Source organism: Xiphophorus couchianus, chromosome 12 (genome assembly GCF_001444195.1).
Source record: "Xiphophorus couchianus chromosome 12, X_couchianus-1.0, whole genome shotgun sequence".
NCBI lineage: Eukaryota > Metazoa > Chordata > Actinopteri > Cyprinodontiformes > Poeciliidae > Xiphophorus > Xiphophorus couchianus.
In genome coordinates, this window is record NC_040239.1 from 8,753,126 (window position 1) to 8,869,733 (window position 116,608).

Genomic DNA, 116,608 nt, shown 5'->3' on the forward strand with positions numbered 1-116,608 from the left:
TAATTCAAGAACGTGCAGGTTTATTTTCTTGGAAGAATATGTATAAATTCAGTTTTTGTTTATATTAATTTTTAAGTAACGTGTTTAACAACAAAACAATGTTTTTGCTATTTTTAGATCTTTACTTTAACAACAGATTAACACAGTTTTAAACCACTTTTAATTTCATTTTGCTTTGAAAATTTCTAAATTGGTTTTAATCGTCCCGGCTACAAGGAAATCTAAAATAACGATTTAAATTGTGGAGTGTATTTATGCTTAACTACTTTGCCAATCCACTGTTTGCCATTTGAAGCCCTTTCCATTTCCTCATTTAGAGACTTAAATTTTTGTCCATCCTTTGGAAATTAGCTCAGCCTCAGTCAAATTGGAGGGAGTGTGTCTGTGAACATGTCATGATTTTCTTTTTCTCCTGTAATAGTTCATGCTGCTTTCCTGCCCCCTCTGTTTTAGTTGGCTGCTGGTTTGCTTTGACCTGTGCTGTTGCCTTTATATGCACCTGCTTTGCACTCACTCAGTCCCAGATTGTCTGTTGACAACCACTGTCACAGACCCCAAGCTGTTTCCTGTCTCCTCCCGACCATTGCCCTTGTCTGGTCTGTGAATTTCTCTGCCTCTGAACCAATCAAGCCCATGGACTCCATAAAACCTACATTTCCTGGTTTTGTAAGACGTCTTATTTACGTCATTACTCAACTGTAAATTTCCCCAACAAAGTCTGATCAGGAGCCAGAGAAGCTGCTCCTGACCAGTTTGCACATTTTGTTTGCTAATAAAAACCTATGCTGGTTGTTCTTTTGTGTTTGAATTGTACAATATATGTTAAAGAACATCAGTTTTCAATTTATGTCACAAAGTTTTTGTTGGACTTGGGTTTGGGCTTTGACTGAGCCCTAACACATTAGCTTTCTTGGACTTAATCCATTCTATTGTTGCTCCTGCAGTCGGTTTGGGCTTTTCCTTCTAGAAGGTGAATCTCCACCAGTGCATTGACTTCTCTGTTTCCAGAAAAGTTAATTTTTTACCTAACGTAAGTGATACACTGACCTTGATTGCATTGTTTTATAACTAATTGGAATGTGTGTAAGTGACTTTAAATCTGTGTGCATGAACTATGCACACAGATTGGTGGGATTTAAATACATTAAATTGCAAACTACCTAGAATTGCTACACACAACACTAGTTCATCCATTGAGCTCATAAGTCCTAAATAGTGCATCATAGATTTAAAGGCTGATCTACAGCTTAAAGTCTATCTGTTTTCACTTGACATTTTTATGTTATTAAGCTGAAAGGTAAATTATTTAATCTGGTTTTAATAACTGTTTTGTTCATTAATGTTGTTCATCCACCGTTTTCCTTTGGTTTAATTGGTACTCTAAAAAACTATATAAGCAAATGTGTATTACATGCTAAAGTGAAAGAGTGAATGTTTAACACTGTCAACTGCTGTTTAAATGTCGAGAGAAGTACATGCTTTCAAAATAACATTTTTGAAACAGATGTTTTATTTATAATTTATTACAAAACCTTAAATAAAAAAAGAAGGCAAATAATTTAATCAAAATAAAATTACAATAAATAGAATATTTTTCCTCATTTCTTTCAAGGCCAGAACTATCATGGAACTGTTCATAACAAAATTCAGCATTCACATTGTTATTTTAAAATATGTGTATCTCAAGTTTGAAAAACACTTAAAACCTCGCTTTAAGTAATAAAATAAAATCCAGTTCAAGTCGTGCAGAAACATCGTGAAGAGGAGTTCATGATGTCACACCGAAGTCTCTGATTCAGCGGCTTTTATCAGAGGTGCTGATTTTATGCATCTGCAAAGAATAAGACAAAATTCAATGTAATCATTACAAATTTGTTCTGAGAAAAAATAAACTTATGCTCTACAAATAAGAATGCAAAGTCATTAGTGACTATAAATCTTGATTGACACATGTAAAATAGCTATAAAAAGCTTTTTAATGTCTGCATCACAACACGCCTGAACACGAGCAATTTCTTTGGTTCTGCATTAAATGTGTGTCATCAGAGCCCGCAGTTACTTACCTCTTTTTGATAATGCAGCAGAATACAAGACCCAGAATGATGAAGATCATGACACACCCAAAGAAGATGGGAATAACCTTGTCCACTGTTAATGGTCGGTAAGTCAAATCGGTGAAGATCTCGCAGCGTGGGCCGCTGTGAGAAGGCATGCAGCTGTAGAGAAGAAAAAAATGAGTGCATTCCTAAAGCAAACATGAACCAACCTGTGTAAAACTGTTGTTAATACATTAGGACAGGCCAGTGTCATCAGTTGTGTGCTTACATGCAGGAAGGTCGGCGGCTGTCTTGGGGGTAGATGCACTTGCCATCGTTTAAACAGTATTTTTCATTTTCATCTCCACATGGCCTGACTGAAAGCTGGACCTTACTTTGGTCCGTGGTGCCTGAAGAAAAAGACACAGAGAAGAACACTCATGTTAAAATTAATAAACAGAGTCCTTCCAAGTGATGCTGCTATACGAATGTAGAATTAAAATAATTAAAAAGTCTAATACAGACAAAAAAACTAAATGGAAACTTTTTCAGTTGGTACCTGAACAAAAGGCCTGGTTTAATGCAATTCCCTCCTACTTTCATTAAGTGTCAGTTATTCATTACTCATTATTCATATGGAAAATTAAAATAGCTTCAATAAGAAATGATTCAGAAGCAAATTTTGGGGGCCTTTTTGTCTTACATTAATTCTTCCAACATATGAAAACTAGAGAAACGTACTGTTGACTGTCTGGACGGTCAGAGACGAATTTAAGAAAGAGGGCGACACAGTGGTCAGCGTGCCATCACTCAACACCTCAGACGTTCCTGTTGTGGCCAGCAGAAGCAGCACTGTCACTGTGAAGGTGAGAACTGGAAAAAATAAGATATTTTAATTAATATTAGAATAGTGCATGAGTAGCTTAGTTTGAAGTTGTGGTTAAAAAAAGACTTTTAAAAGTACTACTGTTCAACTTCCATGCCCTAAAATGCTGAATTTCAGTTTGCTTACTACCATTTTGCACAAAATTAAAAATCACCGTATGGTTATTATTTCAAAAGTACATATTACAAAAAAGCAAGAAGCTCACCCTTCCTTAGGAATGTCTGTCTTTGTGTGGACATGTTGTCTTCTGTCAGTGAGATGTTTTTTCTGCTTATCGTCTTCTGACTGCTTAGACTTCTGTTCTGTTCAGGCTATATAATGTGCTCCAGTCCTTTGAAGATGTTTCGCAGCCAATCAAACACCTGCCAAGTTTCAACAAAGAAAGAGGCATTTCCTTTGGAGAAAAAAAAAACATCCACATCCTTCTTTTCATTTCATTTCACCTCTGCATGCAGAGGCAGCACCTGTGGTGTTAATTGCTGGCAGGGGTGCAAGTGGTAGTGCAACGGTCACGTGTTCATCTCAAAGCTCCTTTTATTGAAGGTATTCTCTGGAAGCACAGATGCAAGCTAGTAAGAGGCTGAGTGTTTACCTGAAGTATGTCTTTTAGTTTGTTAGAAGTAGCTCCACTGACAATCACCTTTGTTGTAAACATCTCTGTTTCATCAGGGATGAGATTACAAGAGCAAGTTTCTGGCTAGATTCTTGTCTTTGGCTGCCTCAGTGTCTCTGTCCAACAGGTGCAGACAAGATCTTTGTACAACACAAACCGTAAAAGCATAACTGAAAAATGCAAGTGAAGTTGTTTGACGTTAGCAGTGGTTTCTTTCTCCTGATGGTTTAATTCTACAAATCATAACCTGTTTTAATGAGTTATAACTGCTCAATACAAAAAATACCCCCCAAATCCTTGCCAGATACTTTGAATTGATTTGAATGGGATGAAGTTGAATCCAACAGCCAGTGATCAGTCTCCATGGCAACCAAGTGTTTTACTGGTCAATCGGTGGTGGTAGGCTCCACTTCCACTACTATTGGCTAACTACCTAGCCAATCTTACGGCAATAACTTAATATACCTAGGCTTCTATACAGATTTGTGTTTTTGCAAAGCAAAAGTAAGATTTCAAATCTTACTATGTATTTTTGGTCTAGTTTTTAGTGCAAATACCTTAGTACACTTAATATAAGACAAAGCTAACTTACAAATAACTTTTCAGCAAGAAATAGGAACTTGTTTTAAGTCAATAATTTATTAATATTGATGAAAAAATTCTAGATATGAGCACAATCATCTGCCAGTGGAACAATTTTTTTTCTCATTTTATAAGTTAGAATGTATTGCTCCACTGACACATTATTTCACAACAACTTACTGGCTTAAAGAAGCTCCTATAGTGCACCAAGATATTTGAACTAGAAACTAGCCCAAAATTACTTGGTAAGAGTTCATCAGACAGGGTGTATCAGTGAGTATATGAACAGTGAGCTTGGTTGTTGGTGCCATTTTGGTTGGGCCAACTATTTAAAAAAAATCACTAGCCTACTGGGATTTTACCCACAACCATCTCTTGGATTCATGAAAAGTGATCCAAAAAAAGAGAATTTCTTTTCACCTTGTTGATTGCAGGGGTCATATGAGAACAGGCAGACTAGCTGATAAAAAGGTAACAGTACTTGATACAAGTACTCTGCACTACCAAACAATGTGGAATACTATCTCACACGGCACCTTGAAACAGATGGCTACATCAACAAAAGACAAAATTAGAGTACATTCCTGTCAGCTAGGATGAATGGCTAGCATTTGGCATAAACTACAAGACAGCATGACTCAACAGTTCAGGCTTGTGATGGTGTGGGAGTATTTGCTTGGCCAAACTGGGCCCCTTAGTAGCAATTATGACTAAACATCTCAGCCATCCTGGTCATATCCATCCCTTTGTGACCACAGTGTACCCACTTACTGTTCGTTACAATGCACCATGTCTCCACTGAAGTTTCATGGAAGTGATACTGAGAGTGATATTAAGGGGGAAACAATGAAACTGGGTGTAACCCGTTTCATTACCCTCCCCTTGATTGTCAAGACTGTTTGTTGCTACATAACAATCTGAAGTTATTTTTTTTTTAAACCCAAAAAACTAGCATTTTCTTGAGATGACAAGACAAATCTAGCTTGGCTGTTTCAAGTAAACAAAAGTTTGATTCACAAGTCTGAGAAATAAACACATCACAATTAGTTCTTGTAGGGAAAGTTTTTCAGGGCTTTTGTGGTTGAGAGAATTTTTTTTTTCTGGGACCCAGTTTTTACCAAATTGAGGAGACAAGCTAAACCATCCCCATTGCATTCCATTGAAGATTTTACAATGGGTTTTTTTGCCAGTATCCTCTTCAAGTCTAAAAATGTGTGTCAACTATTCTAGCTATATACTGTTTACATAATGAAATACAGTTACATCTAAAAGCAGTGTAGTTATCTGTTGCAATACTGCATGGTCCAGATAGATTTACAGTATTTATTACATCTCATTTGACTGCAGATATTTTGGAAATATTTCTTGATTAAGCCATCCATTTACAATAGCCCTAAATTATAAAACATGGGTCACTATCCTCAGAAAGTTGGGAGACAACAGATGAACAATTCCCAGACTGGTTTTTATTTTCCAGTATTGTGAAACCATATAATTATTGTCACCAGGGTGGGTCATCCTTTTTACGGTACCTGAATTTTATTTTCTTTAGAACTTCCTTAAAACATCTTTTTTTATGATGCAGGTAGCAACTTAAAATTACAGTTTTAACATACTTGTTGAATAGTGTTCCTGTTTTAACTTGTCTAGAATAAAGTCAAACAATAGTTATGATCTGCATGTTGCTGATTCTGTGTCAGTTAATCTCTATTTGAAAAGAAACAAAGGTGGCACTTATTTACACTGTGTGCACAAGTATATCTGGACCATTTCATCAGTTTTTTACACATATTTTCAGACTTATATCTGGAGAAACTTCAGTGCTGAATGGATTTAAGCATAGCGGGTGATGTGTATTTGTGTAATGAGGCAGGGGTTGGCCCATCAAGGACTGCAACCTGCCTGGAGAAACTAGAAGTACAAGATGTTCAGTTTTCAGAGACATGGCCAAGAAAAGACAGGCTGAAACCTGACCAATGCTGAATAAGACACATAAACACAAGTGTCTAGACTAGGCCAAGAAATACCTGAGGACAGATTTTTCAAAGGAACTTATATAATGAGAGCAACTCTTGATGGGCCTGTGGGTGGATCAGTAAGGGGAACAGAGCTCCACTTTGATTCAGACAGCAGTAAGGTGAAAGTGGGATATTGATATGAGCTATTAAAGATGCTTGGACCTCAACACTTAAGGTGAATGAAAACAGTCCACCTCTCTGAACAGTGTCTGCAAGGCTATGTTTGCTGTTGAACAAAAAGTTGCCAACATATCAAGAAACTGACAGACTGTATGAAGGGAAGAAATGGAAGAAAAGAAAAATTAAGGTGGAGATATTGGTCACAAATTTGTTGCTGTTTATTGTTTATTGGAAAGTTTTGAGTTGTTTATTTATAATTATGACTTAAACCGATGCATATTAAACAATGAGATGGAAAAATGTCTTCATTTGATTCCACTTGCATAATAGTTCTGCACAAGTACAGTCACCCAGTAATTGTGCAAATACAGATACATTCCTAAAAAAGTCAAAACTTCACATTTGTTTTCTTAAACATTCATATTGAACGTAGAGCACTGCAGTTGGTGATGAATAAAAATAATCCTTAAAAATATGGTTACCTAATAAATGTGTACAGAGTGTAAGGACAAAGGCAGAAAATGTTGCACACACCAGTTATGGTGTTTTCCTTTCTACAAGTAATAAAAAGATAGATTAGCCTAGAAATTGCTCAATATATATAATTCAGATTTTTGTCATAGGTCTGTTTGCTGTATTCTAATTCCATATTTGTTATCAATACTTTCTGCGCTGTTTTAGAATTGTAGTCTGCCTGTAGTTTTAGCAATGGTAGCGCAGGAAGTGAACAAAGCTGTTCAGTCTTTGTTGGTCACGTTTACAAATATTGAACTAACATTAACAGCTTGGCTCTTCTCTCTTTTAAGTGGAAGATGGTTGTTTACAGCACATACAAGTTCCGGTAAGCTTCTTGCTGTCAAACTGGTGCATTACATATGTCACAGGCAGACGTTAGCAATTGGGTAAAATTTAAAATCCCAACACAGTCCACGCCTCCAGAAAGCAATTGTTTCTCAAAAGCCAAGAGCCCAGACTCTCTGGACAAAGCAAATAGTGTAGGATAAGGGGCTGGATTTTACCAGGTTGGTCTTAACAATTGTCAAAAAGTAAAACAGAAAGAGCAAAAATAAATACCACTGTTCAGCATCTAAAACCAGAGGGAATGTTTCCCAAAAAAAGCAATGCCTCAACCAAAATAAATGATGAGCAAAAGTCTATAAAAAGAAAAACTCTGAACTAATATCATAGAGTTACTCAAACATGCTGCCACCATAAGTAGCACAATGTATTAGTTGTTACCTAGAATATAAAACCTAAGTCTATTTTTGAAAAAAACGTTTACATCCCATGAGTCCAATTACATGGAAATTAAATACTAATAATGAAAAAATAAACCCATTGACGTGGCACTGACTGAAACCCACTTTTATTATGACTTCTTTCTTGCTAATTTTAAGCATATTCAATAAATCAAAACATTGCAGTAGAAAAAATATTAATCTAACATGTACAAAAGCAAAATCTGAATTACAATAATAAAATAAATAATAAATATGGAAGTAAACATGGTACATATCAAGTAGGTTTCCAGGCAAGTATGAAATCTTGAGGTCAAAACTGTTGAAATAAAAGTGTGTAATTGTTCAGCAGAGAGGTTTGTTTTGCGTGTATACTGAAATGTATGCAGGTTATTGCATGTTCATATGCTGTTACCTCTCTGCAATGCAAACTAAAATGAAGGGTGTATACTGTTTTTAATGCATCAGTGCATTTCTGGCAGCAGTCACAGTGTTTTTCATGAGCATGGCAACAGTCATTGGACCCACACCTCCAGGAACAGGTGTTATGAAACCTGCTTTCTCCTTCACTCCTGAAACAAAATACCAGAAACATGATATGGTGTTAAGCAATGGTCTTTATTCTCCAGGAAATGCAAGTGATGTGCAGGTATTAAGATATTTCCTCTGCTGAGGCAATCCTGGCAAAATGTATTGCTTGTTTTACCCTCAAAATCCACATCCCCGATGAGACGGACTTTCCCTGTGTTCTGGTCCAGGATGCGATTTATGCCGACGTCAATAACTGCTGCACCCTTTTTCACCATGTCTGCCGTGATCAGAGCTGGAACACCTGACCAAAGGGGGAACAAAAAGGCATATTTGGAAGAGAAACAGGTTCATAGATTCTCCACCATGTTTAACAGAGAATACAGGTTGATTTTTCATACCTTTATCATTTTTAAATGAGACAATAACCACTTAACATGTAAATATGGTTTTAATGGTTTCTATTGACTGTAAAGGTGATCCTCAATGCTGTAATGAGCTTTGGAGATTTTTTTATGTCCCTTACCATCAGGAATTGGTTTCCTGGGTGAGTCCCTTCTTTTAAGCTCCAGGAACACTCTACAGTGGTACTAATAGCTATTTTTTCTTGAAAAAGCTTTGTAAATATCAAACTGCATTTTCAAAGAATCTATGTGGGGTGTGAAATAATCCAGTTAAATTTTGACCCATCTAAGCATTTTAGACTGTGAAGATGGTCAAATGCAGTCCAGATTTCTTAAAAACTGTAAAATATTTCTTTACTGAAGCCCCAAACCTAAAGCTGCAAATGTAATAGCAACCTTAGTCAGCCATCAAGTACAGGCACAATGTTGTACATTTCTTACTCTGTGCATAACGCTTAGTACCTGGTCTCCATTGAAGGGGCAAAAAAACTGAAAAAAGTTCATGATCAGGCCGCCCTCAAAATTAAGCCAAAATACTTGAGTCAAAAATCACCTTTACTTACCATTCTGCTCTGATCTTAGTCCTTTCATACAAGTCCCAGATACTTGACTGTGACAGCCACGAATTACTAACCACTGCTGTACCTGTTATTATGGATATGGAAAGCTATTTTCTTGTAGCCCTTTTCTGAACACACAGATCAGCACACATCTCCCTTACTATTGTTTTTCCCATTTTCAAGAGTGGCTAAGAGAACTTGGTCAATGTTGTATTATTATTATAAGGGCTGGTTTAACAATAAAAGTAATAGCAACTTAAAAATGTATTGAGAGTATATGTATTGAGTGAGATTAAAAAAAGACAAAAATACTTTATAATGAAACAGACACTGTATATCTCACAAACATAAAATAAACTGAAAGGTTCAGCTTTTCATCAAGAAGAAAAAAAATCCTTTAATGTCGTTGGTTACGGGACATTGGTTACACCCATCGTTGGGGTGTAACCTGGCACCCCCAACGACGTAGTTACTACAGTTTTACACATGATTTATAGTTTCACATTCCAACCCTATAAGACCACCTTGTTCTTCATAACGAGGAATAGAGCTGAGAGACAAAACAATTATCTGGAAATTTCCACATTTGCAATGCAGACTTCAACAAGAACTATTCAAGTAAGGGCTGGTAAGCCTTTTTCATAATCTTCTCCCATTCTTGCAATACCAGCCTGCATAATTCTTTTTATGCAAATTCAAAGAGTCTAAAGAATTAAGGAGTGTACAGCAGAATCTACACCTGCTTAGGTAGAGGAATCATAAAAGGAGAATGGATTCTGGGACAGTAAACAATTTACATTCATATGAAAATGAAATAAATAAAAATGTTTGGTTGCATATAATATAAAGTTTAAAAAATTTTAACAAATATTTAACAAACTGCTTCCCAAACTGCATTTATACTATATCTAATATATTTCTGTAAGCAAAGTGTATTTATATTGACACTTTTCATTGATAAAATCACAAAGAGCATCACAGTAAAATGAAGATCCATCCATCCATCCATTTTCCGTTCACCCTTGTCCCTAATGGGGTCGGGAGGGTTGCTGGTGCCTATCTCCAGCTACATTCCGGGCGAGAGGCGGGGTACACCCCGGACAGGTCGCCAGTCTGTCGCAGGGCAACACAGAGACATACAGGACAAACAACCATTCACACACACACTCACACCTAGGGAGAATTTAGAGAAACCAATTGACCTGACAGTCATGTTTTTGGACTGTGGGAGGAAGCCGGAGTACCCGGAGAGAACCCACGCATGCACAGGGAGAACATGCAAACTCCATGCAGAAAGACCCCGGCCGGAAATCGAACCCAGGACCTTCTTGCTGCAAGGCAACAGTGCTACCAACTGCGCCACTGTGCAGCCCGTAAAATGAAGAATGAAAATAAAATGACCAAAATCCACAAATAAAATAAATTAACAAACAGAAGTATGAAAACAGTAAATAAAAATCACAAACAACAAACTAAAAGATTCATTCAAGTCCAACTGATAGCTTGACTACGTGAAAGTGACTCAATCTGTTCTTTGAAAAGTAAATTAACTCAGTACTCAGATTACTTTTTACAGCTTTAATCAATTACAGCAACAAATGTTTATGACTTTTAATCAGATTTTGTAAAATCTGACCTATTCTATTATAACTTTACCTTTATTGTCAACTGAGGCTGGGCAATATGTGACTATAAAATAATACTACAATTACTTCTACTAATATATTTCATTTAAAATAACTTTTTAAAACTCTCCAGGACACTCCACAGAAAAAGTTATATTAAAATTAAATTAAGAGTATTTTTCTTGAGCATTGTCCTAGGCAATGAATTTAGATGAAAACAGGACTTGGTGTGGTACAAATCATAGACTAGAAAATATGTGAAATCCATGATTTCACCTAAAAACTAAATTATTCATGGATATATTCTGTTTGCGCTATATTTGATTTTGAGTTGTTACACCCAAAAGCATAGGTAAGGTAAGAATTATTGCATTTAGTAAAAATTGGAATAATAGTACTTCCATTTCCTCAGTTACCATTTAATTCAAACTTACTACCATCTTGTAGCCATGAACAAACACATAACTGAACTATGAAGATAAATACTGTAGTAAAAAATCTCTCTCTTTCTCTGGTAGACTTTAATTACCTGCCGCTGCAATGATGATGTCAGCCAGCATAGTAAGTTTTTTCAGCTGATCCCTTGGTGTACATCTGTGAGCGATCGTCACTGTGGCATCACCTGAGAGGCAAAGAGGAGCTTTTAGGTTGAATTAAGCAACAAAAATAAACTATTTTTTATCTAATGAGGGAAATGGTTCTATGTTTTATGTAAATTTAAGTTAGTGAATATGGGAATGGAAACGCAGATTTATCCTTCACAATGCTAAGATGTTAACATTGCAAGAACATTACACTGAGAATAGGGCAGAACTCTAAAACTTAGTAAAAACCACATTTACTGTCAATGCCATAATATACTTATGTTTTCACAAATTTTATAGATCTCAAAAACGGCATGTACGCCAATGAATCCAAGTTTCTTCACTACAGTGTGTGGCCCTTGTGACTAAGGAAGTCTTAGAAAAGAAAATAGAATGTATCACGCTGGAACATTTTTGGGTAAGATAAAGAAAATGATGTAAGGTACGACAAGTCCCAGCACATCGAACCTCCGAGTCGCATTACGGATGAACTGTTATCTGACCTTTAAAACATGCATTGTAGGGACACATCAGTTTATACAGTCATGCTGTAGGAATTTGGCTTATTTTAATGTCATTGCAAGAGCTTAGTATGCAAAACAAGTGCAAAGGTTGTGCTTCAGTTTCATCAGCAATGAAACTTATATTATGAATTGGTAAATATCTAATAAAAATAATTCAAATGGTAAAAATAATATTAAGACAAATGTGATTTTTTTTCCTGAGAGACTATGAGCACTGTGCAATTCAGTTCTATGCCCTTGCTTTTATGCATAAGATTTGTTTCCTTCTACTTAAGAAAATATCTATTATACTTAGATTATGCCGCAGGGATGAGATTATTGCTGGTTTCATAGATTACAAGAGTAATTGTACAGTATTACTGTACAGTTTTATTTCAACTACAGGTAGTTAAAATGAAATTACCACATTGCCCTTGAACATTTTTCTATTTTAACTCGCTTCAGTTGACAGGATTTTGTTTTGTTTTGTTTTGCTTTTCTTTGCTTTTTTATTCTTTAGCCAAATAAAGACCACAATGTTTGACTGCAGCTGGTGGTAGAGAGTCATTCGGGAAGCATGCATATCTTTCTTTTGGCATGTCATGTTGGAGTCAAACCACACACTGAGGAAAACTGAGCGCAAATAGATAGACGGGGCTTATAGTGCCAAGACTGATAGTGTCTTAGTAATAAAAAACTGCAATTAATGAGGTTAAACTCTCTTAAAAAAAACACTGATGTATTAAGTGTGAGTTGCTAATACAAAGTAGGCTATTTGAAGAGAGGTGTTTGGAGAGGGATAGGAGTGCTGAAATTCCCATGTGTCAGTATCAATAATTTGAAGTTTATTGTTTTGAATTTGCTTTCTCTTATGCTGTATCCCCATTTTATTTTGCTCTTCTTTCTTTGCATAATTATCAATTTCGGTCAGGGATATGAACATAACTATTGTAAAGCCTGTACGACTAAAAAAAGAAAAACTTTAATAAACAAACTTTATTCTTTTATAAATACTTTGTAAGTATTTAGTCTGCACAAGATGACACTCACTCAGACAGGAAGTAAAACCATTAACTAAAAACAGAGCTGTGCCACAATTTGATATACATTTTTGCAAGAGGAATATTTTACTATGACACAAATGGTAAATGCACCTTTGAATGTATCACAGGGATGGATGATATTGACTTTATCATAGTATTTGGTGAGTATTTATTGTACAATAACTTTGCCATATTTTGATTTATAATCACTTTGTATGTACATAATAGTTAGATGGAACAAAAATGGTTCAAACAGCAAACCTAACGCACATGCTCATGTTTCTCATAACTAGAACAAAGAAACGATTTTGATTCATTGATAACATTTCAGATCCTATGGTAGTATTTTTCTTTCCTCTGCTATATGACACAATAGTTGCCCATTCCTAATGGACCCTGCATCTTAGTCCGTACAAAAGTATCAATAGCGTTTACACACAATTAATTGAAACTTTTTGTGATGTATTTGCACCTATCATTTATATCCTGGAAGAATTTTCTAAAATTTGAACAAAGTTGTGGTAAAAAGGTGTTGAAACAGTTACAACTTGATCAATGATTTATTTAGGCACAGTCAGAATGTTATTTTTGTTTGTGTATTTTGCATCAACTTTATGGTCACCTGCTGTGAACAGTGTGCTTTACCTTTTATTGTTGGTAATTCTGAGATCCTTTTCCAAATTAAGATTTAAGTATCCATTGAAAAAGATCTGGAATAGTGCAGCTGAGGGCTAAAGTATGCCTTATATCAAATCTACATAGAATGGTTTTTTTTTACCATGAACACCTAAAATGATGAGAGAGTTGGAGGCCAATTGTTGCTCAGTGTCTTACCCAAGGTCGCATGTAGAGGCTAGAATTGATTCATTATTCTTCTGACTGGCAGAAAACTGTTCTGTTTAATCCACCCGAGGCTTCAATATCAAGGAAGAAAAACTTTATCTGTCTGCAGATGAATCCGGTCATGTTTCAATCTAGCACACACCTGCCAACTGAATAACGCATATAGTTTCTGATATATATTAAGAGGGTATATATTATGGAGGGTCAGTAAATGTTTCAAGTCTCTGGATCACTGGCTGTTCCGTCTAAACTGTTCCTATTCCTGCTGGTCTGTTTTTATAAAACGGAATTAACCACAAAGAAAAAATAAGTGAAACTGTTGAAGGAAGAGCTACTTATTAGGTAAAGATTTTTGCTCCTGTAACTGATAAAAACCACAGAAAATTAATTTGTGTGGACAACCTTTAAGCCGCCTACACTGATTGCAAGGGTTTCACCCAAGTATGAAGGCGTGGGGAAACCAGGAGCTCACTGCTGCACATGCTATAAGGTTCTACTGGAATTTTACATATCCTTTCATCTGAAAAGGGTTGAACCACATAAACAAGTTCTCACAGAGTCTTGTGTTAACAGATACCTGTTTTGCAGTGACACATAGATAAACTCATGCAACTGACAACCAGCTGTATTAATGACAACAAAACTGATTTTTAACATTGAAATAATCATATAAGCTATAATAATATGGTAAAATTGTCTAAGATATAATTCACATATCTTCAACAACATAGGTAAATGTAAGATTAATGAAAATATTTTCTCTTTCATTGAATCTCCATTCAGCTCTGAAATTTAGATGTTAGACTATCAATTTCAAATAAACAACATAAAGACATGGATCGCTCCTGGGCTGTCAACAGTTGCTGGTGGTGGTGCTTTTATGTTGTCAAGGGTATTTTTGGCACACTTTGGATGCCATAGAACCAACTAACAATCAGCTAAAACCAACAAGCTACAGACGTATTGTTGCCAATAACATCAATCACTTCACATCACAGATTATCTATGAGTATATATGTTTTGCTTGATCATTCTACCATAATAATGTACCATGTCACAAACTTGAATTCTTCTGAAAATGATTTTGACTTAACTGAACTCGAATAGCTTCCACAGTCACCATATCTGAATCTAACAAAACACCTCTGGGATGTAGTGGAACAAAACTATGATAGTAGTGTTGTTCTATCATAGAACAACACTATTTATGATGCAAATTCGAATTTGCATCATAAATGCAAGTACCAGCAAGTACCAGCATCAAAAATGCTGAATTTATGCGTAAATTCAGCCAACAACGTTGCATCAACATTGCGAAGCTGTCATGCTGATATGGATCCCAGATTTTTGAGGAATGTTTCAGAAACATTGTTGAATTTATAGCAAAAAGAATTAAATTAGTCTCGAAAACAGGGTCCAATCTGATTTTCCTAATGAAGTGGCCAGTAAAAGTGTATATATTTTAATAAAATGTGATGGCATGAATATAATCTTTGTATGTTTCAGTCAACTTATTCAGACCAGCACAGAAATTACCAAGTAACCCATTTACAGAATGTGTCTACATTTTTAAAAGGTCCTGAACCATGAAAGAAAAACAGCAGTTAGAAATAAATCTCAAAACAGTTCATTCAAAAACTGGTAAAACTGGTAAGAAATTTGTTTTCTTTACTGGTTTCTTCCGCTCTAAGGATTCTTGGAAACTGAAATCTGGAATCAGCTAAAGAATTTCTGATTGGTTGGGACTGCCACAGACTGGCTGTATATAATTTGCTTTAAACATGTAAAGAAATGTAACTCCCTAGAGCCCTTTACTTATTTTCTTTATTGTAATTTCTTAAATGAGATCAGAAACCACAGCTTATTGCATTCTTTTATTATACTGCTTAGCATATGTATTGCACCTTGGGTCTCTTTATCCTGTCATATTGCTGAACTTTGACAGTTAAAGTAAGTCTTGTTGCTTAATGCAGGCAACACCTTTTCAAATCCGTTTCTTCCTTCCTGCACCCATATAAGGACTGGATCCGTTTCCCAGTGGTGCAGAGTGCCAAATGTTTCGCCCTGATTAAGGTTTTCACACTCCCTTCTTTTTATCCAGCAGGACATGCATCAGCATTTTTTATTTATTTTTTGATAAAAAAAAAAGGCAAGGAGTCATTGAAGTGTACATTCATATCCTGACAAAAGCTTAAAGTATCAATTATTCTTTAGGGAAAACCAGGATGGTGCAATTTGAATTTTCTATGAAGATGTTGGTCATATTATTGGGCTGACTAACTTAGATTGGTGGAACAGATAAAAGAATAAATAGAAATCACTTAGCTTACCTCCAGGGCGTTCATGGTTGCGATCGGTATGCAGCAACATAGCAATGGGCATTCCAACATTTTTGGAGCGACCAGCAACCAAGACATTCTTTCCCACTGTCTCAATTCCTGTGTAAACACATTCCCAGGAAAGAAAATGACATTTTTTTTTCTTAAAAATCACCCTGATCTTAAAGATCTACCGATATTTTGTTGCAAATTTTTATGTCAGGTTGCCTTTTGAACTGGAGGGCTGCACAAACAAGTTTTGTGTAACTTTGTCCTTTTTGAAACATTGTATTTAGGTTGAATACTATAATACAAACAGTGTAGCTTTGTTTGATGTTAAAATGGTGTAGCATAAAACTCCACAAGAAAACCAAAAAAATCTTTGGGTTCAGAGGTTAGATGTAGATTTTGGAACTTCTGCTACAAGCAAACAGCTGCAGACTGAAGCCAATGGACTCAGTTATTTAAAGAACAAAAAGGTAAACCTTAAATCCATAAAATTTATGTCAATTAAAAATGTTGATCACACTAGAAATCAGCTTTTTTTTTGCTCTTAATCAACACATTATAAATTAGGTTGGCAGAGCTCTTGATAGAAGAACATTTAAAAAAATAAAATCACTGATTTATAAAATTAATGTCTAATTTCTTTATTATCATAAATTGTTACTCCAAAACGTACTATAAAAAACAATGCATCAAGAAATCCTTTAATACCTTTAAAGGTTTTTTCTTGTCCTTCATTTATATCTTTACCGCCAATTTCTTGCAGCAGATAGAAACCTGCATTTTGCGCAATGTTTTTCACCTCCCATCGGTGACATTCTCTGAAGCAACAGTTACCTGAACTGAACTTTACTGATCAACAGCCAAGTTTGACTGGAGGTTTTTGGGCACAACCACTAAACATTCTTTCTGAGTTTGTTGTTGGTGTAAGAAAATTTTCCACTATTTCATTTATTTATTTCAATTGAAGGGTTATAATTTTACATTTGTAAAATAAATTATATTTATAGGATTAAATCAAAGAGCTACATATCTATTTTCTGAGAAAATCCTGGAGCTTTAGACGTTGTCAGTGGTGCTCAACAAACTGTTACAAATATACATTTCTAAAAGATAAACTAGGTGACAGGATTGTCAACCATTGGCTAATGGTTGACTTTTTACTATAATTTCTGTGCCAATTCTAATATGGGGGCTGCACAGTGGCGCAGTTGGTAGCACTGTTGCCTTGCAGCAAGAAGGTCCTGGGTTCGATTCCCGGCCGGGGTCTTTCTGCATGGAGTTTGCATGTTCTCCCTGTGCATGCGTGGGTTCTCTCCGGGTACTCCGGCGTCCTCCCACAGTCCAAAAACATGACTGTTAGGTTAATTGGTCTATCTAAATTCTCCCTAGGTGTGTGTGTGTGTGTGAATGGTTGTTTGTCCTGTATGTCTTTGTGTTGCCCTGCGACAGACTGGCGACCTGTCCAGGGCGTACCCCGCCTCCCGCCTGGAACGTAGCTGGAGATGGGCACCAGCAACCCTCCCGACCCCATTAGGGACAAGGGTGAACAGACAATGGATGGATGGATGGATGGAATTCTAATATGGCACATCCATGCTATGTTGTGCATATTGGAGAGACTATAACACAGAATAAAACTGACACAGCACTTACTAAACTCAACACAAGAAGAAACTAATTTAAAAAAAAACACCATTTATGAAAAGATCAAACATGATCAGAATTATGAAGATTTTACAAATATGGTTACTAGCAGGACTAGCAGCAAGGAATGGTTATATTACCATGAGAGCTAGTAGATCTTTACTGCCCTCTAGAGGATCAATTGTTTCAGAACAAGTACAAGTAAACAAAATGAAAAAGACGTAGGTGAAATTTAGAACCCTTGCTTGTTTACCTGCTCTTTTGATCATCTCCCAGACAGCTGCAGGCGTTGCAGGTACCATCGATCTCTGGTCCAGGCACAACTTTCCAATATTCACAATATGGAAACCATCAACATCCTTCTCTGGAGCGATTGCATTACACACAGCTCGCTCGTTGATGTGCTCTGAAGAACAGTGTGAAAAAAATACATATGATTACATTAACCCTAAATATTATTAGTTTTCGCTACTTTTTAAAAATATATATTTGTCTATTTATTATTTAATTTATTTAACTATTACTAAACCGACCAATGTGTCTGATAAAGGTCAAATTAAATTACAAGTTAATTGCAACAGTATAAAAAGCAACAAAAGATGGGGTATTACTTAAATGTAAAAATGCTAGTTATCACTTTATTTGATCTTAAGTGATCAAATAAGTCCAAAAGGAGTGTTAAAGCAATTTTTCTTATTAGAACAGAATATACTTTATTGATCCCCAAGGGAAGCTACTCCATCCAAGGTGTTAAATGTTAGTTAGTACACTATGCACTACATAGTGCCCACCTCTTAACTTGGATAACTAAATCTCCAAAGTGTTCTGTTTGCTTACCTGGAAGTGGCAGCTGCACCAGGAGACCGCTGACCCTCCAGTCACGGTTCATCTTATCGATCAGCCCCAGTAACTCCTCCTGGGAAACTGAGCTGGGCCGAACCACTGTCTCACTGGAAATACCTGGAGATTGTCAAATATAACACGATGAGCAATAAACAATGTACTTTTAAATACAGTAGTCCTGCTCTCATGATCTGAAATCTATACATTATTATAAATTATGTTTGCAAAACAAAGAAAAACGAATTATCTGTCTTAATTTGTATGTTCACATAAGGCTGACATACACATGCATCTCAATAGAGCATTGAAACGTTAATTTGTTTCAGCAATTAGATTCTAAGAGGGAAACTCACATATTACACAGATTCAAGAACACAGCAATACACATCAAAAATATTAATTTCTGTTTGTTTAATGATAACAGATTGCAGTAAATCAAAGTCCAAACATTTCAAGAATTCCTTTTGTTTGGGTTTTTTTATATATATGAAAATTTGTCCATGTATTACAGTACAACCCACAATACCTGGTGATTTAGAGATTTATTTTAACCTTCAAATAGGTACTCTATTAGGAGCCCAGGTAAGACACTTCTGGTGTTGTCACTAGCAACACAAGGAATGTGACAGCCCATTTCAGCTCATGCCCTAGATTTGTGGTCTACCTTGAAGCACTGACTCCTGGCACATTCCACAAACTGTGAATCTCTGACAAACTCTTGAATGTTTTTTTTCTTTCAACTGAATTTTTCAAGACTGTGTTTGGATTCACCAGATTCTTTAACAATGATCTTCTGTGGAGGGTGTCACTGACTACCATCAGGTCAGCAGTCTTCAAAATGATGTGTAGCCAGTAACATAGTTATAATATGGCATTTGTGAGATAAATATCCGCTCTCTATTTTGTTTATTATTTTAACATTATAAAGACAAATTAAACATATTCTGTGTGTAAATATTCAAACAGAATTAAAGAAATTGTGTATTCAAACTTAATGAGATGCATGTGCATGACTGCACCATACACAGTGAGGAAAGTGTTGAGAAAGACACACACTGCTCATATCTGACCCAGGATGGTGGCTGCCCGGGTCTTGTTCTTAACATAGGTATGACTGGCTGGGTCATCTCCGACTAAGATTACGCCAAGGTGGGGCCTCATGTTGCCCTGAGCGACTAGCTCTTCCACATCTCGCTGGATTTCTCTGTGAATCTGACGGGCCAACTCTGTTCCTGAAATCACCACAGCACTGTGCCTAGAGAAGTTTAAAGAAAAGAAAAGAAAGAATTTATTTTTGAGAACAGCAACTGAAATAAAACTGTTATTTAAAATGTATACATATTTAGAGTACATATTTTATTTTTTGAGAGAAAAGATTTTGGCGATTGAAAAAATTCTTACTGACTATGAAAGTGTCAACTGTTCTTAGTAACCTTTTTCCATGGATATGGCTATACATGGGGGGGGGATTTAAACGTAAAATAACTAATAAATCTAGTATAAAGTATCACACGGAGAGCACCTGTGACTTAAACAAACGTTGTATCTGTCCTTCAGCAATGTCACTGAGTAACCGATACAAATGGTATAGTGAATGTGAACATGATTAGCAAACACTCGTTTCTAAGTAAGTTTGTTTTCCCCCCGTGCCGTTCAACGCCCATTTACCTTGCGCCCTCTACCGGTTACAGTGAATACTGCTGACAGTTACAATCCTTCCTCTGACATCTGACGTACGGTACTCGCACTGATTCCACCGGTGCCGAAACGCCGCTCTCCATCCCTTCCGTTTATTTCAACAAAACATGGCACTATTTTCAATGTGACAACGTTTACCTTCTCACAGAGTCGTACAGATGCCTCCTTTGACTCTCGTACTTTCTGTGCATCCGCAGTTTGGCACGGCAGCAGTGAAAGTGTGCAGTTAACGGTGAGCAAATCCTGAAGGAGGAGCGTAGAGGTGAAATAGAAGCCGCCATATTTGTGCGTGTGGACGTCGCGCGTGTGTACGTGCGTGCACAAAAGGGGATGGGTAATATAGGTTCTATTTGAAACATGTTCTACATATAGTATGTTTTGATTTTTAGTAAGAAGAGGCGTTTAGGTGTTCAACCGTCAAATAAATATTTACGTAGAAAGGTATATAAAAAATAACAGTTATCAAACATAATCTAACATAAAAAGCTGTTCAAGGCAGAGCATACAAAAAAGCATATTTCAGTGATGAGAAAAAATATTGCTACAACAATTTCTTCCTGCGAGATCATATTACTTGAAGCAACCATATGCATGTAACCCTAAATATGGTATGAATGGGAAATAATAATGAAGACAAAAAGTAGAAAAACAATAGAAACACTTAGACCAAGTGTGAACAATTATATACAGCTTTAGTATTTTTTTAAAGTCTCAACAACAATGGTATCTCTTCCTACAATTCTGATTGTAACGTTTTTATTTTGAACTATTGACATAAAAATAATTTCCAGAGAACATTCTAGAACGGCAGTTTGTTTTTTAATAGTCAAAAGTGTGTTTCCTAATCAAACCTTAATATTGGGAGCACAGCCTTAAAAAGTATTTTCTAAATGAAGCACTAATACATAATATGTATTATGTCAAACTGGTGTAATTGGAAGCATTTAGTCCTTGTTGCACCTTTAGATAGTTGTATTTTTAAATTAGACTGTAGTTTGTACATGATTCTCCAGAATAACTGGATACTCAAATAAGGGTGCTACACTAATTTTACACAAGATGGGAGCAAATGTTTGTTTTATTAAAGATAGAATAGCAATATTCTTTATTGTCTCAGAATCAGGAATTGTATGTGCAAAAGTGACATGAAATCGAAGCATTAGACTCACACAAAATAGAATATATTATATGTAAAAAACAGAATAAAGAATACAAATGAAATGGTGTAAATTAAAAAAATAAATAAATAAATTGTGTCACACCTGATAATTTAGGAGCAGAAAAGGCATCTCTGTCTGTTCTTTCTACGATTTAAGATATTTTTGATCCAAATAGTTACTTAAAACTGATTAAAGAAATCCACTGGGTTTTTTTTTTATGTATAAAAATAGCATTTACACTAACGTACAAAAGTTTTTGAAAATATCTATGAAAATGAATAATTTGTATGAGAATAAAAATTAAGATATGGTTAAAAAAGGAATTATCAGTTATCACTCATACTGTACCGCAAACTCACAGGGATTTACAATTATAGAAAATTTGCCCATTGGTGACTTTTGGGAGTAAGACGGACATTATTGGTGAAAACTCTGGTATGATTTTATATCTTGACTCTTGTTTATCTTTGGAAGTAATAAATCTTTGCACCATCATAGCACTTCCTTGTAGCTCAAAGCACAGATACTTTCATTAACTTTCAGATTCATACATTAAATATGTGCAAATATTGACATGAAAACATGATTCTATTGTTATTTTTCTGTATTAACATAAACCCTGCCTACCCCATTACATCCATCTAGAGGTCATGCAAACATTAGCCAATATTTTCCAGCACATATGCATACATATGTTTTATATATATGCATATAAAACTGTTACGTTTTAATGTTGTTGTGCTGCTCCCTATATGTTCAGGGCAAGCTTGTAAACTAACATGCACCAGTTACTCAGCTCTATATAAAGCAACACCATGGTAAATGTTTAAGTTTAACAACCAGTATCACAGATGTGTGCATAATGCAGCATACTATTGTTAAAAAGGAAAAAAAAAGAAAAAATTACAAGAACATAAATAATTTTGTAAAAACTGTCTCAATGTCAGACACTAGAGGTTTCTAATGTATTTAAGTACCAGGCTTGGCAAAAAAAGAAAAAAGAAATAGACAAGATTTTGAGTCTTGTTTGTTTTTAGCAGTTCATAACACTTAGTTCTGGTTGAAAACAAGTTATTGATTTTAAAGACTGTGGAACACATGACACATTTAGAGTAAAGGTTTGTTTGTGTGGTGGGAGTGGTGGTAGAAATCTTGGTAAACACCGCACCCAAACCAGGCCTGCCTGGACATGAATTTAAAGAGTACATAAAAACCAATCTGCAGTTTTTAATATATACATGTTTGATAGGCAGATTTATATTATGGTTACACAACTCAAAACACACACAAACACAGACCTCAAAATTACTTTTGATTTTCCAGTAGCAAACAAACTCCGTTGTAAATATTACAATAGCCATCTGGACCTCAGAAGGAATGAGAGAACTCAGAGAAAGTAAAAATAAAGTCGATCAGGTTGATGCAGCTGTGATGTAGCTGTGATATTTGTTGTGTAACTGTGAGACTGCTGACTGTACATCTCAAGCACAGGATGCTGACCCTTCGGTTCTGAGCTACGTCTGATGCAGCAGCATACACAGTCTAAACCCTGAGCTAAACCTGACAGCTTCGGGTAGGTTAGATGTTTTTGCAGTATGATCTTTACAATAAAGAGATGCCACAATTACTGCACATATGTACCAGAGCAAAGCAATTCACACACACGTAGAAGATAAAAACTTGGAAGTCATGCCATAAATGTATTACTTTATATGAAGTTTGGATATTTTATTTCCTTAATAACATAAATTATTTTGAACTACTCCTGTGTTTACTCTAGATATATTTGGCTGAAATACATATTTTTGTAACAATTTATGACCAAAAAAAGTCAAAACAGGAAATCTAAAATGGGGTGAATACCTTGTCACTGTACAATCCATGTGGAAGCAGCTTTACCTGCTGAAACATTTTCATAATTTGATCTGTGTAAGTATTTGCCCTTTAATTTTGTATGTTTTTCCTCATTTTGATCTGAGAAAAAGTTCCACAAAGCCAGAATATTCAGCATATTTTTTTATTTTTTTTGCAGCAAAGTAGAAGAGCTAACTAAACACCTGGTTTTGCTTGCAGATGTTTATTAAGAGAATGGACTCCTGTTGAATACTATTGTATATTCTACAGTTATAAGATTTCACAATATTATATTGTCAGAAATTAAACTTAATGTGTTATAGCTGTGACTTTAAAAAAAACATGGCTTCAATGTGTGTACCTGAACAAACTGTCAGAGTATTAAGTTGTTCTGGTCTAGAACAATAATTTACTGGTGCAGTCATGCCTCAACAATTTCCAATAAATGAAAGGAGAAAATCTGTTTCAGGTCAGACTTAATTGTGTTAACTTGATCTTATAAGGGTTTTACAACCTTTCTTGGAAGAGAAAATTCAAACAAGAATTGGCACAAATGGATTACTGTTTGTTTTCTGTTTCGGTTATTAGGCATTTTGATTAAACGGAGAAATCTTGTTGAAGTTTAAGCTCATTTAATTGCCCTAAAACGCACCCCTCCTTCTTCTCTCCCACCCACTCTCGCCAGTTGTTGACTGGCGCGGACGGTTACATAACATTTACGCCTTAATCACGAGGCTACCATTAAAGTATATGCTGGTGTTAAGCCGAGAAACGCATGCCTGCCGAGAATTACATGCCCAGTCGCGGGAACGCGCATAGCTCTAAAAACTCTCGCAGATTGATGAAAAAACGGACTGAAATATGACCAAAGAGACAACTCTTAAAGATATTCGTAACATTATGTTTCTTAACCATGAAAGCCCTAAAATTGTGGGTTTTATTTCGCAGATGAATTGAAATAAATAAAGTTTTGACACCTTTATTGAGGCATATGAGTCGAACGTTTTATAGTCAGTTTCTGAGGAATATGTTGTCCGCAAATGGTTTGCTATTGCTGGGCTTCAGATGACGTAGCATCAAAGTCACCCAATGCAGATGGAGGCAGGAAGTAAAAGCGGCCCGTTTACTTCTGTTGAGCAAAATGCCTAAAGTTTGTGTCATGTACAATTGTTCTAACCAATGGAGAGAAAGATAAACGTTATTTTTCGTGTTTCGAACGTAGTTGGTCACAAGGGAGTTAATTTAAAAAACTTACCGAAAAAAGACAAGAAAACTGCTTCAACAATCTACGGCTAAAAACACCTGCGGAAACTAACAATGTCAGAGTTTGCAGCGCCCACTTTCTAACAGAAACGCTCGCACTGTTTAAATTGTATTTTCAGATATTTTATTGGGCAGGTACTTAGAAGAATAACCATTCAAATGTAAGGTAAGATAAGTTATTTTTACGCCCTAGCTTGATAGTCCCCAGAGTGCTAACTTTGTTAGCAGCTAGCTCAGTGCTGAGTCCCGGACAGAAAGTATGTTTATTCAGCGGGACTTTCATGCGAAAAAAAAGCTGAATAAATTAGATTTAACCTACCATACAGCCATACAGTCAGTGAGCCGTGACTATTCCCCCGCACGGTTCGTGTCTGGACACGAACACGGGGTTTCGGTAGATCGCAGCGAATAGTTTACCTACATTGGACGTGAATCCACAACTCAACATACAACTCCAGCATGAATTTGGGTTTACAGAAGCTAAATAAATTTACCACTCTTATAGAAATAACATGGGTTAGTTCGTTGTTAGCATTAGCATTGTTGTGGTAGACTAATTACTTAAAATAGCACAACTCACTACTCATCTGGCAGAAACAAGTCGATAGTAATTTAATGCTTCTTTTGATCCTAACTGCTTGGCCCAACCTGAAACTAAATGATTGTATTCTCCAGGTTTTTGAAAACTTTCTTCTGGCTCGTAGTTATGAACTCTGGAGAACCAGATAGTTAGTTATGTGGATCACCTCGACATTGGGTAAATCCTTAAGATTATAAGACAATATGTGTATCCCATGTATACTGTCCTGCTGATTTGAAAATTATACCAGTAGCTCAGAGAACAACTAATTATGTAGAAAAGGTTAAATTCCTCTTAACTCTTTACTTCTCCATGTTAGCAGGGTGATGCATTTTTTTGGCAAAGCCTATTATTAGCCTGTCAATATCTGCATGCCCTATCTATTTTCCCCAAATATTATCCTATTGATATGAAACTCCTACCAGCAGTTAAGGGAAGAAGTGTGATTTTGTAGAAAAAATATTTCACTATTAGCTCTTTATTTCTTCAGGTTTGGAGGGGATGCATTTGTTGGCAATATGGATTTTGTGCCTGCCAATATCTGTATTCCCTGTCTATTTTCCATAAATATTGTCTTATTGATATGAAACTCATGCTAGCAGTGAAGAGAAAAAGTGTGGTTATGTACAAAAAGTTATTTCACTCTTTACTCTATTTCTCCATGTTGGCATGTTTTTTTTTTTTTTTGGCATAGCCAATTATTAGCTTGTCAATTTCTGCATGCCCTGTCCATTTTCTCCAAGTATTATCCTATTGATATGAAACTCTTACCAGCAGTTCGTAGGACAAATGTGATTATGTATAAAAAGTGAAATCCCTTTTCTCTCTTTATTAATCCATGTTAGCAGGGGGATGCATTTTTTTCGCCTAGCAAATCACTAGCTTGCCGATACCTGCATGGCCTCTCTACTGTATATTCACCAAATATTATGCAATTGATATGAAACTTACACCAGCAGTTAAGAGAGCAAACAAATGTGATTATATAGAAAATGTTATTTTACTTTTAGCTCTTTATTTCTCTAACAGGGGCATGCGTTTTTTGAAAATAAGGATGTGGGTCATCTGAAACTTCCATGTCCATTTTGTGTAACTTAATTATTTAATGTTATGCATTAATTGTTCTATTTTGTATTTAACTGTCGGTTATCATAATTTCACTATTGTCACTATTGCAAGGATACTAAAAGAAATAGATCTGACAATGCAACCGTGATAAATGTAAAACATGTACAAACAATTTATATTTTGGTTTTATGAAGAATTAAACATTTTTAATTTTTTTAAAGTCTTTCAATAGACATTAAGATGACTCAACCATGTAATAAATCAATAGAATTCATAAACTACATTCTATTTCAGGCAGAAATGCACAGTTTAAGTTAGCCAAAACTGTTCATCATCTTAAAAGTTCTACTCATACAAAATAGCATCAGATTAATGGCAATGTGTTTAGTAGGCCACCACTTTCATATTGACATTTATGTTTACATCAAAACCAGGACATGAAGTAACATCTATACAAACATCTTGGTAGATTGTGAGGATTTGGTTTTTTTGTGTGTCAATTTAGTTCCTGTGTTGTCTCTTTGCCCTTGATTGCTCCCAGCTGTGTCTCGTGTTCACTGATTACCCCTTGTGTATTTAATCCCACCTGTGTTCACTGCTCCTTGTTGGATCCTGGTCCTATCTGTTGTTGGCTAGTTCTGTTCCAGTTACTACTAGTGTTTGAGTTCCTTGCCTAAATGCTCACCTGTGCTGACTGGACTTTTTGTACTCTTTGTTATCACCATTAAAACCATCATTTACTCTGCAACCTGATTCCACCGCATCCACCCTCATCATCACCAAAACCACAAATCATGACAAAGATAAAGCTATCTATCTGTAGGTATACATGTATGTGGAAAGAGAGAGCATAGAAGACATTAAGGTTATATAAATTGACTTGTAAACAGACAATGTTCCACATTACATAGAAAATAAGTAATCCTAGTCAAGTACACATTTTTGTTGAAAACAGCACTTTGAGATCAAACACACCACATGAAACAACATCTTGCTGGATGGCATGTTGGACTGTTTCACATTTCCACCTTGATACTTTCATCCCTTCTCATAAATGCACTTGGCGAGAGGATAAAATGTTAAATTAACATTCTAGTGAACCAATTATTCCATTTTCGATAATAAAACATTTTTTCTTGTTTTACTCATCTTGTTGCCTCCAATGGTGACTTTATTAATAATTCTCACAATTACCTTGAATTTTTCTGGATCAATCTAAGAAAGAAAAGACATAGACAAGTAGAAAATGAATTACAACACTTTATTAACCACAAACATAAAATGTCCAAACATTACTGAAGTGGCCATTGTTTGCCAAACCAAACATAAAATGACAGTTCCATCAAGCCACTATAAGGCACTGGGGTCAAGTTTTCTGTACGCAGGCAAAAGAAGATTCATTGTCCAAACTTGTTGATTGTTCTGGATGATTTATTTTCCTATTTCAGCAAACAATTACAGAGTTCAAACTTTCCTTTGTTCTCATGCTACCTCTCTTGCTCTGTTAAAAAACCATAGGCCCCAAACCCAAATGCCTGCTGGTCCTTTACCAGGCCCCTACACTTATAGAAAGTGGACTGACCCACCTTACTTCCTGTCTGACTCAGAAAGAATAAATAAGAAAATTAATAAAACAAAAGATAAATAGAATCAACAATTATTAACCTGTAAATTTACTCTGTAAATAATACAAAAAATAGAAATTTAAGAATAAACTAACAAAATTCAAATGGATAAAGAAATAAAGAATAAATAGCTCCAACAATTACTGTGTCCAGAAACTCGTCCCAAGTTTCTGGTTTGGACCCCACAAGTTTGCACAGAGATCTGAAAAGAAATATTTTAATATTAACATTATAATATGATTAAAACTTGTGAAATTGGGACTCTAATTGTAGATGAGCAACAGTCACCATTGGATAGTGCCGTTCATTCTTTCTACCAAACCGTTTGTCTGTGGATGGTACGGTGTGCAGAGACTCGTTTCAATCCCAAGTTTTTCACAGACGTTCTTGTTTATCTGTCACAACCGTAAAAATTCATAAGTCAAAGAACTGCATGTCATATTTGAAAAACAGAAATGTTGATGAAATAAAACTTTACCGAATTCACAAACTCTGTGCCTTGATCAGAGTTTTTGGTACCTCAAATTGAAAGAAATTTAAGTATTAGTTTTGTGACCTCTTCTGCTGTTTATGAGGTAATCGGGTATGCCTGTGTCCATTTGGTGTAATAGTCAGTCATCACGCAGATGTAATGATTTCTACTTTCGGTGGTTTTCACTTTCCCTATTAGGTCCATTCCAAAAAGCTCAAACGGTTGTGAAACCTATATAAAAAGAGAGGAAAAAACATATACAATAACAGATTGGATTTAAACATTTCATTTAGTGTTATGCTATGGTTGTCAAAGTAGAGTAACAGAGAATATTCCTTTAATTGTTTTGTTAAGACCAATACCTTTATTGGGGTGTGCTCAACGGAGTCCTTTATTTATGTCCTGCAGACTGGCAAACAGCACACTCTGACACCTGCAAAGGTGATAGCATTTGCAAATATATATGTATATACACACACACATCGTATTTTTCAGACTATAAGCCGCTACTTTTTTCCCCACGCTTTGAATCATGCGGCTTATAGCCCGGTAGATTTTTCTTCAACCACCAGGGGGCTCTTTAGCAGGAAGTGAATCGTTGGAAGTCAAAATTGGAAATCAAAGAAGAAAGCGCTAATTTTTATTTAGAACAAGCACATGCTAGCAGCAGGCACGATGGAGAAATTTCTTCAAACTCAGTAGAAGAAATAGGTGTACGGAGCCTCGTGCCGGAAGAAAAACGGCGAGTGACTGAGGGTCATTGGGCGTAACCGAAACCCTGTAAATTCTAGACACTAACAGGTACCATAGAATTGCACAAAAATCGGTGAGGGACGACGGAGTCCCTGCTCGAAATTCCGTGAAAGAGGTGTACGGAGCCTCGTGCCGGAAGCTCGTTGAAAGGCTGTTTACATCGTTTTAAACTGTGTGATTGTGAGCGTGAGTGGGAATAAAAATACCAATAGGTATTTCGTTCTGTATAACACAGTACAAGTGTAACCGGTAAACCTTTTATGGATGCAAAAGCAAGAACCCCCCACTTGATGACTTTGTGTTTCTGCGTTTGATATGATGTAAAGCACTTAGAAATGCCTTGCTGCTGAAATGTGCTATACAAATAAAATTTGATTGATTGATTGATACCCCTCATCATAGAAAGAACACGAAGAAAAAGATGCCGCTTTTAAGGTGAAGGCTATGGATCGGGTAGTACAGGAGGGATATAGAGCCGCTGCACGTAAACTAGGGAGTCCATGGTTCGGTGTTGGAGATGCAGGGCTGCGTCCTTAATAGCAGAAAAACCTAAAGCGGAGGAGAAAACACTTACTTTTGAACAGAGTTAGACGTAAATAATAAGTCTGTTCAATATGTTGTTGAAAAATATTCCACCAAAAATCACACTTGTTAATTCCTATTCGTATATGATTCATATCAATAGGACAATAGACAGGGAATGCAGATATTGGCAGCTAATAAATAGGCTTTGCTGAAAAATGCATCCCCCTTCTAACATGGAGAAATAAAGAGTTAAGAGTGAAATAACAATTTTTACATAATCACATTTGTTCTTTGAACTGCTGGTACGAGTTTCATATCAACAGGATAATATTTGGGGAAAATAGATAGGGCATGCAGCTATCAGCAAACTAAGAATTTCCTATGCCAAAAATGCATCCCCTTCCTAACTTTGAGAAATAAAGAGTTAAGAGGAATTTCGCCATTTCCACAAAATCATACTTGTTCTCTGAGCTACTGGTATAACTTTCATATCAACAGGACAATTAACAGGGGATGCAGATATTGGCAGGCTCAGAAATTAAAATGCATCCCCTCCTAAATTAATAGACGAGACAGTTAAGGCTGATATAACATTTTCTACATAATCTACCTCTGTTTTGTCATGCGTTAAACTATTATGGTGTAGCTTAACGCAAGAAAGAAGAGACTCCCACTCGAACAATGGACCTTACCAGAGGGGCCGCTTTTCATTGGCTGATGCCCATTCATCGTGGTCACGTGCGTGGCCATCTCATAAACACACGCTTCCCATTAGCTAAGTACAGCATAATGGCAGAACTGATACAACTTCTACACCTTGAAGCCTGTCTGCTACACAGTCTTACGTTAGCTAAGCAGATCAATATCCAATGTGTCTGTATCTGACATACACTAAAGATTTTATTTGAGCAGAAGAGGCTTTGGACTAAACTGTTACTCATGTTAGCCACGTTAGCACCAAGTACAGCTAGTCAATCAACCATCGCTGTGTTCAGGGAAGCGCTGATTAATAATTGAGAAATAAATATCAAGCCTGGAAACTTGATATCGTAATGGATTGAATGTTATGTTTTTAACCTAATCTTTGCTCGTCTTTCGGGGCGCAGGCGGTTGCTACGGTAACAGGTGTGCTTAAACTACAAAGAGATAGAGAGAGTAACAAGGTGAGTGGTTTTGAGTTGATCACCTGTTCGGATTATTTTACCTTTGTTTCCCTTTGCTGTGGCGCATTACAGCCGCTGTAGTTTCTAAACGTTGGACTAATTACCTTGATCGTTTGTGAGTGAACGTCATTCACAACAAACATCAAATAGAACAAATATATTTCATACACAACAAATGGCTTCTACCGTGGTAATTATGTGAAATTAAATTAATTATATCCCAACTTCAGAAGATTTGCCTTTACCTTTACAGAGCTCTTTGGTTCCTCCTATCAGTCTGTAGCTTCTCATATTGAGGTCATCAAACCAAATGTCAGATCTACCATAACTGACTGACACCTGCTGGCCTCAGGTTTGCAACCAGCTTGTGACTGAGAAACCAGTAACCTCCTCCCAGATGATGACATGAACTTGTTAGTTCCTCTAGCCATTGTAGTAGCTGATATATTGTGAAAATCCGGTAGAAACTATGCCCTAATCTAGTCATGTTTACATAGAAACAACGCACCTGGATGCTTTGTTTGTGAGACTTGCGGTCACGTGGGTCGGTTGTGGGCGGAGCTTGGTGAGGTCCATAGTGATGTCGAGACATGGTTGTGGTTGTAAATTTTCTTTACCTTCCTTTTTTTCTGAAAATACAAACAACATTCATAAATCCGACGTGCGTCACACTATGGCTACTATGTTCTACTGAGGTTACAACACAGAAACTTAGGACCCAAGGCTGCCCTAAGTGCCTGTTAAAAACTGATCCCTTTCTAAATTCATTTCACTCTCAGCCGGAATAGTTACCATGTATGAATGTTCAGCTTAACATGGACAATGAAACACAGTGCTTTATAATAACAAAACAAAATATTCATAGGAAAGAGAATAGAATCATATTTTAATGCAAGGGTGGAGTTCCTTGATCTAAAGTCCCCAGCAACTGGTCCCCCACACTATGACCCAAACATTACTGTTGTCTTGGTGAAAGTGCACGAAAGGTCCGTCTGGGAAGGACGCATGGTCGGGACATCCATACAGAAACATCCATCTGTACAAAGGTAAGTTGATGGGTTAATTGCCTCCAAAGTCTCCAGAAGTGGATCTTTATTTCCCTCCATCTTTACATTTCTCAATGTTTCAAGAAAAGAATAAGCCAGACTACACGCGTGGGTGCAATGGAACAAAATGACTTCACAGTGCAAAAAAATAAATAAACACAGTGAATGGGTATTCACATGGATCTATCACTGATTTACAGCAGTGTTAGTAGAAATCTATTAAGAGATTAATATGTCTTCAGGTTATAATAAAATGTGCATTCCGGGAAAATGTAGATCTACTCAACATTTTTAAAAACCTATGTCTTGCAGATATTAAAATATTTCATCCCACTATATGCTGTCTCCGTGCAATGACCAGATTGACTTTCTCTCCCTTCCTGCCTCTCTATATGCTCCCCCTGCCCGCCCTCCTTCATCTCAAATCTGACATCCAGAGTAGCGCTGAAACGGACGGACGGCTCTTCCCCCTCCTCCCGCAAACGCCCGGATGAGAGCAGTAGCAGCAGGCGACATTCAGGGCACCATGGTCGCATGATTTGGCCGAGTCGAGAGGGTAATCAACCGGGGTCGGACTGGAGCGACAGAACCGTCAGCCACTGCTGGAATCTTGACATTTTCGACGCAGCCGACGTAGACGCTGTTCTGGGAAAACACACGCAGAAGACAGACAGGCGTGGAGAAGTAGGAGGCGGATAGGGAACGGTGGGACATTTCTCCGCTTGCGGTTTCCTATTTCGTTGGTAAGTACATTTTGTTTATCATTAGAGAACCCCGCTGACCATGTGGATTTGTCCTTTCGGTGGGATTTCTGTCGCGGTTAGCGGTTCTTCTTGTGTGCTTGGCATCTGTGTGGGCTACATTCTAGGAAGAAAACGGGCCTGCTGAGTGTGAATACAGCATTTAAATGCACAAATATTTAAATTAGCTGGCCACAATAACCACAGTGACATATTGCATTTCTCTGTTGCTTATTCTAACTCCTCGCCATTTTTGCACGTTTAAGATAAAATAAGTGTCAATCTTTCATCTCTATATGATTTTAGTGAAAAATGTTTCCAGATATGAGTGAATGGAGCTGCACGTGTGTTGACTCTACAGCTGACAATAGCACCAAGTCATTTTCCTTAATTTATAGCCTGACCGCTGTACTTTAACGATTAAGAGAAGCTGCAAATTCCAACTAAAGACGAAACTAGGCATCCAAGAGATGCATTCACCTCCTATCAAGTCAATTAGTTGTTTATCACTCGAGTTTATTTTCCTCTGTTGAGCTTTTCAGAGTAATCTTTGTTCTGAGCATGCGCACTAAGTGACGCCGATGTCTCCCCATTGCCCAATAATAGTAGTGACATAAGAAAAGATTGTTTAAGTGCCAGAAATGCTTGAGGAGACTTTCCCTTGATCTTTCTATCTCCCAAACCCGGTCTGTTTCTGCTTCAGTGTTTTAATAATGTCAGTTTGAATTGTTTTCAGGAGTTACAACTGCACAGACAAACGGGACATTGTATGCAGTATAACAAGTTTGTCATTACTGCATTGCGTCTCATTATTTCTATGGCTATTTTCTTCCAAGTATATCTACACCCACAGTAGAGGGTTGCGTGAAGAATAGGCACGGGCCAGTTACCTATATCAAGGTATATAGATTTTTTTATTTCATTTTTAATTTTATTGAAATTGTTGGTTCTAAAATAGCTAAAATTATCTATGATGCTATTGCTGTGGTTTAAACTCATTTTAGTGTGCCAGAGGAAGAACCACAATTTATTTTAGTTGAGTGTTTTTGTGAATTGTGGAGACAAACAAGTCAGAAAATGATTGCATATAATTTAATTTTGTTATGTATTATTGTGTGGAGAGTTTGTATTACAACCTGATTCCATTTGTATTGGTTGTAATTACTCTACTGGCCAGTTGACGCTAATAAAGTATGTTAGGGTCATACTTTGTTATGACCCTAACATAACTTTGTTATGTTTGGTTATTTTGGTTTCATCAAACCAAAATAACCGAGCAACCTTCTGGCAGTAAATGTTACATACTGAAGTTGCATAGCTGTATCGGCTTGCACTAGACTTTAATCACACTATTAAAAGTTACTTTAAATGATCACTTGTCTTGGCTTGTATGAACTTATAAACATAATTGCTACACCACAATTATGTTGTTGTGTAGAGAAAGGTGCATCAACTGAAAACATCAGGTACAAAATTGCAAAAACTAAATGACCAGTGCCTTTTGGCTGCATTGACTCAAAACACCAATTTGTGTTTGATGTTAAATACGCAGACACATATTGGATGCAGCGTTCTGTCCATTTTTGTGTGTTCAATTTGTGCAAGTTAGTCATTTGGAATCTTCCAGATGCATACCCAAACCCAACAAACGAAGCAATACCACCAATAATCATGGGGACAGTGTGGTGCAGGATAAAAATACTAAAAAAGGATAAAGATGTTGATGAAGACAGCGTTAGCAATGGTGGAACCTCTCCATTTGCAGGCTATAATGTAATAAATTGGAAAGACAGCCCTCCACCCCATGTTTGCTAATGTCTGAAACTTTTCTGTAAATTTGTAAGCTAACTGAAGGCTGCTCTCTAGTGAGTATATTATGAAACAGCAATACAAAGTTAAAAAACAAAGCGTGAGGCTAGTGACACTTGACAGCATTGGCAACAAGCGGCTCTATTTACGTGTGAGAAAGGAGGATAATGAGCTTTAAGGGGCTACACAGTTATTACTTGAGGTTTGAGTTGAAAGTTGATTTACAGATTTACATACACCCTTTACACAGTCTGGAAACCTTTTGATTCAAAAAGACGTGTCTGCATGAGTATGGAAAAATATGTTTTCCAGACGTTTTTATTATTGATTTCCTACAAGGTAAAATTCTGAAGCCAGAGAATGTGTTCCAACTATCAAGGGACCATGCTTTAAGTGATGGTGGACCAGCTCTATACCTTTGTGGAGTTGCTGAGAGACTCAGAGGAGTTGTCCAATTTACATGGGTTTTGTAGATTTGCAAATGGCTTGTGACCATGCCTGCTTAAGAGTTTTTTTTTGTCAGTGGTGTGACTGGAGGCTTGAGATGCAATAAGGCTGAGGTGTCAAACTCCAGTCTTCAATGACCACTGGCCTGCATGGTTTTTTAGATGTGCCACTAGTTCAACACACCACAATCAATTTTACTTATGTAGACAAGTTCTTCAGAGTCCTGATGGCCTAATTATTTGATTCAGGTGTGTTGCAGCAGAGGCACATCTAAATGTTGCAGACTCTGGCTCTCAAAACCTGGAGTTTAACACCTATGCACAGCAGGAGCTGTGTCTGCACTCAGTAAAAAGTTGTTCTTGTTGTGGGTGTGGGCTGGGTTCTACTTGGGCTGTTTGTGGTGATCTTGCATAAGATCATTAAGGTGTAGTCACGTAGGAAAGGGTCTCAGGTTTGGGAACATCAGGGTTTTGTTTTTGCTTTTTTCAAATAATGTAGGTTTTGTTGTAATCTTCCAGCTGTGACTTTCAATGCCTACTGGAGTGGTTCCAAGTCTGAGTTCATGGTTCTCAACAGAAAAACGTTGTTTGTACTTCTAGGTTGAGGGTCAATCCAGGCTTGAATGAGGTGCGATCTCCCAGAATAGGCTAGAGAAGGAATCCCAAGATTTCCCTCGTTGACCTGTAACCCTTATCTGCAGGTGCAAACCCACCACACTGATATTGGAACTGACATTGACAAACTGGACTATTATAAGTTCCTGGGTGTCACCTCAGAAATTAACTGGATTGGAGCCACAACACTGATGCTCTTTAAAGGATGGGTCAGAGCAGACCTTCACTGCTAAGAAGATTGAAATCTTTTGGAGAACTTTTTTGAATCGGGTACCATCAGCCATCAGTTTCAGCGTAGTTTGTTAGAGAAGCAGCTTATCTACGACTGGGAGGAAGCGGATAAATTAGCTCATCAGGAAGGCCAGCTCTGTCCCGGGAAGCCCTCTCAGTCCAGTTCAGGTCCCACCCCATGCATTAAGCTGTTGCAGAACAGGAGAGCTCCTTCAGTGACAGACTGCTGTATCTGTGGAGTACAAAAGACAAGTATTGCAGATGCTTGGCTTGTAAATTTGACTTTATTGTACAGTCAATTCATTAAAAATGGGCCAAAATGGACTTGAAATGCTTAAAATTGGAATGAAAGAAAAATAAGTAAATTAATCACCTTTCAAAATACTCTTTGAAATAGAGAGGAGTAAATCAAATGTATTCCTCAGTATAACAGTATTTTCATCTGCTGATCATTTTACATTATTTGTTGCACAGTAAACATTTATAAAACTACAAAAGAGCTTTAGAAATCATATGATGGTACTTGGTTTAGATGCTACTATCATGTGTTTTACAAGCTATTTCCATATTTCATAACACTGATAAGTATGATAAATATATCTTGAGTTATCTTCTACTTGCATACTGTGGATCGGATAGCAGCCAGAATGAGGTTTCATGGGTTAATTATTGATTAGACTACAGCGATAAGAAAGTATGTGAAAGAAGAAGGTTTGGTTCTGCTTTGGCTTTATGTTATTTTTTTTCAGTTATTTATTCCTCATGAAAAGCTTTTCTTATAAATATGAGCATCAGTTGTTTGACACAGCCAAACCTCCCCGCTGGGAGTGCCTAGCACTAATTGCTGTATCTTGGCTCGTTTTAAAAGCTGTAAGACAGATATGGACCTGCAATATGATAAGGTAGTTAAATTAATGACTTCCTTCTTTTTACATGCTAGGCATAAACATAGGAGTGGACTGTCTGGAGTTTTGTTGACACGTTTCTTAGGAACATGTTGCTGGCCCCTCCTTCTACCATCCCAACAGTGTTTGACAACATACCAACACATTTTTGGACCATGCTAATGTAATCTTACCATTTGTACCCTTTTTTAATCAAAGCAAGGACAAACAGGAAAGTGAAACTGGTTTCTGTCTCCATACATTCTTGTTTATGGCTTTAAATGTTTTACTTCCTCCAAGCATGCTTGCCTGGGTTTCACATGAATTGTGCATGGATTTAAAATCAAAATATAGCTCTCGCATGTGGACAGTTGGATGCTTTGGTTTTTAGGAATCAGGATTTCCTTCTGTTTCGGGCGACAGATTTAGCCATGTTCAAACATGAATACGACTGTTGGCGTACGGCCTTTCATTGAAAGTCTCTAGAACTTCGGCTATTATCTTGGGGAATTAAGGCGGGTTCAGAAGACGCATACTTTGACTGTACTTTGACCTGCCTTTTGTGAGTATAATCCTTTTGGAAAAGAAAAAGGAAGGAGTGATTCACTCTAAATAGCTGGTTCTGCGTAACAGTGTTCAGCCACAACATGGTCAAAGGGGGCAATGCTATCCATAAAACCAAAAACCTCATCACAAACGCAGAACTGCATGTTTTATGTGAAGAAAACATGGGTATCTGGCGCTTGTGTCATGCAGGGTTTTTTGAACTTGGGTGTCAAAAGAAGTTGGTGTTTACATGTACAGAAGTGGTATTGCTCTATTTTCATATTCAACAGAATGTTAAAGAGAAAGGAGACTGATTTTCATGGGGGTATTCTTTCTCAGTACACATGTTATTAGGAAGTCTTATTTTCTAAGAACTGTGAGCTATTAATGAGTCACCACTTTATTTCAGATCAGTGTCAAATTCACCTTAAGGCTTTTGCCCACAGCAGGTGTCCTTCATATGGGGAATAGGAGCAGGTCACACTACATTACTTTCTAGTCTTACTCTATGCACGATGTGTTTCTCTAAAAGGATATTTATTTGTTTCTTTCAAGATATGCCATGGCTAAGGTTAATAAAGTATGATACATATTTACTTTTCTGTCCTGCTTTAAACATCCAGGCCTTTCGCCAGTGGTCACTCTGGACCAGTCACCAATCCATCACAGGGAGACACACAAGAGAGACATCAATGAAGTTGAAGTCCAGATCTAAATCTAGTTTAGAACCTGTTTCCAGCCCTAAAAAAATGAACTATAACTGTTTTGTGAGGAATAATTGGCAAAAGCTTCAGTTCATAGATGTGCGAAACTTCACATATCCCAAGCTTTTTTTTTGGCATCATATACTAGTAGGAGCCGAGTGTATTTTTAAATGAGCAAATGAGCTCTATAAATGTCAGATTGTATAACTATAAAATATTTTGACCCTGAGAACTAAGGAGAGGAGTAAGGAGAAAAAAACAGAAGCATTGTAAATGCTCTTTGGTTCGGTTTCCATGATGGCGTGGCTCCATGCAGGCTGGCCCTTCTGCCAGTGGGTGTGTCAGAGTCTGTGGGTGGCAGGGCAGTTGGCACTGGGATCAGGAGAGTCGCAGTCGGAGAACAGTCTGCCTCTCTGATCAGCCCACCTCACCCTGAGAGCACAATGACTCGGTTATGTCGGAGCCCTGTTTTGCTATGGCAGTGTCACATGAGTGTGGATCTTCATGCTGCGTGTGTGTATTGTTGTGCTTGTATTAATTATGCTAATCCATGCAGTAAAAAAAGCCTGGTTAGAATAATTGATCATGTGGTGCAAATATTATGCCAATATTGCTGGTTAAAAATTAAGATATTAAGTATTTAAAATGCACCTTGTGTGTTTGAACAAACAGCTAGTTCTGTAATGAGGGAACAGAAAGGCTCTTATTTAATGTGAGTCACGTTTCAAGGGTCAGAGTAACAAAAAGTGAAGGGGGGGAAAAACAATAAAAAAATCATTTAAGATTTTAATTGGAGCAAATGTCACCATAAACTCTGATTCTTTTGCCAAATTCGTATTGTTTGGATGTAAAGGCTTCTAGTGAGCTCTTGTTCAGTACCAAGCATAATGAAAATGTTTGCTAGCTGAAGTAATTGTTATGGTTTTGTTTTTACATAGCCTTGCACTGTCTTAGAAACAAACCTCAATCACCCTGTGATTTGCTGCTACAAAGTCGGCCTTCTATCACCTGAAGAACATTTCCAGGATTAAAGGACTAATGTCTCAGCCAGATCTAGAGAAACTCATCCATGCATTCATCTTCGGCCATATTGATTATTGCAACAGCGTCTTCACAGGTCTGTCCAACAAATCAATCAAACAGCTGCAGCTGATCCAGAATGCTGCAGCTCGCGTTCTCACTAAAACCAGGAAGATAGAGCACATAACAGCAGTTTTAAAGTCCCTACACTGGCTCCCTGTAGCTCAAAGAATAGATTTTAAAATACTGTTGTTAGCTTAGCACCACGATACATTAAAGATCTGCTGTTGTTGCATCAACCTTCCAGACCTCTCAGGTCTTCCGGTTCTGGTCTGCTCTGCATCCCCAGAACCAGAACCAAACAAAGAGAAGCAGCTTTCAGCATCTATGCACCACAAATTTGGAACAAACTTCCAGAAAACTGTAAAACAGCTGAAACACTGACTTCTTTTAAATCTCGACTAAAACCCCACCTGTTTAGAATTGTATTTGAAATGTAATCAATTACAAATTTTTTGATGGAACTTGACTTAATGCTGTGTTTTGATTGTTGATTCTATCTTGCATTGTGTTTCTGTGTTTGTAATGATGCAAAGCACTTTGAAATGCCTTGCTGCTAAAAATGTGCTATATAAATAAAAATTGATTTGATTTGATTTTGATTTGACATTTCCTGAGTTATTGATTGTGGTATCTTTAACATTCTTCTAAAAATGTTGGCATTTACAGCGAGAACTCTTTTTGTAATTAAATTATGTTCTTGGCCATTTGCTGCCTGTTAGTTCTCCTGCTCTCAATGCAGCGAGGAGATTCTTGTCTAACCTTTTAATGAGGGATAACTGAAGGAATGTTTTTTGTAGCTGCTTCAAAGACACAAAATATGATATATTTCTCAAATTCTGATCTTTACTTAATTTTGGCAAGAGCAGAAATACACCATACTTTATATCAATAACGTAATTGATACTTTCATGGCATTTTATTGGTTGTTGCTTTGATAATGCACTGTTTTTTTTTCCCTTTGCCACTTCAAACCTTTGTAGTATTAGTCATTTCGTCTCTGACTTTTTTGAGGGGTAAAAATGACACCATCTGCAGCTGAAATATTGACATATGCCCAGGGATGTTTCATTCCGCCTTGACAGCTCTTGATTTAAAATAATTTTCAGTTAACAGACTAAAATGTGGATCAGAATCAAAAGAAATGGAAATAGGATCTAACTGAGCATTTTCTGAAAATGGTATACAATTAAATTAATTTATGCTATTAGTGTTTTCATTAGATTTGATTGATTCTCTCCATACTGCATGTAATTACTTGTTCACAAAGAATTAAACAGTATGTAGATCCAAAATGGTTTGCTTGCAGGCATAAATAAAAGTAGGAAGGAATGAAATGTCAATGGAACAGCCACTTTGGCAAATATATCATTAAAATGCCACACAGGTGATGCCTGAAATATATCCGTGGGTCCTTTGTGCTTGCAATACAATTTTATTGTGAAAACTGCAATTAAATATATTGTACAGCTCTACACAATTACTAACCTAGACCTCACACAATTACTCTAAAAATACTTAACTGCAAATTTTTTAAAAAGTATGAAATGTGTGAGTGGGAGAGAGGTGGAATTGGCTCGATCTGCTGTGTTTCTGACCCCTTTTCTGCACTCCACTTGGCCCCTGAGAGCTTTTTTTGTGGTCTTACTGGTAACCTTCTGTGTATCACTGCACTGTCACAGAGCATCTCTTGTTTGGGCGCAGGCCTCGTGTTAACTATGCTAATAACGAGGCTTACTGCTAAATTGTGAGGCATTGTGGTTTTGTTCCTAAAGGTAGAATAGATGCCATGGATGTCATTATCATTTTCCTTTTCTTCTTCCTCATGTTCAGTCATAGGTCTGCTTTTGGAGCCTCTCAACTTTAGTGAGTCAAAACCTTGCTTCTAATGCCTGAGGTCAGTGAGGTTTAGAAAAATGTTTGGTGGCAAAGTGTTTCAGAAGATGCAGACAATAGCATGGAAAATCTGCTCTTAAAATAGCAAACCATTCTGTGTTTGTGCTGTTAGTAATTTGTCCAATGCTTACAAATTACCACCATTTTGAAGAATGTTCTCAGCTACTCAAGAGACAAAGACTGTGGTGTTGATGATGTTGTGGCCTTTTTGTATTTTATGGTGAGAATGGGTGGACGGGGCAGTAGTCCATGTAAGGATGAGCAGCTGGCTGACTGGTCACTGCACTCGCTCATGTGACAATGCTATTTCTAGCCAATTCATTCCTTCTCCTGTCTGCCTTTAGCAACAAGAGTGAGTGGTGGAAATGTGACACCTCAGAGGAGTGAGCCTGGTTGGTGCGGGCATTTGTCAGTGACCAGCGGTCTCTGTCTTTTTTTTCATAACATTACCTTATGTGATTAGATCTAACTGGTTTCAGCAGACAATTGCATTTCAGTCATTCTGTTTTGAATAAAACAGAAATGAAATGACGCTATTCACTGACAGCGTTTGCTTTCCTCATTGTTGTCATAATGGGTCCATTATTTGTTAGACAGTATTTGCCCATTTTTTTGGTAGTCACATGGAAAAAAAGCAGGCGCACTGCTAAATTAAATGGATCATTAAACCTAGTTGTGAAGTCAAGATATCAATTAAGCACTCAGTGATGAAGCGTCAATTATTTTTTATATTTTTTTGTCTGTAGATTTGAAACACTGTATCTTTATAGACTACCATCCAGAGCAGTTCTTAATAAGTACTTTTTATGCTATCTTTATCCAGCTAGAGATGGTTACAAGTTGCATCTCTTCAGAAAAGCAGTCCAAGAATGTGCATTTATTTACTGATTAATTTGTTTGGTTTTGTGGAAGTTTTGAACAGCTGATTTCAATTACTGCCAATTCAGTTTAGTCTATTTGATGATATAAGAAAATATAGGAATTCTTTGGATTATTTGTTTTCCATCCTACTTCATTTGTTGGTAATTATTCATATTAGTAGATGAGTCCATACCACTTTGCGAGCCGTTTCTGCTGTACAGTAATTTATTTATTTATTTATTATTTTAAAAGAGACATTGATTATGGCAGTTGGCATTTATGACAACAGTCTTTATGCATATTTTCTTGAGATTCCAGGTCTGTACCATAACTCAGCTTTCCAAAAAGCTGACAACTATTCCAGAGCCAACATCGTTTTATCCACAAAGTCTTGCTCTTGCTCACTTTTTTGCAGCCTGACATACTTTGATGTGTCTTTTGAAAAAGGTTTCTTGTTAAACGGCTTCTGGCATCTTTGTGTTTCAACTTATTTTATTTTCAACAATTTGCTTATACCAAATTTGATTAACTTTGACACAGTTTTGCTAAGAAACAGCATTTGCAGCAAAGAGTGGCGTTAGTGTGACCTGGTAGCACTTGCCGTGAGGTGTTTATTTATTAGATTTTTCTTTTTTTATGTTTATTGTTTTGACTGTCTGTTCACCAAAGCAAGCTTAAATTGGCTGATTCCCATCACCAGCTGATTTCCTTGTTTAACTGTATTCAAAATGTATTTATAAAAGGTTTAGGCTAAGTTGTACTGCTAGTAAAAGTTCATGTAAATCATTTCCTCACAAAAAAACGCTTGGACAAATAAAACATAAACTAAGCGGTTAATTTTACCCAACTTGAGATGTCATTCTGTTGTGAAATATTATTGTGACCCAACAAAAATGTTGACCACCAATTCAAAATAAAGCTATTATGATAAGCAGATATGAAAATATTCAAGAACAACAAAACTTAGGCCTAATGGTGGTCTGCTTCACAGCTGTCCAAACACACATCACTGTCGGGGCAACTTTCATACAGTGACACAAATGATGTGTTAGGTGACTTTAATGGGGATAGATTTTCTTTGCATGTTTAATGGTTTGCAAAAAAAAAAAACATACAGATTTTGAAAAGCTTGTTTTTGCTGTCAATTCAAAATAATGTAGTTAATATTTGTCAGATTAGGGGATGTCCATCCATCCATCCATCCATCTTCTTCCGCTTATCCGAGGTCGGGTCGCGGGGGTAGCAGCTTCAGAAGGGAGGCCCAGACTTCCCTCTCCCCGGCCACTTCTTCCAGCTCTTCCGGGGGAATCCCGAGGCGTTCCCAGGCCAGCCGAGAGACATAGTCTCTCCAGCGTGTCCTGGGTCTTCCCCGGGGCCTCCTCCCGGTGGGACGTGCCCGGAACACCTCACCAGGGAGGCGTCCAGGAGGCATCCTGACCAGATGCCCAAGCCACCTCAACTGGCTCCTCTCGATGTGAAGGAGCAGCGGCTCTACTCTGAGTCCCTCCCGGATGACTGAGCTTCTCACCCTATCTCTAAGGGAGAGCCCAGCCACCCTACGGAGAAAACCCATTTCGGCCGCTTGTATCCGCGATCTCGTTCTTTCGGTCATGACCCAAAGCTCATGACCATAGATGAGGGTGGGAACGTAGATCGACCGGTAAATCGAGAGCTTCGTTTTTTGGCTCAGCTCTCTCTTCACCACGACGGACCGGTACAGCGCCCGCTTGACAGCAGACGCTGCGCCAATCCGCCTGTCGATCTCCCGCTCCCTTCTTCCCCCATTCGTGAACAAGATCCCGAGATACTTAAACTCCTCCACGTGGGGCAGGACACCCCCCCTGACCCGGAGAAGGCACTCTACCCTTTTCCAGCTCAAGACCATGGCCTCGGATTTGGAGGCACTGATCCCCATCCCGGCCGCTTCACACTCGGCTGCGAACCGCTCCAGCGAGAGCTGCAGATCACGATCTGATGAAGCCAAAAGGACCACATCGTCTGCGAAAAGCAGAGATGAGATCCTAAGGCCACCAAATCGGATCCCCTCAACACCTTGGCTGCGCCTAGAAATTCTGTCCATAAAAGTGATGAACACAATCGGTGAAAAAGGGCAGCCCTGGCGGAGTCCAACTCTCACCGGAAACGAGCCCGACTTACTGCCGGCAATGCGGACCAGACTCTGACACCGGTCATACAGGGACCTGACAGCCCGTATCAAAGGGCCCGGTACCCCATACTCCCGGAGAACCCCCCACAGGGCTCCCCGAGGGACACGGTCGAACGCCTTCTCCAAGTCCACAAAACACATGTAGACTGGTTGGGCGAACTCCCATGCACCCTCCAGGACCCTGCCGAGGGTGTAGAGCTGGTCCAGTGTTCCACGACCAGGACGGAAACCACACTGCTCTTCCTGAATCCGAGGTTCGACTATCCGACGGACCCTCCTCTCCAGGACCCCTGAATAGACCTTGCCAGGGAGGCTTAAGAGTGTGACCCCTCTATAATTGGAGCACACCCTCCGGTCCCCCTTTTTGAACAGGGGGACCACCACCCCAGTCTGCCAATCCAGGGGAACTGCCCCCGATGTCCATGCGATATTGCAGAGTCGCGTCAACCAACACAACCCTACAACATCCAGCGCCTTAAGGAACTCCGGGCGGATCTCATCCACCCCCGGGGCCTTGCCACCGAGGAGCTTTTTAACCACCTCGGCGACCTCGCCCCCAGAGATTGGAGAGCCCAACCCAGAGTCCCCAGGCTCCGCTTCCTCAGTGGAAGGCATGTTGGTGGGATTGAGGAGGTCTTCGAAGTACTCTGCCCACCGACCCACAACGTCCCGAGTAGAGGTCAGCAGCACACCATCCCCACTATAAACAGTGTTTGTGCTGCACCGCTTCCCCCCCCTGAGACGCCGGATGGTGGACCAGAATCGCCTCGAAGCCGTGCGGAAGTCTTTCTCCATGGCCTCTCCAAACTCCTCCCACGCCCGAGTTTTTGCCTCAGCAACCGCCCAAGCCGCATGCCGCTTCGCCCGCCGGTACCCATCAGCTGCTTCCGGAGTCCCACAGGCCAAAAAGGCCCGATAGGACTCCTTCTTCAGCCTGACGGCATCCCTCACCGAAGGTGTCCACCAACGGGTTCGAGGGTTGCCGCCGCGACAGGCACCGACAACCTTGCGGCCACAGCTCCGATCGGCCGCCTCGACAATGGAGGCACGGAACACGGTCCACTCAGACTCCATGTCCCCCACCTCCCCCGGGACGTGTTCGAAGTTTTGCCGGAGATGGGAGTTAAAGCTCCGTCTCACAGGGGATTCCGCCAGACGTTCCCAGCAGACCCTCTCAACACGTTTGGGCCTGCCAGGTCTGACCGGCTTTCGCCCCCACCACCGGAGCCAACTCACCACCAGGTAGTGGTCAGTGGACAGCTCCGCACCTCTCTTCACCCGAGTGTCCAAGACATACGGCCGCAGATCCGATGAAACGATGACAAAGTCGATCATCGAACTGCGGCCTAGGGTGTCCTGGTGCCAAGTGCACATATGGACACCCTTATGCTTGAACATGGTGTTCGTTATGGACAATCCATGGCGAGCACAGAAGTCCAGCAACAGAACACTGCTCGAGTTCAGGTCGGGCGGGCCGTTCCTCCCAACCACGCCCCTCCAGGTCTCACTGTCGTTGCCCACGTGAGCGTTGAAGTCCCCCAGCAGAACAAGGGAGTCCCCAGGAGGAGCACTCTCCAGAACCCCCTCTAAGGACTCCAAAAAGGGTGGGTAATCTGAACTGTCGTTCGGCCCGTAAGCACAAACGACAGTCAGAACCCGTCCCCCCACCCGTAGGCGGAGGGATGCTACCCTCTCGTTCACCGGGGTGAACCCCAACGTACAGGCGCCGAGATGGGGAGCAACAAGTATGCCCACTCCTGCCCGACGTCTCTCTCCCTGGGCAACTCCAGAGTGGAAGTATGTCCAGCCCCTCTCAAGGAGACTGGTTCCAGAACCAGAGCCATGCGTCGAGGTGAGACCGACTATTTCTAGCCGGAACCTCTCGACCTCACGCACTAGCTCCGGCTCCTTCCCCACCAGAGAGGTGACATTCCACGTCCCAAGAGCCAGTTTCTGCAACCGAGGATCGGACCGCCAGGGTCCCCTCCCTAGGCCGCCACCCATCACACAGTGCACCCGACCCCTTTGGCCCCTCCCACGGGTGGTGGGCCCATGGGAGGGGGGGCCCATGTTTCCTCTTCGGGCTGAGCCCGGCCGGGCTCCATGGGTAAAAGCCCGGCCACCAGACGCTCGCCATCGTGCCCCCCCTCCAGGCCTGGCTCCAGAGTGGGGCCCCGGTGACCCGCGTCCGGGCGAGGGAACACCAAGTCCAATGTTTTTACTCATCATTGGGGTCTTCGGGCTGCACTTTGTCTGGTCCCTCACCTAGGACCTGTCTGCCTTGGGTGACCCTACCAGGGGCATGAAGCCCCAGACAGCATAGCTCCTAGGATCATTGGGGCACTCAAACACCTCCACCACGATAAGGTGGCAGCCCATGTCCGTTCTTCCTAATTACTGTAATTCTCTCTGAAATGCTTTAACTTTCAGTGTTCATGGTGATCAGACCTTGGATTTGACACTTTGTGCATATTTCCCCACTTTTTCAGAATTGGCCACTTCTCAATGGGGCTAACACATAGGGAGTTTTTTGGCCACATGTCTAAAGTTTTCCAAATTTTACATGCTTTGCTTCATGAGATGGTGCTCCATCATACTGAAAAATACACAGATCATCACTGACTTGTATCTCCATTGGTCAGATGGTGTTGTGATCCCACTGTTTATTCATTCTCTTGTTCCTGGGCAGAATTGTGAGTAAGCTCATTCTTCATGGAGGAAGCGCAACTCCTCAATGACACATAGAATGTATCAGGATGTGTCATTGTGGGCACAGCTATACACAGCTGATAATTGAGTGAGTTTTTCTTCAGAAAAAAAGTCTTCTGCTGAGATTCAGTCTTTTTTTGTCTTTTCTTGGTGTAAAGAAATAGTTGACACAGTTATCCAGCAGTCGGATGCTCAGTGTGTCCAGATGCACTTGCATCCGACTTCTTCCAATATTATGGAAACTCGACACAGGTTGCAATCAGGATTCAGTATTTCCTCCACAGGGGGAGACAGTGTAGAAAGGCATCAACTCTGTTTTATGATGCAAAAGGAAGAATGCTATTGCTGATAGAAGTGGAAAAGGCTTTTAAAGGAGAATTGTTGCTTTTAAACAATCAGCAATTAGATTGAGGAAACAAAGTGATCACATTTGGTTTACTGCCACCTTTTTGGCTTTAACTGAAAAAACAACATTGTCAGCTATCCATACATCGCTTGTTGTCTGAGTAATTTTCTAACTTTATTGTTTTGTTTGAAACTTTTCCTCCACGATCGGGTGGAGTCATTCTTTTGTTTATACTGAGAATTGAACTGACAGGGGAATATGATGAATAGTCCAGTAAAGATCTCATTGACCTCATTGAGTTTAACAATAGTACATGGAATAATTGGTGGGTTTTAGATCTCTCCTGGGTGTAATGTTAACTTCTCTTTAGAAAACAGCTTGATATGTCCACTGGTATAAAAATGCTTCTCACCTGCTAAAATCCCCTGGGAAGCGGCTGAAAGTGCTTTGTTCACAGAATAAGCTGATGCTGTTCTTGAGCAGCAAATGTTTCCCCAGAGTAATGTCAGAATGAAAAACTATGGGAGATTAGGATGAAATGTTCTCCATGGTTTTCTCTGCTGCTTAGGTAAGGATGTTTTTATAATGTTTACATTCAGCTATGTTATGACATTAGCACAACAAGCACACAAATAATACAGAGAGAGATTACCCATGTTTTGTCTGAACCATTGTCAACAAACCAGCCATGTAGTCTAGAACCATAAACACTCCTCTGGCTTTAAAAAAAATCATCATAGGGTTAATTCTTTTTCTGCCAGTGTGCTTTAAGGATTGTAGCTTTCTGATTTTAAAACATGTCAGTCATTTCTGTTTTACAGGAGGTTGTTTTATGGAGAGTTGTAAAAGAGTAAAAGTGTTGTTGCAGCATTTCCCCCTAGGTAATAACCAAAATATTTCTATTTTTGGCCTATTCCTCAGTGTAACTGAGTAAGGTGTGTAGACCTCCTTGTTCATTCACAAACCTCTTCTGCTCTCCTCAAATACCCATGTCATTTAGATTAGGGCTCTGTGATGGCCACTCCAAGACAGTACATTTATTGTCCTGAAACCACTTAGTAAAGTATTTGTTGATATGCTTATTATCATTATCCATTTTGAAGATCGAGTTCTTTCCCAGTCTTAATTCAAGATTTTCTGCATGATGACGTCTACTTTGTGAAGTGCACCAGTTATTGTTGCAGAAAAACAGCTACACAACATGATGTTCCCACTATTTTACACCATACTCCATTGTTGGAAAATGGTTCTTTTATTTAGTGTTTGGACTGTGTTAAACTTTTTTAATTGAGTTAATTGCAGGGTCTGTAATTAATTAATCACAATTACATTTAGCTAAAAACCACATAAAGACAAAATAAGAAACTTTTTTTTTAGTTCACAACCCTTTTTATTGCTAAATTATTGAATAGATAAACATAATAGTAAGCTAATAAGACTTTTTAATCTGTTATGTAGGTTACTCACCCATCAGATTGGTATAAAGTTCTATTATATCATTCAGCTTTCATGTGTTTCAGGAACCCTTGATCATTCATGTAACTTCTTTGACCAGATATTGGGGACATTGACATTAGAAATATGGGCACTGACCTTAGATTTTAGGCTTGAAAAGCTTAATTAACAAGCTGATTCCTGTGAGCACAAGTTGAACACATCAATTGCCTCTTCGAACGTCCCTTCAGATTATTTTTTTAATGGAAAAATTAACCCCCAGGGGGCTTGCAGTTTTGTTCGTTGTTTGCAGATGTCTATTATCTCTCAGATTTATAAGCACACCAAAAACACACAAATACAAAGGATATGACTGAAACTTTAGCATGCAATAAAAAAACATGGATTTCATTATGTTAAAATTTATAATGCATTAAATCTATGAAATTATCAAAATTAGCGCATTAAAATTATGGTCCTACTTTTCATATATATGGAAATATCTAGATTTGACAGTATATGGCATTAATTATTGAACTGGCCATTCTTAATGTTAAGTGATTCAGAACATTATAGGCTCTAAAAACATTTACAATGACTCCCTATTTTTCCACCAAACAAGGCTCCTGTATTTGGAAAATTTAACTTTCAGGCTCTCAATGGACAAATCTAAGCAAAGGCTCAAAAATGTAGGATGGTCTATAGCTGCGGATGACCAATACTATGTTAAGGTAGCTATATTCCTCATTCCATTTTGAAGAAACTGGGATCAAATGACGGTAAAAGGCAGCAATGTGTCATCAGACATTTACTGCCTGCAACTTCCAGTAAGTCCTGTGACTTTGATAGATAGCAACATTGCACTGTAATAAATGCTGTGAGCTGTTTATACTTCAAATGACATTTATAGCAACTAAAATACTCTCTTCATGCACTGTAAATTATTGTGGCTTCCAAACAAGACCAGGTGGTTTAATATCTTAGAATAGTTGATTACAGCTGAATCAGAGGTGAACCAGGGGGAAAAGCTGTCCGTAATTATAACGGCAGCAAACCGCTTGTCACAATGAGTTCACCTCAGAAACCATCTTGCAGTAGCAGCATTTGGATACAAAAAAAGTGGCACCTCTTACATGCAGCTTTACAAAATGCTGACCCCTTTGGGCACAGTAATACATTTGTGTTACTCTGTTTTATTGGAAAATGGCAACATGTTCAAAACAAGAGCAGAGTTCAGACTGTAGTGGGGATTCATGTAGTGCTTGCTGAGTTTTGAATATTATTGTATTTACTGTTTGTTCTGAGGAGGCGGTGGTGGCAGCAGAGTTATTCTGGTGTTATTCTCTGGTGTTATGCTGATGTGCAAGCTTGGTTCACAAACGGAAAAATAAAAACAGTCCCTGAGGTTTGAGAGCTCGACCTGCAAACATGTTAACACCTCACTGTGAAAAATTAAAGCCTCATTTTCACAGTGAGACTTCCATTTCATAAACATTTATAACAAAATTTGATTTATTTCCTGCCATAAAATATTAGTATTCTAGTGAAAGCTCCCTATTTCAGGTTCTGGACACAGATTTTCACTTTTATCAGTTGTTTAGGATGACAACCAATGTGATCAGAATTGTTATGCATCAACTACAAAACGAAGCAGAGGTAATCCCAGATGCAATGTGAATACAACAGAAGCCCATTCCCACTTAGAACCAGTCCTTTTGTTTCACTCCCAAAGCACTGATATTGAAATAAAGATATAGTGCTTTGCACCAAACTTCTGCATGGCCATAATTATGGCTTTGTTGATCTAATTGTTGATTAAATTATTGCCTTGACATCAATATTTTAAGTCGTGTGTGTATATACTGATATTGTACATCCAAATAGGTGATATGTATGCTGTCTGCAGGAGTAAACTTGTCTTTCTGTGTATGCCACCCATTGACTCTGCCTGAGATACTATTTCAAAGACAACAAGCCGCATAAAACATCTGATTTCTCCTTAATGAACCGTGTTATAAAACTATTTTCAAAGATTTCAAAGAGTGATTGGGTCTAAAAGGAAGAAATGGTGGAAGTGAGGTGAGGATAAATGGAGGTTTGTAAAGATTTGTTATGAACCACAGCAGAACATACAGCTGTACCTGGGTGCTGCTGAGATAGAGAACTTCAAAATGTGTGATAATTTGTCGAAAACCTTTGCAGAAACAGTTACTAAAGAATGTAAGTTTGGAAAAGTATGGGATTTTGAAATGAAAAGAAATGTTGAAACAGGACTTTTGATCAGATTAGTTATAGTCAGATTTACATGAAATATTTCCAGAGGCCTTTCATGACTGAATTTAGCTGGGATTAACTTGTGCTGGACTTGATTCTGGATTGAAAAAAAAATAGATGCAACTTGGTTTCTTTTCTTGTTGTAGCAGCTTTTAGTAGCAGTCTGTTTTTTTCTCTTTTAGTTATACACTTTACACAGTTCCTTAAAATAGAGTCATGATGTGAATTTGTCACTCTGCATCTTGACCTGCAGCCACCGGTAATGTTTGCGGTCTGTTTCTGAGCTTTGCTCTTAGTTTCCTCCCAGAACACCGTGCTAGGGTAGTCCACTGACTCGCTGACTTGCGAGCCTAATCCGACCTGCTATGTTTGCTTCCTCTGTGTACGTTGAAGTCAAATACTGCAGGTTCACACACATGTGTCTTCAAACGCCTGGCATTCCTCCGTTGTGGTAGTACACAGGACCCCCATGTTCCACCCCGCTGCCTCTGTGTCTTTCAGAACATGCGCGCAGCGGCAGGTCTAATCAAAGTGCTCTGTAATGCTGTTAGCTGGGTCATGTGCTGGGAACCCGGATTAAGAGCAGGAGGGCACAGGCCACTAGATCAACTTACTCGGGTCCAATCACGCTCTCACTGTACCGCTTTCCCTCTCCACTTCTCTTCTCATCGCTTAAAGTCACATGTGATGGACACTGGGATCCAAGTACCAGTTCTACTGGTTACTGGAGAGAACAGTTAGCGTAACCAAACATTCTGCTGTATGCACAGTTTGTACAGTTTTAAAAAAAGGCCATGCACATAATGTTAACCGGCTTCAGATGTTTATGGGCATGCTTTTTGTCCTTGTGTAACCTTTCACCACACACTGATGTACTGGCAGGACGTGAGCACCCTGCAGGATTTTCCCAGACAGCTCGTACTACCAAAAGCAATATTCAAAACAAACATAGTATGTGAAACAGCGCCTTTGTTTTTAAAATGGGAATATTAGAAGGACTTTTCATTTAATGTGCTGTCCAGAAAAAAACTTCTTTATACATTTCTCTGAAAGAGCCAGACTGTTGTGCAGAGTTCTAAAGTTGAATTTCATTTTTTTCTGATTCTCTGAGTTGATCGTAGCTGTTTAGTCAGAATGAAAAACTGCAGCGCCATGAAAGAAGTATGCACATGATTGTTTTTTTGATTTTTTTTTTTTTGCCAGATTTAAATGTTTCATAGTTTGAAAAAAAGAATCAAAGATAATCCTAGTAAACAAAGAAAGGAATTTTTAGCTGATAATTTTCTGTTATTACAAGTACAATCAGCCTTGCCTTGTATAATGGGTAAGTAGGGGTGATAATTGCACAATAAACCAAAAATATTGTGCCATTATTTGGATTTTGATACTTGTAAATGGTTCCTGTACATTACTATGAGCAAATTTGTTTGACTTTTCTTTACACAGTTAAAATAACTACATTAGAGGGATTTTGAGTATAAATAGCTTATGAAAACTCTTGCCACAGCATGTCAACCAGATTTAAGTCCAGACTTTGAATAGGCCACCCCCAATCCTTTTATCCATTCCTTTTTAGACGTTTTAGCCTGATTCATGCTGTTACACAGGTTCTATTTAAGAGATCCATTGATCCTATAAGTCTGACAATAATCAGGCATGCAATGCTGTTTAATTACAATAAACAGCTAATCTTGATCTGATTTCTACTAAACTCAAAATAAACACTTACGAACATGTAGCTGACGCATGCTTCTTTATGGTATGAAGGCTTGTTCCCAAGTACAGGACTTGGTACAATCATATAGGTTTTGCCTGGATTTTTTCATATGTCATCATAAACAAAATTTTACTGCACTTTTTTATAAAATTGAATTGGAATATATAGCTGTCTGTATGATTTGAGCCTCGTCATGTAAACATTTAAGTGTTTGGTAAGACTAGTAAATCACTAAAGGTTTTATCTACCGTATTTTCCGGACTATAGAGTACAACCTCACTATAAGCCGCACCTACAAATAACATTTTAAAAACTGGAAACGTACGTACATATATAAGCCGCACCAGGCTATAAGCCGCTGATATCTCCACCGCTCTCTGTTTTCCAATAAGTCTGCTATTAAGGACGCAGCCCTGCCTCTCCAACCCCGAACCATGAACTTGTTCACACCTAGTTTACGTGCAGCGGCTCCATTTCCCTCCTGTCAACCGATCCATAGCCTCCAACTTAAAAGCGGCATCTTTTTCTTCGTGTTGTTTCTATGATGAGGGGGTAAGAGTTTGAAGAAATTTCTGATGCTAGCATGTGCTTGTCTGAATAAAAATTAGCGCTTTCTTCTTTGATTTCCAATTTTGACTTCAAATGATTCACTTCCTGCTAAAGAGCCCCTTGGTGGCTGAAGAAAAATTCACAGAAAAGCCGCACCGGGCTATAAGCCACATGGTTCAAAGCGTGGGGGAAAAAAGTAGCGGTTTATAGTCAGAAAAATACGCTACTTATCAGTTACAGTTTAAGATTTATTACAAGGTTTTGACTGAAAACTGGCTTTTATATGGCCTCTTGATGGCTTTCAAAATGTTATTTAGTCTCTAAATTGTCTGTCTTTAGTTAGGACATTTGTATAGGTTCTGACAAAATGTGCTGCAGTCATCATGGATTCTTTGATGCATGAAATAACATGGCAGGCTTGTTGAGACTTTTAGACTTTAACAATCACAGTAAGACTTCATGGGTCAGTAAGCAGAGAGATGTTGAAAGAAAACACAAAACCAAGGTGGTGATGTGTGATTTTTCTCTTTGATTTAGCTTTTTCACCTTTCTCTTACAGTCTCTCAGCCTGTTTGTGCTAGTTTTTTCTGTACTCGTTAATACCTGCACCCACTTTGCCCTAGTAATACAGTTGAAAACCTCAGAGCATGCCAACTCTAGATTACCAGTCCTAGCAGCTAAGACAGAGGTGGGAAGGTTGAAGACCCTTTCAGTGTTTTGTGAGAACTCTACATTGTACAAATCACCACATTGTACATTTCAGAGGAGATGATCTTGGAAGAGAAGGTGGAAAAGCAGAAAAAAAAAAGAGGGAGGACAGATGTGAAGATATTTTTGCTCAGCGGTCAGCTGGTTGCTGGTTTGTGGAAAAGAACTGGAACCGTCCGGCTACAGCAGATTGTAGGAGGAGGGGTGGGTGGGGGAGCTAGCAGTGGAAAACTGGGAGAGAGGGTCAAGGGTAAGATGACTCCTACCTTCAGCAACATGGACACAGATGGTGGAAAGAGAAGCCCAGCTTCAAAAAACCACAGTTATTGGTAGGTCCTGATCCTCATTGTGTCGGTCATATGATGTGAAAGCGAGCCAAAAATAGTGACTCTTGCAGTTGGATTGCTGGCTCTATTTTTGTTTTAATGACACATTCCGATTGTTCTATTGGGATCTTGTTGTGAGTACGAGTTTATTCTAAGAGGTGACTAATCGTGTCTGTGAGCCTAAAAGCATTATTATGAAAACTCTCTTCTTTGTGTGGCAGCTGTTTGTTGTTTGCTTGTTCTTTGTGTGTGTGCTCAGCTGACTATGAAATAATACAAAATCCAATACTCGGGACATAGAAAATATCTGTTTGTATTGTTTTGTTCCTAGTCACTGTTCTTTTTTTAGACTTCTTGGAAACAATCATGGGTACAAACATTGAGAACAGTGCAGTGTGTCCGTCTCAGTTACTTAAAACAGCCATATAGATCCTCGAACAGGGAGGAGCCGCTCATGTCACTGTATCATTTCAGGGTGAGGAGTCAAACCTGTGTCCACTGAAACCAGAGAGAGCTGACCTGCAGAGTATCTCAACTTGAAGATTACACAACTCGAAAAGCCAAACGGTGGCTTGATTGTGTCCTCTTCTGCCAAAGCTTGGTCAATTGTCTCTTAAGATTTGAATTTCTTGTGGTGTAAGGAAAAGGAATCTTGTTTGGAATTCAACTGGTGTGTGAAATAATCTCCTAGGTTGATCAATTTGAAAAGAAATGCGAAAACATATCTACAGAACGTATCTTAAATGTGGAAGATAGGCATTGACGCAAGGGAAGCTCAACAGTGGCTCAATTTGAAATGAATAACAGCAAAAATATTTTATAGCTTCATTTTTTGGACTAAGTAAGAGCTGTAGCTGAAATATTGGTCAATAGACTACTTTGACCTTTTAGGGTGTTGGCATTCTGAACCTTGCCCACCTGTAAGCCTGGACTGGTTACCAACATTGTCTACAGGTTTTCTAGGCAGTTGTTTTTCCTCCACAAGAAAAACCAAACTTATACTTTCCCATACCACAAATTAAAATGCAGACAAGTTTTGCACTTCAAAGTACAAATTGACGCCTTCGCCATGTATGGTATGAAGTAAAATCAAGGCATTTTATACAATTTTTAAGTACTCAGTATCAGATATGATCAAATTTAATTGGAAAGAACCAAAAGTGGATCCTAGTTCAATCAGAGTTTATTTCAAAAGGAAAACAATGGTTTTATGAAAGCATTTAGTAACAATGTAAAAATAGAGGCCATAATTTTAAACATGCTTTTATTTCACAAATATATAATTTAGTACTTTGCATTCTTCATTTAATATTGAGTTTAAATACACAATTGAAAAGGATCAAAATGCAAAGATAGTTTTGTGTGTCAGGATATTAACACAAAAGCAGGCAGCTAATCTGTCAAATACGGAAGAAAAATGGGGCAAAAGTAGCAGACAAGCAACATGTTTAACCCTTTATTTGTTAATGCATGGTGGTTGTGCTACTGTGCAATAGTTTGTAAATGAAAGTTTCGCAATGAAACTTATGATTCCAAACTATGTTTATCCTTACCTAACCTAAAGTACTTTAATACTTCAGACTACTTAAGTCTCTGAAAATTTGAGAAACTTTTCCAATGTGGCTCATTAAGGACTAATCAACTCTATCTGACTTGTTTGTTTTGAGATAGCAGAGACGGTCAGTGACTGAAGCAGAGATGGGCTGACTTAGTCACACAAACGCAAAACTGCTGCAGACAGCATGGAGGAAACCTACACACACAGCAGTTTGGAGGAAAGCTGTTGTAATTTTACAATTTGTTCTAGAAAAGATAAAGTAGAAATTATTTAACTTGCGACCTTAATGTTCACAGTTTTAGTCCAAGTCATGGATTACATTGAAGAGTCATTTCAACTCCACATAATTCAAAAAGCTTTTTCCATCTCTTCCTTTTGGCTTTAAGACCTTTTTATTGAAATGTCAGAAAATGTCCTGGAATTTGTAAAATATTTCGCCACCTAATGAAGTATTGAGAAATATATCACTGCCTCAGTCTTTGTCCATCTCCTTGGAATTTAACACCGGTGGAGCAACTGCACCTCATTTTATTTTCTGTTGCTGCTGCTTCTTTTTAGATCTATTTCAGCTTGTTCACATCCCACCTAAAAAATTAGAGAAAGTCCCTCCCGGAATCCATCTCTACAATCAGTCAATAAGCCTTCTGCAGACGTTGGTTGATAAGATTAAGTCTCACTGTTGGTTCATATTTCCTTTATCACACCTACATCACTTCTGCAGTGAAAGCCTTAGGAAAAATACATTAGGCTGGAAAGAAATGACTTATTCCCACATCAATTTGATCTGCAAAACTTAGCAGTCCAAGACGGAGCTGATTTTGTGTGGAACAATTCAAATGATATTCAGGCATGCTTTTGCTCCCTGAAACAACTCTGACCATCTTGTTTTCAAGCTTTTATATGCAAATGATTCCTATTGCCCCAATTGTAAGATAAGAAACAAATGATAACCTTAATTTAAGGGTGCATTGATTGTTTACAAAGTGAAACCCTGTAAGTAAGAGTTTTTGCAACTTTATAAAGGCTGAAAGCAAGACCACTTACAATGCAGTTTTATTTTGTAGGAAAATTGCTGTCCCTGTAGCATTATATCTTCGAATAGGAGAACTTTATTGAACAATAAATATTTCAGAATTTATTTTTTTTTTGTTTACCTTTGTCAGTGTTTCCCAACCCTGGTCCTCAAGGCACTCTGCCCTGCATGTTTTAAGTATTTTCTTGCTTCAGTCCAGCTGATTTCAATTGATGACTGATTAACAGGCATTTATTGAACTGCAGTCAGTTGAATCAGGCACATTAAAGCAGGGGAACCTCTAAAACATGTAGGACAGTGTGCCTTAAGGACCAGGGTTGGGAAACATTGCCTTTATGTCACAAAGAAGTCTGACGGATGGTCTGTTCACTATAGAGGCGTCTTTATTTATTGTTTTGCTTAATTCTGCATTGCAGAAAGAGAGAAATGAGAGGCTTTATGGAAATGTGAGCATAGGGCAAAGCTTTGAAGATGGTGTTGAGAAGCAACATGCTCAGTTGTTGTCATTCTTAAGAGACCCCCCACCTTCCTGATCCGAGCCTTCTGATCTTAGCATTGTACAGTGTGTGTTTGTGTTTGGGTTCCGAGAGACAGCGCCTCCCTGCTGTGAACCAAAGAGTCGGTGGGGGCAGGTGCAGCTGACGCAGATTGGCTTTTTTGTAGGCAGGACCAGATCGAGGGGGAGGCAGAAAGGGACATGATAAGTGAGAGACTTTGGAGGACAAAGCCGCAGGACCTCAAGAAGTGCAAGACCTCTGGAATAATTAACTGGTGCTTTTAGAGTTCACAGATGAGATGTGAGGACGAAGGTACCTACGGGTGAATTATATTGTTATGGAGTTTTATCTTATGTGGGGCGTTTTTAAATAAATGTTCATATTAGTATAAAGATTTAGATGTGTAGATGGCTTTTTACTATTCATCACTTTGTAAATTAGTGTAGTAGAGCCTGACCTCTGCAGAGGACCTCAGCTCATTTACAAATTCATCACCTTTATCAGTGTTGTCACTATTTTATGGAAATTTGTAAGAATTATGCAGAGAATGCTGTTTCAAGCTAATGATGTCCCTGACAAACTGGAGACATTATCTGATTTTCTCCAGCGTCAGTAATAGTTTTCATAATTTCACTGAATCACAAAATGGTTTCTCCTTAAAAAGCTGTGTTAGTAAAGTGAAAATCACCAACACACAAAGCAAGAAAAAACATGCTACCCAAAGACACAAGATTTAATGCCGAGCATAACTAAGAAAAATTTAACTAACACAAAATTTATAAATTTTTGGGTTAGTGTAGGTTATGCACCTGCCTAATTTATGTCTGCTTACTGCAAATCAGTAAGTTAGCAAATTTAACAATTGTCCTTTTTATTAAATGCTGAAACATACAATATACAGTTTGCTGCCTGAACAAACAGCAGACCCCGCCGTCACACTGTTGTTTATACTGGTGGTGTAAATACTGTTAGATGTTTTTCTTATTTGAACTTGAGAGACTTACAGTCTTCTTAAAACTTTTATTGTGATGATTTATAGGAAGTTTGATGTGAGCTCATTTGATGCTTGTGCAGCATAAATACTTGTTGAACCACGGTCTAATTTTATTATATTGGCCATCCTGCTGACTATAACCAGACATTTAAATAAAATAGAGATAGTCCGGAAAATCTGACATGTCAATAGCAAGTTTGATAAACAAACCTGACCATGCTGACTAATGTAAGCAACTGCCTAAAAGTTCTTAATGTTCTGTGCTACTGAAAACAAAATACTGCTAATGTTGTGTCCTTCTGGATGCAGTGAAGAACAAATTATCTTCCAACAGCCTTCCTTGCAGTTTTAAAGTCTTAATACAGCAGTATTTAAAACATGTTGCTTCTCAGTAGTTGAAATATCCCAGCTGTATTTTTATTTTTTTCTGATTTTGTCTGCAGCAAAACAATATGAGTCGCTGTGTCTCAAGCACTTTGAATTATCTCCGGCTGAAAGGTGCTATATAAATAAAGTTGCCTTGCCTTGGGGAAGTCAGTAGATGGTTTTTAATAACCCTGTAACCAACTATTTGTTTAATTCTGATTCTGTTTCACTGTCATAAAAAATTATAATTATTTCATCCCTATTGCGTCTGAGTTATTTTTCTCGTTCTCTATGTCTTTTAGCGTTCTCTATGTCTTGGAGAACTATGGCACTTGAGCAGTGAAGTCTGGTCCTGTGTCTCGTTGTCTACAGCGAGTCTGGTCTTCTCGCTTCATTGTGTCAGCGACTGAGTGCTCCTATTCCTGCCCACCAGAGCTCAGCGACATAAAGACACACTGTTCAGCGTGTTGATAAAAGGGACAATTGTGGCAACAAGAGAAAGGCAGAGAAAGTAAATGGAGGACTGTAACCAAATACTGTTGAGATGGAGTCGTGGTTCTGGTGTGACGACCTTTTGTGGCAAGAAGAAGAAAACGATTCTGAGTTCAGTAAAAAACACCTGAGATGAAGATTAAGCCCATTCTTTTCACTTGCTGTTAAACTGTTGCTCTCTAATGGCACTCTCTAGCTCTTGTGTGCCAAAGAGGCTTTTAGATTAATCTGCTTCCTCTGTTTTGTTGTGGCCAAGCTAAATGGAGGTGCTCCTTAATCAAACTGTATTCTTCTCTCTCCCAGAGGTGCGCCTTCTCCTCTTAATCTATCAATGATCAATTCCATACTCCGACCAGCAGAACACCTCGGCTTCTCAAACCTTTATTCCCCATAGCCCGGTGTGTTGAGTGCAGATACGCTCCTTTAAGAGGCAGTCTCGGCTCAGCTGGCTCCGCTGCACATTTCCCCCCACCCCCAAGCCTGTTAGCTGGTGCTCTCCTCCTCCTCCTCTGTCCGGCAACACCACCTCAACCTGCTGATTTCCTCATGCTCCTTCTCACTGCTCCTCTTTTCTTGTCATCAGCTGCTCTCTTTCTCACTCATGTCTTGAATTCAGACTCAACCTGTCCTTTCCGTTCCCTCTCTCTGTTTCTGTGTCATTTTGTCTTGAAGCATTCATTCATCTCTGCCACTTCTCCATCTTATGTTTAGGTAAGGAAACACAAAGGTGAGTGGACTATATTTACTGCCTCTGACGCTTTGTTCATGCTTGCCGGTTCGTCCTCATTGTCCTTAATTATGAGTCTTTCTTTTTAACTTGGTACGCCATCTGTTAGCTACAGCCACTCTGTGTCCTTGGAGGCATAAACTACAGTTTTTTAATGCTTCAGGTGCAACAATGCTGTTGTGAGTCATCATGTGACTCTGTATGTGTGTGTTCATTGTAGTTGTGCTGAAAGATGAGTCTGCTTGCTAAGAGGAGGGGGTTGAATCAGCATGTGGAAAGCGTAGCTGCGTGTCAATGCAGACTTCAGCTCGTGACACTGTTTTGCACCAGCTGTGGTGCAGTGGCATCCCAGGCAGATTAATGAGCATCACACAGCAGTGACAGCAAATGGTTCGTACAATAATCACACTAAGTAGTTTGCACACAAGTTGTTTTTTTTTTCCTTCTTTTTTTTAAATGGCTGCCACACCAGATGCTAGAGGTCGGTTTACTCTGGACTGTTAACTTGAAGCTAAACTTATGTATGTATGATGGCAATATTGGAATAAAAGCATAAGTATAAATGTTTAGAGTGTTGAACTAATGTGACAGAAACTGATTACAGCTGGAATGCAAATTGAGTTGTCTTGTTTTATGGTGTACATGTGGTAACTCAGTTGACAAGACCAAATGTCCTTCAGGTGACTCTCCAGGTAATTGTGAACCCTAATTGAATAGTTGGAGCCAGACTTCAAAACTTGAGCTGGGTGAGAGTTACATTGCGGTATTAAAAGCAATACAACAAAAAAAGATAAATTAAACAGCATAGTCTGCAGAGTTTTAAACTTCTCTCTGTTTTGCAGTTTTCTGTCCCTGTCTTGTTGCATTGCTCCCAATTTCAGATCTAAAGTTTCTACAGTTCTTGTAATTTTTTCTTGTTGATATTCTGAATTCTCTATAGAAATTGTATGTAAAACATGATGTAAAACAAAAAAAAATTAGTCTTGTTACAAAATTTGCTGTATTTGTTTGCAGCTTCTGGAAACGGTGGTCCTTTATACATATTTAGATTTTTAAAAGACTTCAACCTCTGTCCTTCATAGAACATGCTAGAATTTGAAATGTTGGCTAACATCTTTCTGAACTAACCATAGACATATCTCAGTGTGCCACAAATTAAACTGTCTTCTTTTACTTACTTACATCTCTTGAGACTTTTTTTGCTCAGTAACAACTTCAGCAAGGAAGAGTGTCATTAGCAGAAATCTGCAGTGAGTAGTGTGTTTGGAGTTTTGAGTTTCCAACTGGCCAGTCAGTGGTCTGAGCCAAATCAAACTAAAAATAGAGCAATTTCTTTCCTCAGACGATTTCTCGGTCGCCTACTAAATGTTGAGATACTAGATGTTCTTGTAGCATTTCAAGATACTCTTAAGTTTAAAAAAATTAATAAAAATAATGGTAAACATGAAGTCCACATATTAGATTTTTATTGCTTTGTGTTAGTTTGGTCTTGTTTTAATTTGCTCCCCAGCTTTTTTCAGTGCTGTCGTGAGATAAGTTGTCTTGTGCCAAATCTGAAACATTTGGGAAATGTTGGTCTACGTGAGCAAACAAAATTTCTTTCAACTTAGACAAGTTGAGTCTATTCCAGCTGGAAGTTGCAAAACAAATGGGATTTGCCAGTTGTTGCAGTTCTTATTGCAGTAGCATTAAGCCAATAACTGTGTTCCTGTCCATTCTATGCAGTTAAACATAGAGGGAACATACTAACAAATACCATTATACAAAATTCCATCACTCTAGGTGAGTTTCAACAACTGAGTGAGTAAAAATATATATAATACAGAGTGTGGTCATTAACGGCTGGTAAGAAAGTATCTTATCAACATGTTATGTTTTATATAGGTTCGGTCTTGCATACATTCCATTAAGTTCAGTTTGTTATTCAAATTAGTTTCAAAACTAAGGAAACCCAGCAGATTACATCAAGTTGTTGACTTTTACCATTCACTTTTAGACAAGCAAGTAGCGACAGACACCGAGACTGTCAGTGTAAAAGAACTGTAGGAAAAAGATGCAACAGCAAAAAGATCAGTAGATTTTTGTTACTGACAAAGACAATGTCTTGAATTAAAAATAACAACTTGACTTCACTGTTGTCTGAATATTCTGACACATTTGCCCTGTGAGGCATGTCTGCGACTCCCACCGGCTCTGAGGCATGTCTGATGCCAGCGATGCTCCTAAACATCCATCTTTGACCTCTGCTTCATTCTCAATTTTCACCAACAGACATACAGTCCCCAATTTAGTCCTGTTTGCCCGTGTTGTGGCTGTGCCTGCGTCACAGCTCTCATTATGTGAACTGCTTGCCACCTGACGCTCACAGAAAGAAACTGGGTCTGCCAGAAATAAGTTGACGAGCAGGGCACTTCATACAATGTGTCACTCAGGTTTTTTATTAGAGGAGCTTTCTCTGGAACCTTTTAAATCTAAATATTCCTATATCTCTGATGTGCTGATTGTGGCGAAACAATTTGAGGTGGGTGTTATTAGAGGACAGATTGACATTGCAGTAAAGTAAACCATAAGATTGGACCACAATGAGTTACTGGCAAGTTTCTAAAAACTGTGTTGTCTAGCATTGCCACAAAATTGGGTCAAAATAACTGAATACAGAAAAAATACAGTTAAAATGACCAATAATGTATCTGTTTATTTCAAAGTATCTAGATGAATAGTATTTCTTTGTCAACAGTCCAAGGACACTGAATTTGATTGCACCTGATTCCCTAATCCCTAAATTATATTTGGATTATTTGAGCCAGTTAAGTAATACTTGTTGGAAGGATGTTTTGTGTAAATTTGGTCAGAACTTTTTAGGTAATTGGCAAAGTTGCTAATTAAAAGAAATGTTTAATTAAATGCTTGGGCTGATAACTTGGTTCCACATTCAGCTAGATATTGCTAAAATGAGTAGCACTGCTAATATTATCCCATTATGCCTGTGAAAGAAGCCAGTGTTCAATGTGACCTCCAGAATGCTCATTTGATTGAAGAGGTGTAACATTTTTTCTTATGAGCCAAATAGCACACGCTTCCAATTCCAAATTGTATTCAAAATATCACCTTCCTATTTAGGTTAATTTTTCTCCACTAGAAAGGGAAAAAAAAAAAAAAAACAGACTCATTTATGGCACTCTTACTCGAACTGCAGAAAATTGTTGCCATCACTGATAATGAATCTACATTTTTTGATTTTCTTTTCTACAGATTGCATCTTGCCTTCAGAGCTGAAATGGGCTCAGCTCTTTTGCTGAGCCCATTTCATTAGCTCAGCTGTAGATGTTGGCTTGCGGTCTCCTCTTACCAAAAGATATTTTAAGACATCAATTTATTGGATTACTAAATGTCAGATCTCATTAGTGCTATTGCAGAATCTGAATAGCTATTATGTACTTCAAGATGTGCTTCACAATCAGACTATTTTGTTTAGGGATAGTTCACTTTAACACTCGGATTCAGAAAACTTTATCAGTCCCAGACGGCTATTCAACTGGAGTTGGACCTGTTCATTATGATAACTATGTTATGGTTAAAAAGAGAATCAGACAACAATCCAACAATTATTTCCATTTTGGCATAGTCACACTTTAATTTTTGATAGCATTTTCTTCATGTCTTTTATTTCTGAAAAGTATCTGCTCCCTTCTTTTTAGAAATTAGTTGGGTAAATACACTATTCATCTCATTTTATCTTCTAATTATTATTAGTGATAATTTAAAATTTGTTTCATGGAAAAGTTGCCTTTTCCCATTTTTTTTATTTTTAGTTTTTTATTTTTTATTTTTTTTATACAGCCTTGATAAAATATTCTAAAGAAAATGCAGCTTGGGGAACTAAAATACCGTAGCCATGGTGCTACTTGGCATGCTATTGGCTGACATCCTCAAAGTAGCCAATGCAGGAGTGCCATTAATTTTCCTTAGTGCTGATTGGCTGTGCCCCCAGGAGCAGAAATAAGAAAGACCATGGATGTTGTCTTCTGTGGTGCAGCTAAGACAGCTTCCACTGTGTGTATTAATATATATTTATATAAGGGACATTTGGTGTCTTAACTATGAAAATAGGTAGTTATAAGCATTTTTAGAATCGATCTCAAGTATTTTTGCTATTTCTAGGCAGTTGTGGTTCCCATTATAGCAATATTGACGGAAAAATAAAAATAAAACTCAATTGGATCGTGGCGATGATGGGGAGTTAAAAATTTCGCTGACAAGTAGTTTTTATGTTTACAACTGGGAGTGCTAGAGTACAGACTGGTCTTCATGGTGTCCAGAATGTTTCGAGTACAGCTGTCATGTTGAGTTATACTGTTAAAATAAATGGGGTTATAAATGGGCCACTTCCTCTTTTTCATTTCTTCCAGCGTATATTTGACACACAGTTGGTGGGAGCTCTGTCTGCTCCCTCTGTTTGAATCTGGAGTGTGTGGATGTCCTCTGTGGAGAGTCACACTCGCCTCTGACCTGTGTGATCTGGTTCTCCTGAGGCAGCTCCGCTCACTGGATTAAACATTTACACACCATATCATCAGTCCTTCAAAACCTTTAAAATTGACTCCAAAACAAATTGTTTATTAACCAACGAACAGACGTGTTAAAGAAGCCCATACATGTTTAAAAACTGAACAGTTTCAATAACTTAAGAGTTAAGTAAATTAACAGCTTTAGATGTTATGAAGTCCTAGCTGGGAGAATTTAGCTGAATCTGAAACCTACAGACTGGACCTTAAGTAACATAATTTCTGTTCCTCTCCACTCTTCTCCCAGGTTTTGAGAGCTTGATTTCTTAAATGAAATGGAAAATTTGAAAAGAAAACAGTCCTTTTTTTTTCTTAACCCAGATTCTGGGTACACCTATCTCTTGAAGCTCTGACTCCAGTTGCAGTCCATATAGTATAAAAATGCATCAAGCTCTTGAATAGACTGTTAAGGTGCCTGTCAGTCCTGTTGTTTCAATACCCTTTTTTTTTTTTGCTACATTTTGTCCTTCCACCCAACTTCTTTAGCGATATCCTTTGTGGCTTACCATCCTTTTCGAGGCCATCAATGACTATCTGCTGGACAGCTCTAAAGTCAGCAGTTGTTCTTATGATTGTGTAGAATATTATATTAAATTTATGCATTAAAAATCTTATGTAATATTAAGATCTTCTTAAAAACTGAATTTGGTGGTATTATTAACCTTTAAGCTATAATCAATCAAAATGAGCAGAAGTAAACACTCAAAATATATCCCTTTATAATAAAGCTATATAAGAAGGAGTTTAACTTTTTAAATGACTGAAATTAACTTTTGACAATAATACTGTGATATTGATGAATTTTAAATAGATTGTGAAGCTCTAACGCATCTTAAAAACTTTTCTTGAAAAGTCCTGTGTAGAGATTTTACTTGAGGCTTATGTCAGTTTTAAAAACAATAGGTTATCTTCATACTTCTTTTTACCTCTTTTATATCTAACCTGACTTGATTTTTATAATAAATGTGCAGACACTTGAGTCTCGCCTGTATCATGATCCTAATTTTGTGGGGAGCTCCACTACAGATGTGATCTAGAGACACATTCTGTGTCTGTTGTGGTTCAACAAAGGATAAAGGAGAGCTGTGAATGACCTCAACTGTTCCAGATGGAGTTCTGTTGGGAGGAGGGAGCCATGACTGACTGGGGGTTATTTTGAAATAAGGGGCCTGCCCCCCATGCGACAAGGAGCATGCAGTCACTCCATGCCGAGAGAATGTACTAATTCAGCCTTCAAGCTGGTTACATTTGATGCCTCGCATTAACAACAGATTTAAACCTTAGAGGGACATGTGATGTCATTAACTCCTTTGCAATGACTCTAACTAGGTTGCGGAGAAGTGATTTGTGACGGTGGGTTCTCAGGGACCAGAAGCTCCGGTGTTGGTGGCCATGTGTGTTTAAAGCATGTTGATTTTGTTATGATGTAAACAGCCCGCATGCGTATAGGCCTGTCACGATAGCAAATTTTGCTCAGCGATTAATTGTCTCAAAAAATTATTGCGATAAACGATAATATTGTTTGAAGACCTTTTAACACTGATGTAATGGAAATGACGTAATAATCCATGCGATTTCCTGCCAAAGATAGATACACATTATTTTCAAAAGAACATTTAACACTTGAGCTGATAAACAAAATAAACAAGACAACCAAAAACAAAAATAAAATGGATTCTTAGTCTCCATTAACAAAAAACGCACTTGAAAAAAAATTAAACAACATAAAGCCAAAGTGGAAATAAATACTGCATTCAACCAAAAGATTATGAAGTCTGTATACTATGTTGCCCTTCAGTAATAATTAGATTTAAATAAAGAAAATGGGCACATCGACTACATGATGCAATAGTTCACACTACATGATTTTTTGCTCCTATTTTTCCCCTTAAGACACTCTTAGCACGTTGGTCTTTCTAAGATTGTGTGGTGTGTTACAGTAGATCATTGTTGCCGCTCTGATCTAAATCGGGGGTTTTCCCCGACTGGGAGCTTTAACTCAGCCTGTTGAATGTGACAGATAGCCAATCAGAAAGCGCGGATTCTCCTCCATGTTTTCTGAGGGGAAATTACGGAGGGGAATCCCAAACAGCTGACACGGAGCAACCCGAAGCGGACATTGGAGATGATATGTGGAAACAACATTAATGTTTATTCAACATGCAAAGAATATAGAAATGACAAGAGGAGGAGTTGGAGCGAAATTGCTACCGCATTTGATAAACCCGGTAACTTTTCAGCTGTTCTTCGTTAACGTAACGTAAATAGGTTGCAATGATTTTCATTCAGTCAGGACTTTACGCTGACACTAGCAACATGCATTGCAGGTAGATTGTAGTAAAGCATTGATTAATGCCTGGTTTTAAAATTAGTTCACTGGACTTGTAGCCATTATTTTGTGCCCATTGTTGGACACCACACGGCAGGACCGAACCCGATGGAACCGTTATAACTAGGATTTCTGTCGGCTAATGTGTGGTCTCAGGTTTTTTAAATGGGCCGACAGCTCTAAGATCGTGTCGTGTGCGCTGGGCATTACACTAAGGAAATGAGGAAGGGAGGGTCAGTGGAGAGCACCGGAGTTGAGCCTTTTTTCGTTCAGTGTCATCAACAGAAAGAGAAAAAGGTCAGAAGAGACGATAATGCCGATAATTAAAATGAAGTCGGTAGTTTTAATTTATTGTACGATTAATTGATTTATCGTTTATCGTGACAGGTCTACATGTGTACATTTTTACAAGTTGTTTTCAGCAGATCTAATGTGATCAGTTGGGAGATAAACTCATCTAGAACATTGCTGAAACCCGGTTAACTTGGTTAACTTAAAAGGAAAACCCTGAAAAACCTTTTATTTTCGTATCATCTTCAAATAAAAGGGATGGATTACAAATTTTCATCATCATAGAAGCTGACTTGGAGGAAATTTTATTTTAATAATTGGACTTTTCAAACCTTATCTAAGCATAGTATATGTATAAATATACAACGCTGTTTACATTAGCTTTTTAAGTCAGACCTCAGCATATTCGGGAGGCTTCTTTCCACCTAGCGAGTACAAGAATCCAAAGCAATTTGGTCATATTCCCTCTGCCACATATTTTGGTCCATAAAAAAGCCATTTCTTTTGTGAGAACAGAAAAATATCCCTGTTGCTCCTGCTGCATTGCAGTCTTAAATTAATGCAGCATTTTTTCCTCACTTTTTAACTGCAGCAAAGCCTTCGATTCTGTTTGAACTTGTGCTCTGAAGCTGCTTTCTAAAACTGTTGTATAACTTTGTCATTCTGGGAGCTCTGCTGCAGCAGTGCTGATGGTGAAGGAGAGAACGATGGGAGGAGAGTCTGAGACACACAAACATCCTCGTCTGTCAGCGAGTGTGACAGTCAAAGTGCTAACGTTTCCCCTGCTTCTTCAAAGAGATCTGTTTGATCAAACTGCTTGTAGACATACACTTTCATACTTGAATCTATTTGCTACATTTACTCTCCTCTGTTTACAAAGTTTATTGTGACATCCATATGATATGTCAATAATTCAGAAATTTATCTTATTTTCTTTTCCAAATCTTATAGAGATCACCTATCATCCATCCATCATCCAACTATTACCCATCTATCTCTACATCTGCTTGTCCATCTATGGTTGATCTATCCATCTGCCCATCCACCTCTAACCATTTGTCTTTTCCGTTGGTTTTCCATCATGCATCCACCTATTATCCATTTGTCCCTTATTTTATCTCCATTCGTCAGTTTGTCTATTGGACGGACACTCAAATGGATACACCAACCCATCCACCTTTTGGTTTGGGCATCACCTGTTGATTTTCATCTCTCTGTTCGTCCACTCATCCATCTACTCATCCATTATCCAAAGTGTATAATTTTGTTGTCAGATTACTTATGAACGGTGTGTCTGTTGTTGGGAGCATTGCTCTTGTCTCTGTCTGTGGACACTAAGGTCTTTTCATTGTCAATGCTGACAGCCATAACCCTGAACGGTCTGGACTGATTTATCAGTGTGCTCTATAATTTCCTGGTACAGCAATCGAGATGTCCCCAGCTTTCCCTGCTGGAGAGCTCTCCCTGTTTTATTGAAACCAATTTTCCCTGTGTTTGGCTTCCGTCTACTCTTGCTTCCCTCTTGCTCTCTGTGCCCCCACTCCTCTGTTTTAGTTTTACTGAGGAAGTCACATGGAGGTGTTGTCTGCTAGTAGCTGAGTAATCATGGCTTATGACGCTAATCTGTTTCTGTCTCCTCTCTTGTCTCTGGCAGGTGAAAGAGCAAGCACACAGGCTACCTCACACTAAGCTATGGAATGCTTCCTGCTCCCAGCATCACTAGTCTCCAATATTTGGACTGAGCTCCAAACGCTTAGTTAGCGGCTGTGCTTCTCCCCTCGAACTTTTTCCAAACCAGGGGACGAAGAAAAGGAGTGGACTTACCAAGTCCTCCGCTAAAGACGAGAAGCACCTTTTTCCTTTTAGAATAATTTACCTGCATTTTTTTTTTCTTCTCCTTGGATTTGTGCTCTGATAAAATCATATCAAGATGGATATGGAACCGTATCTGTGGATGGTGATTGTTGGCTTCATCATCGCCTTCATTTTGGCCTTCTCCGTCGGGGCCAACGATGTGGCTAACTCATTCGGCACAGCAGTGGGGTCCGGCGTGGTCACTCTGAAGCAGGCCTGCATCCTGGCGTCCATCTTTGAGACGCTGGGCTCGATGCTGCTTGGGGCCAAAGTGGGAGAGACCATTCGAAAGGGCATCATAGACGTCACCCTCTATAACAACACGGTGCCCGTCCTAATGGCGGGGGAGGTCAGCGCCATGGTCGGTAAGTACATCTTTTTAGTCAATTGTTTTTATTACTTTAGTTTATTTGAAATGTATTTAGATAGTATTGCGTCAAACCATACATGAAATTCTTGTAGGCTTTTAGGATATGTGGGTGTTTTGATGCAGGAGGGACTGATGTGTTCATAAAATACATAGCATCATGAGGAAAGAACCAAATATTCAGAAAATGTTTGCAAACTTCTGAATTTGAATAAGGAAAAAAAAAAGTTAAACATTCTGCCTCTGATTATTCTAGCATTTAGCAAATAATAATAATAATAATCTATTTTTTATCAATAATAATAATTAAAATAATTTCAGGTGAATTTTATTTTGTTCATGTTAGCATCATATCTGTATCTTTTGCACTAAATATTAGTGCATCAAAAACTGTTTATTAGTTGTTTGTTTTTAGGTCTAGATGACTTAACTTTCTCCTCCTCTCTCCTCTTTGGTTGCACTCTGCATTCATAAAGCGTTGGTTTCAACTCCACAGAGATTTGGAGGTCATAGTTCAGGTATTATTTGAGATGTTCCTGGTTGTAAAGAAAATACGTTGTTGCCACGGTTACGAAGCGTAGCTGATAGAAAAAGTAAAGAACTAAGAGCAAAAATCCTTCCTGCGGTACAGCATTCAAAACTAGAAAGACTATTTGTCTAAAAAAGCTATACTTCAACCAAAAGGAGATGATTAAAAAAATTCTACAAAAAGAGCAAATAAGAATTTTAATAACACATCAACTCCTGCATGCTGCCAGCATGAGCTTCATATAGATGTGCATGTTTGGGTCACAGGGTCAGCTGTCTGGCAACTCATCGCCTCCTTCCTCAAACTGCCCATCTCCGGGACTCACTGCATTGTTGGAGCGACCATTGGCTTCTCCATGGTGGCCATCGGCACAAAGGGCGTGCAGTGGATGCAGCTGGTCAGAATCGGTAAGGATATCAAGAGAAAAATCTGTGCATTGTGTTGCTGTTATACAGAAATACATTAAAGTAGAAGAAATGGAGCAAAAACATTTGGACTGAGATTTTCTTTGTGTCTTGTTAATTCCTAATAAGCTTTTCTTTCTCCTCCAGTTTCTTCTTGGTTCATCTCACCCTTGCTCTCTGGACTCATGTCTGGACTCCTCTTCATGCTCATCAGGCACTTCATCCTCAATAAGGTGGATTTCACAAATTGTTTCAATCTCATACTAATTAAGCCTAGACTGTCATAAAGTCTAGGTAGTGAACAGCTGTCATTGTCTTTTTGGATTGCTGGAAGTGATTTTGGCACAGTTACATGAAGATATGCCTGTCTTCTCAGGTGGCGTGAGTTTAAACATTACAAGTCAAACTCTGGCTGATGTGTAGACATAACTTGCCCAGAGAACTTCAGCACTGATAAAAACCCATTTTGATTTGGCAACACATGCAAATCTGATGTTATGTAACAGGTGATAGCAGGCACACAAGGAGGATAAAAATGGTTGCAGATAATTTTAAGGTCACCACTGCAAAGTTGTACAAGAAAACTAAATTGTTTTGCTTCCACTTTATCACATTTGTCTATTTCTTTGTTGTTGAATTGAAATCCCAAGTCCAGGGCATTCACTCACTATTTTAGATGGAAGGATGCTAAAAGATTTAAAAACATAACTGAAGTAAAACTAAAATACCGGAATAATAATTTAAAACTTAATCTCTGCTTTGTTTTAAGGATGATTCTGTCCCAAATGGTCTGCGTGCGCTGCCTGTCTTCTATGCCTCCACCATTGGGATTAACACTTTCTCTATCATGTACACTGGAGCCCCATGTAAGTATTGGACAATAGTTATTCTTAACTGATATAATGTTTTATGTATCATGACAAAGAACAGAAAAATAGGTGGTGACTGTACTTGTAAGATAAGGAAATATTTTCTCCCTGCTGCTTTGTGATGTACAGTGCTTGGATTAGAGATGCTACCAGTTTGGGCCATCTTCCTCATCACATTAGCCGGGTCGCTGGTCTGTGCAGCTTTGGTCTGGATATTCGTCTGTCCTTGGATGAGAAGAAAAATAGCAAGTGAGTGTCTGCATGTTTTTGTGTGCGTGGTTCCAACCATTTTTCAGCATCGGATCAACATCCTGAGAGGTCTCCTCTATTCTAGTAAAGTTCTGATGCTAAATAACAGAGTTGAGCTGCTGTGGGTTTTGTTGTTTGTTGGTTAGAGTCATTAAAACCACCAAAGTACTCTGCGCTCTTATTATGTTGCGTTTTATTTCCCCTCAGGAGCAGGTATTCTCTGTATGTAGCTACTATGCCAGATGAAAATGGTTAGGATCAATGCCTGCAGTGTAGAAAGCTTTTAAGATCAAAGCCAGCAATTGTTTTTCTTAATGGAAGAAGCAGCCCACAGCATGGAAGACTATTATAAAACTCATGACACAGAAAACCAAAACGGTGGAAAGACTGTCTGGAATAGAGGAGGGAAACCTGTCTGTTTAGGTTGGCTTGGTGTTGAATAAATAAGAACTACCTGGTTAAATTAACATGCCAAGCTCTTTTCATAGAAACATTACTTACTTTGTTAAAAGAATGGAACTTAAAGACTTAACTTTACTCATAAAACATTATTGTTCAAATTAAATTTAGTTCTCTCCATCCTTTAACTCTGCGCAGTTTTAAGTCTGAATTGGCCTGTTGGCTAGAATATCATGAACTCTAAATACCTTTCAGGATTATGCACCGTAGTGGGGTCTTAAGCTGGTTATTTCTATAAAATGAAACGATTTAAAAAGTGTTTGTGTACTTACAGTACAGGAGCACGTCATCAGGAGCACCAGCACTGGGATTAGTTTGGATCAGCTGATGGATGTGTGTGTTTGTGAAAATGTTCCAGCAGGATTTTTCTAAGTCATGAAGGGTGCCAAGGGAAAAGCATAGTTGTACTGTTGTTACAGTTCATTTTATATTTCTTTGAAACAAGTTATAAGTATTCATGTGTTTTCTCTCATAACAATTGCAAAATGTTCTGCTGTAATGCTTCAGAAAGCAGAACCAAAACAAAACAAAGCTCTCTGCTTTTTGGGAACTTATTAAATGATAGTGAGATTGGAGAAGAAACTCTTAGTTACCCTATTCCTCGCCTACACCGTTGTCAACAGAATGTACATTTGTCTAACACAGAGAAACATTGCCTAAAGTCCAAATCCAGCTACCTGCAGCATTCCAGTATTACATTTGACCCTGTGAAATATTCAGAAATGTTTTGGTTGAAACTTCTTTTATGCCCACATTTTCTCAATTACACATAAAATCTATGCATCAAAATGTAGGAATTTTTGTCTGTTTTCAATTAAAATTCCTACAAATCATTGTACTACCCAGGGCTTTCTGTACAATCCCTACAGATCAGAGAAAATGCACGTACAACTTACCATACACTTCCATTGTAACACTCCTCCCAAACCTCTCTCAAACCAGCAGGTCAACAGTGCATTAAACCTGTTATATCTCCTTCAAAAATCATTAACAAAAGGCATTTTGGCCACTTGTGTCAAGAATTTCTTTGAGTTTTAGTATAGATTCTTGTGTTTTTTTTGTTTGCCTGGAAAGAAAAGCGTGAGCTGTGGCTTTCCCCTCTGACGTTTACCTGGGAAAAGTGGAAATCACCGTAGTAACTAGCAACTCAGCAATTTATTGGTGTCTGGATCTTAGATTTAATTTGGATTACCCTACTGAGGGACAATAAATTCTATTTCTATTCTATTTAATTCTGTTGTGGCTGCTCCTTAGGTCTTTAATTAAAATGAAAGTAAAATTAAGTTAGATGATTTATAGAATTCAACATTTCCAGAATTCAACAAAAGGTTTAACTTAAACTCAGAATAGAAATCACAGACATTCTTTAAAATAAAAGTTGAACTGTAAAGCTTCGGTTATTACAGATGGAGCATTTCAAAGTCCTAATGGGTTTGAAACAACAAAGCTGATTCATGATCAGTTTTTGGCACAATTTCACAATCATTTGAAGGTTTCCTAGTTACTGCGTTGGCCTTGTCTCATAAATCCATTTGTTTAAATATATAAGCTGCTAATTATCCAGTTGTCTACGCTCTTTAGTTACTTAGTCGTCTCATTCTTAATTACAAACACTAAAACCTTTGTTTCCAACCTTATGTGGTAACTCAAACAGGGATGTGAACAATCACCTATCGCACCTCATTTCTTCATTGTAAACATTGCATTATTTGGAAATATTTTTCTGCATGACTTCTAATTATCTCTGGATTTTCCTCAGGTCGCCTAAAGAAGGAACAGGCTTTGTCCAGGATATCTGATGAAAGTCTGGACAAAATCCCTGAAGAAGAAGAAGAAGAGAGCCCCGTCTTCAAGGAGCTGCCTGGGGCAAAAGGCACAGACGAGGCCGTGGTGCCGCTCACAGGGGGCAGCAGTGACAGGAACACCCGGGATTCCAGCGGAGAGCTCTCCAACATGGCCAATGGAGGCACTGTCCTGCCCAACGGCAGGGTGTACGGTAAGAATGTGTTCCTGTAGAAAGCACTTTCTGAGATGCATGGCCTTCTGTGTGTTTTATGGGGATATTATGTGGCAGACAAACACAAAGAAGCACAAGAATAACTATGTTTATTCTTACTGTAGTGAGTAATTGTGTTGCATGGATATCTCTCTTACTTGAATACCCCTAAATAAAATAAAATGCAGCCAGCTCCTTCAGAAGTCACCAACATTGTAAAAAGAGTCCAAATGTGTGTAATTTAACCTTAGTATAAATCCAGCAGTTCTGTAAAGGCCCCAGAGGTTTATTAGAGAACATTTATGAACAACCAGCAGCAGATTACAGGTTTGGTTCTAAAACAAAATCCATAGCTTCCTGCTGCAAACCTACCAAGACATGACTATCTACAGGTCAGGAAAGAGAGCATTAAGCCAAGAAATAGTGAAGAAGTCCACAGTTCATGTGGAAGAATCTGTTCATTGGACAAGTTAAATGAAGTTTATTTGTACACCATGTTCCACTAACAAGGCAGTTCAAAGTGCTTTATACCATAAAAACATGATATAATAACCAATTATGAAATGGCAATAAACATTACGTTTTGTCAAATGTCATCATCAAAATCATCAAGCAAATATACATCAAATATGTTGACCAATGTGCCAGTTATTATAAATCAAGGGTGACTCTAAGGGTTTTTATTCTTGATTTACATGAACTGTTTCAGTGATTTGAAGTGGAATAGAACTTAAATGTGCAGCCAGAGAGATGATGGACATATTTAGATTAAAGCATATTTATGTAATCGTTGTCGGTCCAGTTAATGCCCTTGGCCTAAATCCAAATTTATAGTATGTATCTCAAACCATTCAGATTTCAAACTGAATAGGGAAAACTAAAATAAACTGACTGTTGAAAGGGCTTTGCATGTTCTCCCTAAAGCCCTCCTTGTTTCCACCTTTTAGGTCGAACCCACTCTATGACTAACGGCTGCCTCAAGTCACCCATCGCTAACGGCAGCTTCACCTTCGATGGCCACATGCGTAGCGACGGCCAGGTTTACCACACGGTCCACAAGGACTCCGGCCTCTACAAAGACTTGCTCCACAAAATCCACCTGGGCCGCATGGATGATGGCGACCGGTCCGGCGCACAACAGCCTGATGACAATTACCGTCTGCTGCGCCGCAACAACAGCTACACCTGCTACACAGCCGCGATATGCGGCATGCCCGTCCAGCCTGTCAGGCGCTCTGAGTCCCGTGACGACAGCGAGAAGCTGGTGGGAGAGGGCGGCGGCAGGAGCAACAGTGTATCCTACTCCAAAAAGCGGGTACGTTACGACAGCTACTCTTCGTACTGCAATGCCGTGGCCGAGGCTGAGATCGAAGCAGAGGAGGGAGGAGTGGAGCTGAAGCTGGCCACAGAGCTGGGAGGGGTGGAGGAAGAAGGAGCTCCAGCGCCGGTGCCTCTTGATGACTTGGTAGAGGAAGAGCACGAGGAGAAGGACAAGTCCGAGGTGTTTTTGCTTTTCCACTTCCTGCAGATCCTCACCGCTTGCTTTGGCTCTTTCGCCCATGGAGGCAATGATGTCAGGTGAGTAGAGTTGGATAGTAACTAATTATATTTACTCAGTTACATTTACTTTAGAAACCTTTTGGGGGAAAAAATGTATCTTTTAGGAGTACTTTTACTTCTACAGAGGAAAAATGTATTCTGTAAGGAATCACAATTTCTAGCCCTGGTAATTGTGAATCGTTTCAAAATGTTCAATAACCAATTTTAAATCAAATGAAGAACAAACGTTGTCACCAAAAACTCACCAGATATGGACACACACCTGCATGTTTTGTTAATGTTTCATAAGTTTCATATTGAAAGAAATTGATTTAGAAAAATAATTATTTTTGCATGTTTTCATTTTGTAATTGTTATTTATATGAATTTTCATTTTGATGTTTAAAATATCAAGGTTTCCACATAACTTTATAATTTGGTCTGTCTGATGATGTTATTTTTATATTTACATCAGTTACTCAGTACTTGAATAGCCGTGTTATCTAATGCTTTTTTACTCTTGAATAGTTTCTTGAGCAGCTACTTTTTACTTTTAAAAACAAGTAAAATTATGTTGAAGTAGTGCTTCTCTTATTTGTGGTCAATATTTGGTGATCAGTTTAACTCAGGTTAGCTATTTCAATCAGCGATATTACATAAACTGAAGGCATTATTTTCTGATATTTGCAGTAATGCCATCGGGCCCCTGGTGGCGCTGTGGATGATTTATGAACAGGGCGGAGTCATGCAGGATGCTACCACTCCGATCTGGCTGCTGTTTTATGGCGGTGTGGGCATCTGTGCCGGCCTGTGGGTGTGGGGACGGCGCGTCATCCAGACCATGGGGAAGGACCTGACTCCCATCACCCCTTCAAGGTGAGAGAGTCTCCTTATAGGACACGGTGCAAAGGTGTCTGCTTGTACGTGGCTGGGTGGTTGAACATGTGATAAAGATTGAATTTCCTACTTGATTGTGTTGACTTGCCCCAAAGAGGCTGACACAAACAGGTTCATCCAATTCTGCAGACTCTGTGGTGAGTAAACACACACAGCTTTAATAGGACCCAGCACTCAGGGTCATGAAGAATGTTTAGAGTAATTGATCACTTAGAGGGTAGTTAATAATCCACAACAGCCAGACAGAAAAACACAAACACATGGAAACAGTCACTTCCATTGTGCGGTTGTAAACGCCTCATGAGCTACCTGTGACTCATTATGTTTAAACTGAACATGCTCCAATTCACACAAACTCTCCTGTTACTGACTACAGTTACTACGCCAGCTGCTCAAACAATATTTATAGAATCATTGTCGCTTCAGATGAATCAGAACCTATTTATCTATTGTACTTTACAAAATTTTCCAACCACTTTTAACATCTTAATATTGTAGATCTGTTAAAGTGTTTCTAAAGATTTTCAGTAAAGGAATATATCTATGCCATTCTAAAATAGTTAAATCGTATCCAATAAGTTTGCAAAAGAATATGACAGAGATCCTCAGTTTGCTTTTAATTTGACAACATTTTGAAATTGATTTGAATGATCCAGAGAACAGGTCAAATTGCTTCAATAAAAAGCTTATTCAGATGTATAAATAAAGAGTCCAATATTCTCTTTGTCATGCAGGTTCTTGTCGGAATCCTCCTAAAAATCAACATTTCTAAGCAGTGCAGTATATGTTCTGTTATGGTTTGACCTGTTACATAATACGTGTGGATAATTGGGTCGTCTTTCAGACCACAGTAAATGAACCCCTACAGCTCGCTGTCCAACAACTCACGCAGCCGCAGCAGCAGTCAGAGCTCATCGTTAATCGCTCCCTGTTCTTCATTCGTCTTTGCTTCCATCTCTCTGTCTCTTGCTGTCTCCTAAGTCTTCCCACGCATTATCTAAAGAATGTGTGCACGCAAACCTCAGCAATGTCTGTTAAGAAAAAAAACAGCACTTTGCCTGCGGGTTGCACAAACTGTGTTGAATGTACTGTATGTGCGCTTGTATGCATGCATGCTTATTTAGGCCTAATTACTCCAACAAGCTCTTATGAGGTTGTGTGCGTGTGCAAGTTGTTTTTGCCTGGCAGGAGCATCACAGAGGGTTACAGGAAGTTGTTTGGCATTCCGGATGAAGCGGAGTAGGATGAGGGAATGAGGGAACAAACCACAGTGGGAACTTCTCCTCTCAAACCACAGGGAGGGACGACAGCCTGGCGACTCCTCTTGCACTTTTCCTTTTTTTTTCTTTTTTTCCTTTCTTTGTCGTTTCTTTTTTTACCCTTTAGTAAATATCTGTTGATTTCCTCATCCTTTGGTCTTTTATTCATCTTTCTTCTTTAAATCTGTCTCCCTTTTCCCCTCAGTCCTTCCCACGCTCATGCTATCTCATTATTTTCCCTCTTTCTTTATTTCTCCGCCTTTTTATTTTCTCCTTTCTCTTTGTGTGTGTACCCTTTTTTTTCCCACTTAATCTCTCTCCTTCCATCCCACACTAACTGGGCTGCCAGTATCCTAAGACAAATTTGCTCTGGTTCACAGTTCAAAAGCCTCGCTTTTCTCCAGAGTCCGTTTTCATGAATCAGCCTGACAAAGAAATTTGTTTTGGGGCAAAAACAGAACATTGTGTGTGTTTGTGTGGTATACAGTACATGCCCTGGCATATATTTAAGCAGCCCAGTAATCCCTGGCACGGTGAGGTATTTTCAAACCTGGAGTATGGATTTTCATCATTCCCCTCAAGCCTCGGCCTGATCAGATTGGTGCAGATGTTGCTTGTGCTGTTTGAGCTTTCAGCAGTTAGTGTGTTTGAAGCAACCGGATCTTCATGCTACCAGATAAGTCGGTCAGTTCAACCTCAAGTTAGAGAATCATATTTTCCAATCTCAATAGTCAAGCTTACTTCACTTAAGAGTGAAGTAACTTTTCCTCATTGCATAGAAATTTAATTTGAGTCCTCTCTAGTTATCCATTGTGTATTACACCAGAGGGAGATAAAGGGAGGCTTTATTGTAGTACATTTGCTGCACATTCAAAATAATATTTCTAACACCTATAGTAGGCATGAGCAGTATGAGAAAAAAGCATACTTTTGTGGTTTTCATACAAAAATGTAGTACAGAAAAATGGAAACCTGTGTGAAAGCCTGACTTGTAAAACCTCTGACTGGGACAAAATGGCATTTATTTTGTTCACTTCAGAGTGTTATCAGTTTCTGACACCATATTGAGAATTGTCAAATCATAATTGACTAATTAACAATAAAATTTATCAGGAAATCCACGTCAGCTAAATACCACTTGAACTGCTGTGAACATGTCACTTTAAGTTTTTTAAGGTAGATATTTTAGTTGTCTACCTATTTAGAGTAACGTTTAGCAAAGTTGATTTGTCAAAAACGCTTAGACTACTGCCAAGGATTAATAGCTACACTTCAACAAGTCTTCTAAATATTTCTGCTTGCTGCAATGCCTGAACTCTACCAGCTCACTTCGATTGTTAAAGCAAACCAGTCTTCAGAGAGAGATTCTCCAGAAGGATTCTAGATGAGATTCAGGGGAATATTAGGTGTACATTATGCAGATAATATTGTCTTACTGAAAGAGACTGCAACAATATTCCCTTTTTTTTGCCATTTTACACCTTCACAGAAGGCTTAGGAATATATCTGGACTAAAGCCCTATTAGCGATTCAAATAGCCTCTGAAACATTAAATTTTTAGCTGAAATAGTTCCCGTTTACAGAGGGATTGAAGCTTTGCTCAAAAGTACCTTTGGGGAAATCATTGGAGCCTTGCTGGGATACAGATTAGCCCTGCTCTTAGTGACCAGTGACTGGAATGACATTTTAATGATTATATCTCTGTAGATAAATGAAATCCACCCAGAAATTTGCTTCAGTGTTGCTGCTTTTTATTTAGCAAATATCAATAATAGAAATAGTACAAAGAAATCCTCTAGTTTCAAGCTGCTGCCTTTGTGCTCTATAATTTTAATTCTGTAATTTTCTGACACATGCACATAAATTTTGTGTATTTTCTGTGAATGCATTAACGATTTTCTCTTTCAGTTCATCCATTGTTCTAGAGCCAAAGATCCCTGGAAACGGGGAGTGATTTCTGTCTTCTTGTAAGCGTTAGGCTCTTCCTAGTCACACCGGTCTGTGATCACATGCCACCATACCTTAAATTACCGGCAAACATTCAAGACCTCACAGAAGGTCTTCGTGTGTGGCTGTCTAATGAAGGGCTTTAGTAATTACAGTTTCATTGTTATTGTTTGACTGTGTGATGTGTAAACATGTAAGAACTGTTGAAATGTGCTTGGTGATGTGGATGCTGGGGAGGCGGTGCCTCTAGCAGCTCCGTCCAAGTCATTACAGTGAAGAACGTCTCCCCTCCCTCCTTCCACAGTGGGTTCACTATTGAACTGGCTTCTGCAGTCACAGTCGTGTTGGCTTCAAATATCGGAATCCCTGTCAGTACCACACACTGCAAGGTATGACTGAGTGGCCCCTCCCACTCCCTCAGACTGACCTCTTGACCCCTGCAGGTCCCTCCAGCGGAGAGGGGAGCTCACACTTTCTCCTAGGGCGCCGGGCCTTAGATTATCCCTGGAGCCAGAAAGTAAATCCTCTAAAAATTGCTGAATTCTAACATTTGAATTATTGTCGTTAAAATTTTCTGATTTATGGCAATTTTTTGATGGGTTTGACAATCATTTTTGTTTTGTTTTTTTTACTGAAAATATTTTTTGAGCTCATCTCTAAACATGGAAAGACTACAACATTGATAAAATATGACAAATGTATTCATTTAAAAAAAAGCAGAGATTTGGTAGATTTTTTGAGTATTTTAATTCCTGGTGTGTCATTTATATAAAATCCTCAGCATTAACTGTTGAAGCTGGGTAAGCAAATTTCAGTTCACACCTTTAGAGTCGAGCAATAAAGCAAAAACAATATGTATCCCAATAGACATGTGATCAATATCAATATATGATGACAGATCAAATTTTCAATAATTTCACTGAATCGCATAGCATTCTGGGGGATGTAGGCTAGGTAAACAAGGTGGGCAGCATCAACTAACTCACTCACTCTTGGTTGCCCAGCAACAACCTGTTGAGTAACATGTGCAGCAGCAGTTTCAAGTTTCATCAGCATGCCTCATTACTGCTTACATAAAAAATAATTTGAGTGAAAAGAGAAAATGAGTATAACAGCCTGAAAGGAAGCTGTGGATTAAGCAGGAAAGATCACTTCACCAGTTTGACAGCATTTCACATATTTAAAATAAAAAGCTAATCAATAATTATAGATATTGACTGACATGAAGCCTTTATATGCAATACAATTTTGTATTATCCAGCCCAATCAATTCTCCATCCTGTTGTAAGCCTATATAGCCATAAATTAAAAAAATAAGAGCTATTAATATATATGAATTTTGATTCTATTTGCATGAAATAAATTGGTGAGAACTGATGTCATATCCGCTCATAGAAGTGATTGTAATTGTGCTTCCACCGTGATAAACAACATGGTGTTTACTAGTGAAACCGGTTCTGTGCTAGCAGTGTTAGCTGGGCTGCAGGAGCTAACTAGTTTATAAGCAGTTGAGTTTTTTCTCATCATGACTAAGCAATTGATCAAAAAACTGTGACACCCACAAAATTATAAAATACATGCAATTTCTAAAAGTTTTAGAAAGAATTTGGAGCTTACATGCGAGATCTTTTTGCTTATGATAATTATATGATCACAAAAGCATAATGTATGAAATATGACCCACAAAAGAGGAAAGATTATTTTACAAAACAGTTTTTTTGGTTTTCTCAAGTAAATAAAAAATCAAATTTTTAAAAATCATTATTTTCAAATATTAAGTGTTGGAAAAACCATAAAATCTGGTCAGAAATACTCAATTTTGGTGTAATAATGACCACCAAAATGTTTTTGAAGGAAATATTCTTGCCTTCAATGTAGTTTATTTTTTTAAACAACCTTTTAAGATTAAGAGGTTTTGCTTTGCCATTATTTAGACACAAATATCTCTATAATATACACTTTAAAAAAAACCCCTGCAACTTTACCATTTCAAATGATTGCCAAAGCTATTTCATCTGCAGCCACGCCTTTATCAACTTTTCCTTTTAAAGTCCAGATTTTACTGTCCAGTTAGAGGAGAACACTATCGGACATTTTGCCCCATCCAGCCGTTCTCGGACAGCCCTGGGCCTCAGTGTGCAGCTCCTCTCCCCTGCTCTTTTCAGGAACACCAGATCCAGACTGGAAGGCGAGGCGGACCAGTCCAGTCCCAGTCCTGCCTGATCCCCGCCCCCTGCTCCCTCCTCCACACCTACATTACTCTGTTTCATTTCCACCAGCTCTCATAATGCCACCCACTCAACACTGGCATGGTTTGGCGCGTGGGTCCCCACCCTCCTGTGCTCGGTCGTAAGCCGACTTCCCCTCCACCGTCCCCCACCACCGGCCGGCGTCCTCCTACCCGATCCCACCCGTCACACTTTGTTTTCCACTATTTTTACCTCTCCCTCTTCATCTTTCTGTCTCTCCACTCATGTGTCTTCACAGCGGATTTTGCATTGAAGTAATGAGTGCGCTAACAGTGCTTGTTGCATCAAATGTGGGCATCCCAATAAGCTCCACCCACTGCAAGGTATTGGAGTTTATAAGCAGTTGAGTGAGGAGCCTCCACCTTGAGAGCTCTTCCTCAGCTCTTCATCTCTAGCTCTTGATCACTGAAATCAATCACAACTCCTGAAGTTGAAGTTTTGATCTCTCTTGCAGTTTTTCTCCAGCAACTAAATTTCCAATTTTTCTTAAGGGGAACTTTGCAACATCAAAGATTGTACTTGGTTTGATACTTGGGATTAAGTTTTTACTCATAAATGTATTCGTAGTCTAGCCTACCTTAAATTATTATTTTCACCCTGAAATTGTAAGGCTTAAAATCCCTTACCATATTTAAACTTCAATTAATGAAAATGAGTTGCTTCTTTTGTAGAATAATAATAATTGGCCGTCATATTGAATTATCTCTAATTTTTTTCAGTTATTTACTTATCTACATATGATTTTATTTTTGACTCCAAACCAGTAGTTAATCATTTATTTGGTTTTTGAATGATGGCACTTTTGGATTTCAGTCATAAAAGCTTCAAATAATCTGCATACTGAAACTGTCATTGAATAGTACATCTTTAGCATAAACATTTCTTTGAGACAATTCTGTATTTTACAAATTTTCTGCCTATAGTTTTTTAAATCAACGTTCCCCAGTTATTTAGTAGTTGAGTTATTGAATTTGGTGCCTTTGGGTGTCCATATCCTGAGGCTTGAATTCCCTGAGGGGAAACTGCAGGAGACTCAAAACTGGTGTCCAGTTACTGATGATCAGTTTGTCTAAATATCACTATTATCACCATCAGCACCATTCCTTATCTCCATTTCTCACATACAACCCTATCATGTTTCTTCTCTAAAATTTTGAATAATCTGCTGCTTTGCCAAGACGCTAAATCTAATGATGGTTAGAGGTTTATGAATGTGGTAATTATGTAATTTTTAAATGATTTGGTCTGGAGATGTACCGATGTTTTTGGTGAAATTCAATCTAAAAAACAAAATTCTAATTTGTAAATTGATTGGATTTAAAGCCATTTGTTATTTTAAACTGAGAGAGTGAAACTGAGATTTCTCAGTGTCCTTCAAGTCTTTGGCAATAAATTAACTTCATATCCGTGCATCTCCAATGATTCAGTTTGTGTGAAGGAGAGAGTGAGGATTTATGGGCATTGATCGGGTTTCATTAACTTGTGTCGGGTCTGACTGATCTGTTTCTTAGATCTGGCTTTTCTCTTTTTGTTGAGGCTAAATCGATGCCCGGTCCTTGGTGTGAGTCAATATAAGATGATCGTGTACAGTGACTTTGCTGTTTCAGAGGATCTGTGGGCAGGTGACTCTAAGACTGAGGTTACTGCATGTAAATTATCTAAAAACAATATTTTTTTTTACTGTTTCTTGGAGTATTGAGGTTCATGTTGGTGACAAACAATTTGACAAGAATCTCCCATACGAACCTCCAGGTCTTAGTGTTGCTCACCGTTTGTTCGTCCAACCTTTCATCTACAAATGTGGACCGATTTAAATGTGTCGGGTGAGGTCGGCAGAGATCAGAGTGCGCTCGGCGTCTCACGTTTCTCTGGCTGAATGTGAGCAGACGGCTAAGTGTTACCTGCTGCTCTGACTGACAGCAAGTCACTGCACATGATTCTCAAACATGTCTGAAATCGTATTTTTCTTCCAACTGAACTGGGTTCCTGCTATTTAAGGTAAATAAAAAAATGCATAAGTGAAAGTCTGACACTGAGTGTGTTTCATAGGCTAGACCTGCTTGTGTCAGGCTTTCACACGAGAGTTGTTGTGTTTTTTTTTGGTTTAGTCGGTAATAACCTCCAGGCTTGCCGTTACTAACACTCATTTGAGTCTGAAATGTAAAGAGCTGCAGGCCTGCACACGCTCTTCTATTCACAGCTGACCTGTCACTTCTTATCAGCTCAAATATTATTAGCAATTTTACTCAGGCTCTTCTTTTTTAGAAGGCTGATGCTAAACTTTATTGCGAAAGGATAAGAACCTTTACAGGTTTGCAGATGTAAATAAATAATAAATACAAAATCCAGTCAAGTGCTTCTGATTACACAGAAGTGTACCATTCAATCTGTTTAGTTGTTGAAGAAGCTAATAGCTACACAGACCGATTTGTTGGCACCCCTGGTAAAGATATGCAAAAAGCATGAATAAATAGTACTGCAATGCATCACTCAATGACCGAGTTACCTCCTGATACATTCAAGTTCTACATAGAAATAAAAAACTGTTTAATTTTAAAGCAATTATACAAAATATATAGCTTAATCAGAGGTCTGCGCTACAAAAATACTAAATCTTACAAAGTAATTTTGATTTAGCGACAATCTTAGTAAACTTAATATAACATAAAACTAACTTGCACATAAATTCTCAGCATGATGTAGGAGCTTGTTTTAAGTGAATAATGCCTTAATATTGTTTAAAAAGTATTGGTTCCAACGGCAGATTATTTCACTTAGAGCTAGACATGCTTCCTATAAGTGAAATAATTTGACAGTGAAACTAGTAAAATTTTTTTAAATCAAAATGAAGGGATTATATACTTAGAACAAGCTGCTACAGTATATCTTGCTGCAATGTTACCTGTAAGTAAGTTTTGTCTTATTTCACATTGACTAACATATTTGCAATAGAAACCAGACCAAAAATACTCTAAGATTTTGTGTTTTTGCAGTGAATCTTCTGTCATGCGACTTGTCAATGCATCCATGCTCCAGCATGGACTGAATCTAAAGGCTGAAACCACCTGAAAACTCAGGAAGTTTTGCAAAGACCAGATCGTTAGCAATTTACTTGATTCAAGTGTGCTGGAGCAGGGACACAAACAGCAGATGCAGAACACTGACACTAGAAGACTGGAGTTGCAAACCCCTGGGCTACATCAGGAATGAAATAAAAGTTCAGTAGACATAAAATTAGCTTCCAGATCCAAATCATATTTAAAAGTTGTAGGGTGAGCTGAGGGAAGAAGAAAAGGACTCTGAATGATCTGGAGGTACCGTCTAAAATCCATCTCTGCGTGCTCCAATCTTGGAACATGCTGTCCTGTTGACAGAAGGGGAAATGTACGAACGAGCAGCCAGAAGTTACCAATATCTGAGCTACTTTTTTTTTTCCCTTACTTGCATAAATATTCAAGAAAGGGTGGATATTTAATATGCAGCTGTGATGACAGAAGAATTTATTACAAATCTTTACCTGAGGTGCCAATAAATTTTTTCACAGCTGTATATCTGAGCTGAGAAATGACAGTGATGTCTAGTGGAAGTGAAAATATTCTGGCCACATAGTCCTGAGAACCGCAAAGACACCCTGCAGCTCTTCACCATCTCTGCAACCTTCAAACGTGTTCAGTTCTGCTGCTGATTGTTTTTCTGTCTCTTCTCTCCATCCGCGCCGTCCAGGTGGGCTCGGTCGTAGCCGTGGGTTGGATCCGCTCCCAGAAAGCCGTGGACTGGCACCTCTTCAGGAACATCTTCCTGGCCTGGTTCGTCACGGTGCCGGTGGCTGGCCTGTTCAGCGCCGCCGTCATGGCCCTGTTCGTATACGGCATCCTGCCCTTCGTCTGAGGGGGGAAGTGGCCGGGAGGGTGAGCGGTGGAGAATGCAAGAGGGGAGTCAGAGAAGGGGAAACTTGGAAGGAAATTGTAGCTTGGGTGTTGTTGAGGGAAGACAAGTAGGAACTGGAGTGAGTGAAGTGAAGGAGAAGAGTTTGAGGAAGCTGCAGAGGTTTACAAATGGACTTTGGTTGTACTGTGAGGAGGGTTGGTTCCCACGCTGCCTGGCTCTGTCCGGAAGTCCCCTCAACTCCTTTGAGTTCAATCAGTTCATATTTATTCTCTTTTTGGGGAGAAATGCATCATTCAGTCTGCTGTAAATACAAAAATAGGAAATTTACCTTTTAATTAAAAAAAGAAATTAAGAATTAAAAAAAAAAAGTAACCATGCTAGTGAGCACATATCTGATATCCGAACAAGGAAAAAAAGTGTACATATTGTCGTTCTGACTGAGTGTGATCTGTTGTATTACGGCTTGCTTTGGCACAAAAAAATTAGAAAAGACATGCGTGTGGTTAACCAACCCATCCATCATGTCCGTTTTTAAACACGCCAGCTAGGTACAACCGGGGCCAAAAGGAAAGGATGCCTCAGAAAAAGAGAGTCGTGCAACGTTTTATTTTCCATGATACCATAGAAACCTAATTTACTAAAGAATTTGATTTTCATTTTTGTGGAGAGCTCCTGTATGTTTTTAGAGATGAGTCTCATATTTTTAAATGATGTATTATAATGTAATTTGTACTGTAAATACTGTCCTTTATGGAGTTTGGCAGTGGGTCCTGGTTTGTTTTTATTGTTGTAGAGAGGGGGCGGGGATTGGCTCTTCATCTTATCGTCATCATACAAAGTATGATTCATGCTCGAGGTTCAGAGTAGGGGAGAAAAAAAGTGTGGTTTGATTGGAAACAGCTCAGTTTGAGGAAATTAACCGGAAAGGTTGGGTTGGGGAAGATAGGTCACTCTCCTCAGAGTCGATCCATGCCAAAGTCAACATTTCAGCATGCCAATTTAGAGCCGAAAGATGCCAAAACACTAAAACTGAGCTGAGGCGTGCGAGCGCAAACTGACGAGGTCCCATAACATAACTTTATCCTTATGCCTTTATTTTCATACATACAGCTGAGTCACTGTCATATCGAACCCTACTTTCACATGACAAATGGTATCATATCAAACACTAAAACGTGTAAAGAAAGAGGACTCCAGCAAAAAGCAGCATAGCCTCAGTGCAGAGGTGTCTTCTGCCCACCGGTGCTAAAGGTTCAATTTGATTCCATACAGTCAGAGTAAAGGCTCACCTAACGCCTGGTGCAGGATTTCAGGCTGCTCATAACACTAAATATCATAAGACATCTGTCTTAAAGAGATGGTCATGGACTACAAGAAGTGAGGCTTTGTTAGAAGTTTGTAAGCAGTTGATTTCTAACCTGTAGAGGGAAACTCGATTTTTTTATTTTGTTATGATATTGCCTCTGAAGCCAGAATTCATATCTGGAAGTTAAATCAGACTCCAGGTGCAAGTCAGAAAAAAACTGTTTGGTAGTGGTATCCATGGTAACTATTAGCAATAAAAAATTATCACAGCAAAATTCTTTGTTTAATGCGTTTAAACTCTGAAGGAACAGTTTTACAGCTAGCGATTGTGGAGCACTGTGTCCCATTGATTTATGAAAGAAGCACTGAAACGTAGTTTGTACCTCCACCAATCACATTCAGTAAACCTGGCAGCCATTTTGGATGTTAAACCTAGGACTGTTGGATACCTCCAAACTTTCAAAGTCTTGATTTCAGTTTTGATTTCAAGGGGCATTATTGTATTTATGACTTGGATGTTAGAAATTTTGACTTAAACGTACTATTATGATCTTAAGCTTATATAAATCGCAATTAACTGGGATTAGAGGCTACTGCTAATTGCTAATCTGAGCAGAGTCGGTTCAAAAACAGACTTTTGTTAGCAACCCAACTCTTAAAAATATCCCAGCATTTTATGTGCAGATTATTTATAAGGCAAAGAAAGGTTGTCTCCTTACTTCATCCTTAAGCCGTTTTGTCCAAACCTAAATACTTTTTGAAATTTAACCATTACTTATTAATTTATTTTTCCTAAGAGATTTTAATTCCCAATGCTCATAAAAACATTGAAATCTTAATTTCAGTGGATATTTACCATTAACTCTGCTTCCACTCCCTGTTTGGGCAAATTTACTCTTATGAAATATGACAGGTTATGAGTTACGATCACACCGAAAAATTTTGTCATGTCAGAGATATTATTCGTTTTTTAAGTGGTCTCTTAAATTTATACAATCTGATATTTTAAGCACCTTCTTCATGCTAAAAGTAAGAAGAAACTTTGAATTTACTTCCCTCAGTAACAGCTTCAACACCACCAAGAGTGTTTTCGTTATTGCGACCTGCTAGCTCTTCATTCACTGATGGCAGAAAGATTTGGTTTCCACTGAGCTGGAATCTGGCTGTGGAAAATTATTTCTCAGTGAATCTCCACTAGCATTAGCATAGTAGCATTTGCCAAAATCACATTTAAGATGATAGGCTTAAAAACTGGCGTCACTCATATGAACAGTTAGCTTTGGCCTCTGGATTAACATGTTTGCATTTAACCTAAATGGAGACGCCATTTTTTTGCTGCAGGAAAGATTTTAGCTTCCTATTATCTGTTTGCAGAACCTCACTTCTAAAATCCTGAACTATCCCTTTGATCTCATTTTGTCTGAAAGTGAAAGTGATTTAGAAAAAAAAAAAAATGATCATCACCAGCTTTTAAAACAAGGTTACCTAGGTGACTTGCAGATGAACAAAGTCTAAAGTTATTTTTGTTTGAACAAACTCTATGCCAGCTGTTTAATGTTTTTGTTGTTTTTGTGGTGTGTTTCCTGTTTTTTTTTTATTTTCTTCATGAACAAATCTATGCTTAAGTAGCCACATGCCTTGTAACGTGTTTTACTTTGTGCAGAGACGGTAAAATAATTCAGTACTGTGGTGTTTACATTGTAACCATATTGTAGAGTATCTGTTTTAAAAAAAAAAAACTGTTGCCTAATGATGCCAATGAAAGACAAACTATTAACCATGAATTTTTAAGTGCAAGTAAAACAAAACAGAATATAACCAGAAGTGTCTAGAGAGAAAGAGAGCATTGAGAGGAAGTGTGTTTGATTTTTTTTTTTTTTTTTCCTCAGTCGTTTTTGTAGTAGTGCCGATCATGATCCCTGTCACTTTACACTGCTACTGCAATGTGTTAACACTACATGTGTGGGTGCAATTCAGTGATGAAAAGAATAACTAGAGAAATCTCATCAAAACTATATATTTTTCTACCATATCTGAGTTTTAACCTGGGTGAGCTTCCGCGCACTTTTACAGGGAGCCGCTGTCGGCTTGAAGTGGGGAGAAACTGCGGGAAATATTCCCACCCACGTCTGTTTTGGCACTCGTGCCCACTCCCACTGAGCCCAGTGTCTTCCTCTAGCATGTAGATTGACGTGTCGATCGCGAGTAGATCAGATTTTGAAATGACCGTTATTATTTTTGAACTATAGATGAAAACACTTTGTAATTTTGTTTCCCTACTGCATTGACTTTGGCAGTGAGCTGCCAGAGGAGGACAGCTCTGCTATGACATCCTGTCTAAACTGCAAAAAAAAAAAAGTTTCCCCTTCAGGGTTTGCTCCCTGGTTTCTGAGCAGCTGACCTCCCTTGCAGCTCATGACCTTTTACTCAGATCGTGCTGCACAGAGGTCTGCACAGAGCCGGCATGTTCACTTCCTCATGATTTCTGATTTCTGCTGCGTGTTGTGAGGAAGAAGTGCACCTTTTAAAGAAGCTCTGCTTTTGTCTGTAAGCAGTCAGCGTAACTTGTCATGTGGAAAAATCTAAATTTACAAAGCCGAAGATTTTCCCAGTGTAATTAATCTGAATTTTCTTTTTTTTTTTAAAAACCCTGCTTGCTCATATTTTTGCACCTACTGAATGCATCTCGCACAAGACTTGCAGGCACACAATGTACGGCAGGCAGTTTAACTTAACATGCATGGCTTTCAATTTGGGAAAAGAACCAGACACACTATTCTCCACACATATAGGCCTTCACTGAGATTTGACCTCGCGACCTTTCCGCAGGGAGACGACTGTAATCAGCACACAGAGCAGAATCTCATTTTACAGAGATGGAATTAAAATCTCTCTTCGGCATTAACCCTGGCATTGATTTCAGCTACTTCCATAGCGCCCTCTACAGGTGCTAGACATATTTAAATACTTTTTTTTTTTTTTTACAGCAGTAGCATATATCTTAAATGAAAGCTACTGTAATAAAAAGTGAAATTATTTCTACATTATTTCTGAGTGTTGAGGGCACTTCAGAGATGAATGGTGTTTTGCTTTTTAACAGCAGGAGGCTGATATTCTAGCTCCTCACCTTGTGGCGTTTCAAGTGAACATCAACACTCTGTGCAAGCCTCTTGTGCAACTCGCTTTCTCTTGTTTTGTTTTTTTGTTCTCCATGCATTCGTCGTCCTGATAGGCCAAAGGGCAAATTGCTCAGTCCTAGGGTAGGAGAAGTTAAACTATTAAATTTAAAAAACATTATATATTGGGTTTGAACAATATGCCCAAAAACAATATGGATAATATTGTTATCCATATTGTTAATAACCTTATTAACTTTAAGGTTAATAAATTGATTTATCTGACATCTGATCGAAAACTTTCTGTGCACAAAAACATTGCAAAGTGACCTCAAGACAGAAAAAACTGAAATCTTATAAATGGAAACAGTTTTTTTGTTGGTTTTTCCCCCCTAGTTCAGTCCAGTAAATTCAGCCGATAGATGGCGTAGTTTCCCACTTTCTTCACCATAAAGAGGGGCATCATTTTGGCAACTGGCTAAATTGTCATTTAGGGAGTAAGTGTGCTTCTGTTGTATTGTTATAATAATTTTATTAACAGAAACTGCACAGAATGTGCCATTTTCTTCTCGCTCCCTGAATGTACATCACAAACTGTTAAAGGTGCAACCTCGTCACTGGACTGGTGTAATAGCGCCCTCTCATGGTTGCATAGAACCAGCTCTCATTGCAGATAAAAGAGAGGGGTTAAAAACATCAGACCTTCATCTGAACATGGCGTGCCATCGTCTGTTTGTTTCTCTGGTCGTTTTTGTAATAAAATGTGCTCCTTGGCCGCCCTGCAGGCTTTGCAGTTCTGTGTCGTCTTCTTACTGTTTACTGCTTCTCAACTGTCCAGTCCTTTAAAAAGGTAAATAGAAGAAAAAAATGCAAAGAAATTCAGGATAAACTGTAGCTTGCTTCAACAACAACAAAAAAAATCTTATGCTCTTCTGATTTGCATATATCGTACTGTAATGTTTTATTTAAGAATTTTAGTGGAAAAATGTCATTTAAACTAAATTATGGGAATTAAAATTACAAAGAATACCTAAAACAACTGAGCTGTGTTTTTATTTTTGGAGTGGTGTCTGTTTGCTGAAGTGTCTGTTTCTCCAAGTACTTATCAGTAATGCAGGTAAGAAAGAATGTGGTCATGACATCATTATGAGATGGGCAGTTATAGTTATGTTTTTTCAGTTATTCTGCCTTTCAGTGAGAATTCAGTGACCAACTAAAACCAGAAGTGCAGAACAGATTTTAAAATTTAATTTTCTTTAAGTTTGCTATATAAATATAATATATTTATATTTCTTCTTTTGTCTCACACACCTGACATGCTTGCTTGCTTTCAGTCTCTCGTCTCACTACTTTTATTCAATGTACACAAAGTTCAAGTTTCAACCCCAAACTTTATTATATTGTGGGGGGGATTTATTTTATGAAGTAGAAACAAATGAATTTGTTTTCAGTTTTGAGTCTATAGCCTCAAGAACCATTTTCACTGCAATTACTGCTGGAGATCTTTTTTTGTGCAGCTCTTCATTGAAATCCCATTATTGTTTGGAGATGAGATCAAGCTCAGTCAGGGAACAGACTCTTACCTCAGCTGCGTACAATACAAAACCAGTACAAAGCTGGCAGATTGTGGAAATAAATATGGATCTTAGAAACTTTCCTTCCTTATAACCCCATGATACCATATTGTATTAAGCAATCCTGATTAATTAAATAATAGGTTGAAACTTTTTCTTAAAATTCTGGGTATTTTGTGTGGCTATTATTCAAGCAAACGTGATTAAAGTTTAAATAATTAATAACATTGCCTGAAAGTCAGGGCTTTAGTCATGTCCTCCCCGCCTCCCCTCTGCTTCATATACTCTCCGTCTCCTACGGATACCGACATGGACAAAGGCTGCGTGAATCTGCCACATCTTTTCAGGCTGATCGTATTTAGATGTTGGCACATACTTTCCCAGCAGCGTGTTTGTGTCTGCTGGGTTTAATTTAAGAAACCTCTCTAGTAATGCTTGGACACAAAAAAAAAGGCTGGATTAATTCTTGCACACAGCAAGTGACACCGCGTACATTTAACGGGACAATGGCTCCTATTTCATGTCGGTTAAATCAGTAACCAAAAAGAAATGGAAACCACAAACCCTCCTGCTGCCTGGGGCTTTGAAAAGCATTTATAATGATGGAGGGCACCGTTTCTGTTTTATAAAAGGTATTTGTTTGTGGTTTGTCATCCTAATTGACAACAGGAAGTCTTTTGGCTGTTTATAAAAATGCGGCTTCTGCATAAAAGCTCCCATCAGGGAGTCGATTATAGAGCTCAAGGTTTCAAACAACTGTTTTAAATTACAGCTTAGATTTAATGATAAAACTAAAACTTAGATAAACACGTTTGTGTTTTTTTTTTTTTTTTTTTTTTTTTTTCCAACAGCAAATCGGCTTCGATTTATGCTGAATTTAACACTGCAAAAATATTAATACTCCTCGGACATTTTCATTATTTTATAAACAAATTGAATTGTAAATATCTCAGAATTGAGGCTTGCCTTTGTATTTAGTTCCATTTACTGTTTCAATCCGATACAATTACCTCTAATTAGTAACCTCGTGTGTTTAATTTAATCTCGGTATGGCTGCAGCTGTTCTGTGAAGGCCTGTGGAGGTGAGTCTATGATGCGCTCCTGGAGTAATTTTCGTAGGTTGGACATTCCTGTGAAGGTTCCACTTTCTAGTAATGGATAATAGTTCTCTTGCGTCCCAAAGCCTTAGAGATGGCTTTGTAAACTTTTCCAGACAGACTAATGTCAACAAATTTCTTTAGATCTGGCCATGAAGTGCTTCTCTTTGGGAAATTTCCTGATGTTGAATTGTGTCTGATTAGGTTATCGTTGAAATTAAAATCCTGAAATATTTATGTGCAACAAAAAAGTGGTACCTTTTTTTACAGCACTGTATGAGTTTTGCTTTAACAACTGAATTGCAGAAATAAATGACCTTTTTATTAAACTTAAGATGCACCTCTAGGCTGTATTTGTTCCTAGTTCAAATATGTGGCCATTCCTGTGTTTCATAAAGTGTGTAATGCTTTTGATATTTCCCAGATAGAATTCCAAAAACTTGTTTTCTAAGTGAATCTTTCTGTGAGAAATAACACAGCTGTGCTCAAGTCAGGGAAACAACCTGAGGGCGGAAAGACATTTTTTCTCTCAGTCCAATCTGTAATTTAATGGACTTACCCAAATGCACATTTTTTTTACTTTCATTAAAATAAGCAGAAACAAGATTAGACTACACAGTTTCTCCTAGTTCTTTAGGACATATAAGGTTAAAACTTTTTACTTTTCTCATTGAATTAGGTGAGTTATTGCTGGTTAATGTAAAAAAGTTTTTTAAAGACGACTGCAGAGAACAGCTACAAACAAGGACAACTGCTTTTTTTTACTTTTTGTTTTTATGATATAAAGCACGTTGTACTGCCTTATTGCTGAAATGGGCTACGCAAATAAACTTGCGCAATTGATGCATCAGGAGATGACAGGACTACATGAGATTGAACTCGACCTGGAAGGTATGTGTTTATTTTATTTTTTTTATACCATTATTCTGTACATGCTCGCCAGGAAAATTGGCAACTGGGGGAAAAAATAAAAGCCAAAAATAATAAACCAAAAATAACCAGACAGCAGGATTTGGGTTAGTCTGTTTCCATCCAAAAAATGTTTTATTGTCCTCCAAACTGAAAAGGTTTACCCTGTCGTTTGGCTCTTCTCGTGAGCCAAAAAACATACATTGCATTTCTTCAGTTTAGCAGTGGAGGCATACAAAGATCTTTTTGGACTCATAAGATTGACGGAAAGAGCAATATAGGATCCTCTCCTTCCAAGTCACATGATGAGTAAATCTTTGTATTCATGAGATTAATTTCAGAACACATGAAGCTGGAGAAGGAAGCGTCTGATCTCCTGTAAAAGACAAAGAGAGGAGAGAGAAAACAACCGTGTGAGGAGACCAAGGCTCACGTTCCTTCTGTTAGAAAAGGCCTGAAAACGGTCACAACCGAGATCGCTTCGTCTCTTTCGCCTCAGAGAGATGTGTGTTTCACTTCTGTGCAGAACAGCTGTAGTGTACATAAATGGACACTGGATATGCAAATTCAAAACCAAAGTGCCCACAGTCGATATAAAGCCAGGTCACACGACCAAAAAAAAAAAACAGTTGGCGTCACACAAAGGGGAGGGGCTTGAGACTTTGACATAGGGGTCAACAAAACAGTCAGTGTGTGTGTGAGAGAAAGTGTGTGTGCGCGTGTGGTGGAAAGATGCCGGTGAAGAGGCACCAAACAGTTGAACGTTAGCCAGGACCTCCCCGTCTGGTGACTGTGCAGTTTAAAATGGGCACATGGTGATTTAAGCTCATGCTTCAGTTGTGGTAAACCATCCAAGCACTTCAATTTATATCTATAAATACACAGCAGCGTTTTTTTTGTGTTTTTTTTTATTAAGCGGAGGGATTTCAGTCGGCCTCCTCTCTTTCTGTGAGTGTGTGACGAGGTTTTGTCTCTGGAAAACAGCGGACTACGTTTTCTGCTAGAGGAAACACGGGTTATGTGGGACTGATTATCAACTTTCATATAGAGTTTTTTTTTTTTTTAATAATATATTTATATAGTTCTCTTTTGTCTCACACACCCGACACGCTTGCTTGCTTTCACATTCTCTCGTCTCACTACTTTTATTCAATGTACACAAAGTAAAACATGGGGTGGAGTTGGGGAGCGACAGAACTGAAATGACAATCACTGAGAAAAAAAACAAAAACAAAAAAAAAAGCCATGAAGAACTGCAGTCTTTGTCATCCATTGGCAGTTGGACTGACGGAGCAGTCGGCTAGTCACAATGGTGGATTGAAGGGGGAAAGGGAGCGGCCATGTCATCAAAGGGGCGGCGCGGGGGGCTCTTTCTTGGCGGGTGCCGTTTTAGTCGCCGGTTTCGTCTTCTTCGGGGCGGGGCTCGTCTCCTTGAGGTTGAGGTTCTCCAGGGCCACGTCCAACGTCATCACCTCCACGCAGCCCATGGCCTCGAAGTCGGCGAAGTTTCGCAACGAGCCGTGACAATCATCCTCGTCTTCGGAGGAAGAGGCCGAGGCGTCGTCGTCGGGCAGCAGCGTGGAGAGCAGCAGCTCGGTGACGAACAGGCTCCTGTCAGCCCACTGGGCCTCACACGCTTGCCGCTCCACCTCAGACAGCCGCGGTTCGCTCAGCCTGGGGGACGGAACAGGAAACAGTTATGTCTTCACACAAGGATCAACTTAGAGGTCTGTTCCACGTATTAACCCTTTAGCACTTTTACAGATACCTGTGTTGAAATACAGTTTAGAGATCATAAGTCATTCTGACTATGTGTGTCTGTCTTCTTGGAGGAAAGGTATAAAATTCAAGGTGACTTAAAGTCACCATGTTTTTCTATGTTTTCGATTCTTCAAAATCCTCTAAATGTATCTCACCTCAGTGCGAATGCGATTGGGCCTGTAGTGTTTTTTTTATTTTATTTTATTTTTTTACATAGTGTACCTGCTGTTTCAATGCTTAACTAACTGCATCATAGAGATGGTTTGAACCTGCAGTTCATATTGAGGTATTTAAGATCAAACATGGACATTTGGTGTTCTGTTGTTAAACCAAGCATCACAGAACTAATTATGGCAAATCAAAGTATTTGGATCCTGTGGTTTATGAAATTATAAGTAAAAATCCACAACTGGCACCATCAGAAGTAATGAGCGTCAGATGGAGGGTAGATGTTCCTACCTGCTGAGTAGAAACTGGGAGCTGTGTGCCGTGTGTTGTGTGTTGGGCTCAGTTGCCCCCGGGTGGTGGCTGGGGTTGTTGGCGTGGTTGGCGCTGGGGTTGGGGTTTGCAGCGGTTGAATTCGTGTTGAGGATTGCGTTGGCTCGGCCGCCCCCTCGGCTGGCGTTTCGGGCCGTCTCCAGCTGCTGACGCGCCACCTGCGCCTGCTGGCGCTCCAGCTGGAGCTGCATCTGAAGCTGCTGGAGCTGCGAGGCGGAGGGACCCGAACTGAGTTGGCCCCCCGCCGAACGCCGTACCCCCGACAACTGGGACAGGAGCTCTACGAGAAGCAAACGCACAGAGTTCAGAGTCAGGAACTGTGATGAGAAGACCTTGCTGAGCACAAGATCATTACCAGACTGCAAGCTCTCACGAAGAAAAACAAAAAGCAACATAGCTGCAACGTGAAATCATTCATTTCTTTACTGGTGTGAGCGACACATTCAGACAAATTTCCAGCGATTTAATCTTCTAAAACCAGCCGTGGGATCAAAGCTCAGCAGGTACAGTGGGTCATTAGAAAGGACACTGGCGCTCTGTTTGGAACTGAACACTGGCCCTCATTAAGACGCAGCTGGGGGTGGCTGAGCGAATGCCAAGATCTGAACCAAATTAAAATCGGGAACAGGATAAACAAGGAATTACCACAGCAACAATTCCCTCCCACACAAAACAAACTTTTTAAAAGACACTGAAAAATGCCTTAGATATTAGCTTTTAAAAAAAAATTATGAAAACTAAGCGAAGAAGTTGGAATAAAGACGTTTTTACTGCTCTCAGATTTATTCCCTTTAGTTGCATAGATGCTGACAGGACCAATTAATTTGTTAATGGGTTTTAATATCAGGGAGTCACGATCAGAATTTTGACTTTACTGCAAATCTCCATCTTGTATAAAGGAGCAGATTGTGAAACAACAGGATGTCTGGATTTTTTTCCTACAATTAAGCAATTATCAGGCTTTCAATATCTGCTTATTACTTGTGCATTCATCGACGCGCGAGGAAAGCAACTGTGCCTTTTTATTCATCAACGTGGTGGAAGGAGGGGCTGCCTGAAGTGTTCACTGTAACTTACAATGTGTTTTTCATATGCCTCACTGATTTCAAAATTTGGGCCGATATTGAAATCTCATATTTACTTCTTTTTTTTTTTATATTAGATGTTAACGTCGGTTCGTTTTTATTCATCGGATCAATGCCGGTATGTTAGTGACTATCAGCCAGTACCACACGTCTCTAGTTTTTGCACACATGTGGAAACATTTGGCTAACTCTTCTTTGCAGAATTGTTTTAATTCAGCAGCATTGAAAGGTTTCTGAGCATGAACCACACGCATCTCAAATCAATTTGAGATGCGTGATGGCTTTGACTAGGCCACACTACAAGTTGTATACATTTCTACAACATGAGGTTCTTAAAGACAACTTAAAAAATCTTAAAAAATGAAGTTGATATTTGACAGGGACATTTCTGAGCAAAATAAATATTTAAAAAAAATTAAGAATTTAACTGTCCAACTTTAAAATGTCTTGTTTTTGTTGGTAGCAGCTTCTGCAGTAACGTCGGTCCAGCAGAGCCTGCAGCGGTCTACTCGCCTGCTATGGGATCCATGGCCTCTCTGCTGTAGTTGGAGCTCTGTGAGGAGCTCTGACTGGTGGAGAGCCCCCCTGTGGTGCTGCTGGTGAAATGCATGTTAGACCTGCGGGCTCGCGGGCCCCCCAACCCGCGCCCGGGGTGAAACATCCTCCTCACATGCCGCACCCCGCTTGACTCATCGTGACGCTCGCTGTTAAGGAAAAAAACTGGACGCTAAATCTACTATATGCATATAAAAAAAGCTATATCTTGTCAAATGTTCTTATGAGAAAACATTCTTGTTCACAGTTTAAGAGGATAGTCACATTGGAAAGCCTGGTTCTTGTGTATTTGATTACTGCAGCATTAAAACAACGAGAACGTGCTCCCTACAGTCTGACGGAGCTTCTGCACCAGCTGTGATTTGAAAACATATTTGCATGCTGCTCTAATCTTCCCAGTCACAGAGAAACAGGCCACACAACTCAAACCAAACCGAGACATTTTGTAAAGCTTTTTGAAACTCCTGCTCTGAGTTTCATTTCAGAGTATTTCTGCCTCTTTTGTTTTCTCTGAAGCATTTGTTCCAAGTGTCCTATAAATAGACCACAAGGCTGATGCGGTCAGACCTGAGGCTATTCTAGAACCAAGGTATTTCAGTTCCTTCCTGACAAGCAAGCCAACTGATTTCATTACAAGCTGCACAACAACATAAAATTTAACAACATTTAATAATGAATGCATTAAAAATGGTTCAGGGTTCTTAGAATTGTGCAGGTGAAACCACTTTCTGAACTTTGAATGACCAAATAATACCAATACAAGTAATATTAGGAAACACTGATATAAACCACAATATTTTATTGTACCTGAGGCTTAGAGAGAAATAAAGCATCTCCGATTTACAGACTAAATGGGTGTAATCTAGTTGACTCTCAAAAAAAGAAATTTTTCTTGAGTTGTTCTGAATATACGTCTGACTGTCAGAGTGATAAAAGGATATCAAGTCTCTAGGGGCTCTGTGTTCAAGTGTGAGATGAGCAGCAAAGTCATCTGTCACGTGATTTGGGTCGCCACCTGGCAGTGCTGCACATATGGGGCATATCTGGAAAACAGCAAGAGAAAAAAAAAACATGGTGATATTAGCTGAACCACACATAACGACCAACTGGGTCTTCTTCAGAAATATTCTAGCAATAGATCCCAACATTACTTCCTGACAAGATCTCCTTCACTACGAATTGTTGATGTGATAGTTATCGCCATAGTAATAAAAGCTGTTTAAAAATGAACTACAATCAGAGCCTCACACAATTACTGATCTATAAGCAAGCCTCACTCATTAATAATAAACTACTTCAGTACAATAATTAAGATAGTTCAGCTATTGTAAATAAACATTTATTGATGCTCTTATGCAGCCAACCATGCATAAATATGTGAAACAATTCCAATACTGTTAGTTTTTAAGGTCTGTAAACAAGTAAGAGTTTCTTGGTATTGTGTTAAACCAGATTTTTTTAAATCACATTATTATTACAAAATAATATAATGATCCTAATAAAAATTTAAATAACTGTTCCTGCATAGTCCACACTACATACAGTCAAAACCAGAAGTTTACATTAATTATTTTTTTTCACAAATTATTTCATTTTGGCTGTTAGTGAGTAGAAATAATATCAGTGATGCTAACTGTCTGAATGTAAATCAGACCAAGCCTCTTATGTTGTCAGACGGTGAGGGAACAAAAAACAGTTTACGACTCCATTTCAAGTCGTAAACTTCCCACAGTTCTGTCCAGGGAAACGTAATTTTTCCGACATGAATGTAGCATCGAATAAACACAAATAACCTGGATTTGGTCAGTCTAGCATGTCAGATTGTAAGTTGATGATCCAAACCATTTCTGACCATATTTTTTTAAAGGTTCTTCTCACTCAAATCAGTATAACAATAGTTTCTATTTTTGTCTGCTGACAAGCAGACTCCGTAGCTGACGGTGAAACAGAACTTAATTTTCATCAACTCAAATCTGTTTTTGATTTAGAACACTTAAAAGTGAATCTCAGCAAGAAACGTCATTTTAATGAAAAATGCACCTAGAACAGTTTTTTTTTTAAATAATGGTAACATGTTTACTAGACTGACATTTATAAAAGTCGCTTTTTGTGAATGTAAAGTTTAATTTAGAATCTATTTTCATTATTTGTTGTGATATTTTCTGTCCATGTAAACCAAATACACTACACTTCAAGCCTTATCCTCCTGAGATGTCTGGAGTGATGCAGCAATATACACTCTCAGTAAATCTTAAAAGCCAAGTAATAAAATAATAATAATAAAAAAGATCAATACATGTGCTGATGGAAGCTCTGTCATCTAAACTTGAGTCAATCCATCCAACAGAGGAACTTAAATCAGCTTTCATCAGAACTATTTGTGAACTGAAGTGGAAAAAGTGTGGCTCACATTTCAAATAAAAAGTTTCAGAACAAATTAAGACCAGAAATGTGATGCTGATGCTTGTGAGCTGTTCATTGTCTTTAGATTTAGATATTTTTAGCTGAAATTATATTTCAGTTACAACAGACTAACCAAAGGAAGATCAAACATTGGAATAAAGAGAAATACAGTTAAAAAGACATTACATACTGCTCTCTACCTGACAGACCAACGTATCTTTTACTCATCCTGGAAAATTGTCTCATGGAAATTAAAGCCCTTCTCTCTAGTTAGTCTGTGTATCAGCATCAAGATAAACCATCACACTAATATCAGAAGGGTTTGCGTTAGGACTTCCTCTTAATATTGGAATGTTGTCCCAACTTAATAATAACTTAAGCTAATTATGTAGACCTCATTAACTGCTTGTTTAATTCACAAGAACCTGTTGAAGATATTCAGGAGCTGCAGTTTGGATTTTCTAAATGTGTCCTCTCTAAATTACCCCTTTTTCACATCCTCTGTCTCTACCTTTGCATGACAATAAGTTCCTCTCTGCACATGTTAAACAAAATGCAGACAGGATTAGTGAATGACTTGGTGATTATTTCCAGCAGTGTACTGAAAGTGAAAGGTTCATTTCTTCCAGGAAAAGAAGATAAAAATGATGACATAAGGAAATGTTTCAAACAGCAATTGAATCCTAATCCTGTGTGAGTTCGTGCGTCCCCATAAATCCGTGTAGATGAAGTAACAATTAATTAGAATGACTGAATACGCTACATTTGTGACAGTCAGGATCAAAACACTCCCCTCCATTACATCAGAGCTTTGCAAATCAGTTTCTTCTAACATCTAGGGATATTTCTCCGCTGTGGCCCAACAGATTGTGTTGTGCACACAATGACCATATAGCAGGAAAGCAAAATTGTCATAATCTGCATGCAAAACTGCAATCCAGGAGAAAAATATAAAACAATACAGCACAGCTTTGAATTATTTCACAGCAATAAACCATTTGTTTCCCTGTTTATAGTTTCTGCCCGTAAACAATCAACCTGACAACACTTCCCATCAGAACTGGCTTTGAAACTAAGACTTAATGACCACAAATTATTTGCAATCCATTTATTTTACTCAGACTGCAGCTGGAAGCATTTTCTTTTCAGCGGTAAAGTCGAGCCAGACATTTATACGGGGTTACATGGAGACAACTTTATACGGGGTTACATGGAGACGACTGATCTTCAGGCGCCCACTCACCACTTCAGTGGAGGTTTCTGTGTGCTCTGCAGCCACATGCTCCTGCAGGGAGATCTCTGTGTAGCCCATCCTGCCGCAGTAGGGACAGGTGAAGGCCTGAGGCTGCTCCACCGAGAACGCCTCTCCGCCATAGTACAGGTCTGAAACAAAGACAAACTGCTTTCAGCTCTGGTATGTACACAAGCATTCCAGAGGGGAAAAAAAAACCAATCTGTGATTCTAATAAAGTTATTAAATAATATCTTCAGATTGTCATTTCATAGACCCGTTGTTAACGATGACGCCCTGCACCCTTTAGAGATGTTTTTGCTTCTACCTTCTGGAATCAAATAATTAGGTCACTAGCAGCACTTGACCGCATGCTGAGGCAATAATTCAATTACTTGATTCAGACGTGTAGAGTTAGGAATGCATCTAAGAGTTACATGACAGACTGGAGCTCGAGACCCCCGGTAGACGATACGACAAATGCAATCCTGCACATCAAGTTAAAATGTCATTTAAACCACACATTTGTTTCTAAAGCTTCTTACATCAATCATTCTGATTACTTACTTAATTCTTAACATCTGAATGAAAGTGGAGTCAGGTAACAAATTAAATAAAAAAGTCAGGTAACACAGTAACGAATATTACTGGGTGATAAATTGTCAAGCAAGGAAGGATAGACAGACTAACTGATGGATCCATGGAAGGATGGACGACCAAACAGACAGAAGGACAAACAGATGGCTGAACAGATAGAGGGAAGGACAAACATACAGATGAATGAACAGACAGCTGGATGGACAGACACACATGGATGAGCGGGTAAAAGGATAGATGGATGTCAGTTTGCTTTTTAAGCAGCAATGTCAGCACCACCGCAGCACTAAGGGTTCTGCTGTTCACAAAGTTTTCCAAAAATGCTCAAGTTTTTCAGGGTCGCCTGCATTTATAGCAAAAATGTAAAAATGCAGTATAAGAACTCCAAGACCCAATTGCTTAAACAACGAATACTGTAGTCCAGTGTTTTAGATAAGCAGGTCGACAGTTTAACCTGATCACATCTTTCCTGTGCCTGCAGTAGTGATGAGGATGGTACTAATAGCAAAAAAAAATCAATAAAGATAAACACTGAACGTAATGAAACTTAGCAAAAGGGAGAAAATAGACTAAATCCAACTGAAAGAATCTCACAACCTTTATATTGAGACAATCTTCATTTTCACAAGGAAGTAGCAAGTCAGATGAGAGCACACATATTAATAAAAATAAGCAAAGCATTAAGGAATTTTATAACAGTTTACATGGCATTTATACTATTCCATTAATACCTCCACATCTGAATGATGTATCATTACGGTCATGAAAACAGGTGGAAACAATACTTCTACCCTACTATGAGTTTTTGGTCTAAAACATCCAGGATTCAAAAGCCTGAGTAACATTTGTCAATGAAAGGGTAGATCGCTATTGTTTGAATGTTAAACTAAAGATTTCATGTAGCAGATGACAAAATAGTAACCATGTCCAAAACAGTATCAAAAGTCTGTTGCAATCATGGTAAAAAGATCTGGCTGGACCAACTCTTTTTGGGAATTTAAGATAATTAGTTTAAAGGGAAAAAAGTCTGGAAATAAAAATATTTTTCCATACTTCTGCTTTCCTTTTCCACACAGACATGGAAAATACTAAAACAAAAATTAAAAAATGTTTTTTTAAGACTGGCTAGGAACGACAAGTACTGCAAGTTCATTTGGAAACTAAAGCCTCTCAATTTAAAATATGTAAAAAAAAAAAAAAAAAAATTACACATTATAAGATTCAATCAAGTCTGATCTATGCAAAATATCAAGCCGCCAGGTTTCAATTATTTATGACATGGTGTTCAAAACCAGAGAAAAAAAAGCAAAAATAACTACAACTGCACCGACATGAATACTTTAATTAATTAACAAACTGCATCTTTATTCAGTTCTGTTTACAGAAACAGAACTACAAATGAATATGAACGTCGTATTCCTAAGAGACTTCACTAGCAAATAACTTCAAATTAAAAATACAGATGAGTCATGCTGCCAAAATGTAACATGTTATACACATTTTCAAAATGTGCCTCATGTTAACTTTAGCTTTACGTACCGAAGTCAACTCTTGTTAATATACACTGCATGGGATGTTCTGTGGTGTGTCTGGTCGTGGTTGCACCGCTTTCGTAGCATGATGCACACAGGTCATAGTCGTAGCAAATTAAACACTTGTACCGTCGACCTCTGAAGTTGCCCTTTAAACACGCGTCGCAGCTCACACCTGAAGGAGAACACATGCAACACAACCACAAAAGTTCAACAATATGAATGACCATATCAGACTGTTACAGCAGACATTTACAATAAATATATTATCTAATGCAAGAAAAAAAAATCTTTTGTTTTTACGTAGAAAAAGAGGAAAGTTTCACAAGCTGAATTATAATTCACAAAATTAACAAACGCTGACCAACTGATGCTTAAACATAACATATTTAAACCAAACAGCTATTTACTGAATATTTATATAACTATTATATTATTGGAAGAAATTCTGAGATTCAAGGTGAACACAGAGATAACTAGAATCATCATTCGTATATTTTTTACTTTCATTTGTAACAACATAACTAAAGCATATTGTTGTGGTTCTGGTCTACCAAAACCCTGTTTGTACTTAAAGAAGAGAAGACATTGGTGAGGGATATAGAACTAAACTTTTATCACAATATTTGTTGGTTCTAGTATGATTATGATAAAAACAAACAATCTATTGCCTAAAAAAATTTTTAAAAAGTAACTATTCCTGTGACTATATGTCAGAATTATCAAGCCCCACAAGCACATATTCTGTGCTATGAAACCATCCCAAGTACAATGCTCAGTCTGGCTGTGATTTAAAGAAAATCCCATTTCAAAAATGAGCCATAATCTTTACTTTAAAAAATAACTTAATCAGTGTCATTCACACTTTGGGATTTGAAATCAATTATCTAATGCCATGCAATTAAATCACAAACAAAACTTGGTAGTGCCACCAACAAACTCAGAAGCTACAACATCTTATGCAAAATAAAGCAAATAGTCTAAATTTAAAGGACCCATTTAAAAATCTCACCTCCGATTTGTTTGTTTCGGCAGCTGAGATCTCTAAATTCAATTATCTCAGAGAAAAAGTTAAAGGGAATTAAATCTGGGAACACAAATACTTTTCCGTGTTCTGCTTTCCAAACAAACTGCCTCTTAATCCAGCAAACATTTTAATCACAGTCAATACGCGTTTCTTAAATTCAGGACAACTCCTCAACTGTCTCAGATATATAACTTGACCACAACTGACAGCAAAGTTCACAGCAACAACACAAACATGGAAACAGAGGCCGCCCAGCACCGAACTAACCTTTGCAACTAACCAGCTACCGTTGGGCAAAATGTTAACTGACAAGCCGGCGCAATGTTCCTGAATAAACTTTGTAGTAATATCGCGGTTAATACATCCGTTTACATTTTATTCGAGTAAACAACTCCAAGCCAAACAAGGTTGGTGACAAGGACGAGGTGATTGTTAGTTTGCAGTTCGTTAGCTAACGAAGCTGAGATCTACAGGCCAACTTTCACCAGGAACGAAGCTAAAGCAGCTAACAGGAATAATTTCCAAGCTTCCACTCCTCCAACGCCATCTGGGATCCGCTGTCCTCTAATGTTGCCTATTTTCGGCACTCCCCTTGCTCCTCAACGATCACCTACATCACCACATAGCATAGCTGGCATGCTAAGTTAGCCCTCCGCTTCTCCAACTAGCCTCTTCCGCCTATGTGACAGCGCTGACTAAAGTGGAATTATGAACATTTTCTCAAAGTAACTGCAAACAGATGAGCCGTTATATTAAATATATATTTTAAGACCGGCAAAATTGGTTGTTAACGATTTAGCGCACACACGCTGCTAACAGTAGCTAACGTTAGCTAAGACGAGCTGCAAATAGAGAATCTGTCCGCTAGCAGGAGTTAGCCGACGGTGCACTGTGTCAACGTTTATATTACAATTTGCGGGGTGCCCTCCGGTCTGTGCTAAAATTAGGTCTTACCTTCATGACGGGACATCCTACGAACACTGACTCAGCCCCCTATTTGGGCTCCCGTGGCTTGCAATACACAATAATATGAGAGAAGAGAAGAGAAGCCGGGGCTAGTGCCTGTCCCTGGCCTCTTCCCTCATGAAGGATCCGGTTTGGCTTCACTGCTCCCCTCCGCCTCCTGCTGTGTCACCGGCCAACTGGTTTGGCCACATGGGGGCGCTGCTGTCTTACATTTGGTGCCACAGTTGCCATGGCTGATGTAAACTGAAGAGACAATTTTCTAGATGTCTGATTGCACTATTAAAGTGTGCAAGCTTTCGTATATTTTTTAAAAATACGTAGAGATTAATAAAATTTCAAGCTTATATATTTAAATAAATACACACGAAACACATATAAAATAAAAAAGACACTTCATTAGAGTCTAAATGTATCCATATTATCAGATTTGATCATTTGAGTAGCATTTGTAGAAGGGAATCCCAGTCAGGCCTCTCAACGGCAAGACTCTTTAGGTGATCAGATGCTCAGATGCCCAACCACCTCAGTCTTATCCAACACCTTTGAATGCAGGCTAAAGCTGATAGCAGCGAAACAGTCTGAATTCTGCTTGGATATCGGAGAGTTTCTAATCTTCAAGGGCTAAGCCTGTAGAGCACGTGTCAAACTCAAGGCCAAGGGGCCAAATCCATACATTTTTATGTGGCTCTCTAGATTCTAGTTAGTAGAATCTAGTAGAACACCTAGATAGATTACAAGATTGCAGTTGTGTGCTTAAATGTTTTTTCATTAATCAAATCAAAGCCCAGTGTTTCTGTATATTGTCAAATTACATCAGTGTGAAAAGATGTTTGCTATTATTTGATTAATAGCGAAGACAGTACATAGCTGTCTTTGCATTGAATGCAAAGACAGCTATTTAGTAGTGTTTTAACAGTTTGTTATAGGGTAGTTAATGGGTAGGTTTAGTAATATATCCTGTTACAACCGGCCTATGAAAATGAGTTAGTCGCCCCTGCTGTGGAGGCATTCTGATCACACACCCACACCCCATCAGGATGCACCTTTGATGAGTAGCTCTACTCTGAGCTCTGCATGAATAGCACAGCGCCTCACCCTGTCCTATATCCTCTGTTTACGTTCAGATGAAGAAAAACACAAATAAATTGTAGGTAAAAGTAGCCGGTTCATTCCAAAGATGACACATATGTTTTTGATTACAGTTTTATGATTATGGACGGAATACTGCTGGAAATCCCAGAAAGATAATGAGGAGAACATGTAAACATCGAGCAAAGGTTCCATACCTCATATGCAAACCAGGCGCTATACTCAGGTGAGGCAGCGGTCTTTTCCATCACACCAACCAGTCGCCTAGGGAAGTATTTCCATTAAATAAAACTACTCAACAGTAGTTGAGTCTTGTCTTGTTTGTTTGCTACAGTGTCATTATCTCCTTGTACTTGATCACCTGCTTTAGCTGAAAACATCACGGTCATCTTTAAGCATCACAATTGGAAACCTATAATTTAGTTCAGTTTAGAAATTTCAGAAACAAGTAGAGTACCATCTCTTCTAAAAGTGTCTGCAGATGCTGCAAACTTTGCTCTAATTTGATATTTCATTGCTGCAGTTTTTAACAAAGGCTTTAAGGATGAATTAAAGCTCTACCTGACACCTGAAAAATGTTTAAACAGGATTTTTCTGCTGTCCTCGACAACCTCAGCTCTGTGTGATTATTTAAGTTTCGTGCAGTGGTTCCTTGCCGCACAGACCTCACAGAACAAACTGAGGACAGGTCGGCACGTTGCAGAACCGAACTGGCTCCCAGACCGAGACCTGAAATCTTGCTGAGTGGACGGAAAGAATAACATGAGCCTTTCACTGAAGGCTTCTTTAGCTGTCAAGGTAACCATGAATGCCAGTTTCTGACATCAGACATGTTCTGAGAAGTACATGTAGCTCTTTCTGGAGAAGTATCATTGGTTTACTTTGGTGTCGTTGTCATGCTCAAATGAAAAACATAAATATAAGGCCAGGACTTTCTGGAAAACTTACTGTTTGTTAGTCTTACTCTGGAATAAGTTATTTCCAGAAAACACACCAAACAAACTTAATGTTTTTTATTATTGCTGCAACATATTTTTCAGAATCTTAATGACTATTTCTAAAGTGACAGTTGCAAAGCTGTTCATTGTTCTGCAGCTTGAAACAGAGTAAAAGAAAATGTCAGCTATATTTGCAGAATGTTTTTTTACTCTCACTTCAAGAAATAAGATGTTTGATGGATGTTTTTTTTTCAGTGTGTGGATTTAATCTTATAATTTAAGATTAGACTAAACATGCCTCTCAGACAGAATCTTGTGAAGAAATTAAGGATTTAGAAGATGAAATAACAGCAGTTTCAATTTTAGGATCCGACCTGTTTAAAGTTATTTGGCTAGACATATAAAAGTATAAGTTATTTCCAGAAAACACACCAAACTATATAAAATTCAATGCTAAGGCACCGCCCGTCTCTCGCTCTCATTTATTAACTGTTTTATTAGAATCCTGGCCTCTGTATGGGCGGGCAGACATGATTGAATGCACTTACTACTATTTTCCTCTTTTCAGAGATATTACAAGCTCCAGGGAAGAATATAAAAAAATGCACATAATTTCAGGCAGTAATAATTACACTATTACTGCCTGATAGTAATAGTGTAATCAGATTTATTCTGATTACTCCTTCCCAACTGAGCCTGAAGAAGTCCAATCCAAAACATTTCCCAGCGTTTCGAAATTCTGAGTGACATCAGGTAAATTATTTATACACTAGAGAGGGTACATGGCTTGGACGTCTCCGCTTGAACTCCAGTGACCTCCTCAGACGCTATCGTGAATCTTTATAAGCACACAGTTATTAATAGGTAAGGGGCTAAAAATAGAAGAGATTATTTTCAAACATTCCTGTGTCCCTGTCCTCATTTTTTAAAATACATTTAGGACATTGAGATTTTTTTCCTATTCTTTTTTTTTTTCTCCTTTTAACGAATCTTTGACAAAGAACATGTCAAATTAAATTAGAGGGACTAACCTTTTGTTTGTAACGGTAATTATTGTCAGTATGTGAAACATGAACACACTTCAGGACATGACGTCTTGTTCAGCTCAGCTTTTGTCGTTGAAGGTTAGAGACTATAATTAGTTTATGCAGAACTAGATCTGTGTCATATGTGTGTTTCATTTTAACAAAATGTCTCTGCTAACTTTTATAGAAAAATGATTCACAGATGGGCTAATCGGTTCTGATCAATGCTCGGCAAACTTTCTGGACATGTTTACATTTTTTTCTGTGGATGTTTGCTGCTTTAATCTTTTGACATACTGTCCCCTTTGTGTGCTTACAAAGAATAAAAAATTTGACAAATTTAGGGAAAAACAAGAAGTGAGGTCCTGCAACAACCTGAAAAATGCATCATGTATCATCTACTCATCTGCATCTTGTTTATCAAACCTGTTGCTGCTTCAAACTAGGTCATTGTTTGACATTTTCACTGATTTAACTAAAATAACAGAAACAAATTGTGTCTTGAAGGCTGTTAATATACAACCAATTAATCAGAAAGTAAATTGTGAGTCAAGTGTTAACATAAAGTAACTATGACTATGATGAATCTATGACTTTTAGGAACTTTTTTAGCTCTACTGACAACATTTAATTGAGAATTCTGTTGACGAACGTGAAATTATTGAGGGCAACTTTCACAACAAGAAAATTGTTTCTTTAATGTGTCCTGCACAAGGGTTAAAATTTGCAGAACACACAAATGATAATTTAGATTTTTTTCACCACATTTTTATAAAACAAAAATTGAAATAAAAAATAAATCATGGCAGTTTTATCTGTTATGTGCAAAGTTGAAGTCTTGCATGTCATTTTTCCACTTCACTTTGCCTTTCCATACAAATAAAGTCAGGTCTGCTTCAGAATTGTTGCCGTTTTTCATTTTTTCATTAGTTTGCAAAAATCACCATTTTCATCTGAGTTTTAACCATTTGTTATCCATGTTTGTTCAGTTTTTATCTCACTTGTATTTTGAGGGGTAAACCCCCTGTTGCCAAAGCAATGATGGAAAATAAGAAACATTCTAACGCATATTCATGTGTTAGAATGGCATAGTCAAAGCTCAGACCTGAATGTAACTGATGTGCAGACATTTTAATTTTTTTAATATATGATGTTGCAAAGATGTTTGGCGGCACCTTTGCAACAACAAGTTGCAAAGATGATTTCTTTTTATTAGTGTTATTGAAAATCTTTGTGTTTTCCTGCAGCTTCACAGTCATGTGCTACCCTACCTCGGGACTATGATCTCTAATCCCTAACAAAACATATTTTACTTGTGTGGTTGTAATGTGTAGAACAGGAACCAGGTACCAAGGGGGGCTGCTGCAGTGGCAGATCCCACTTCCTTTTGGTAGGCCCTGATGTATGAACACACAAACACTGACTGTATTGTAGACCCCCTTGCGTGAGTGGGCCCATTCTTTGCCTCCTGCATTGAAACTGGTCTGCGCGCTAAGCTGGTGGTTTGGCTGCGTGCCAAGAATAGGGGAAAGATGCTTTCAGTGTGTGTATGGGTAGGGGTCTCCATCCCCCACACAACACGGCCTTTTAAATATATTCCACGGTGGTGGATTGTTTCCATTCCATGACGCGGCTCAGAATATTCTCAGCTTTTATCACCACAAGGAAACAAACTCACTGCGTTTTCCCTCCTGCTTTCCAGTTTGTTTCTGCCGTCTACTGTTTGTGGTTGATCCCCGGGAGCATCAAACGGCTGCAGGGTATCTGACAAGCCATGCCATCGGGGCATGCGTCACCACGAAAACGTGAGGAACTACTACTCTTACTCCATTCAAGAGACGCCACGCCCTTCAGCGTAAACAATCGGGGGTTTGACCAATAAGATCCACGATAGATCAGCCGATGATCAGATGACTTACAACCAGAACGTATTTAAAACTGAAAAGGGGACGCGTTCAGCCGGTAGATTCAAGTAGTTGTAGAGCCGAGCATCCAAAAAGAGGACGCGCCGGTTCTCTGTCCCTTTGTCACTGGATCAACATTCACTGCTTTACCTCAAGGCGCAACAACAACAAAAAAAACCCCACCCAAAACATTTTAGACTCGCTTACACCCTTTTAAGTGTTGCTCCTCTCCTCTGTGATTGAGAAATGAATCTCAACATATTTTTACTATGGACTTTTCTACAGTATGTGTCGTCCGCTTTAGGGGAAAACAGTGTTCTTGAAGGTAAGCGCTCCAAGTCTATTCATTCATTTCTTTGTCTGCTTTTTAATGGCATTGCTTGGTTCTAACGTAGCTGACAAGAATCTTTAGAAATGTCTTCATAAATGTACAGTTCCCACCTTGAATGGGATAAATGTTAACCATCCAGAATAAGCGACCCAAAGCAGAAAAGCGGGATGGATTTCATGAGCCGTGACTGCGACGTGTCCTTTTTTTAGAATCTTGAAGGGAGGTTCTCTCCACGCCACGTCTCTTCTCCCACCTCTTGTCTGTTTAAACCATTTAGACATGTGTTCCGCTGAATCCGCGTTTTACTACGGACCACTCGGCTGAAGTCATTCTGGTCACTGTGCCCAATTAAAGGGCGTTTATGTTGAATAATTGTAGTGATGGTCTCTCCGCGGCAAGCTTCTGTGGGGGCTTGTAATTAAAATCGGCTCGACCAGTCAATTAAGCGCTGAATTAAATTAGATCTCCTGCGTCTGGATGAGGTGAAAACAAGTTTTATTTGACTCGGTTCTGGTTGGTTAGAGAGAATATTTGCACCGGAGCAGCAGGGTTATTTCAGAAATGTGGCATTCAAGTCTGAACGCATCGTGTGAAATGCCGTAATTACGAGCTGCAGCTGTGTGAGAGGGAGTGAAGGTGCCCATGCAGGTTTGCGCTCCTTTGTGCAGCATCAGCCGGTCGGTTTCAAGTGAAAAAGTTTAGACCCTGAATAGGCTTTAGTTTAATGCTTACGAGATTAATCCTTTTGGAAGTCACATGATCCAAATCCGTCTTTTTTTCACATTTTCTAATACCAACTTTTTGACGGTGTTTTTTTTTTTTTTTTCTTTTTAAACGTTTTGTATCAATTTTTGTATTTTTGGTTCAGTGATGTACAAGCCAATTCACAACAAATGGCAGGCAGTGGCTTTTCAAGCCATCTCATCCACAGTATATAAATAAATGCAATAAGTACTATTGCAATGGATTAAAATTTAATTTAATTTAGTGCTACCAAGGCAGTTGCATCCAGTCGACCTTGTAGCAATTCAGCATGCAGGTGGTGATTCTGGAATAGAACGACTCTTTAACATTCACTTTAAACTGAGTAGCACACATATGACACTTGCTGTTCTAGGAGCACTTTTGATATTTGTGGCTGTTGCCATTATTTAGTTTCTGATGGAGCATTTAAATTAAACTACCACTTGATCCTTTCCAATGTATTTAATTAGATTTCTTCTCACCAGATGAAGACAAGGGGTCTGAATCGACAGACGAGGAGGCTGTCCATGGCAGGATTAAGTACAACATGAGGAAAAGTTTAGACCTGGACCAAGAAGGGTGCTACCTGCAAACTGGCAAGAAGGCCTGTTTGGAAGAATGTGGCTTCAACTCTACAGCCAAGACCATCTTCATCATCCATGGCTGGACGGTAAACGCCTGCATTATGTTAATCTAGTTTTAAAGTCCACCTCAAAGATTAAAAGGAAATTAAATTCCCAATCTGCCTTGGTTCTAATTCTGTTCATGTCCTTTCAGATGAGCGGCATATTTGAAACCTGGATGGATAAACTCGTCTCTGCAGTGATGCAGCGTGAAAACAAAGCCAATGTGGTGGTTGTTGACTGGATACCTTTGGCTCAGCAGCTCTACCCTGACGCAGTCAACCACACACTTGCTGTTGGGGTCAACATTGCCAAAATGCTCGACTGGCTACAGGTGTGTGACATAACCTCCGAAAAGACTTCCTCTTAAAAATCACAGTTTTAATGAAAACTACTCAAACACTGGCAAAGTATATACTCATGAACCACAAGGTTTGAGAAAACATTTAAGTTTCCCTTTTTCAGTGAGCCACAAGGCTTTGCATATACTGGCAAAAGCATTGAAAGGATTAGTCATAGATTTATTTTGTATTTTATTTAATTTTTTTTGCAGAAACTGGCAATGAAATTGATAACACTTGGTTGCATGCACATATTCCAGTGACGTCTCAAACACCCCATTACTGTATAGTTTTAAAAAGTTTCCATGTTCAGATCGTAACTGGTTCAGCAGCACTACAGACTTGCCTCTTTGACTGTAAAACAGATGATTGATCTACTTTATGGCAGCTGTTAATAGAATTGCTCTTTTTTTTCTGTGTACACAGGAGGAACATAAACTCCCTCTGGAGAATGTTCATCTAATTGGATACAGTTTAGGTGCTCATGTAGCTGGTTTTGCAGGAACATATGTAAAAGGGACTCTTGGTAGAATCACTGGTAAGATGAATGCATTTAAGCCCTTTTAAATAAACTTTGCTTAGGAAATGTAAGATTCTGTTTGCTTACCACTCTGGGTTTCTTGTAGGTCTGGACCCAGCAGGGCCCATGTTTGAGGGTGTGGAGGAGGAGAAACGCCTGTCGCCTGATGATGCCGATTTTGTGGATGTTCTGCACACGTACACTCGGGAGGCTTTAGGTGTGAGCATTGGGATCCAGCAGCCAATTGGCGACATTGACATCTATCCAAATGGTGGTGACGTGCAGCCTGGCTGTGCGCTCGGTGAGATGTTGGCAGCTGCAGGAAGTGAGTCCTTAAAGACGGTGCATCGTGACCTTTTTTCATTTTAAGACCTAAACTAATGGGTGTTCTAATTTCCTAAATGTTGTGCCTAATTTCTGTTTTCTCCAGACTTTATGGAGGTGATGAAGTGTGAACATGAGCGAGCCGTGCACTTGTTTGTGGACTCCCTGATGAACAAGGAGCATATGAGCTACGCCTACCAATGCACCGGGCCAGATCGATTCAAGAAGGGGGTCTGCCTCAGTTGCCGCAAAAACCGCTGCAACAACATTGGCTACAATGCCAGAAAGATGCGCAAGAGACGCAACAGTAAGATGTACCTGAAGACCAGAGCCAACACTCCTTTTGGAGGTAAGAAAACGGAAGTGACCTGTAAATTTACTATGGCTTTATCTTGTACTCTGTATGTAGTAAGTGATAAGCAACTCTGCCATAAACCAGAGGAGGTCCTGTGACATGTAAATTGCTACTGTATACACGTTTCTGACTAAACATTAACTGTTTTCTCTTGAAGGATACCACTATCAAATGAAGATGCATGTGTTCAACAGGAAGCAGTTTGATAATGCAGATCCAACATTTTATGTGAAGCTGTACGGTGGTCATAATGACACAGGAAACATCTTTGTTGTGTAAGTTCAAAATCTAGCCTGAAAAGCCAGTCTTGCTGGAATGTTTTTACATGACCATGCCTGAAGCTTCTTGGTTGAGCTATGTCAAAGCAGCTACCTGCTTGGATCTCTTGGAAACCTGCTAAAAGCCATATAGTGTAAATTTGAGTTGGATCTGGTTGCTTCTGGCTCTAAAAGTTGCATGTAACTAATTTTTGCTTGCCTGATCTTTGCTGTTCCTTAGTCTTTAGATGCTTTAGTAGATTTCCTGACGATCCCCAATGTCTCTTTTGCAGCCATGCTGATCCTATTGGCCTGAACTTCACCAACACTTTCTTGGTGTTCACTGAAGAGAACATTGGTGATCTGCTGAAGATCCGTCTGAGCTGGGAGGGGGACTCTGAATCCTTGAGCTCTGTCTTCAAATACATCAAGAACTCTTTCTGGAACTGGAACGCCAAGACTGCCAAGCCTGTGCTGGAAATCCGACGGATTCGTGTGAAAGCTGGAGAATCTCAGAAAAAGTAAGCAGCATTGGAAATGGCAAGGTTGTCGAGAGCTGGTCTCTGATGCACTACAATTGCATTTATTGCCAAATTACCATCTCGGTGTGTAAAAGTTCTCTAGAGGCCTTGGTGACGGTTTGTTTTGGCTCTCGATGTCTAAACCATGCTGGGCCTTGATCTGAAATTGGATCTTTTCTATGGAGATCTAGGGCCTCATGCATAAAGCGTGCGTGCGCGCAAAAAATGTGCAGCGCCATATTTTACGCACAAGTCGGCATGTATAAAAATTAACTTTGCGTCAAAGCTTGCGTAAATATACTCACTTTTTTGCTGGCGTGAAAATGTGCGACAGCCATGCAAACTTTCTGTGGAAAGTTTGCACTCACCTAAATACACTGAAATCTGATTACATTCGGTGTTATTTAGACCAAGAAGCATCAAACTTGATGTTTTTCATGATTTTAATATTTTATTGTTTAAACGATGAAACTGAACCGCATTTATCCTTAGACAATAAGCTAACACACACACAAAATGCATAAAATAAATGTATGTGAAAACCTCGCTCGAATGTAAATAGTACTTTTTCTCAGTTTTTTGTCTCATGAAGTGCATGAAATGCTTCTATGGGGTAATTTCATTCTCACTAAAAGAAGAAATCGGGGTTGGATCAGCAGATTAACTCAAACCTGCTGATTAAAAATAATCAACAGGTTTGATTATGGACATAAAGCATTCTACTATTTAGAACAAAATGTCCACATTCCCCACTCAAAGGATTCTCCGACGCGCTGTCTGACTTTAAATCCCGGCTGAACGTGCTACTGTTCAGACGTTTGCAGGATCTCCTTTTCTTTTAATTTTTTTTATTTTAATTTGGATTTTTTTTTCTTTAAAATGTATTTTTGTGAGGTGACATGTATTTAGGGGTGGCGACAGGGCGGACCAGCAGCTGCGCTCTATTTTCCGCAAATTAGGATTTATAAAGGAAAGGTGCACGGCCACATGCATGCGCACGGCTTTATGCATCCGATTTTTTTTTTTTTTTTGTGCACCGCACTTTTCTAAATTTTTCCATACGCAACGTTTTAGTGTGAAAGCTGCGCACTCTTTTATGCATGAGACCCCAGGCATGTTGAGAGGGCACTGCAATAAAGTTCTTCTGTTTGTTGCAGGTTTACCTTCTGTGCACAAGACCCTTCAAAAACTGAGATCTCTCCAGGAGAGTCGATAACCTTCGTTAAATGTCGTGACGGCTGGGAAGTTAAACCTAGAAAACGGTACCCAACTTGATTTTTACAGATTTTTGTCCACTTAAATTTTTTTTTTCCATGTCTAATTCTGAATCTCCTTAAAGGTTACCAATGTAAGAAGTTGAGGCTTCAAATGACCGATGCACAGTCACCACGGGGAGCCCCAGTGTGGTTCAGAGAAGAGGAGAATCTTATCACTTCTGCACTTTTGTTGGATTTGTTGGTGCACTGGAGAAGGAGACTTCAGATCTTGAAGATTTCTTGGAATGAAGACTGTGGGGGTCTTGTCTACCAGAAAGCTGGGAAATGGTGCACTGGGTCGTAGCCTTGGATTTCCTGTCTGTGTTGAGACTGCTGGGAAAGTCGAGGAACGTTACTCTTGTGTGGATTGGTGAAGTAGAGCTTCGTGCCAGGAAATGCCAGCCATTGTAGTACATACTGTAAATTTTTTAAAAATATTTTATTTATTAAAAAATAAAGCACTGCAAGACCAACATAACTTATCAGCACATCCCATAATGATGCATGTTTAATTCTTCCAGATGCAGTATTTGTCTGACCAAGAACTGCTGAGAGATTATTGATGCACTGTATTTTGACCCGTTAAATACAACTTAGTGTTACAAAGTGTCATTTTTGGGGTGTGTGTAAATAGTGTAAATATTTTTGCAAAATAAAATCAGTCATTTGTAGAAACTTTTTCTTGTCATTTTTTCCCCCCTTTTAACTGGAGGTTGATATTCTGTCAGTTCTTGTACAGCAACTCTAATGGCGACTGAGATTTGCAATAGACTACATTAAATTTGGATGTTTTTGAAATGGCATTTGACCTCTGAGTAAGGGTTAAACTAGTTTATCTGAATCTAGACTCCACGATATTTTGGGGGAACCAGATCCATAAATGTATGGGGAAAGAGTTGAGTGGTGCTTGAACTGGCATTAAATGTTGAGTAAACTGGATTGATGGGATAGCAAGAGAAGTGAGAAACATGAACTGAGTTTCTGATTACTTATCAGAATTGACTTATCTTGGCTCAAGTGTAAGCCCCTCTTTTGCATGGGGTTGTCCACTGGACAAGGAAAACTTGGGCAAGGTGTAGTTTTAAAGATTTAATTCTGTTTGAACATTTTTTACTTATCCTCTCCCTAAGGAATGCAGTCTGAACTATATTGGATCTACAGAAAAGTGGGGTAATGTAAACTTAAAAGTGGAAAAGTTTAATTGCCTTAAAAACAGGAAGAGTAACCTCATCTTCAAAATATTGATGAAGGTATTTTGATGGTGATCCTCACCTTCATCAAAATATTGATGAAGGTGAGGTTGAGGAGTGGGGTGATTTGTGACAAAAACTGTAAAAATCTGATTTAATAAACATTATTCCACTAGTGAACAATATGATTAGCGATGTTTCCTCAAAGCAAGAATGCTTTCGGTTCAAATCCTGACTGGCTCTTTCGTCATAGAGTTTGCACGTTTACTTGCGTCTGACTTCTTCCATTTTAGGTTGTTTCTCCAAACAGCCTTAGGTGTGTGTGTGTGTGTGTGTGCATAGTTGTGTGTCTCTGTAATGCCTCATAATGGACTAGAAACCTGTCCAGGTCGTACCCCACCTCTCGCCCAATGCTGCTGGAGATTAGGTACCAACACACTTCAACCATGTAAAAATATATGGGTGGATGGTAACCAATATGAACAACATTTAATATTAGTTCCTTAATGGGACAGCTAAGGTCCAATGGC

The 116,608-nt window shown here is 38.6% G+C and overlaps 5 protein-coding genes and 1 long non-coding RNA gene across 13 annotated transcripts; 2 read left to right on the plus strand and 4 right to left on the minus strand.

Moving 5' to 3' along the window:
- Window positions 1-1,598: 1,598 nt before the first annotated feature.
- Window positions 1,599-3,285, minus strand: epgn (epithelial mitogen homolog (mouse)). Its single transcript, XM_028032745.1, has 5 exons — window positions 3,128-3,285; window positions 2,778-2,909; window positions 2,326-2,446; window positions 2,064-2,216; window positions 1,599-1,831 (listed from the first exon to the last, which is right to left on the minus strand). The coding sequence occupies exons 1-5, from the start codon at window positions 3,159-3,161 to the stop codon at window positions 1,777-1,779; spliced, it is 495 nt and encodes a 164-aa protein (XP_027888546.1). The 5' UTR covers window positions 3,162-3,285; the 3' UTR covers window positions 1,599-1,776.
- A 4,314-nt stretch (window positions 3,286-7,599) lies between these two features.
- On the minus strand, window positions 7,600-24,766 carry mthfd2l (methylenetetrahydrofolate dehydrogenase (NADP+ dependent) 2 like). 3 transcript variants are annotated; one of them, XM_028032815.1, is made up of 8 exons: window positions 24,692-24,766; window positions 19,468-19,652; window positions 18,392-18,514; window positions 17,808-17,960; window positions 15,914-16,021; window positions 11,140-11,232; window positions 8,200-8,325; window positions 7,600-8,065 (listed from the first exon to the last, which is right to left on the minus strand). In XM_028032815.1, the coding sequence occupies exons 1-8, from the start codon at window positions 24,700-24,702 to the stop codon at window positions 7,950-7,952; spliced, it is 915 nt and encodes a 304-aa protein (XP_027888616.1). In that variant the 5' UTR covers window positions 24,703-24,766; the 3' UTR covers window positions 7,600-7,949. The 3 variants fall into 3 exon arrangements, with proteins under 3 accessions (XP_027888616.1, XP_027888617.1, XP_027888618.1); XM_028032816.1 differs by lacking the exon at window positions 24,692-24,766 and adding an exon at window positions 20,066-20,174; XM_028032817.1 differs by lacking the exon at window positions 24,692-24,766 and having other exon boundaries at window positions 19,454-19,588.
- A 2,667-nt stretch (window positions 24,767-27,433) lies between these two features.
- LOC114154926 (uncharacterized) lies at window positions 27,434-28,635 on the minus strand. Its single transcript, XR_003597651.1, has 4 exons — window positions 28,480-28,635; window positions 28,124-28,348; window positions 27,934-28,040; window positions 27,434-27,847 (listed from the first exon to the last, which is right to left on the minus strand). It is a non-coding gene; the product is annotated as an uncharacterized LOC114154926 (long non-coding RNA).
- Window positions 28,636-32,016: 3,381 nt separating this feature from the next.
- On the plus strand, window positions 32,017-88,945 carry slc20a2 (solute carrier family 20 member 2). 4 transcript variants are annotated; one of them, XM_028032681.1, is made up of 11 exons: window positions 32,017-32,347; window positions 68,153-68,717; window positions 69,515-69,655; window positions 69,800-69,885; window positions 70,422-70,518; window positions 70,651-70,770; window positions 72,989-73,225; window positions 74,173-74,803; window positions 75,455-75,640; window positions 81,355-81,439; window positions 84,840-88,945. In XM_028032681.1, the coding sequence occupies exons 2-11, from the start codon at window positions 68,429-68,431 to the stop codon at window positions 85,002-85,004; spliced, it is 2,037 nt and encodes a 678-aa protein (XP_027888482.1). In that variant the 5' UTR covers window positions 32,017-32,347; window positions 68,153-68,428; the 3' UTR covers window positions 85,005-88,945. The 4 variants fall into 4 exon arrangements, with proteins under 4 accessions (XP_027888482.1, XP_027888478.1, XP_027888481.1 ...); XM_028032677.1 differs by lacking the exon at window positions 81,355-81,439 and adding an exon at window positions 79,172-79,256 and having other exon boundaries at window positions 32,019-32,347; XM_028032680.1 differs by lacking the exons at window positions 32,017-32,347; window positions 81,355-81,439 and adding exons at window positions 53,540-53,649; window positions 79,172-79,256.
- A 4,024-nt stretch (window positions 88,946-92,969) lies between these two features.
- On the minus strand, window positions 92,970-104,838 carry LOC114154494 (E3 ubiquitin-protein ligase KCMF1-like). 2 transcript variants are annotated; one of them, XM_028033622.1, is made up of 7 exons: window positions 104,649-104,838; window positions 102,675-102,842; window positions 100,551-100,690; window positions 97,846-97,947; window positions 96,863-97,043; window positions 95,226-95,544; window positions 92,970-94,679 (listed from the first exon to the last, which is right to left on the minus strand). In XM_028033622.1, exons 1-7 carry the CDS (start codon window positions 104,662-104,664, stop codon window positions 94,352-94,354), a joined length of 1,254 nt encoding a protein of 417 aa, XP_027889423.1. In that variant the 5' UTR covers window positions 104,665-104,838; the 3' UTR covers window positions 92,970-94,351. The 2 variants fall into 2 exon arrangements, with proteins under 2 accessions (XP_027889423.1, XP_027889424.1); XM_028033623.1 differs by lacking the exon at window positions 104,649-104,838 and adding an exon at window positions 103,680-104,351.
- Window positions 95,507-115,563, plus strand: lipg (lipase, endothelial). 2 transcript variants are annotated; one of them, XM_028033619.1, is made up of 12 exons: window positions 95,507-95,517; window positions 95,774-95,776; window positions 109,695-109,941; window positions 111,162-111,361; window positions 111,469-111,648; window positions 112,082-112,193; window positions 112,282-112,500; window positions 112,606-112,848; window positions 113,012-113,129; window positions 113,405-113,632; window positions 114,790-114,894; window positions 114,972-115,563. In XM_028033619.1, the coding sequence occupies exons 3-12, from the start codon at window positions 109,863-109,865 to the stop codon at window positions 114,982-114,984; spliced, it is 1,497 nt and encodes a 498-aa protein (XP_027889420.1). In that variant the 5' UTR covers window positions 95,507-95,517; window positions 95,774-95,776; window positions 109,695-109,862; the 3' UTR covers window positions 114,985-115,563. The 2 variants fall into 2 exon arrangements, with proteins under 2 accessions (XP_027889420.1, XP_027889421.1); XM_028033620.1 differs by having other exon boundaries at window positions 111,177-111,361.
- The last annotated feature ends 1,045 nt before the right edge of the window (window positions 115,564-116,608 follow it).

Coding starts and splice junctions, on each gene's coding strand:
- lipg (XM_028033619.1), top strand. CDS start 109,863: ATGAATCTCAACATATTTTTACTATGGACTTTTCTACAGTATGTGTCG. Junction 111,649..112,081: donor AAATGCTCGACTGGCTACAG/GTGTGTGACATA, acceptor CTGTGTACACAG/GAGGAACATAAACTCCCTCT. Junction 112,501..112,605: donor GATGTTGGCAGCTGCAGGAA/GTGAGTCCTTAA, acceptor TGTTTTCTCCAG/ACTTTATGGAGGTGATGAAG.
- epgn (XM_028032745.1), bottom strand. CDS start 3,161: ATGTCCACACAAAGACAGACATTCCTAAGGAAGG. Junction 2,447..2,777: donor GACCGTCCAGACAGTCAACA/GTACGTTTCTCT, acceptor CTTTTTCTTCAG/GCACCACGGACCAAAGTAAG. Junction 2,217..2,325: donor AGCCGCCGACCTTCCTGCAT/GTAAGCACACAA, acceptor TCTTCTCTACAG/CTGCATGCCTTCTCACAGCG.
- mthfd2l (XM_028032815.1), bottom strand. Junction 11,233..15,913: donor CAACCATGAACGCCCTGGAG/GTAAGCTAAGTG, acceptor TTTGCCTCTCAG/GTGATGCCACAGTGACGATC. Junction 8,326..11,139: donor CATCATCATTGCAGCGGCAG/GTAATTAAAGTC, acceptor CCCTTTGGTCAG/GTGTTCCAGCTCTGATCACG.
- slc20a2 (XM_028032681.1), top strand. CDS start 68,429: ATGGATATGGAACCGTATCTGTGGATGGTGATTGTTGGCTTCATCATC. Junction 70,771..72,988: donor GATGAGAAGAAAAATAGCAA/GTGAGTGTCTGC, acceptor GATTTTCCTCAG/GTCGCCTAAAGAAGGAACAG. Junction 73,226..74,172: donor GCCCAACGGCAGGGTGTACG/GTAAGAATGTGT, acceptor TCCACCTTTTAG/GTCGAACCCACTCTATGACT.
- LOC114154494 (XM_028033622.1), bottom strand. Junction 97,948..100,550: donor CAGAAACCTCCACTGAAGTG/GTGAGTGGGCGC, acceptor GCTGTTTTCCAG/ATATGCCCCATATGTGCAGC. Junction 95,545..96,862: donor GGCCATGGATCCCATAGCAG/GCGAGTAGACCG, acceptor TGCTTCTCGTAG/AGCTCCTGTCCCAGTTGTCG.